Here is a 127,346-nt window from a genome sequence, read left to right as displayed (position 1 = left end):
ATGTGATTTTTTTATTTTTATTTTTTTTAATCTGTGGGGAAATTTAAAACAAGGTGTCCGCTGACAATTCACATCCGCTGGATGAACTAAAGGAGAACATCACAAACACTGGCTGATACTGCTTGTGATGCTGCAGACAACATAATCCGATATGCCCAAAGATGCATTAATACAAATACACATAACTTAGCAGTGTGTATTGGTATTGATGACCTATCCTAAGTTCATCAATATCTATAACCTGTTGACACTCTTTAAACATAAATTTTGCCCTACTGTTGCAATGAAGTACAATTAACACTGAAAATGTCAGTGAAACCAGTCAATTTTGGTAATGGTCACAGACAATCTAATGTGTATGGGGGCCACCCCAATGTGTCACCCTGAGATCTGCTAGAATCACCCCCCCCCCCCCCCCCCCCACCTAGACGTTTCTTCTGCAGACTAAATTGAATTATTTTAATCTTATAACTAAGGGCTGTATTACACCAACAGATCATCTGACCAATATCTGTCCAGTCAGACCAATAGTTGATGTGTCTAACAAAAGATCTTTGTGTGTAATAGCCCATCTGACCAATGATTGGTTACAAAATCTGTTGATGTAATACAGGCCTTAGATCATCCATACCCCTTATCAGTTTACTCACTTTTTCTTTGTACTTTTTCCAGCTCCAGAGCATTCTTTCTATGGACTGGTGCTCAGGACTGAACTGCATATTCTAGATGAGGCTGCACCAAAGCTTTGTAAAGTGGTAATATTACATGCCTGTCCCGCGAGTCCATGCCTCATTTAATACATGATAATATCATGCAAGCCTTAGAAGCAGCTGATTGACATTGCTTGATGATATTTAGTCTACGATCTATAAGTACACCCAAATCCTCCTCTACAAGTAACTATCTCATATATACTGTATGTTGAATGTAGTTTATTAGTACTCAGATGCATAACTTTACATTTAGCCACACTAAACCTTATTTACCAAGTGAATGCCCAAACATTCAGTGGGGGACGTTAAGACCAGCATTTTGTACACCGGGCTTAAAGGGAATGTGTCATGAGAAAATAGCCTATTTTTTTTAAACCTTTAAGGACCCTCTTCTTACATGTATGGCGCTGGTGGACGTGACTTAAGTAACAGCGCCCAATCAGCGGCATGGATCTGGCAGTCACTGACAACTGTGTTAACTCCTTGTACCCCGCTTCCCCATCGGGTCCCTGTGCTGCAGTGGCAGGGACCCAATGGCAGAGAAGGCAAGCCTGATGCCTTCCATAGGAATCTGAGCTTGCCTTCTACGGACGTCTGTGAGATCCAGCCTGACAGCCAATGCATTACAATACAGGTTGTATTGTAATGCATTGCAGAGGGGATCAGACCCCAGAAGTTGAAGTCCCAGAGTGGGGAAAAAAAAAAAAGTTTTTCATAAAAAAAAAAAAAATTTCAAGTAAAAAAAAATTACCAAAATAAAGCACAAAATTTGAAATAGTAAAAAAAAAAAACTGACATATTGGTTATTGCTGCATTCGTAATGACCATCTCTAAAAAAATATTACATGATCCACCCCCTCACCTGAACGCTGTAGAAAAAAAATAATTACACTTACTGGTAATTTGATTTTCAGGAGTCCATGACAAGCACCATGAGAGAGGGTCCACCTCATGACTAGTGATGGACGAACTTCGGCAAGGATGTTTTGCAAACGCGCGTTCGCGATCCATGTTTTTCTGGTGGGCCTCATTCACTTTAATGGCAGGTAAACCTGAAAAACCTTCTAGTAAGTATTTGGTGGATGCAAATATGACCTGAAGTGCACAAATAGTCCCACAACATGGACAGTGACATACCAGAGGGGGAACAATGGCAACAATTCCCACAAAAAAATATGTATTTTAATCAGGGGCCATTTTTATGCGTCTTAAAGGGAAACTCTAAAAAAAATGTGGCCTGCTGGAGCCTAGAAATTTTTTTTAGGTCACAGGAGTACAGGTCCCAAAAATTAGGCATTCACCTGACAGAAAAGAACAAGTGATTATGTGGCTGGAGGTGCATTAGGCGGTCACTGAATAACAATTTTACTGAAGGCCTGTGGAGTACAGGCCCCAAAAATTAGGCATTCACCTGACAAAAAAAGAACAAGTGATTATGTGGCTGGAGGTATATTAGACGGTCAGTGGATAACAAATTTACTGTAGGCCAGTACAGGCCCCAAAAATTAGCCATTCACCTGACAGAAAAGGCTTTTTTTGCCGCCATATATACATAAGACAAGGACCATTCTTTGTTCTGGATTGTGGAGGATAGGTGTGGGCTGGCATGAGGAAATTCAATTACACGTGGTCGTCACAGGTGTTGAATTCCTTGGAGATCCATGCCTCATTCATTTTTAGAAATGTGAGGTAGTTCACACTGAGCTAGGCGACTGCACTTATCGGTCACGATCCTTCCCCCCCCCCCCCCCTCCCCTGCTGCGCTGAATGTCCTTTCGGACAGGACACTCGACGAGGGGCAAGCCAAGAGTTCCATAGCAAATTGTGCCAGCTCTAGCCACAGGTCAAGCCTGCACACCTTGTAGTCCAGGGGTTCCTTGCTTCTCAGAGCGTCCACATCAGCTGATAACCCGATGTAGTCGGACACCGGTCGGTCTAGGCGCTCCCTGAGGCTGGATCCGGAGGGCAGCTGTCGATGGGTTGGTTGCAAGAATGATCTCATATCTGAAGTGACCAACACATCATCAAACCGCCCTCTTCTTGCATTGGTACCCGCACCTGTTTTGCTGTGGGTGGAAATTCCTCTGGCAGCACCCGCAACAGCAGAATGCAGCATCTCTCGCAGCAAGGCCTGGAAATGTTGCATTCTGACAGCCCTCTGTGATGCTGGTAACATGTCCGCCATTTTGTGTTTGTATAGGGGGTCTAAGTACGTTGCCACCCAGTACTGGTTCTTGCCCTTTATGTTTTTATACGGGGGTCCCTCTTCAAACACTGGAGTATAAAGGCCCCCATTTGCACTAAATTGGAAGTGGTGGAGCGGCCTGGCTCCTGCTCATCGCCCTGGAGAATGTCATCCTCTGTCTCCTCCCCCAGCCACGGACAACACCAGGGATCCCCGAAAAGTTTAAAGTCCCCCTCAAAGCCTTCTCTGCTTGCTCCTCCTCCTCACCCCAGCCACCATCCGCCTCTGACTCCTCTTCACACTCCTGCTAACTTGTCTCAGATGGAGTGGCCCCCCCATGGAATTAATTCAGCATTGCGACTTCCTCATCTTCCAGCTCCTCCTCCTCGACGGCTTAATCAATGACACGACGCAATGCACGCTCCAGAAAGAAGGCGTAAGGTACGATGTCACTGATGGTGCCCTGGCTGCGACTGACCAGTTTGGTGATCTCATCAAATGGCTGCAGAAGTCTGCATGCGTCGCGCATGAGCAGCCACTGGCGTGGTGAAAAGAAACCAAGCTCCCCAGAACCTGTCCTGCTGCAGAGTTCGTACAGGTAGTCGTTAACGGCACGTTGCTGCTGGAGCAGCCTATCAAGCATTTACAAGGTGGAGTTACAGCGCATCAGGCTGTCACAAATCAAACGTCTGATGGGCAGACGTCAGCAAGGCAAACCATGGCCATGTAAGATCTTCTAAAATGGCCAGAGATTTTCCTGGCCTGCCGCAAGACATCCTGGACCCCGGGGTATTTGGCAACGAATCGCTGCACGACTAAGTTCAGGTCGTGTGCCATTTTGCCCTGTTTCAGCCCGCTCAGCAGATTGGAACCGTTGTTGCACACCACTTTACCAACTGTCAAATTGAGCGGGGTTAGCCACTGATCGGCCTGTGACCGCAGAGCTAAAAGGAGTGCAAGACCGGTGTGGCTCTCTGGTCCAGGCACAACAGCCGCAGCACAGCATGGCAACGTCTCACCTGGCACGTCGAATAGGTTCTGGGGAGCTTGGGGGGTGCAGCGGAAGAGGCGGTAGCAGTGGAAAAGGAGGAGTCAGCCAAGGATGGAGTAAGAGGAGAAGAAGAGGCAAGCCTGCATGCAATCTGTGGCGATAACACCAAATCCACACGGGTGCCAGGGGTTACATGCTTGACAGCCGTCAAAAGGTTCAACCAGTGGGCAGTAAAAGTTATGTACCTTCCCTGCCCGTGTTTGCTAGACCACGTGTCTGTGGTCAGATGTATCTTGGCCCCGACACTGTGTGCCAGAGATATATTCACTTGCCGCTGAACATGGCCATATAACTCTGGGATGCCCTTCTGGGAGAAATATATTTCCTTCCGGGGACTTTCCATTGCGGTGTGCCGATGGCCACAAATTTTTTAAAGGCCTCCGAGATCACCAGTTTATATAGCAGTAGTTGGCGGGCTAGCAGTTCTGACAAGCCAGCGGTCAGCCGTTGGGCAAGATGGTTATCCGGTGTCATCAACTTTTTATGCTCAAACATTTGGGCCACGGAAGCCTGCCTTCTGCCAGATGAACGTGACGATGGCACAGTGGAAGGTGGAGTGGAGGACAAATGGGAGGAGAGAGGAGAAGAAGAGGAAGGACGTGGAGCACCGGGAGTGTGGCTTTGTGGGTTCTTCAGGCGGTCGTCCCTAGGTGAGTGTTGGGCTTACCGCGACGTATGCGTTGACAGCACAGGCTGCAGATGGCACACTATTGTCAGCAGCTGACACGTTTAAAAGAAGCCGCCACTGCGGAGCCATGTGCCGGCATCCTGGGAGCGCAAGATGTGACCGTGCATGGTGGATGGCTCGCTCCAGATACATTTGCAGTCTGCTTTTTGCCTCCGATGAACACCGAGTTCTGCCTGCTTCTCCTCCCTATCTGCTGTTCCATCTCTCCCTCTGAACTCCCCTCCTCTTTCTCTCTTGTGCCCCAACGTGATGTCCATCGACACGTCATCATCGTCACCTTCACCACCACTGATATTAGAGATCTCGGAGAAGGCAGCAACAGCAGGGACCACCCTCTTTGGGCTGATCTGGGTACTGTCGTCAGACCGCTGGGTGGCGGACGTTGCTACCTCCTCTTCCTCATCCGATGCCAAGAATGGCTGCGCATTGGTTAGGTCTGGGAATGGATGGGAAAATAATTCCTCTGACTCAAGTGGAGGGGCTATGGTGGTGGTGGTGTCTTTGGGGATGCACACAGCAGAGAGTGAGGAGGGTGCAGAAGCGAAAGGCTGAGTGAGCCATTAAACCAACTCTGGTGCATCCTTTGACATAATCACACGCTCCTTCTCCAACTTCCCACTTAGGCTCCCGTCTGGTGAAACCTGCCTAACCCCTACCACCCCTGCGGAACGGCCTGCCTATTCCTCTGCCTGTCATTTTGAAAATGACCCTGTGCCAAAGTCCCTAAAGAAGAGCAGTATTTGTAAAAGCAGGTATATCGCACCCCTCAATCAGTATTTTGTGGAAGCAGGTGTATCGCAGGTCTCAATCAATATTTGGTGGAAGCAGGTATATAGAACCCCTTAATCAATATTTTGTGTTAGCAGATATATCGCACCCCTCAATCTGTATTTTTGGAAGCAGGTATATCAAACCCCTTTATCAATATTTTGCGGAGGCAGGTATATTGCACCCCTCAATCAGTATTTTGTGGAAGCAGGTGTATCAAACCCCTTAATCAGTATTTTGTGGAAGAAGGTGTATCGCAGGCCTCAATCAATATTTGGTGGAAGCAGGTATATCACACCCCTCAATCAGTATTTTGTGGAAGCAGGTATATAGAACCCCTTAATCAGTATTTTGTGGAAGCAGGTATATCAATCCCATCAATCAGTATTTTGTGGAAGCAGGTATATGCTCTGAAAATGAAATTACCGGTAAGTGTAATTATCATTTTTCCCTATCGTCCATGACAGCACCACAAGAGATCTCAGAGAAAAACTAGGGTGGAACCACTGCCTAGAGAACCTTACGAACAAAGGACAAGTCAGAAGAAGAAAGATCCAACCTATAGTGCTTAAAGAAGGTCAAAGGAGATGACCAAGTTGCGGCTTTGCAGATGTCTTGGTTTAAAGCTTCTGCTCTCTCTGCCCAAGAAGTTGCCACCGCTCTTGTTGAGTGAGCCGACCATCCCCTGGGAACTGGCTTCTGTAGGGAAACATAAGCTAAACAGATCCACCTAGCTAATGAACTTTTGCTAGCTGATTTTCCTCTATTAGGGCCTGCAAATTGTATAAACAAAAGGTTTATCTTCCTCCACCCCTTGGTAGCCTCTAAATAAGCCAGCATTTCGGGAGAAATGCTGGAGCGGGGCTAAGAGTAATCCTATCCTCCTGAATGGACATATAAGGAGGGTTGATGAAAAGAGCTTGCATTTCACCTAATCTCCTGGCCGATGTGATAGCCACTAAAAAGACACATTTTAATGTTAGAATCTTAATGGAGACTTCAAAGAAGGGTTCAAAGGGAGCTTTAACCAAAGCCTGAAGGACCAGGCCAAGGTCTCAAGGAGGGACCCTTGCGATCCTAGCCGGGGTGTTCCTAGCAACAGCCTTACAAAATCTAACAATCAGAGGATGAGTTGCTAGATTTGAATCAAACAAAACATTTGGGGCCAAAATCTGAACCTTTAAGGTACTTAAGGCCAATCCCTTATCTAATCCCCTCTGGAGAAATTCTAAAATCCTAAGGATGCTAAGCTGACAAGAAGGTGAAGGAGATATCCTTAAAAACTTAAAGAAAACCGACTATCCTCTAGCACAGGGATCAGCAACCTTCGGCACTCCAGCTGTGGTGAAACTACGACTCCCAGCATGCACACTTGCTCAGCTATTTTGAGAACTCCCATAGAAGTGAATGGAGCATGCTGGGAGTTGTAGTTTCAACACATCTGGAGTGCCGAAGGTTGCTGACCGCTGCTCTAGCGTATATGCCTGTAGTCACTTCCTTCCTACTCTTTAATAAGGTAAAGACTACCGACCCGATATCCCTTTTTGATCAATAGCCACCTTTCAAAAACCAAGACGTCAAGTGAAAGCCCTTGACACAAGAGATCTGGATTTCCGGAAGTACCCATGGCTCCCTAACCGACGTTAGTCTTAACCAGGTGAAGCATGTGTAACACCCCAGAGTTGTGTTACGAAACTCTTCTACCCCGCTACAATCTGTTAAGAGCCTTAACCTTGTTATCTCATGTAATTTTACATTATATCTTTACAGATGTGCATAAACCATGTTAACTTCCACAATTGTTGTCATTTTCCATGTTCACCAGCAGGTGGCAGCAATATGTTAGTAAGGACTTAGATTCAGTTTAGTGTTTTTAGGCTGGAATAGTTCATTCCAGCTTAGCTCCCCCTCTGTAAGCAGAGTGGGCTGTGCCCATATCCTGCAGCATGGGGAGAGAAGGAAGTTAAAGTGAGTGTAGCCCACCCCCTGCTAGGGGTAGGGTGTGCATGTTAGGAGCTCCCAGATATAGGGAACCAAACCAGGATCTTGTCTCGGCTGAGACATTGATCATCATCCCCAGCCTGAGCCCTGCAGCCTCGGCTGGATGAAACATGCAGAGAAACTCCAGAATATCAGGAAGAAAGCATACCCTGTGAAGATAACTGTGAGTAAAGTCTAGAGACCCAGGAGAAGCCATATTCCTCCTCAGCTAGTTCGTCCCCATACAGCAGAAGATAGAAAGTGCAGAAGCCAAATTCCTGCCACAGTATAGAGCTAACAAGCAGACGTCTTTTCCTGCAAGCTCCAGGTACATGAGAGAGCAGAAGATAAATTCCTGCCAACCATTGCCAATACCTGCTGGGACCTAAGACAAAAGCTGTATCTTGCTTGGATGAAAGTTACAATCAGTAAAGACAAGTTTGAACTTCACCCAAGGTCTGGATCTCAATTTCTGCTGCAAATTCCTCTATTACTCCTACTAGCACTACACATTTTATTGCAAGTGAGCCAGGAGACAAGCCATACCCAGGTAGGAGACACCGTTGACACCATTACTACTACCATACAGAGACATTACACCACTCTGGCATTCCTAACCTGGGGCGTGAGTTATAACACCTTGGAGGGCCCTGTGATTGTACCCTGCGCATGCTGCAATTGGCGTCATGAACAAAACTATAGACTATCATCTACACCTCTGGTCTCCCTGACCATAACTGGAGAATTTCCCACTGGAGATCCCTGGAATGAGCTTGAGCCCACAGAACTGCTGGAATCCACAATGTCAAGGTACCGAGGACGGACATGGCTTTCCTGACTGAAATGTAAGGGCATAGAATCAGATCTCGCACCACTGACCTTACTTTGTTCACTTTGTCCAAGGTCAGAAAGGATCTCTGGGAAGTCAAGTCGAGCAAAATCCCCAGGAACCTCTGCGACTGTAGGGGGATCATTCTCGATTTCTCAATGTTTACTATCCAACCCAATGATTCCAGGATCTGAATTACTTGGTCTTCCTGTGAAAGACAACTCTGCCTGGATGGGGCTATTATCAAAAAATCGAGCAGCCATCTCCGCCACCAACTTGGTAAATATACAGGGAGCCATAGAAATCCGGAACTGAAGCACCTGGAACTGAAAGTGTCTTACTCCCCCCTTCAGATGCAGTGCTACTCTCAGAAATTTTTGATGACCTGGGTAAATTGGCAGATGGTAATACGCATCCTTTATATCCAGGAATACCATAAAACAATCCTTGTAAAGGAGATATATTACAGATCCTAATGTCTCCATCTTGAACTTTCTGTATTTCATAAATCTGTTCAACCCTTTTAAATGTATAATTGTCCTGTAATCCTCGTTTGGCTTCTTCACTAGAAAGAGATTGGAATAATAACCTAAACCCTCTTCTCCGGGAGGGCAAGGAATAAGAGCACCTTTTCTTAACAATGTCTCTTTCTAGCGCCCCTTGCGAATTCTGACCTACTGTATTTCTGAGCGCAAGTGGTAGCTACCACTGAGGAAGGGGCTAGGAAAAGACCCCGAAACGCGTCTGGTTTCAAAAGACCCGCACATCAGCTGATGGACGTTTTTGACTTCAATAACTGGAATCGACTTCTTTTTACCCTGATGGATCCATATGGCATATAGCGAACATTTAAACCCTTGAAGTGATAGAGCTGCATTGAAAGACTCTCCTACTAAAGAATCTCTACACAGAGGGCTACATCGTTCACATTGCTCCTGTTGAATCATCATTAACAGGTACCAGCCGAATCTGACTCCATTAGCCACGTGGGACGCCACCGTGAGCTATAACCAGACGGCATTTCACAAGAGTGAATGTTTATTCTTTTCGCATTGCCACACAGGGAATATTGATTGAATAATATTTAATCAACATTATTACTGCAAGTTCATATCGAATATCGTATTCCAGTTTGGACATTTATTCGAAAGGAAAAAACTTGTTCTTATATTTATTCGAACATTTATTTTCTTATGGTCGAAAATTATTTTCACAATATCGAACATATTGAATTGATATCGACCCTTTTTTTCTTCCAATCAGCATATCTTCATTCAGGTTGCATATATTAATCTTTTGTATACCACCGCAGATGAATTATTAATGCTTTTTATCTGCACGCTTTTTATTCAAATAACTTTTATATTGTATTTTTTAAGGTGTATTTTTATTGTGTAATTTGTTATATGTTCACTTTGTTCTTGATCTATATATCGGTGTAATAAATATAATAATTTTGAATAGTCTGTGTGTGGTCCATTGGGAGAGTGCTCAGCCTTTCTATATACATTTTCAATTTATTTGACTGGGTGAGTCATCAGGCTTAGTAGCACCCACCCACAGTGAAAGGCGATAGAGAGCCACCATACTCTTTATAAGATCCTATTGCTGTTTGAAATTCTGGTCCACGCGGGGAGGAAGTTTAACAATCTTCCTCCCACCCTGGCGTCATTGTGTATTATCCTTCTTGGGGGCAGAGCCCTGACCTCTGAACATGAAGCCCTTTGATTTAGAAGAGGAGAATTTACATCTATTATCCTTTTTACCCGTGTTCCTATCTTTACCGGGAAATCTTTTATTTTATGAAGGGGATTATATTGTCTGCGGAAACCAGAGGGAAACCCCTTCTTCCTATCACCAGCTTTTTCTAATACTGTATTTTCCTGCGTATAAGACTACTTTTTAACACATGAAAATTTTCTCAAAAGTCGGGGGTCGTCTTATACTCCGGGGGTCGTCTTATATGCCGGTATACGGCGTGCTGAAACTTACTTCCTAGCCGGACTGGAGAAGCTGTCCTTCTCCAGCTTCAGGGACAGGCGCCCTCTAGCTGACCCACCGTGCGCTGCATCCTGGCCAGCAGCTCCTGAAGCAGCCCCTCTCCATGCTCTCAGTGGTTTTCTCATGCCGGCAGTCAGGGCCGGTGCAAGGATTTTTGCCGCCCTAGGCAAGATAAAAATTGCCCCCCCCCCTTATCAGATGATCTGCCCATATCATGACATCACATATGTTCCACAACTTTCTCAGCATTTAAATTAAAAGAACTGCTATGTTTCAAGCTCAAGCTTCTTGTAGCTGTCTCCCTGACAGCCGCTAGAGGTGCTTCCGCGATTCTCACTGTGAAAATGACAGTGGGAAGACGCGAAACATAGTTTTGAATGCCTGCGCATTCGCAGCTGAGAGGAGGATCGGGGAGAAGAGTCCCCAGTGCCGGCGCTGGAGAAAGGTAAGTGGCTAAAGGGGTTTTAACCCCTTCAGCCCAGTGGGAGGGAGACACAAGGGTGCCCCACTCCTAACAACTATATAGTGCCAGGAAAATGAGTTTGTTTTCCTGGCACTATAGTGCTCCTTTCACACCAGTACTGCACAGTGTCTTTTCTCTGCAGGAACAGGCTATGGACACCAGTACCACTACATTAAACTGTACTGGTTCTGGGACTATAGTGTCCTTTTAATGAGGTAAATTAGTTTCCAATGTAGTATTAATAACTAAACCATTAAATAATAAACATATTGCATTGTCTACTTACCACCAGGACAATAAGATGATCTGGTCTCTGGCTGCAGTCTGGCTCTGGGGACTCCCTTGTCACTCTCTTCTCCCCCCTCCCTTGTCACACTCTTCTCCCCCCCTCCCTCCCTTGTCACACTCTTCTCCCCCCCCCTCCCTCCCTTGTCACACTCTTCTCCCCCCTCCCTCCCTTCTCACACTCTTCTCCCCCCCTTCCCTTGTCACACTCTTCTCCCCCCCTCCCTCCCTTGTCACTCTCTTCTCCCCCCTCCCTCCCTTGTCACTCTCTTCTCCCCCCTCCCTCCCTTGTCACTCTCTTCTCCCCCCTCCCTCCCTTGTCACTCTCTTCTCCCCCCTCCCTCCCTTGTCACTCTCCTCTCCCCCCCTCCCTCCCTTGTCACTCTCTTCAACCCCCCTCCCTCCCTTGTCACTCTCTTCAACCCCCCTCCCTCCCTTGTCACTCTCTTCAACCCCCCTCCCTCCCTTGTCACTCTCTTCAACCCCCCTCCCTTACTTGTCACTCTCTTCTCTCCCCCCTCCCTCCCTTGCCACTCTCTTCTCTCCCCCTCCCTCCCTTGTCACTCTCTTCTCCCCCCCCCTCCCTTGTCACTCTCATTCCCCCCTCCCTTGTCACTCTTATCCCCCTTCCCTTGTCACTCTTATCCCCCTTCCCTTGTCACTCTTATTCCCCCCTCCCTTGTCACTCTCATTCCCCCCTCCCTTGTCACTCTCATTTCCCCCCCTCCCTTGTCACTCTCATTTCCCCCCCTCCCTTGTCACTCTCATTTCCCCCCCTCCCTTGTCACTCTCATTTCCCCCCCTCCCTTGTCACTCTCATTTCCCCCCCTCCCTTGTCACTCTCATTTCCCCCCCTCCCTTGTCACTCTCATTTCCCCCCCTCCCTTGTCACTCTCATTTCCCCCCCTCCCTTGTCACTCTCATTTCCCCCCCTCCCTTGTCACTCTCATTTCCCCCCCTCCCTTGTCACTCTCATTTCCCCCCCTCCCTTGTCACTCTCATTTCCCCCCCTCCCTTGTCACTCTCATTTCCCCCCCTCCCTTGTCACTCTCATTTCCCCCCCTCCCTTGTCACTCTCATTTCCCCCCCTCCCTTGTCACTCTCATTTCCCCCCCTCCCTTGTCACTCTCATTTCCCCCCCTCCCTTGTCACTCTCATTTCCCCCCCTCCCTTGTCACTCTCTTCTCCCCCCCTCCCTCCCTTGTCACTCTCTTCTCCCCCCCTCCCTCCCTTGTCACTCTCTTCTCCCCCCTTGTCACTCTTATCCCCCCTCCCTTGTCACTCTTATCCCCCCTCCCTTGTCACTCTTATCCCCCCTCCCTTGTCACTCTTACCCCCCCTCCCTTGTCACTCTTACCCCCCCTCCCTTGTCACTCTTATCCCCCCCCTCCCTTGTCACTCTTACCCCCCCTCCCTTGTCACTCTTATCCCCCCCCTCCCTTGTCACTCTTATCCCCCCCTCCCTTGTCACTCTTATCCCCCCTCCCTTGTCACTCCTTTCCCCCCTCCCTTGTCACTCCTTTCCCCCCTCCCTTGTCACTCTCATTCCCCCCTCTCCCTTGTCACACCCATTCCCCCCCCACTCCCTTGTCACTCCCATTCTCCCCCCCCACTCCCTTGTCACTCCCATTCCCCCCCCCACTCCCTTGTCACTCCCATTCCCCCCCCCCCACTCCCTTGTCACTTTCATTCCTCCCCACCTCTAGTGTAGCGTGGCTGAGCTCTGTTCGGTTTGCGGTACAGGAGCATTTGTTTCCTGTACCCGGACGGACTGAAAGGAAGTGCACGCTAAGTGAGCACTTCCTGTCAGTCAGGTCGGGTACAGGAAACAAAAGCTCCTGTACCGCGGACCGAACAGAGCTCGGCCACGCTACATTAGAGGCGCTTCCCTCCTGTCAGTCCCTCTCTTGAGGCTGCACCTGGGCGGTGCACAATCATAGACGTGCCAGCCCGGGCAGTGCGGCAGCCACCCGGTGCGGGGGAGGGCCGAGCTGCCGTACTTTAAAAAAAAACTTCTGGCAGGATCGGCCCGGCCGCCACTTAACCAACGCTTTTATTTTTAAACCGCACTTCCTAGGTCGCCTTACAGGTAGCGCCGGCCCTGTCGGCAGTATCACATTGCATACTACCACTCAGATCGTCTTGAAGAGAGGGAGGGCTGGGCAGGCAGGGAGAGCTGACCCACCCAATCCAAGCAGGCTTTGTATGCAGTGTGCACAGAAAATACCGGTACATTGCTTGCAGTGATTGGCTGGTTGTTGTATACTGGGTTGGATTGGTGATTCTGGGGGAAGGCAGGGGGAAGCAGGAGCATCTGCACTTCATCCAATTCTAATGTTGGAACGGCGGATCTCTAATGAAGTTTGGTGTGCATCTTATCTGTGGTGAAAAAAACAGAGTCTATCTGGGGAGCAGATACATGTGGTGGTAAATACAGTACAGCACCAGTATCTGTACCGATTCATACAGTACAGGATACAAATGGCTAACAGTCAAGACCCCATCATGGCTCTACCAGCAAGAAGAAAGAAATATAAAGCCAGTTTTGTGCTGTTCCTTTCATATTGAATTTCTGCACTGTATTATTTCTTGTTTTTACCTATGTTGTTTAAATCTATTGTTCTCTGCTGCCATCTGCTGGCCGGAATTTGTATGCTGCACGCTTCGTTCGTTGTCTATAAAGTTTTCTCTGGGCGTGGTTTTAGCAGCCTTGGGCCTGGTCACTTCCTGTAGCCTTTTTCAGTGCTGCATCCTTTGTGACTGGAGACACACACCTCGGCTTGTGAAGGCATCAGTTTTTGACCAGCAGTTGCCTCAGCAGTTAGCCTCAGAAAAGACATCCACATCACAGCATCTACTGCATTCCTGTATTGTATCACTGTATGACACTGCTCTGGATCAAATAAACCCACGTTTGATTGCATCCTCATGTCTACGTCTGGATCCATCTAACCTGAGCATCTGCCGGTCCGGTCTGCTCCACTGCTTGGATACGAAGGTAGGACAGTCACAAAGTCATTATCAGTTACACCTTCAATCGCCTTCATGTGGGGACAGAACAGTCAAAAACTGCCTTAAAGCCTTATACCCCAGTAAATACCCGTCTGAATGTCCAATGCCGGCTACAGGTTCCCTCAGAGCCCAGCGCCACACTCAGGAACCTCCCCTGCAACAGGCCCACTCCCAGCAAATCTGCCCGGCAACAGTGCACGTCCCACAAGCCTAAGGGGAAGCACGGCGTGTCCGCAGTAGATATACTCTCGCCTGGAAGTCCTCCACTACTCGCCAAGCCACTTTCTACATCCGATGTTAACCCTTGCTCGCATGATATAAGAACTGTTCACGCACGCGGGGCCTCCCTTAAACCAAAACCCCGCAATTCACTAAAAGGACTTTGGGAAACTCATCGGGGTGCCTCATCCGAGCCGCACTGCAATTTTCAGCCCCCAATTCAAAAGTTCGATTTCTTAAAGAGACAGCGCACCTTAAATCAAAATGTCCGAAAAGGACCTTGTACAGTTCCCCAGCGATGAAACAAAGCAAATGCAACCTGATACTGATCATTATGAAGAGCTGGAGGTAGAAACCACACTTCCAGCAGACCAAGTCACGCGACCAAGGCGCTCTCTCAAACCAACTATAAAGATCACAGAAAACTATCACACCAGGAAAGATGAGCTATGTGACGACCTGGAAGATCTATGGGAGCGAGTTTCCTCCCTCATATCAGGACTCAAGTCCTCCTCAGGCGATGCCACCAGCTTACAAGTTACCGTCGTGCGGCTGAACGCAGCCCATGAAAGATACAAGAGACTGTCCACAAGGTATATAACCTTTCTAAAAGACTCTAATATTGAAGAAGCCCCATCAGAATTGTGCAAGGCAGAATCAATAGACAGACAAAGAGACGCCATGGTGCTGGATGCTAAAGATAAAGTGGAACTCCGTATCTCTCATTTGCAAGAAACTAGATCACACAGATCGCATTCATCCAAACATTCCTCGCGGTCCTACAGATCATCATGCTCTAGAAGCTCCGCCCTGAGCGACAGATTACTAGAGGCCCGCATAAATGCAGAGCAATCCAAAGTGAGGCGTTCCTTCACCGAAAAAGAAGTCCTTGCGAGGGCAGAGGCACAGACGGCGGCCAAGAGGGCTGAAGCGGAGGTAGAAGCCAAGAGGACAGAAGCAGAGGCGGCGGCCAAGAGGGCTGAAGCGGAGGCAGAAGCCAAGAGGGCTGAAGCAGAAGCCAAGAGGGCAGAAGCGGAGGCGGCGGCCAAGAGGGCTGAGGCGGCGGCCAAGAGGGCTGAAGCAGAGGCAGAAGCCAAGAGGGCTGAAGCAGAGGCAGAAGCCAAGAGGGCTGAAGCAGAGGCAGAAGCCAAGAGGGCAGAAGCAGAGGCTCGAATAAAGATCCTTGAATCAGAGAGGGAAGAGGAAATCGCATTAGCAAAAGTAAGACTACTTGAGCAAGCATTGAGCCAAGGCCTTGATTCAGTCTGCTTACCACCAGAGGAGATAGACGATCCAGTTGATCGCACCAGCGACTACGTACTGAAACAGTTATCTGCAACACCCCCAGTGTGCAGCACTGTCCAAGCCAACAACACTGAAACCTCCAAGTCAGCTCTACCTGCAGTGCCAGTGACACCCACAGCACCCGAGCAATCCAATAACAGTCGCCCAGACGCGCTCTCTCAAGGGCAGTTATTACAGCAAGATGGCTACCAGGTGTTCCCTGGCCTACGTCCACAGCTCAAGCAGCAGTCATCAGAATCGACAGAGGCTAGACCACAGCTCAACCCTGCAGCAACATCATTCTACCCGGAAGCATCTCACCCTTTCACGCCACGCAGCCTATACGCCCCAGGGGCATCACAAGTTGTCATGGCAACAAGCAGTGAGAAATCAGATATGTCTGAGTTTGCCAGGTTTATGGTGAGCAGAGAGCTAATTAACACCAGTCTCTCAAAATTTGATGACCATGCGGAGAGCTACAGAGCCTGGAAGGCAACCTTCAAAGCCGCCATCGCCAACCTCAACCTAACTGCAGAGCAGGAGCTCGACCTCTTGATCAACTGGCTGGGCCCAGGCTCCACAAATCGCATCAAGAGCCTTAGAACTGTCTATGTAGGACAAGCAGAAGCAGGTCTCGCTGCAGCCTGGCAGAGACTCGAACGCACCTTTGGCAGTGCAGAAGCAATAGAGAAGGCACTATTCAGGAGACTGCAGAACGTCCCCAAGATCAGTCTCAAGGATGTCCATAAGCTTCAGGATTTAAGTGATTTGCTCATGGAACTGGAGCTTGCCAAAAGAGACCCTCGTCTGTCCGGGCTGTGCTACCTCGATACAGCCCATGGGGTGAACCCAATTGTCGTGAAGTTACCATACAGCCTGCAAGAGAAGTGGGCGGCATCAGTCTCAAGGTACAAAAGAGTGCATGACGTCACTTTTCCCCCATTTATTCATTTCTGTAGGTTCATCGATGAACAGTCCCAGATGAGGAATGACCCCAGCCTCGACTTCCTGGAGTTCAATACTACAGCCTCAGTGACACCATCATCAAGGTATGAAAGTATTGTGCATAAACACAGAGACTTTAAGAGCAGCGTGAATGTTAGAAAGACTAACCTACCATCATCTGCAGTACCCACTGGTAAACAGTACACTACCTCATCAGGAGACAAGGCCTTCAATCGTGAATGTCCCATTCATAAAAAACCACACTCACTGAACAAATGCAGAGGATTTAGATCCAAAACCATACAGGAGCGCAAGAAAGTCCTCACCGAGCTTGGGGTATGCTTTAGGTGCTGCGCTTCATTGGAGCACATGGCTAAGGACTGTAAATCCATTATCAAGTGTGAGGAGTGTCATAGTGAAAGACATGCCTCAGCTATGCACCCAACTCCACTCACAAGGGATTCACCGGCTGCTGTCACCACCATTCCTGCTCAAAGTCATGGCGGGGAGCCACAGAACCACGCTAACACAGCCACCGCTGTTTCCTGCTCATGCTTGGACGTATGTGGCGAGGGCCAGAGTGAGAAATGTTGTGCCCGCATATGCCTAATCAAGGTCTACCCGGAGGGGCTACCAGAAAAGGCAGTAAAAATGTATGCCATCATTGACGACCAAAGCAACCGCTCCCTAGCAGGACCTAAATTCTTTGAAGCCTTTGGAATAAAGGGACCGTCAGAACCCTACATCTTAAACACCTGCTCGGGTCGCATAGAGACTAGCGGCAGGAGGGCACAAGGATTCATCGCTTGTTCCGTCAGTGGAAATACGGAAATACCTCTACCGACGCTGATCGAATGTGATCAAATACCCAACCATAGGGATGAAATTCCTACCCCGGAAGCTGCATTTCACCATCCGCACCTAAGGCACCTAGCCAACGTTATCCCACCTATGGACAACAACGCCGAGATTCTACTCCTGCTTGGCAGAGACAATCTAAGAGTACACAAGGTGCGTCAACAGTGTAATGGTCCCGACTATGCACCATACGCCCAGAGACTGGACTTGGGATGGGTAGTCATAGGAAATGTATGCTTGGATCAACCAAAAATCCGCTCATTCAAAACGTACGTGCGTGGAGATGGACGCACAACTTGCATTAAGCCTTGCCCTCATCACTATGAGGTGAAAGAGAAGCCTCCAGACCTCATACAACCACCTAACGACATTCCTCCCTTCTTTGCTGACAACTTGGGAAGATTAGTCTTTCACACAAGCAAGGACGATGATAAAGTAGCTTTGTCAGTAGAGGACAGAGAATTTATCAAGATAATGGACAATGAGTTCCTTAAAGACGAAACCAATCACTGGGTTTCTCCATTACCCTTCCGAGCTACCAGGGTGAGACTCCCGAACAATAGGGAACAAGCTCTGTCTAGATTTAACTCTCTTCAGCGTACCATGAACAGTAAGCCTGAGATGAGAGAACACATCGTTGCCTTTATCGACAAAATATTCCGCAACAACCATGCAGAACCAGCTCCATCCTTAGGGAAGAATGACGAGTGCTGGTACTTGCCTTCATTTGGAGTGTATCACCCACGGAAACCTAATCAAATTAGGGTTGTTTTCGACTCAAGTGCCAAACATCAAGGTGTATCTCTTAATGATGTCCTCCTCACAGGTCCTAATCTGACGAATAACCTAGTTGGAGTGCTGATGAGGTTCAGAAAAGAGCTCGTCGCCATCACCGCCGACATTGAACAGATGTTCCACTGTTTCGTAGTCAGAGAGGACCACCGGAATTTCCTCAGGTTTCTGTGGTACAAGAATAACGACACCAACGCAGAGATGGCAGAATATCGTATGAGGGTACACGTATTTGGAAACAGCCCTTCACCTGCCGTGGCAACTTACGGCCTTCGGCGCACTGCATTAGAGGGAGAATTCGAGTACGGTAAAGACGCCAGAGACTTTGTAGAAAAGGACTTCTACGTAGACGATGGACTCAAATCACTACCCACTGAAGAAGCGGCTATCGATCTGCTCAAAAGGACTCAAAGTATGTTGTACCAAGCTAAACTTAGACTACACAAAATTGCTTCAAACAGCCTGGCCGTTATGAGGGCCTTCGAATCAGGCGATCATGCACCAGGATTCAAGGACATTAACTTGGGACTGGACAGTCCACCTGTGCAGAGGAGCTTGGGCCTCAGATGGGATCTCTCGGCTGACTCCTTCGGTTTTCAGATAAGTTGTGCAGACAAGCCATTCACAAAACGAGGCGTCCTATCAGTGGTAAACAGCCTATTTGATCCGCTGGGATTTGTAGCGCCCATCACCATACAAGGTAAATCTCTACTGAGACAGTTTTCTGAAACAGTCAAGGATTGGGATACCCCACTTCCCTCCGAGAAAGAGCAAAAATGGGAAGCCTGGAAGCGATCGTTGTGTGCCTTGGATGAGATCCACATCCCGAGATGCTATATTAAAACTTCACTTTCCTCTAGCATAAAGAAAGAACTCCACGTGTTCTCGGACGCCTCCACGGAGGCCATCGCAGCGGTTGCCTATCTGAAAGTGACAGAACCTAACAACCAAAACCACGTTGGATTCGTCTTTGGTAAGGCTAAGTTAGCCCCCAAGCCCGATCATACCATTCCCAGACTGGAACTTTGTGGGACTGTGTTGGCAGTTGAGATTGCGGATTTCATACAACAAGAACTGGGTGTCGACATAGCTGAAGTCCAGTATTACACCGACAGTAAGGTCGTTTTAGGTTACATCCACAATCGGACCAAGCGATTTTATGTGTACGTTAGTAACCGCATAGAGAGAATCAGGAGGTCCTCCAAACCTGAACAATGGCACTACGTACCATCCGAACTTAATCCAGCAGATCACGCCACTAGGCCTATGTCTATAGGTTCCTTTACTAACTCTACTTGGCTTACAGGTCCAGAGTTTCTACTTGGAGAGGCGGACGAATGTGTACAGGAAGTTTTCAGCATCCAGGATCCGGATAATGATCCAGATATCCGCGCTGAAGTTAGTGCATTAGTCACTGGAACAAAGCAAACCGCCAGCTTCAGTTGTCAGCGCTTTGAACGTTTCTCCAGTTGGATGAGACCCATCGAGAACGTCCCTGATGGGTGAACAGGACTGTATCTAGCTTCGCAGATCTTCTCCATTCCAAGTTGGAAAACAGGACTATCTATGTTTGCATTCTAACATGTTTTCTTTTACAGGTTGTTTATATTTTATGGACATTCGTCATAGTGAAATCCCCAAAGTGAATTTCAGACGGGGAGTGTGCTGTTCCTTTCATATTGAATTTCTGCACTGTATTATTTCTTGTTTTTACCTATGTTGTTTAAATCTATTGTTCTCTGCTGCCATCTGCTGGCCGGAATTTGTATGCTGCACGCTTCGTTCGTTGTCTATAAAGTTTTCTCTGGGCGTGGTTTTAGCAGCCTTGGGCCTGGTCACTTCCTGTAGCCTTTTTCAGTGCTGCATCCTTTGTGACTGGAGACACACACCTCGGCTTGTGAAGGCATCAGTTTTTGACCAGCAGTTGCCTCAGCAGTTAGCCTCAGAAAAGACATCCACATCACAGCATCTACTGCATTCCTGTATTGTATCACTGTATGACACTGCTCTGGATCAAATAAACCCACGTTTGATTGCATCCTCATGTCTACGTCTGGATCCATCTAACCTGAGCATCTGCCGGTCCGGTCTGCTCCACTGCTTGGATACGAAGGTAGGACAGTCACAAAGTCATTATCAGTTACACCTTCAATCGCCTTCATGTGGGGACAGAACAAGTTTCAAACTTAAAGTTGTAAACTTTGTCATGGAACATAACTGCGCTGCTGCAAGACAATATGGAGTAACAGAAAAGATGGTTCGGGACTGGAAATCAAATGAAAAAGCATTAAAGAGTATGCCAAGGGGTAAGTGTGCATTAAGAAGAGGCACCCCACATTGGCCAGAACTCGAAAAACATGTAGCAGACATGGTGAATGAGCATCGCCAAAACTGTTATGTAGTGACACGAAATAAAATACATTTGTTTGCACTTCAGTGGGCCAAATCTAACCCAGATCACAGCAACAGATTTAAGGCCACTGTATCCTGGTGTACTAGCTTCTTGGACAGGCATAATATGGTACTAAGGCAAAAGACGAAAATTGCACAACAATTACCTGCAGATCTTGATGCCAAAGTAAATCGCATTGGAGGGGTAGTCTTATACGGCGAGTATAGCCCAAATCCTATATTTTAACTGGAAAAGTTGGGGGTCGTCTTATACGCCAGAAAATACGGTATGTCATCTAAGGTGGAGCCAAATAAATACTTTTCTTCGCAAGGGATGTTACATAGACGATTCTTGGATGCTACATCTCCTGACCAAATTTTTAACTATAAGGCCCTCCGGTCAGAGTTAGATAACAAAGCGGCTCTGGCAGATCTAACAGCGTCTACAGAGGCATCTGCTAAAAAGCCCGCCGCCTTAGCAATAACTGGAATATTCTCCAATAATTGTTCTCTGGGGACTCTATCTTTAATCTGAGACTCGAGCTGTTTGATCCATAAGATCAGGGCTCTGGCTGTGCAAGTAGCAGCAACATTAGGCTTAAAGGAGGCCCCAGTGATTCCCATGTGCGTCTCAAAAAACTGTCTGCCTTCCTATCCATAGGGTCTTTTAACTGACCTAAATCATCAAAGGGAAGGGAGGATCTACGGGATACCTTTGCTATGGGTACATCAATCTTTGGGGCCCTATCCCAAGATTGGCAATCCAACTCCTCAAAGGGATACTTTTGCTTTCTGGATGACGGAAAAAAACTCAGTTTATCTGGATTTTTCCATTAATTTGATATTAAGGAAGATATATTTTTATGAATGAAAAAACACTGCTTCCTTCTAGACCCTCAAACATTACATCCTGAATGGAAAGAACTTCTTTTTGGTCTTCAATTTTAATGGTCGCTCTTATTGCTTTTAAAAGCTGATCTGTATCCTGAATAGGAAACAGGGGTTTACCACCCCTGTCCCCCTCAGCGCTCTGTGTTCCCGGTTAGTAACCCAGCTGACCTATACTCTCAGTATAGCGCTTATGCAGTAACGTTCTCCTCCATGACCTCTCTTGAATTTTCTGGCTGTATGGAACGGGGAACTCACCCAGTGCACACCCCCCAGCTGAATAAAGTTCCTTAAGCTGCCCAGGGAGAACCTACTTCCCTCTCTGGCACTGTAGGATTCACTTCCTAGGACAGGAAACCACTGAGGAAGAGAGAGGCGCCTTCTTTTTTTTTTACCTGTGGGTTTCCTGTCCTGGGAGGTAGACCCTCTCTCATGGACGATAGGGAAAAATAAAATAAAAACTGTGCTAAAACAAACATTTTTTTGGTCACCTTACATCACAAAAAGTGCAACACCAAGCGATCAAAAAGGCATATGCCCCCCCAAAATAGTACCAATCAAACCGTCACCTCGTCCCGCAAAAAATGAGCCCCTACATAAAACAACCGGGCAAAAACAGACTATGGAGACACTAAAACATAATTTTTTTTTGTTTCAAAAATGCTATTATTGTGTAAAACTTAAATATAAAAAGTATACATATTAGGTATTGCTGCAGCCATAACAACTTGCTGTATAAAAATAAAAACTGTTTAAAAAAAGCCATTTTTTGTCACCTTACATCACAAAAAGTGTAATACCAAGCGATCAAAAAGTCATATGAACCCTAAAATAGTGCCAATCAAACCGTCCTCTTATACCGAAAAATATTAGCCCCTACATAAGACAGTTTTAAAAAATTAAAAAACATGACTTTCAGAATTTGGAGACACTAAAAAATCATTGAATGAAATGAAACAAACATCCGATTGTCGCATCCGTAACCTGCTCTATGAAAATAGCACATGATCTAACCTGTCAGATGAACATTGTAAAAAAATAAAATAAAAAAACTGTGCCAAAACAGCTATTTTTTGTTACCTTGCCCCACAAAAAGTGTAATATAGAGCAACCAAAAATCATATGTACCCTAAAATAGTACCAACAAAACTGCCACCTTATCCCGTAGTTTCCAAAATAGGGTCATTTTTTGGAGTTTCTACTCTAGGGGTGCATCAGGGGGGCTTCAAATGTGACATGGCAGCTTAAAATTATCACAGTGAAATCTGCCTTCCAAAAATCATATGGCGTTCCTTTCCTTCTGCGCCCTGCCGTGTGCCCGTACAGCAGTTTACGACCACATATGGGGCGTTTCTGTAAACTATAGAATCAGGGCAATAAATATTGAGTTGTGTTTGGCTGTTAACCCTTGCTTTGTTACTGAAAAACAACATTACTTACCGGTAATCGTTTTTCTCGATACCCATGACGGCACCCAGTGCGACTCAGGACCTCCCATCAGGACAGGAAACCTGAGAAGATAAAAAGGACACACCTCCACCCAACACCAGTGGAAGAAATAAATTGTTCTCCGGAGAGAAGTGATAAGGGATTAAAGACCCTCTTATTCTTTCTTTTTTTTTTTTTTTTTTTTTTTATTAAATCTATATTACTTCATATAGACCTGACTGATACTTTATATATTTTTATAAATGTATCCGAATCTGTATCTATATATGGGGAGGGAACTATCGGGTGCCGTCATGGGTATCGAGAAAAACGATTACCGGTAAGTAATGTTGTTTTCCCCTCACCCATGACGGCACCCAGTGCGAGATAGACTATAAGTAGAGTCTAGGGGGGGGCTACAGCCTGCAGGACCTTCTGCCCAAATGAGGCGTCAGAATGGAGCTGCAACCTATAATGTCTGAGAAAGGTATGTGGGGAACTCCACGTAGCTGCCCTACAAATCTGAGCTAAGGACACATCAGCTCTTTCAGCCCATGAAGTAGACACTGCCCGAGTAGAATGGGCCCCGAACCCAGAAGGAGGGGAAAGACCCAAGGAGATGTAAGCCCTTGTTATGGCCTTCTTTACCCATCTGGCAATAACCCCGCAGGATGCTTTTTTACCCCTATTCTTCCCTAAAAACTGGACAAGAAGGTTCTCGTCTTTCCTCCATGAAGACGTAACATCCAGGTAAACTAACAAGCATCTTTTAACGTCCAAGGAATGCAAACTTTTTTCCCTGCTATTGGAGGGGTTAGGAAAAAAGGAAGGCAACACAATGTCCTGGCTCCTGTGAAAATCTGAGACAACTTTGGGAAGGAAGGAAGGCAGGGGCCTAATTACTACTTGATTGTCCTGGATGACAGTATATGGTGGATGTGCAGAGAAGGCTTGGATCTCCGAGACCCTCCTAGCAGAGGTGATTGCCAGTAGAAAGGCCATTTTAATGGACAGGATGTCAATTGGGATCTCTAACAAGGGCTCAAATGGCTTATCGGTTAGGGCTGTCAAGACCCTGTTTAAATCCCATGGAGGGGAAAGAGGCCTTACAGAAGGATGGATTCTGGCTGCGGCAGAAAGAAAACGTTTGACCCAAGGATGCATTGCTAACTGATAGTCGAAAAAATAGCTCAAGGCGGATACCTGTACTTTTAGGGTGGAGGCTTTGAGTCCCTTGTCTAACCCTGCCTGCAAGAAGTCTAAAACTTTAGGTATTTCTGGAGGTTTAAATGGATCAGGGCTAGACCCTAGAAAGGAAGTAAAGATATTCCACACTCTATTATATTTCCTGGCTGTTGTAGCTTTCCTACTGCCTAAAAGGGTGGAAACAACCTTGTTAGAGAGCCCTCTACTCAACCAGATGCCCCTGTCAAACTCCACACTGCCAATTGTAGAATCTCCGGATTGGGGTGGCATACAGGCCCCTGGAGAAGGAGGTCCTCCCTTGGAGGGATCATCCAGGGGGGGCTTCTGGCTAGATTTAACAGGGTGGAGTACCAGATCCTTTTGGGCCATTTCGGGGCTACCAGGATTATAGAGGCTCCCTCCCTCCGTACCTTCTTCAGAACGTGAGGAATTAGGGAAATAGGTGGGAAGGCATAGCCTCGTTCTCGGCTCCAATCCTGGGCCAGACTGTCCACGGCCGTGGGGTTCTCTGTGTGATTTAAAGAGAAGAACCTCTCTGTCTTCCTGTTCTTCCGGGTAGCGAAGAGGTCTATAGTTGGAGTCCCAAACCTTAAGACAATCTGGGAAAAGACTTCTTCGTTCAGACTCCACTCTGCCTGGCTGAGTTCCACTCGGCTTAAAAAGTCGGCCACCGTGTTCTCTTTTCCCTTTAGATGTATTGCAGATAGGAGCAGGTTCCTGTCTTCTGCTATTTTGAAAATTTCCTGGCAGAGGAAGATTAGGGATGGTATTTTTGTTCCGCCCTGGTGATTTATATAGGCCACTGTTGTTGAATTGTCCGAGTAAAAGACCAGTTTTTTGTCCAAGACATCTGGGACTGCCACCCTTAGAACTCTTTCTACTGCCCTGAGTTCCTTGTAATTTGATGTGCAGGCTCGGGTTCTTAGATCCCATCTTCCCTGCCAATATTTCCCATCTGAATGAGCCCCCCAACCCCACGGACTGGCATCTGTTGTTATCCGTATGGGTTCTATGAAGGACCAGGGCATCCCTGCCGAAAGATTCTTCTCGGATGTCCACCATAGGAGGGAATACCTTGCTCCGGAGGAGAGATGAAATTTTTCCTCTAGTGTTTGTGGAAGACCATTCCATTTCTTTAAGATATCCCACTGTAACGATCTTGTGTGAATCTGAGCAAACGGCACTGCGGGAATCGTAGCCGTCAGGTGCCCTAATACTGCCATCGCCTTCCTGATGGAACATCGGAAGGAGCGGAAAAGGATCCAAACATGTTTCTTTGTTGAAACTATTTTCTTCTGAGGAAGGAATGTTTTCTGAGCCCTGGAATCTAGCTGCATCCCTAAAAATACACAATTTTGAGAGGGGGTTAGGCAAGACTTTTCTCGATTGATCTTCCATCCCAGATCTTTCAGTAGAGAACACACCAGGACAAGATCCGTCTGTAACTGTACCTTCGTCTGGGCTATGAACAAAAAGTCGTCCAGATAGGGTACTAACACTATCCTGGACAATCGGAGGAATGCCACCATCTCCGCCACAATCTTTGTAAAAATTCTCGGGGCTTGTGAGACCCCAAACGGGAGGGCCCTGTATTGCAGGTGCAGAAGCTGGCCCTTTACTTGGACTGCCGTTCTCAAATACCTTTGGGAGGAGGGATGAATAGGGATGTGGTAATAAGCATCCTCTAAGTCTATACTTGCCATCCAGCAATCTTTGTATAGCAGGTCTATAGTTGTTTTTATCGTTTCCATCCGGAATCTTTTGTATTTCAGGAATTTGTTTAGTCGTTTTAGATTTAGAATCATTCGAAAGGACCCATTGGGTTTCTTTACTAGAAAGAGTGGGGAGTAATACCCCTTGCCCTCCTCTTTTATGGGAACTTGACAAACGACTCCTTTGTCCAATAACGACTGAACCTCTGCCTCTAAAACTATGGATCTTTCGGAGTTGGAGTGTGGGTGAAGAAATTTGGGGGGTAGGAGAGAAACTCCAATCTGACTCCCTCTGCTATCCCTCCCAACACCCATTTGTTTTGGGTGACCTTTGACCAAGCAGGGAGAAAGGAAGAGAGTCTCCCCCCAACTTGGAGCCCGGCGTCATTGCTGCTTATCTTTTTTATTATCCTGGGATTTGAAAAGAAAGCCGCTAGATTTCCTTTGAAATCGATCTCTCTCTTTCCTATCGTAGGGCTTGCCCCTCTGCCTTCTAAAGCTCTGCTGGGGCCTACGAAAAAAGGGGGGCTTCTGAGGGACAGGAAACCCCCTTTTTTTGTCAGAGGCCTTCTCCAGGATGTCATCTAAAGATGACCCAAATAATCTGTCGCCTTCACACGGAAGGGCACAGAGTCTGGCCTTAGATCCCTGGTCACCCTTCCAGGATCTAAGCCAAATAGCTCTTCTAGCCGCATTTGTCATAGCAGAGGCTCTGGCGGAAAAGCGCATCACATCAGTGGAGGCATCCGTTAAAAAATCAGCTGCTTTTGAGAAGGTGGGGAGAGAAGCTAGGAGCTCTTCTCTAGGTCTTTTTTCTTTAAGATGTGACTCTAGCTGGTCAATCCATAGTCTCAGCGACCGGGAAACCCAGGTGGCTGCGACTGCCGGTCTGAGACAGGCGGCCGATGTCTCCCAAGCCCGTTTAAGATATATGTCCGCTTTTTTATCTAACGGGTCAGAAAGACAACCTAAATCATCAAATGGGAGGGCAGACTTTTTTGCAATTTTGGCGACTGGCGCATCCACCGTAGGGGCCCTATCCCAACTTGAGGACACTTTTTCTTCATAAGGGTATTTTCTTTTAACAGAGGAAGGTATGAAGAACTTTCTGTCAGGATTTTTCCACTCTTTTTTAATAATCGCCTGCATGCTTTCATGCATAGAAAAAACCCTATGCTTTTTAGGGCCTAATGCCTGGAAGGCCTGATCCGCAACTGATCTGGCCTGCTTAATGTCCTCCAGCTGCATAGTTGCTCGGACCGCTTTTAATAATGGCTGCGTATCCTCAGGGGAAAAGAAGGACTTCCCTGAATATTCCTCGTCCGAGGAATCTGAATTACTGGAATCTAGCTGCCCGGATTCTCTGGCCTCACTATCGGATGAGTCCATTTCCATACTATCACATTCTGTGGCTTTATCCGGGGATCTGGAACGGCCTTTACTGAATGTCTTGAAGGATGCTTTAATTAAGGACCTCATAGATCTTGTAAGGGTCTGGGACTGCTCCGCTACCAGTTTGTCTATACATGCCGTACACAGAGGCTTCTGATAGGATGCAGATAGAGTCGTCTTACAATCTGCACACTCTTTGTGTTTTGACTTGGAAGACGACTTTTTTGGAGGCTTTGGGATCTAAGACAGAAACACCTTATTAGTAAAAAAAAAGGAACGTTCTCACCATGTGAATTTTTCCTTCCCCATCCTTAGGACCAGTACCGGACTTGCAGGCCTCAAGGGGTCCAGGGGTTCAGCGCGTCCATCTGTAGGCTCCGACATGCTTGCTAGCTGGATCCTACTTCAGCACAAACACACTGTGCCTCCGCTGGCTGCCTGCACCTGCGGCCGCATTTATAGATTTAAAAGACGCGCCTCGGCCCTCACTTCCGGGTCCTGCGCGTCAAGGGAGAAGCCCCGCCCCCCGACGTCATCGGCCAGCCCTGAAAGATGGCCCCGCGCATGCGCATAAGCGCTCAGACGCCATTCTCAAACTGGGCAAACCGGCATGGGGAGCCGCCTGAACACGGCCACAGCGGTTCCCCGCAGGACCGGCAGCGAGTGCGGGCGCAGGCAGACTTGTGGGGAGCGGCTTCCGGCACGGCCACAGAACTACCGCTCCCCAGGGATAGGTCTTCCCACGGCATAGCCACAGACCCCCCCCAGCACTGGTGCTTCTTCTTCTGAGGTATGTCGTGCAGTATTACTGCTGCTTCTCAGGAACTCCCATCCGGAGGACAGGAAACCTGAACTGGTGTTGGGTGGAGGTGTGTCCTTTTTATCTTCTCAGGTTTCCTGTCCTGATGGGAGGTCCTGAGTCGCACTGGGTGCCGTCATGGGTGAGGGGAAAAATAGATTAAAATGGAAAATCTGCCAAAAAAGTGAAATTCTGAAATTTCATCTACATTTTCCTTTAATTCTTGTGGAACACCTAAAGGGTAACCAAAGTTTGTAAAATCAGTTTTGAATACCTTGAGGGGTGTCATTTCTAAAATGGGGCCATTTATGGGTGGTTTCTATTATGTATGCCCCACAAAGTAACTTCAGACCTGAACTGGTCCTTAAAAATGTGGGTTTTGAAAATTTTCGTAAAAATATTAAGATTTGCTTCTAAACTTCTAAGCCTTCCCAAAAAAAGAAAATGTCATTTACAAAATGATCCAAAAATTAAGTGGGAAATGTAAAGTAATAAATATTTTAGGTATCATCTGTTTTAAAAGCAGAAAAATGTAAATTTATAAAATTGCGAATTTTTCCAAATTTTTGGCAAATTTGGTATTTTTTTATAAATAAAAATTAAATATTTTGACTCAAATTTACCACTGTCATGAAGTACTGTACAATATGTGACGAGAAAACAATCTCATAATGGCTTGAAAAAAGCGTTTTAAAGTTATTACCACATAAAGTGACATATGTCAGATTTGTAAAAAATGGCCTGGTCCTTAAGGTGAAAAATGGCAGGGTCCTGAAGGGGTTAAAGGCATAGTAATCTTAGTGTATGTAAACTTTTAACATTGCAGAAAATAATACAAATGCCTTAAAACATTCTCTCTCCCATTATTCTGGCATTTGTCAAATAATAATAATTATGGTAGGTTTAAACAGGAAGGTTTATTCTGATTTCATTTTCATGTCAGATATTGAGAAAAACATGCATAAGTAAAAGCGTTTTAAAGTTATCACCACATAAAGTGACACATGCCAGATTTGCAAAAAATGGCCTGGTCCTTAGGGTGAAAAATGGCGGGGTCCTGAAGGGGTTAAATAAAAAAATTTATGTTAAACATATTTTGATAATGTTAGAATCTTCCATGTCAGGCCCGGCGCTATAATAAGGCAGACCAAGCGGCTGCCTTAGGGCGCAGAGACGCCGAGCCAGGGGATGGGGGGGCGGAAAAATTTAACTTAACTTTTTTTTTTTATAAATCACATGCGCGCCGCCGTCCACCCGTCCGTCCGCGGCTGTTCTCCTCTGTGGGGTCCTGGTATCTTCTCTCTAGGCCCCCGACAAGTTTGAGGACCTTATTCACTCAGCCAATCAGTGGCCGCAGCTGTGTCACTTGTCAGGCCAATGATTTCCCGCTGAGCCAATCACTGGCCTGACACGTGACACGGCTGCAGCCACTGATTGGCTGAGTGGGAAAGGTCCTCAAACTTGTCGGGAGCCCAAAGAGAAGATACCAGGACCCCACAGAAGAGAAGGTGAGCTGCTGCAGACAGGACCAGGGCAAGGTGAGCATAATGTTTTTTACACAACATTAATAGAGGGGGAGGGGTGACATGGGAGGGGGAGAAATGTCACATTTCTCCCCCTCCATGTCACATTTCTCCCCCTCCATGTCACATTTCTCCCCCTCCATGTCACATTTCTCCCCCTCCATGTCACATTTCTCACTCTCCATGTCACATCACCCCCTCCTTTTTACATCACCCCCTTTGTGTCACATTTCTTCCCCCCATGGCACATCATCCCCCCATGTCACATTTCTCCTCCTCCATGTCACATTTCTCCCCCTTCATGTCAAATCACCCCCCTATGTCACATTTCTCCCCCTCCATGTCACATCACCCCCTCCGTGTCACATTTCTCCCCCCTCCATGTCACAACACCCCCTCCGTGTCACTTTTCTCCTCCTCCATGTCACTTTTCTCCTCCTCCATGTCACATTACTCCCTCCATGTTACACCCCCCCTCCTTTTTACATCACCGCCACCAGAACTCGGGGAAGGGGGGAAGCCAAAATGTAGCTTCGTTTGTGTTGGCAAAAATCCTTGCATCGGCCCTGTTCCATGTCACTATATTTTTAAAAAGTCCTACAGTTTTTGCACTGGCCGCTAAGCCTATTAGCTTAGGCTTTTTTTGATCTGTACAAGTGACTTATTACATGAAATGTAAGGAATTATTATATTAAGCAGGACTACAATGACAGTTAACACCTCTATATGTAGATGACACGGGATCCACCATGCACAATAGGTGATGGTCAAAGCTTATCCTTTCCCTGTACAATGCCCTCTGCATGTCTAAAAACCTCTCCCATCCTTCTGCCATCCTAGAATGGGGAGCCAACTACACGTACCACCCAGGGACAAAAAGACAACTGGCCTACACCCATGTCGTAAACATACAATGGTGCAGTTTTCAGGCACTGTACAAAGACTACTCTTATTAAATACAGAGCAGGCGGTCTCTACAAGGTTAACATAAATTATCCACTTTAAAGATGTTCTCCAACCCCTATGATGACCCCCCGCATATAGGTTATGCTTACTCTGCTCCACAGCGCGGCTCCGAAACTCTACGTGGCCACCACCGCTTGGATCAAAACATCCGTTGACTGGGGAAGCAGCCTAAAGCAGACCACAACAGGGACAAGCCTCCCTAGTGTCACCCCCGATGCTAGGGAGGCTCGTCCCAGTTGCGGTCTGCTATTGGCTGCCCCTTGCCCAGCTCCAGATGTTTTGATCCAAGCGACAGGGAGATGCAGCAGTGGCTGTGTGGGGATCAGGAGCTGTGCGGATGACAAGGAGCGGGGTAAGTATAACCCATATGAGGTGCCCGGGCATTGTGGGGGTCATTATAGGGGTTGGATAACCCATTTTAATGAATCTAAAAATGATGTTTAATTTACCAAAGAACAACCCCTTTAACATGACTATTTTACACATTAGTGTAGAAAGATGGGGTATGCTGGAGTGTGAATGTTTCCGTTGGAGCTCGTGGTTCACCGCTGTCTCATGTCTATGGCCGAACTAGCTCATTACAGTTAAGTTAACCAATAATAACACAGTGTACTGACACAATGTTATTTGTCAGCCATACATTATAGGTTTGTAACTTGTTAAATGAGGACAATGTGTTATTAGCAAAGGGACACAACAACCTTGAAGCCTACAAACAGTGCAATAAAAAGGTAGGGGTGACACGAGTTGCCAATGGAATTGCAATGTGATTTGCTTAGCTACCCAGAAACTATTTTAATCAGTAGATTTCACTATCTCTTTCTATAGTACTTTGTCCTCTGATTCAATTCCTTGCACAAAACCTAAGTGTTCTACAAATAGATGAACATGAAGAACGTATTGCTCAATGCCTAGAGAAGAATATCTTAACATAATATAAGTGTATAGTAATGATCAGCTGACTCCAGTATTGCATTGTTTGGCTTTATATCTCAAGAGTATTTGGACTCCGAAACTGAACCCTATAAAAGCCCTATAAATCAAAGATGAATATTGCACATGGAGACAAAAAAATGATGAATACAAATGAACAGGTCAGTCTGTGTCAGTACAGAAGAATTAGGTATAATAGATTGTGATGTTTCAAGTAGCTAGAACCACCACCATTGGAAGTTCACCTTAGGGCATCCATATTTGATCTTATTCTATGTAGTTAGGAAATATGTTGGTGTATCCCCATTTATATTCAATGACTATGTCATACTTTACTTAATCAGTGCAAGGAATGCCATTCTGTTTCAATGGCTACCCCATTACCTTTGCCTGAGACAGTTTTAAAGAGTGGCAAAAATGCCCCGGTTTCACCAGCCTAGACCACCTGCAGTTGGTCCGTTGGTATTTTGTCACCAGGTTTGTTAATGAGCATGCTATATAGTGATACCGTTTTGAAATAGAATAGCAGTATTATGTGTGAACTATCCATTAGATTTATGTGGAGTGTTATTTGGACATTGCATATTTTGAGTACTATAAGACCTTATTATGTTGGCAGTATATGGGAGTATAATTTTGGTAATAGATGACCGTATTGTGTGGTCTGTGTATGCAGTATTAGACAATGTATGGGAGTATTATTTAGGTACTGTAGTGGTATTATTTGAAGATTGGCAGGTTTATTTGGGCATTGCATGGCAGCGCTATGTGGGAAGTAAATGCCAATACTATATGGACACTTTACAGGAGTATCATTTAGTCAATGTATGGAAGTAGTATTTGGTATTATATAGCCATTATTAATATACAGTGGCATGCAAAAGTTTGGGCACTCCTGGTCAAAATTAATGTTACTGTGAACAGTTAAGCAAGTTGAAGATGAAATGATCTCCAAAAGGCATAAAGTTAAAGGGGTTGTCTCACTTCAGCAAGTGGCATTTAATATGTAGAGGAAGTTAATACAAGGCACTTAATGTACTGTGATAGTCCATATTGCGTCCTTTGCTGGCTGGATTCATTTTTCCATCACATTATACACTGCTTGTTTCCATGGTTATGACCACGCTGCAATCCAGCAGCGTGGTCGTGCTTGCACACTATAGGAAAAAGCGTCGGCCTCTCTGGTGGCCGGGACAGTGGAAGCGCACATAGGTTAGTGCTTTTTGCTATTGTGTTCAAGCACGGCCACCGCTACTGGGTTTCAGGGTGGTCGTGACCATGGAAACGAGCACTGTATAATTTAATGGAAAAATAAATCCAGGTAGCAATATAAATAATAACAATACATTAGTAAATGCCTTGTATTAACTTCCTCTACATAATAAATGCTATTTTCTGAAGTGAGACAACCCCTTTAAAGATGAAACACACTATATCAGAGTATTATTTTTGGTCTTGTACAATTTTAAAGTGAAAAAAAGGAAAGGAGTACCTTGCAAAAGTATGGGAAGGAGATTTGAGCGCTCAGATAACTTTGACTTAGGTCTCGACCTTAAATAGCCTGTTAGGGTTATTAAGGCTTGTTCACAATCATCATTAGGAAAGGCCAGGTGATTAAAATTTCTAAGCTTTATAAATACCCAGACTCCTTGTCCCCAAAACAGCAGCCATGGGTTCTTCTAAGCAGCTGCCTAACTCTGAAAGTGAAAATGGTTAAGACCCACAAAGCAGGAGAAGGTTATAAGAAGATAGCAAAGCGTTTTCAGGCTGCCATTTCCTCAGTTCGGAGTATAATTAAGAAATGGCAGTTAACAGGAACAGTGGAGGTCAAGAAAAGGTTTTAAAGACCAAGGAACATTTCAGAGATGGCTACTTGTAAAATTGCTGGAAAGGCAAATCAGAAACCCCGCTTGAGTGCAAAAGACCTTCAGAAAGATTTAGCAGACTCTGGAGTTGTGTTACATTGTTCTACTGTTCAGCGACATCTGCAGAAATATGACTTTCATGGAAGAATCATTGGTAGAAAACTTCTCCTGCGTCTTCACTACAAAATTTAGTGTCAGAAGTTTGCAAAGGAACATCTCAACATGCATTTTGTAAACAAGTCCTGTGGACCGATGAGGTTAAAATAGAACTCTTTGGCCACAATGAACAAAGGTATGTTTGGAGAAAAAGGGCACAAAATTTTATGAAATGAACACCTCTGCAATTAAATATGGGGTGGATCAATCATGTTTTGGATTTGTGTTGCAGCCAATATCACGGGTAGAGGGAAAAATGGATTCAATGAAATTCCACAAATTCTGGAAGCAACCATAAAATCAACTGTAAAAAAGCTGAAGTTGAGGATGACTTCTACAAATGAATGATGATGATCCTAAACGCACCTCAAAATCCATAATAGACTACCTCAAAAGTCGCAAGCTGAAGGTTTTACAATGGCCCTCACAGTCCTCTGATCTGAACATTATTGAAAATCTGTACATAGCTTTCAAAAGAGCAGTACATGCAAGACGGCCCAGGAAAGTCACTGAACTGGAAGACTTTTGCAAGGAAGAATGTACATAAATCCCTCAAACAAGAGTTGAAAAACTCTTGGCGGGCTACAAAACGCATTTACAAGCTGGGATACTTGCCAAAGGGGGTGTAACTAGGTACTAACCATGCAGGGTGCCCAAACTTTTGCTTTAGGTCCCTTTCCTTTTTTTGTTATTTTGAAATAGCTAAAAAAAAAAAAACATTTTTGCTTACAATACAAAGGGAATGCTTTTTGGAGATCATTTCATCTTCAACTTGCTAAACTGTTCACAGTAACAGTAATATGTACTACATTCAGTAAGAAAGATATGTATTCAAAAATGTCAAGTGGGTAGGCATTTTTCATCTTAACCATGGTTTTATTTGTTAAAAAAACACCCTGCACCTGAAAATAAGTTTTTAATAATATTTCAGGGGGCTCATCTCTATCAATAGTTGCTCTCTGAAAAATGTCAGTTATGTACAGGGATAGCACAAAAGAGCTCCGGATCCAATATTAGCTAATAAACTTGATATTGTAACAGGTTACAATTAGAGATGAGCGAATTTCCTATTTTGAAATTCGTTCATGCTTTGTTTGGTGGTAAAAGCAGAATTGCGTTATGGAGTCCTCCCCTGCAGGAAGGGTCTCCGTAGAAACTTATGTGCGGCAGCCTCAGATCATTCAGGAGGACCGAGGCTGCTGTGCTCACCATCCGGCTCCCCTGATTCCCACTAGGGGGGTGTGGTGCACGCCCAGAAGCACATGATTCCGAGGTTAAAGGTATGCAATCAATGTAATCGTCGAACATATACATAAGCCCCGAGAGTTTGCTGTTTAAGACAGCAGACGCTCATTTGCTATGGTGCTTGCAAGTGGACTCCATCTTTAAAGACCCGCCCTGCACAGTACATGTACGATGCTGGGCAGGAAGGGGATAAACGACAGGCTCACATACTTGCAATTGGTGGGGTCCCCAGTGGTCAGACCCCCATCAATCAGTAAATGATTCCCTATCCTATAGATAAGGAATATGTTTACAAAATGGGACAACCTCTTTTAAACGGGTTTTCCCCTCACCCATGACAGCACCCTTGAGATTAGGACCTCCTATCCAGGACAGAAACCTGACGTGATAAAAAGGTTCACATCCCCACCACACCTCAGTTCAGGTTTCCTGTACTCCGGATAGAAAGTACCTAGGGAGCTTGTGCTCCTGATACATGGCAGAAGGCCCAGGTCTCCATACCGAAAAGGTGCTTATCCCGGGCGGTGTCAGTCTCTGTGGGGAACCACTTCCCAAGACTGCTGTCTCCTCTGCTTCCTCCCAGCCTCTAGGGAGCAGCTGTGGCCATATTCAGGTGGCTCCAGTTTAGTTGGCGGGATGCACGATGATCTGTGCATTTCCAAGATGGCGGGCGCTGTGAACTAGGTATGCGCAAGATGGTGGAGTAGTAACTTCCGGTTCTGACGTCAATTCAGGTTCTGATGCCACTTCCATTTGTGATGTCACTTCCTGTTCTGTGGGCACGAAGTTTGAGCCAACGTCCTGGCCGGCTGAATTAGGCATTCTGGGTGTAAAAAGAGCATAAAAGGAGGCCATCAGTGCGTTAGAAGTGGCAGCAGAGGAACACAGCCAGTCCAAGAAGTAGGCACATAGTGCTATGCAGGATCCAGAGCTCTTTTCGTGTCTGAGTAGGGTGATGACATACACGTCGACCCCATGGAACCCTCGAGGCCGGCAAGTCCGGCATTGGTCCTGAGGAGTGGGGGAGTACTTATGCTACATTGGTGAGAGATCTTATTGATGTGAGGTGGTGTTTGCGTATTCTTCTCTAGCCAGCAAAAACACCTGGGAAGGCATCTAGCAAAACTAAACATAGGGAATGCAGGGGATGTAGGATACTATTACCAGCATCCTGTGTTAGACCGTTATGTCAGAGTTGTGTGGAGAAGTTGGTTCAGGTAGAATCTGCCAGTTTATCTAAGAACATAAAGGCTCTAGTGATATCTGAAGTTAAAGTGTCAATTAGATCTCTTAGTAAAAATTGCCCTCATACGTCTGAAAGGGCTAGTGCTAATAGAGAGTCAGACTGGTAACGGGCGGATTGGCCATAGACTTCACAGGGAAATTTCCCGGTGGGCCGATGCCCAGGGGGATAGCCAGTGGAAGTTATTAAGGATGTTTTTTGTGCTGCTGGCAGTATTTTGTGATGCACTGTGGTATTTGGCTCTGTTGGGGTGGTATAATGTGCCACAATATGGTATTGCTGGCCCTGCCTTCCATCAATTTGGACCAGACTACAAAATGGGGCCAATTTTAGTTCATTGTTCGTCCCTGTATGGTAAAGAAGAATTTTACTCAGATTCATTTAAAGATATATCTGAGGACGACTCATCATCATCAGAAGACTCTGCAGGAAAATCCCTGTTTCCAGTAGAAGATACAGAATTATTAATAAAAGCAGTGAAGGCCACTATGCAGTTGGCGGACATAAAATAAACTGAAAACATAGCAGATCAGGTCTTTTAAGGTCTGGGCCCAAAACGTCATAGAGTTTTTCCTGTACATAAGAATATGGAAGAGAGTGGAAGAATCTAGACCGTTTTTTTATTCCTATATTTGTTAAAGAAAATATCCATTTGAAGAATCTGTATCAGAAGTTTGTGATAGAGCACCTATTGTGGATGCTCCAGTAGCAAAAAAATATGCACTCCCGTTTGAAGATTTGGAATGTTTAGGGGATCCCTTAGATAAGAGACCAGATATCTATTTAAAGAGGGCTTGGGAGTCAGAATCTACTAGTCTTAGATCTAACATGGCTCCCTCTTGGGTATCCAGATCTCTTAAACTATGGCTTCAGCAACTAGAATCCCATATTAAGGATAAAGCTACCACGGAAGAGTTGCTTGCAGATTTTTTAGCGGACACATCCACGGACGCAATCCTGTTTTCAGCCAGGTCTGCGACAATGTCCAATGCAGCTAGGAGGGCCATATGGTTGCGATCCTGGCTGGGCAATCAGGGGTCTAAGGGCCACCTCTGTGCAATTCCTTGTGAAGGTAAAAGGCTCTTTGGCGCTTCCTTTGATACCATCCTGGAACAAGCCTCAGATCAAAAGAAAGGCTTTCTGGTTACTCAAAAACCTTCTTTTTTCAAAAACCGCAAGCAGGATTTAGAAGGCAAAAAGGCAGACAGGGATAGAAGAGGAAAATTCCCTAAAAGATCTAGCGTTTTTTTATTCAAACCCAGAGACAGTAAAAACAAGGATAAGCAGCAATGACACCAGAAGCGGGTGGGGTGGAAGGTTGGCAGACAATTCTACAGCAGTTGCCCATGTGAACCACCAGGGAGGAACAAGAGTGCCTCAACTTCTGTCCCTGTCTCAGGAGATATTTCAAATAGCAGAGGACAGAAATCTATTCCTGTCGGCAGTACATTTGAAGGGAGATCATAATGTGATTGACGATTTCCTAAGCTGTACCTAGGCAGGCAAGGAGAATGGTGTTTAGACCACAAGGTGTTTCTGTGGATTGTCCAGAAGTGGGGATGCCCTACGATGGATCTATTTGCAACCAGGACATACAGAAAGGTAGCCAGGTTCTACTCTCTAACCCACCTAGACTTGCCATTGGCGTTGGATGCTCCTGATCAGAATTGGAGCAAAGAGTTAGCTTATGTGTTTCCCTACGATTTGCCTCATTCCAAGAGTATTGAGGAAAATACAGGAGGACAAGGTAGATGTAATACTGATTGCTCCCAGATGGGTGAAGAGATCTTGGTACACAGCCTTACAGAAGATGGCGGTAGAGCCTCGCTGGGTTCTGCCAGTAAGGAAGGACTTGCTTTTCCAGGGTCCTCTTCCCTGTACCCAAGTCCAGAGCTGTTTTGCCTTTCGGCATGTATGTTGAAAGGATGAATAGGTCAAGGAGATGATTGTCAGATAAAGTAGTTTTTACACCCTTAAAGACAGTAAAAAGTTGGTAACATCCAAGAAATATTTTAAAGTCTGGCAGACATTTTCTACCTTTTTGGGATATAATCCAGACTGTTTGGTGGCTCCTGACATTCCAGCAATTTTAGACTATCTGCAGGAAGGTATGGACAAGAACTTAAAACCTTCTACCTTGAGGGTACAAGTAGCAGACTTTTACAATAGGCTAGCTGAACATTCCTGGGGCAAGAGGTTGTTAACTGCTGCTTTTAGATTAAATGCTTCTAGTTGTCCCTTATCTCCATCTTGGGATCTAATACGGCCCTGTCTGCTTTATCCCATGATCCATTTAAGCCTATTAATGACATTTCTTTTAGGCTGCTTACCTTTTAAGATGACCTTTTTGTTAGCAATTATGTCAGCTAGAGGGGTTTCTGAGTTAGGCTTTCTCTGCCTTTCCCCCTTACACTAAGATTCTGGAAGATAAAGTAATCATCAGGCTGATCCTATCTTTTCAACCTAAGGTAGTCTTGGAATTTCACGAGTCAGGATGTTATCCTTCCATCTTTTGGCCAAATCCAGTGAACCAGTTGGAGAAAAAGTATAATTGCCTTGATGTGAGGAGGTGTTTGTTGCAGTACCTTGTTTCCACTGCAGATTGGAGAATAGATGAAAACTAGGGTTGAGCGAACCCAAACTGTAAAGTTCGGGTTCGTACCAAACTTTATGATTTTTTGACCCCGGCACCAAACCCAAACATTTCAGTAAAATTTCGGGTTCGAGTTCGGTGTTCTGCGATTTAATAGCGCGTGTTTAAAAGCTGCAGGGCAGCCAATCAACAAGCGTTAAAATCGTGTGCCCTTAGAAGCCATCACAGCCATGCCTACTAATGGCATGGCTGTGATTGGCCAGTGCAGCATGTGACCCAGCCTCTATATAAGCTGGAGTCACGTAGCACCGCACGTCACATCAGCTCTTACTTATGTAGGGAGAGGATGCCGCAGCTGTGAGGGAGAGATTAGGAAACAATTCTGGTGTTCTTGGTATTAAATCTGCAAACTACAGCGATTATTTTTGTGGGTGCTATGCTACATTTTTTGTACCCGTGAGCCCAGTGCCACAGAGAAATAAGCTTTAATCAGTCTGTTTGTTAGGTGGGCGTCGGAAACAATTTTTGCAAGTACAGTGCCCTTGCAACTGCATGTGTGCCAGGAACATTACTATAATCCTGTTCTGGTAGCTCAGTGGGCAACAGCTAGGCATTTTTTAAGGACACTTGCACTGCATATGTGGGAAGGGAAAATAATATAGGTAAACCGTCTGTGACTTCAGGGCCCCAGGGGGGGGACATGTTCAATTTTTTTTCTGTGAAGTACCCCTGTGCTGAATATCTGACAGGGAAAATCTATTCATTAAATCCATCTGTTAGATTCCAGGGGGACAAATTTCCTCTTTTTGGCGGTCAAGTACCCCCGCGGCCTTCAGTGCATACCTTGCAGTGAAAATAATTCAATTACATTAGTCTGTCACATATTTGTGTGACCTAAAGCAATTTTTTCTCTTTCTGACACTGGCACTGCATATCTGAGTCAAATAAAACCAGTAAATACTGCTGTTACATTGTCGGTTGGCAAATTCCCATTTTTTGTGCTAGAAACTAAATTCTTAGGCCTGCGCTGCATTTCTGGCAGTCCAATAAAACCAGTAAATACTGCTGTTACATTGTTGGTTGAAAAAAAATCACACTTTTTGTGCTAGATAATACATTTGCGGCCTGCACTGCATTTCTGACAATCCACTAAAACTGTTAAATACCGCTGTTACATTGTTGGTTGAAAAAAAGCACACTTTTTGTGCTAGATAGTACATTTGCAGCCTGCGCTGCATTTCTGACAGTCCACTAAAACCGTTAAATACTGCTGTTATATTATTGTTGTATGAAAAAAACACCCTTTTTGTGCTAGATAGTACATTTTCGGCCTGCGTTGCATTTCTGGCAGTCCAATAAAACCGTTAAATACTGCTGTTATGGGGGGCGGAGCCTTGGACACCGAAGTGGATGGCAGCATGAAGCTTCATCTCCTCCACACTTAGGCATAAGAAAGCCAGAAAAGAAGCACTACCTGAACGAAAATGGTTAAATATGGCAGAGACAGAGGCACTGACCCTTCCGACACGCCAAAATCGCACAAGGGGCAGCAGGAAATGCAGCGGTTTTTCAAGAAGAAAGCCGCACACTCACCGGGCTTAAGTGCCAAGATGGCGGCGGAGGCAGACAGCACAAGAGGAGAGGAAACAGAGACCCAAGACGGCTCTTCCGTTTCAAAAACCTTCCTCACTAAGGTACTGGGTCAAGCGCTCGAACGAGCTATTAAACCTGTCCTCAATGAACTGTCCGATATTAAAACCGAACTCAAGCAAATAGGCCACAGGGTGGAGGCACTAGAAACAACGGCCCAAGAAGTAGTAGCGCACTCAGCAGGAATGGCGAAACATGTGGAGCTGCACACAGCGGAGCTCAACAGAGTCATGATCTTAATGGAAGACTAAGAGAACCGCAGCAGGAGGAGAAATGTGGGCATAAAGGGCTTACCAGAAACTTAGCGGAAGAATAGCTGCACAAGGTAACAATGGAAATTTTTGCTGATCTAGTGGGCCAGGAAGCAGCCTCGTCCATTGTAATTGAGCGAGTTCACAGGGCCCTAAAGCCAGCTCCAAAACCCTCAGAGAGGCGTAGTATGTGGCATTTTATCATACGTCGACACAGCCCGCATCTTAGCTGCAGCGAGAGAAAAAGATCAAATCTTATATGAGGGTGCAGAAATAGCTATCTACCAAGACATAGCACCTTCCACACTAGCAAAACGCTGTATCATGAAACCGCTGCTAGAAGTTCTAATCTTACTCCTGGATGTACCCATTTGGACTTTCTATCCTCAAGAACGGGAAAAGAATAGTAATCCATACACCGGAGGACTTAAACAAAGCGTGGTCGGTCCTAGGTCTTCAACCTGGATGCCCATCGTACAATCAACATCACTACCGCGCCTACCAAAAATCGAGTCCTGGAAGAGGATTCCCATGAACAAGGCGAACAAAACGATGAGAAGCATGAGCAGACCTTCTTCACCTCCGCCGTGACTAACTAAAGAAATAGAGGTTCTTCAGTGCTCCAATTAGAAGTGGTCACCTGGTTATGCTCATTCCCCTGACCTGCTTAGGATGGGGATTTAATGACAGGCCCAGGGTTTGATGGGTTAATATGAGGTAAAAATGTGTATTACCTTAAGACCAGCCACCAATATAAAAAAAATTAAAAATAAATGTAATTTTCTTTCCCCTCAGAAAATGTGCTATTTACAGTACATAGCTTAACTATATATTATAATTGCAAGATCGCTCCAGACTACCTTCCGAAAACACATCTGGTAACTGCATGGCAGTTACACATCCACTATTAGGAGTCAGTATTAGAAGCTCACTTTTGCCTTCCCTTGGGTCCGGATGGACTCCCCTTGGCCTATTATAAAGTTTGAGGATACGCTTATCCCCAAACTTACAGAGGTATGCAACTCCCTTATGCAGGGAGAATCGCACAAAGAAGGTAAGGAACCACAGCAGTGTGGCAGTTATAGGCCTATCTTGCTACTGAACCTCGATTTAAAAATTTGGGCGAAAATAATGGCTACCAGACTGGGTGGGCTCCTCCTGGATTTGATAGGTCCTGAACAGGTGGGGTTCGTAAAGGGGAGAGAGGGTAGGGACAACTCTCATTGAGTATTTCACTCTATCCATATTGCTCAAACAAGAAAACTGCCATTAGTATTGCTAGGAATTGACACTGAAAAAGCGTTCGATAGGGTGAATTGGAGTTACATGCGAGCAACCCTCAATAAATTTGCCCTTCCAGAGCCTTTTATTGACGCTATATTCACCCTATACGAACAACCAAATGCTAGGTTGAAAGTTAACGGCACACTCTCACCAATGTTCGAAATTACGAATGGCACTAGACAGGGCTGCCCCCTATCCCCGTCCCTGTTTATCCTGGTAGCCGAGACGCTTCTACAAGCAGTCAGTCAGGACCCAGAAATAGCAGGAATCAAATATGGAGAGAGAGAGCTAAAATGCACAGCATTTACAGATGACCTCCTGTTTCTCGTAACAAACCCTAATGTGGGATTAAATAACTTAGGGCTCTTTCACACCTGCGTTGTTGTGTTCCGGCATAGAGTTCCGTCGTCGGGGCTCTATGCCGGAAGAATCCTGATCAGGATTATCCTAATGCATTCTGAATGGAGAGAAATCCGTTCAGGATGCATCAGGATGTCTTCAGTTCCGGAACGGAACGTTTTTTGGCCGGAGAAAATACCGCAGCATGCTGCGCTTTTTGCTCCGGCCAAAAATCCGGAACACTTGCCGCAAGGCCGGATCCGGAATTAATGCCCATTGAAAGGCATTGATCCGGATCCGGCCTTAAGCTAAACGTCGTTTCGGCGCATTGCCGCATCCGACATTTAGCTTTTTCAGAGTGGTTACCATGGCTGCCGGGACGCTAAAGTCCTGGCAGTCATGGTAAAGTGTAGTGGGGAGCGGGGAGCAGTGTACTTACCGTCCGTGCGGCTCCCCGGGCGCTCCAGAGTGACGTCAGGGCGCCCCAAGCTCATGGATCATGTGATCACATGGATCACGTCATCCATGCGCATGGGGCGCTCTGACGTCATTCTGGAGCGCCCGGGGAGCCGCACGGACTGTAAGTATACCGCTCCCCCGCTCCCCGCTCCTACTATGGCAACCAGGACTTTAATAGCGTCCTGGCTACCATAGTAACACTGAACGCATTTGGAAGACGGTTCCGTCTTCAAATGCTTTCAGTACACTTGCGTTTTTCCGGATCCGGAGTGTAATTCCGGCAAGTGGAGTACACGCCGGATCCGGACAACGCAAGTGTGAAAGAGGCCTTAGAAAAGAAACTGGAGGAATTTGGCAAACTCTCAGATTTTAAAGTAAACACCGCTAAATCGGAGATCCTTAACATCACACTCTCGGAGGACGAGGTAACACAACTAAAAAGAGTATCCCCATTCTGGTGGTCCAAGGGACCCATTAAATACTTAGGAATAAAAATCCCACAGAAACGGGGTGATATATTCAAACACAACTATATACCACTAAGGGACACCATTAAACAACTACTTCAAAAATATAACATACCATTTCTGTCATGGATGGGCAGGAAAAATATAATTAAAGCATATGTAATGCCCAAGATCCTGTACACTATGCAAATGGTGCCCATACACATCACATCGCGATTCTTTGCAGATATAAAACGTCTGTTCTCCAGCTTTCTATGGTCAGGGAGGAGGCCATGTATATCATATAAAGTCCTAATAAAAAACAGAGAGAGGGGTGGACTAGTAATACCTGACATAGGTACATACTATAAAGCAATACAGATACAAAGATGGCTTGAATTAGCGCACCCACTAAGACAGAAAGAGGTCAGAGACCTTTGTGAATACAGTGTTGGGCCTTCTTTTCAAAAATACCGTTGGCTCCCAAAAATAAAGAGAGATCCAATAGAAGATATATATCCTTTGTTTAAGGGAGTATATGTGATGTGGAGCTCTGAGAGGGGTACTTTAGCTCCTTCTCCATCTCCTCTGATGCCAACAAATCTTCTCCCAGATCTGCTAGAAATCCTGATAAAAATGTTCCCAAATCTATGGTCTACCTTAGCAAAGATTAGAGTAGGAGATTTTATGGGAGACATAGATCATTACCTAAAAAAAAAGCTTACTGAAACAATTAGAGAATCTCCAACATTATTCTTGGCCAACTCACATATAAACACTGTGTGCAGGGGAGCTGCAGGATAATTCCTGTTTCAAAGACCCCTTACCGACCTAGAGACTCTACAACAACTCATGCAAAACAAAGGAAGATCTCTGAGATCTTCTTGGTGCTGGGAGGTCGAGGTGAGGCTACAAAACCACCGTACTTATTGGCATGGGAAAAAGAGCTAAATATTGAGCTCTCAGAACAGGAGACAAAAAAGATACTAGCAACCTCTCACGGGTTTTCACAATGTGTCCGCCTACAAGAGAACCATTTTAAACTTCTCTCTAGATGGTACAGAACACCAGAGTTCTTTTTCAAAAGAGGGCTTTCTGATTCCCAGCGGTGCTGGAGATGTGGTGAAGGAGTGGGCTCTCTATCCCACATATGGTGTGCCTGCCCCCGATTCACAAAGTTCTGGGAGGAGGTAAACAGAGCAGTCAAGAAAATAGCCTTACCAGACTTTAACATCTTTCTAGAGATAGTGGTTCTCTCAAAACCCTCTAGCCATTACACTCCCACAAAGAAAAACCTAATAACTCACCTGATAGCAATAGCTAAGACTCTCATACCACTACATTGGTTAGACACACGACCTCCCACCTTCCAAGAATGGAAAGCGAAGGTAGATCAAATCTACAACTTTGAAGAAATGACTAGCTGGATAAATAGAAGCCATGATAGCTTCCTAAAAGTCTGGAGATTCTGGGAAATTGTCATAACAGATGGATAGGAATTCACAGAGGAGTGAGTTGGAGGCAATATACTGACTCAATGTGAAAAGTATGAAATCAAGTTAAAACTAACTGAAAAGCAGATTATAGCTATCTAGATAAGATACGGAAAAATTGGCTGCCCCCCCCCCCCCCCCCTTTACATTACCCCATCCCTCCTTGTTCCTTCTCAAGGTTCTGATTCTATTAAGCAACAATAAGCTTGACATCCGGGGCAACCCAGAATATTATATTCAGGATATCTGATGTTAGAAGACAGAATATATGTACATTTGTAACCAAATGAGATCTCCTCTTAACCACCTCAGCCCCCATGGCTTAAACACCCTGAAAGACCAGGCCACTTTTTACACTTCTGACCTACACTACTTTCATTGTTTATTGCTCGGTCATGCAACTTACCACCCAAATGAATTTTACCTCATTTTCTTCTCACTAATAGAGCTTTCATTTGGTGGTATTTCATTGCTGCTGACATTTTTACTTTTTTTGTTATTAATCGAAATTTAACGATTTTTTTTGCAAAAAAATGACATTTTTCACTTTCAGTTGTAAAATTTTGCAAAAAAAAACGAGATCCATATATAAATTTTGCTCTAAATTTATTGTTCTACATGTCTTTGATAAAATAAAAATGTTTGGGTAAAAAAAAAAAATGGTTTGGGTAAAAGTTATAGCGTTTACAAACTATGGTACAAAAATGTGAATTTCCGCTTTTTGAAGCAGCTCTGACTTTCTGAGCACCTGTCATGTTTCCTGAGGTTCTACAATGGCCAGACAGTACAAATACCCCACAAATGACCCCATTTCGGAAAGTACACACCCTAAGGTATTCGCTGATGGGCATAGTGAGTTCATAGAACTTTTTATTTTTTGTCATAAGTTAGCGGAAAATGATGATTTTTTTTTTTCTTACAAAGTCTCATATTCCACTAACTTGTGACAAAAAATAAAAACTTCCATGAACTCACTATGCCCATCAGCGAATACCTTGGGATGTCTTCTTTCCAAAATGGGGTCACTTGTGGGGTAGTTATACTGCCCTGGCATTCTAGGGGCCCAAATGTGTGGTAAGGAGTTTGAAATCAAATTCTGTAAAAAATGGCTGGTGAAATCCGAAAGGTGCTCTTTGGAATGTGGGCCCCTTTGCCCACCTAGGCTGCAAAAAAGTGTCACACATGTGGTATCTCCGTATTCAGGAGAAGTTGGGGAATGTGTTTTGGGGTGTCATTTTACATATACCCATGCTGGGTGAGAGAAATATCTTGGCAAAAGACAACTTTGTATAAAAAAATGGTAAAAGTTGTCTTTTGCCAAGATATTTCTCTCACCCAGCATGGGTATATGTAAAATGACACCCCAAAACACATTCCCCAACTTCTCCTGAATACGGAGATACCAGATGTGTGACACTTTTTTGCAGCCTAGGTGGGCAAAGGGGCCCATATTCCAAAGAGCACCTTTCGGATTTCACTGGTCATTTTTTACAGAATTTGATTTCAAACTCCTTACCACACATTTGGGCCCCTAGAATTCCAGGGCAGTATAACTACCCCACAAGTGACCCCATTTTGGAAAGAAGACACCCCAAGGTATTCGCTGATGGGCATAGTGAGTTCATAGAAGTTTTTATTTTTTGTCACAAGTTAGTGGAATATGAGACTTTGTAAGAAAAATAAATAAAAAAATCATCATTTTCCACTAACTTGTGACAAAAAATAAAAAAATTCTAGGAACTCGCCATGCCCCTCACGGAATACCTTGGGGTGTCTTCTTTCCAAAATGGGGTCACTTGTGGGGTAGTTATACTGCCCTGGCATTTTCCAGGGGCCCTAATGTGTGGTAAGTAGGTAAATGACCTGTGAAATCCTAAAGGTGCTCTTTGGAATCTGGGCCCCTTTGCCCACCTAGGCTGCAAAAAAGTGTCACACATCTGGTATCTCCGTATTCAGGAGAAGTTGGGGAATGTGTTTTGGGGTGTCATTTTACATATACCCATGCTGGGTGAGAAAAATATCTTGGCAAAAGACAACTTTTCCCATTTTTTTATACAAAGTTGGCATTTGACCAAGATATTTCTCTCACCCAGCATGGGTATATGCAAAATGACACCCCAAAACACATTCCCCAACTTCTCCTGAGTACGGTGATACCAGATGTGTGACACTTTTTTGCAGCCTAGATGCGCAAAGGTGCCCAAATTCCTTTTAGGAGGGCAATTTTAGACATTTGGATACCAGACTTCTTCTCACGCTTTGGGGCCCCTAGAATGCCAGGGCAGTATAAATACCCCACATGTGACCCCATTTTGGAAAGAAGACACCCCAAGGTATTCAATGAGGGGCATGGCGAGTTCATAGAATTTATTTTTTTTTGGCACAAGTTAGCGGAGATTTATATTTTTTATTTTTTTCTCACAAAGTCTCCCTTTCCGCTAACTTGGGACAAAAATTTCAATCTTTCATGGACTCAATATGCCCCTCACGGAATACCTTGGGGTGTCTTCTTTCCGAAATGGGGTCACATGTGGGGTATTTATACTGCCCTGGCATTCTAGGGGCCCTAAAGCGTGAGAAGAAGTCTGGAATATAAATGTCTAAAAATTTTTACGCATTTGGATTCCGTGAGGGGTATGGTGAGTTCATGTGAGATTTTATTTTTTGACACAAGTTAGTGGAATATGAGACTTTGTAAGAAAAAAAAATAATAATTCCGCTAACTTGGGCCAAAAAAATGTCTGAATGGAGCCTTACAGGGGGGTGATCAATGACAGGGGGGTGATCAATGACAGGGGGGTGATCAATGACAGGGGGGTGATCAGAGAGTCTATATGGGGTGATCACCCCCCTGCAAGGCTCCATTCAGATGTCCGTATGTGTTTTGCGGATCCGATCCATGTATCCGTGGATCCGTAAAAATCATACGGACATCTGAATGCAGCCTGACAGGGGGGTGATCAATGACAGGGGGGGGTGATCAATGACAGGGGGGTGATCAGGGAGTCTATATGGGGTGATCACCCCCCCTTGAAGGCTCCAGGGAGACGCCTGTATGTGTTTTGCGGATCCGATCCATCTATCAGTGGATCCGTAAAAATCATGCGGACATCTGAATGGAGCTTTACAGGGGGGTGATCAATGACGGGGGGGTAATCAATGACAGGGGGGTGATCAGGGAGTCTATATGGGGTGATCACCACAGTCATTGATCACGCCCCTGTAAAGCTCCATTCAGACGTCCGTATGCGTTTTGCGGATCCGATCCATCTATCAGTGGATCCTTAAAAATCATGCGGACATCTGAATGGTCCCCTTACAGGGGGGTGATCAATGACAGGGGGGTAATCAATGACAGGGGGGTGATCAGGGAGTCTATATGGGGTGATCACCACAGTCATTGATCACGCCCCTGTAAGGCTCCATTCAGACGTCCGTATGCGTTTTGCGGATCCGATCCATCTATCAGTGGATCCGTAAAAATCATGCGGACATCTGAATGGAGCTTTACAGGGGGGTGATCAATGACAGGGGGGTAATCAATGACAGGGGGGTGATCAGGGAGTCTATATGGGGTGATCACCACAGTCATTGATCACGCCCCTGTAAGGCTCCATTCAGACGTCCGTATGCGTTTTGGGGATCCGATCCATCTATCAGTGGATCCGTAAAAATCATGCGGACATCTGAATGGAGCTTTACAGGGGGGTGATCAATGACAGGGGGGTAATCAATGACAGGGGGGTGATCAGGGAGTCTATATGGGGTGATCACCACAGTCATTGATCACGCCCCTGTAAGGCTCCATTCAGACGTCCGTATGCGTTTTGCGGATCCGATCCATCTATCAGTGGATCCGTAAAAATCATGCGGACATCTGAATGGTCCCCTTACAGGGGTGTGATCAATGACAGGGGGGTAATCAATGACAGGGGGGTGATCAGGGAGTCTATATGGGGTGATCACCATAGTCATTGATCACGCCCCTGTAAGGTTCCATTCAGACGTCCGTATGCGTTTTGCGGATCCGATCCATCTATCAGTGGATCCGTAAAAATCATGCGGACATCTGAATGGAGCTTTACAGGGGGGTGATCAATGACAGGGGTGTAATCAATGACAGGGGGGTGATGAGGGAGTCTATATGTGGTGATCACCACAGTCATTGATCACGCCCCTGTAAGGCTCCATTCAGACGTCCATATGTGTTTTGCGGATCCGATCCATCTATCAGTAGATCCGTAAAAATCATGCGGACATCTGAATGGAGCTTTACAGGGGGTTGATCAATGACAGGGGGGTAATCAATGACAGGGGGGTGATCAGGGAGTCTATATGGGGTGATCAGGGAGTCTATATGGGGTGATCAGGGGTGATCAAGGGTATATAAGGGGTTAATAAGTGACAGGGGGGGGTGTAGTGTAGTGGTGCTTGGTGCAACATATTACTGAGCTACCTGTGTCCTCTGGTGGTCGATCCAAACAAAGGGGACCACCAGAGGACCAGGTAGCAGGTATATTAGACGCTGTTATCAAAACAGCGTCTAATATACCTGTTAGGGGTTAAAAAAAACACATCTCCAGCCTGCCAGCGAACGATCGCCGCTGGCAGGCTGGAGATCCATTCTCTTACCTTCCGTTCCTGTGTGCGCGCGTTCACAGGAAATCTCGGCTCGCGCGAGATGACGCATATATGCGTTACTCTGCGCAGGGCTGCCGCCTCCGGAACGCGAATCTGCGTTAGGCGGTCCGGAGGCGGTTAAACACATATGTACATCATATATATTTTGTAACAACTGTTATTTACGGCTACCTTAGACCTATGTCGATTGCGAGAAAATTATCAGATTGTAACTGAAATGTTTATCGAATTTGATAAAAAATACTGAAAATAAAGTATTTACAAAAAAAATAAAAAAAATACTGCTGTTAAATTGTTGGTTGACAAAAGCACACTTTTTGTGTTAGATACACGTAGTAAATTTTTGGCCTGCGTTGCATTACTGACAGTCCACTACAACCATTAAATACTGCTGTTAGATTGTTGCTTGAAAAAAAGCACACTTTTTGTGCTAGATAGTACATTTGCAGCCTGCGCTGCATTTCTGATAGTCCAATAAAACCAGTCAATACTGCTATTACATTGTTGGTTGAGAAATTCATTTTTTGTGACCGTGAAGTAAGTGTATTAAATTCGCCTGTCACACTGTTGTGTGACCAAGAATTTTTTTCTCTTTATGACACTGCCACAGCCTTACTGTCAGTGAACTTAATTGTTGACTATTGGTGGTTACATTGTCGCCTGACATAAACCACCTGTTAGTTTGATAGGTGAACGCAAAGAATGAGGAGTGTGTCAAATAAGGGACGTGGCCCTGGTTGTGGTGCTGCTGGTGTTGGTGGAGCTCCTGTTGCAGGAAGAGGACGTGGTCGATCTGTGCCAGCTACACGCACAAGTGAAACACCTTCCTCAGGTACGAGTAGGCGACAGAACCTTCAGCGTTATTTGGTAGGCCCGAATGCCGCTCTACGAATGGTGAGGCCAGAACAAGTACAGGCGATAGTAGATTGGGGGGCTAACAGTGCCTCCAGTTCCTTCACATTGTCTCCCACCCAGTCCCCTGCTGAAAGATCAGAGTTGGCACCTGAAGCCCATGGCCATCAGTCTTTCACCTCACGCCCTTACAAATCAGCCAAGCAGTCTGAGCCCCAAGTCATGCAGCAGTCTCTTATGCTTTTTCATGACTCTGCTAGCAGGGTTTCCCAGGGCCATCCATATAGCCCTGCCCCAGAAGTGGAAGAGATTGAGTGCACTGATGCCCAACCACTTATGTATCAGGATGAGTACATGGGAGGACCACCGCAGCACGTCTTGGATGATGATGAAACACAGGTGCCAACTGCTGTGGCTTTCTGCAGTGTGCAGACCGACAAGGAGGGCAGGGGTGAAGACTAGGTAGAAGATGATGTGGAGGACGATGAGGTCCTTGACCCCACATGGAATCAAGGTCATGCAAGTGACCTGTGTAGTTCGGAGGAAGAGGCGGTGGTCGCACAGAGCAACCAGCACAGCAAAAGAGGGAGCAGGGTTCAAAAGCGGAGCGGCCGTCCCCTAGACAGTACGGCTGCTACTGCCCACCGCACCAAGGGACCGAGCACACCAAAGCCAGCTCCAAGGAGTTCCCTGGCATGGCAGTTCTTCAGACAATGTGCTGATGACAAGACACGATTGGTTTGCACGCTGTGCAATCAGAGCCTGAAGCGAGGCATAAATGTTCGAAACCTGAGGACAACCTGCATGACCAGGCATCAAAGTGCAAAGCATGAGCTGCAGTGGAGTAGACACCTCAAAAACCAAGAAAGGTCTCTGGCTCCTCCTGCTTCCTCTTCTGCTGCAGTATCGGCCTCTTCATCCCCCTCTGGAGTGACAGTGGCACCTGCCACCCAGCAAACAGAGGATGTGCCAGCAACGCCACCACCTCGGTCACCAAGCATCTCCACAATGTCCCATGGAAGCGTTCAGCTGTCTGTCTCCCAAACGCTGGAGCAAAAGAGGAAGTACCCCCCTACCCACCCACGATCCCTGGCCCTGAATGCCAGCATTTCCAAATTCCTGGCCTTTGAAATGCTGTCATTCTGTCAGGTGGACATGGACAGTTTTAAGAATCTGATGGCGGTGTCTGTCCCACAGTACGTTGTGCCCAGACGCCACTACATTTCCATGTGAGCCATCCCATCCCTGCACAACTAAGTGGGGGACAAAATCAGGTGTGCACTGCGCAACGCCATCTGTGGCAAGGTCCACTTAACTACGGATACGTGGAACAGTAAGAACGGTCAGGGACGTTATATATCCCTAACAGCACACTGGGTAAATGCAGTGGCAGCTAGCTGGGCCTGAGGCGGATAGCAGTTTGGCGCATTTCCTTCCACCAGGATTGCAGGGCATTTCTCTTTACCTCCTGTTGCTTCCTCCTACTACTCTGCTTCCTCATCCTCTACCGCCTCCTCATTCGGTCAGCGTAACACCTTCTGCACCAACTTCAGCACAGCCAGGGGTAAACGACAGAAGGCAGTTTTGAAACTTGTCTGTTTGGGGGACAAACCCCACACCCCGCAGGAGCTGTGGACGGGCATGGAACAACAGACCGATAAGTGGTTGGTGCCAGTGGGCCTCAAGCCCGGCCTGGTGGTGTGCGATAATGGGCGAAATCTCGTAGCAGCTCTGGGCCTAGCCGGTTGGACGCACATCTCTTGCATGGCGCATGTGCTGAATTTGGTGGTGCAGAAATTCCTGAAAATTACCCCAATATGTCAGAGCTGCTGCAGAAAGTGCAGGCCGTCTGTGCGCGTTTTCGGTGTTCTCACCCTGCTGCTGCTCGCCTGTCAGCACTGCAGCGTAACTTCGGCCTTCCCGCTCACCGCCTCATATGCGACGTGCCCACAAGGTGGAACGCCACCTTGCACATGCTGGCCAGACTGTGCGAACAGCAGCAGGCGATAGTGGAGTTTCAGCTACATCACGCATGGGTGAGTCGCTCGGCGGAACAGCCCCACTACACCACCAATGAGTGGGCCTCCATGCTAGACCTGTGTGCCTTGTTGCGCTGTTATAAGTACTCCACCAACATGGCCAGTGCCGATGACGCCGTTCTCAGCGTTACTATCCCACTTCTATGCCTCCTTGAAAAAACACTTCGGGCGATGACGGAAGAGGATGTGGCACAGGAGGAGGAGGAAGAGGGATCATTTACAAGGGTTTCAGGCCATTCATTCACAAGTGGATGTGAGGGTGGATTCCTGCATCAACATACGCCAGGTACACAATTGTCCAGCCAGGGCACAGTTCTGGAGGATGAGGAGGTGGAGGATGAGGAGGAGGAGGAGATGGAGGAGGAGGAACCGTGTTCACAGCAGGGTTGCACCCAAACCAGCTCATGGGCATCACTGGTGCGTGGCTGGGGGGATACAGAGGACACAGACGATACACCTCCCACAGAGGACAGCTTGTCGTTGCCTCTGGGCAGCCTAGCACACATGAGCGATTACATGCTGCAGTGTCTCCGCAACGACCGCCGAGTTGGCCACATTCTAACTTGTGCTGATTACTGGGTGGGCACGCTGCTGGATCTCCGTTACAAGCACAACGTACCGTCCTTAATTCCATCACTGGAGTGTGAACGGAAGATGCGCGAGTACAAGCACACGCTGGTAGATGCTCTGCTGATGGCATTCCCACCTGACAGCGGGGGCTCAGTGGAAGCACAAGGCAAAGGCTGAGGAGGAGGAAGAGGTCGCCAACGCAACTGGGGCACCGCCAGCACCTCAGAAGGCAAGGTTAGCATGGCCGAAATGTGGAAAAGCTTTGTCAATATGCAGTACGCCAGTCCTTCAGGGTGAGCGAGTGTGAGGTCACGGGGGTCAGTTAACAGACCGAGGGTTGCTCTTAGTACTCACAGTTTGTAGTATACCCTGGGCAGGCGTACAGCAGTGATGAAAAGGCTGGCACGTAGATCCTCTGGGGCACTCTCTAGATATAGGGACCAGGCCGGGTGATAGGTGAGGTGCCCTGGGTGTTGAAAGTTTAGCGTGCCTGTGGCAAGATCCCTTACAGTTCGTGACGCCAGTGCCGGTAACGGTGGCACACCGATTGTTAGGATGAATAAGGGAGGTACACACGGTTGTAGTGAACTAGAATTCTTCTTTACTGAACAGTTCAACTATGTACAAACTCCAGACAGTTCCATAAGAAGAATATTTGGTAACAGGCAGGCTTTACATAGGTGGCAGGTAGAATCCTAGCAAGATAACTCAGGGGGAATTAAACTCACAGATCAGGCTGTACTTTCTGCAGAATCCTGTCTGGCTTTCTCCAAGGCCCGTATGCCTAATAGCTGGCTTTATCCTTGGGTAGGGAAACCTCCTCTGGTATAAATCCTCTGCTGAAAAATAAACTTCTGCCCCTCAGCTTTCCACTTGGCTGTATAGGATTAGCACTGCTCTGTACTCTGCAGGGTGCAGGATGACTTCAGGAGGAAACTTCTTCTCCTGGACTCAGGTTGGGAACCTGGACTATCTAGCTGCATGGTAGAAGCTAACGCTCAGCTACTACCTGACTGGAGTCAACACTGACCTCTCCCACTCTCTCCCTGGACTGGACCTGTCTATATATACTAGGGGGTTCCCTAGATCCCTTTACAGCCTAGGAGGAGAACCTACACCCCTAGCAGGCCTGGTACACAGGAATTAACATGAAAATATGCATTACAATGCAATACCAAACACCATGACCATGTTCCACAAGAGGTGGGGAACAACATGACCCAATTGACCCTTGAGTAGTGTCCACCTTTACGTAGTGGGACATTACAAGTACGCCACAACAACCAGCACCACCAGCTGATATGGAACGTCTTAGCAGGAGGCAGCATTTCACCAACATGGTGGAGCAGTATGTGTGCACACATCTACACGTACTGACTGATGGGTCTGCCCCTTCAACTTCTGGGTCTCCAAATTGGGCACATGGCCTGAACTTGCCCTTTACGCCTTGGAGGTGCTGGCCTGCCCTGCAGCCAGTGTATTGTCTGAATGTGTGTTTAGTGCGGCAAGGGGCGTCAACACAGACAAGCGCAGCAGCCTGTCCACAGCCAATGTGGACAAGCTCACGTTCATTAAAATGAACCAGGCATGGATCCCACAGTATCTTGTGCAGAATAGACATGTATACCGGCCTTAACCAGCCATTGTTATACTCCAGCGCACTTTCTCATTGTTTTATTTTTCCCCAATTTTTTTATTTTTTTTTTATTTCCCAATGTTTTGGGGTGTACCCTAATCTAAACAAAAAAATATATAAAAAATATATAAAATAAATAAAATAAAAAAATACCAGGGTTGGCTACCTCCTCCTCCACCGCCGCTTCCACCTACACCACCATGTCCATCGCCTCCTCAACCTCCTACTCCATATGGACCTCCACCTCCTAGATCAAGATTATTATTTTTTATTTTTTACGTATTTTATGTTATTTTAAGTCATTGCATTATCCACATTTGTTTGCTGAGCCCTTGCAATGCTCTTAAGCACATTTTGCTGCCTTTTGCAGTGAAAAATAATCAGTAAATACAACTTTGAAATTGTTTTTGCCATAAAGTACCTTTGCGGCTTGCGCTGTATTTGTGTTGGTGAAAGAAAATCAGTTAAATCCATCTGTTTCATTGTTAGTGAAAAAAATGTTTTTTCTTTGGCCAGAAAATACCTTTGCGGTCTGTGCTGCATATGTGACAGCCAGGCAAATAAATACACTAAATTCATCTGTTGGATTGTGGGGTGACATATTCACAGTTTGGTCTTTCAACTAACCCTGCGGCCTGCACTGCATATGTGACAGCCAGGCCAATAAATTCAGCAAATCCATCTGTTTGCGTGTGGGGTGACATTTCCACGGTTATCAGGCCAGTCATTCACAAGTGGCTCGGATGTTGGGTTCCTGCACAAACATAGGCCAGGTACACAATTGTACAGCCAGGGCACATGTGCAATACACCATTTTTACACCCCTGACACAGAAAGATTATTTATGTTCAATCTGTGGCTGACCTTCCTACAGCGATTTTTTGCTGGGCGCAATGCAACATGTAAAATAAATATAAATCATTTAATACTTAATCCGTCTGTTAGGCCTCTTTCACACGAGCGTGTCCGGATAAGGTCCGGATGCGTTGCGGCAAACCTGCGCGAGTAGGTACGCAATTGCAGTCAGTTTTGACTGCGATTGCGTTCCGTTGTTCAGTTTTTATCGCGCGGGTGCAATGTGTTTTGCACGCGCGTGATAAAAAACTGAATGTGGTACCCAGGCCCGAACTTCTTCACAGAAGTTCAGGTTTGGGTTCAAGGTTGTGTAGATTGTATTATTTTCCCTTATAACATGGTTATAAGGGAAAATAATAGCATTCTGAATACAGAATGCATAGTACAATAGGGCTGGAGGGGTTAAAAAAATTAATAAATAAATGTAACTCACCTTAATCCACTTGTTCGCGCAGCCGGCATCTCTTCTGTCTTGTTCTGTGATGAATAGGACCTTTGATAACGTCACTACGCTCATCACATGGTCCGTCACATGATCTTTTACCATGGTGATGGATCATGTGACGGACCATGTGATGAACGTAGTGACGTCATCAAAGGTCCTATTACTCACAGAACAAGACAGAAGAGAAGCCGGCTGCGCGAACAAGTGGATTAAGGTGAGTTAAAAATCGCACCGCATCCGCACTTGCTTGCGGATGCTTGCGATTTTCACGCAGCCCCATTCACTTCTATGGGGCCTGCGTTGCTTGAAGAATGCACAAAATAGAGCTTGCTGAGATTTTCACGCAACGCACAAGTGATGCATGAAAATCACCGCTCATGTGCACAGCCCCATAGAAATGAATGGGTCCTGATTCAGTGCGGGTGTAATGCGTTCAACTCAAACATTGCACCCGCGCGGAAAACTCGCCCGTGTGAAAGGGGCCTTAGTTCGGTGGGCGACAAAACAATTTTTTTGTGAAGTACACCTGCACCTGCATATGTGCCAGGGAAAATAATATAGTTAATCCGTCTCTGAGTTCAGGGGTTGACATATTTGCATATTTGGCTGTGATATACCCCTGCTCTACATAGCGGACAGGGAAATAAATTTCACTAATTCGTCTGTTACATTGTAATGTGACATTCACCAATTTTTGGCTGTGTATACCCCTGCTCTACATAGCGGACAGGGAAATAAATTTCACAAATGCGTCTGTTACATTGTTGGGTGACAAATTCTCATCTTTTGCGCTAGAAAGAACATTTGTGGCCTACGCTGCATTTATGACAGTCCAATAAAACCATTAAATACTGATGTTACATTGTTGGTTGAAGAAATAACACTTTTTGTGCTAGATAGTACAGTCGTGGTCAAAAGTTTTGAGAATTACATAAATATTGGAAATTGGAAAAGTTGCTGCTTAAGTTTTTATAATAGCAATTTGCATATACTCCAGAATGTTATGAAGAGTGATCAGATGAATTGCATAGTCCTTCTTTGCCATGAAAATTAACCTTATCCCAAAAAAACCTTTCCACTGCATTTCATTGCTGTCATTAAAGGACCTGCTGAGATCATTTCAGTAATCGTCTTGTTAACTCAGGTGAGAATGTTGACGAGCACAAGGCTGGAGATCATTATGTCAGGCTGATTGGGTTAAAATGGCAGACTTGACATGTTAAAAGGAGGGTGATGCTTGAAATCATTGTTCTTCCATTGTTAACCATGGTGACCTGCAAAGAAACGCGTGCAGCCATCATTGCGTTGCATAAAAATGGCTTCACAGGCAAGGATATTGTGGCTACTAAGATTGCACCTCAATCAACAATTTATAGGATCATCAAGAACTTCAAGAAAAGAGGTTCAATTCTTGTTAAGAAGGCTTCAGGGAGTCCAAGAAAGTCCAGCAAGCACCAGGATCGTCTCCTAAAGAGGATTCAGCTGCGGGATCGAAGTGCCACCAGTGCAGAGCTTGCTCAGGAATGGCAGCAGGCAGGTGTGAGCGCATCTGCACGCACAGTGAGGCGAAGACTTTTGGAAGATGGCCTGGTGTCAAGAAGGGCAGCAAAGAAACCACTTCTCTCCAAAAAAAAACACCAGAGACAGATTGATCTTCTGCAGAAAGTATGGTGAATGGACTGCTGAGGACTGGGGCAAAGTCATATTCTCCGATGAAGCCTCTTTCCGATTGTTTGGGGCATCTGGAAAAAGGCTTGTCCGGAGAAGAAAAGGTGAGCGCTACCATCAGTCCTGTGTCATGCCAACAGTAAAGCATCCTGAGACCATTCATGTGTGGGGTTGCTTCTCATCCAAGGGAGTGGGCTCACTGACAATTTTACCCAAAAACACAGCCATGAATAAAGAATGGTACCAAAACACCCTTCAACAGCAACTTCTTCCAACAATCCAACAACAGTTTGGTGAAGAACAATGCATTTTCCAGCAAAAGTGATAACTAAGTGGCTCGGGGACCAAAACTCCCCAGATCTTAATCCCATTGAGAACTTGTGGTCAATCCTCAAGAGGCGGGTGGACAAACAAAAACCCACTAATTCTGACAAACTCCAAGAAGTGATTATGAAAGAATGGGTTGCTATCAGTCAGGAATTGGCCTAGAAGTTGATTGAGAGCATGCCCAGTCGAATTGCAGAGGTCCTGAAAAAGAAGGGCCAACACTGCAAATACTGACTCTATGCATAAATGTCATGTAATTGTCGATAAAAGCCTTTGAAACGTATGAAGTGCGTGTAATTATATTTCACTACATCACAGAAACAACTGAAACAAAGATCTAAAAGCAGTTTAGTAGCAAACTTTGTGAAAACTAATATTTGTGTCATTCTCAAAACTTTTGGCCACGACTGTACATTTGCAGCTTGCGCTGCATTTCTGGCAGTCAAATAAAACCAGTAAAATACTGCTGTTACATTGCTGTTTGACTAATTCTAATTTTTTTGGACAGTGAAGTATTTGGATCATGGTGAGGGCATGGGAAGACAGTGAAAAAAAAAGTTACACCAAAAACAGTCTAAGGGCTCATGTACACGGTCGTGTTTTGCAGTCCACAAATCGCTGATCCGCAAAACACGGATTCCGCCTGAGGGCATGCCTCAATTTATTTTTGGCTCCTGTAGAAATGTTTTATCCTTGTCCACAAAATGAACAATAATAGGACATGAACACCAAGTCATTTCCGTTTTTTTGCGCCCCATTGGAATGAATGGTTCCGCATACGGGCCAAAAAAAACCAAAGCGAACGGACACGGACAAAAAATATGTTCATGTGCATGAGCCCTAAGGCCTCATGCACACAACCATATGAATTTTGCAGTCCGTAAAAAACGGATTCGCAAAAAATACAGATGATGTCCCTGTGCATTCCGTATTTTGTGGAACAGAACAGCTGGCCCCTAAATAGAACAGTACTATCCTTGTCCATAATGCAGACAATAATAGGACATGTTCTATTTTTTTGCAGAACGGAAATATGGACATATGGAAACGGAATGCACACGGAGTGACTTACATTTTTTTTGCGGACACACTGAAATGAATAGTTCCGTATACGGTCCGCAAAAAAAACTAAACAGATACGGAAAGAAAATACATTCGTGTGCATGAGCCCTAAGACAGTGACTTAACAAGGCCCAAAATAGATCTAGACAAAAATTTGTCGCAACAGTTTTCAAAAAAATAAAATAATCGCTCCAGTTTCTAGCATGTCATAAATGAAACAAAATTGTGGCGCGTCTACTTCGTATATTTGGCACAGCAAGCATGTACCACAAATGGTGCAAATCAAGACACTTTCTAGGCACAGCGATATTGATATAGTTATCTCACTGTTTGCAAAAAATAAAAACACTGCAAAAAACACATGTGGTTATTCTTGCGTTTTTTCCAGCCCAGTACTATTTCACGTTTTAAGGACCTTAATCCAAACATGTCCAGAATGAATCACCAGTTCAGATTCTGACTAATCAGCTCCTGGTCTGACTTCCACCATGGCCAACCTTTGTACTGGACGTTCCCTGCATTGTGATTATTGCTGTGACCTCACCTGAGTTACCATTTCAGTGTATAAAGTCCATTTTCAGGCATTATACAAAGTGTAGCCAGACAGCACAGAAAGTTTTCTCTGTACAGCCGAGCTCTCCGCACAGCATGAGGGGGATTATTAGAGTCGCCGTGCTTTGCCTGGCGTTTGGTATAGTAACTAGTACAGATGGTGTAACGCAGAATAGCACCTCTCCAAACCCCCCTGAAGATTCCTCGTCAGACTGGGGCATTGGATCAATACGAGATGGGTTCGAAGCAGTCAATGGTTATTTTGATTCCTTTTTGGAACTCCTGGGTGGAAGAAACGGAGTTTGCCAATACAAGTGCCGTTATGGTAAGTATCGTTATTGACCGTAGGCTAAGGTCTATATTCAATGCAGATTTTGAGGAAATGTCTACTGATGAAAGGGAATCTGTACTTTTTACGTCTACTTTTTAAAGGGAATCAATGTAAAGAAGCACAATGCCTGGTAGGGATTGAATAGACCAGGGGTCAGCAACCTTCGGCACTCCAGCTGTTGTGAAACTACAACTCCCAGCATGCTCCATTCACTTCTATGGGAGTTCTGAGAACAGCCAAGCAAGTGTGCACGCTGGGAGTAGTAGTTTTGCCACAGTTGGAGTGCCGAAGGTTGCTGATCCCTGGAATAGACTGTTAAAACAGTACTTTTCTTATGTAAAACCAATGCTGCATTCTACCAAAAATAATGTCTATCTCAATATGCCAGTGAGCCCTTAAGTGCATTGAGGGCGGGCCTTAGCACTCGGTGCACCCAAGCTCTTCAGATGAATCCTCTCCTTCCCTTCTGAATTATTTTCTTGCTTGGCCATGTAATCTCACGTCTGTGTCACACGTTACTGTATCGACTCGTGCAGTACAGGACCTGGTTCCTGGGCAGGAGAAAAGGTCTGTAGATACCTGGTCCGGTCAATCAGACAAGGGAACAAAAGAATTCACAGCCGTAGAGCTTGGGTTCACCAAGGGGCAAATGCCCTCCCTCAGCGCACGTAAAAGCTCATTTTCATCTTATAAAATTTTGGCAGATTGTGGCAACATTTTTTTCATAAGAAAAGTACCATTTTAACAGTCTATTCAATCTCAGCCATTGTGCTTACATAGGCAATATCTTGATGAAATTCCCTTTAAAAAGTAGATGTAAAAAGTACTTTGTGTCTGTGGGAGAAACTGGGAATACTGGGAACTGATCAAAGTCTCCATTGTAGATGCAGGAGGTAAGTTAACCCCAAACATCTGAATGATGAACTGGGCATACACTTTTCAGATTGGCCAATCCAATGTATATGGGCAAAGCACAGCAGGCAAGGTGTGTGTTAGCATGCCCAATCCTTTGTTCCCCTGGGAGATAACCACTCCAGAGTTGAACTATCAACCTATCCCCCAGTATCATGGATCAGTAGAAAACCTGACCACTGTTAGAGCTCATGCCCACAAACGTGAGGGCTCTATCTGCGGACTGCAAATGGCGGGTTAGGGTTGTGCATTCCGCGCTGTGGACCCATTGACATGGAGTAGTCCGCGATCCGCAAAATATGGACGAAGATAGGACATGTCCTATCTTTTGTGGAGCAGAGGCACATATTGGAAGCAGTATGAAGCGCTTTAGTGGGCTTTCGGGTCTGTGCTTCCGCAAAGAAAAAGATAAGACATGTCCTATGTTTTGCCGTATCTTGCAAATCACAGACCAATTCAAGTCAATGGGTCCGCATCCACCGCACGGAGTGCACATGGCCAGTGCCCCTTATGGGTATGAGCCCGTAGTCTGACCCTCATTATCTTCAGGGTGCTCACATGCTGATCTATAGGGAACCCTAAGTGCAGAGCTGTAGCTAGGCTTTCCTTCACCCAGAGAAAAGGTTCAGTTCTAAACGCCCTGGGCCTGGTTGTTTGTGCTGATGCTGGTTTGGAAGGATGTCCTATTGTCCTCTGTCTAGCGGCGACCAAGCAGGAGGCATAATGCAAGATCATAGCTGCTCCAAGAATCTAAGTTCCTGGAGATCTGCCATAAGGTGCTGCAAGACATGAACATGAACCAGCTTCAAAAAGAATGAAAAGAATGAAGCCTTTGAACAGATCGCTCATGGATGGCACCCATGTGTTTCCTATGTATTACTGTGCACCCGTTCTCTTGAAACTCAATTTTAAATATTGCATGCGGCAATTTTCTCTGCACAGGCCAATGGTTCTTACAGAAAATCACACATGTGAATTGGCTATAATAGGTCGGTGAACATCGCATGAATGAGCCTTTAAAGTAAGGCCTCTTTCACGCAACCGTATGGCTTTTTCAGTGTTTTGCGGTCTGTTTTTCACGGATCCGTTGTTATGTTGTGTTTTCGTTTATGTTCCGTTTTTCCGTATGGCATATACAGTATACAGTAATTACATAGAAAAAATTGGGCTGGGCATAACATTTTCAATAGATGGTTCCGCAAAAACGAAATGGATACGGAAGACATACGGATGCATTTCCGTATGTGTTCCGTTTTTTTTGCGGACCCATTGACTTAAATGGAGCCACGGAACGTGATTTGCGGGCCATAATAGGACATGTTTTTTCTTTCAGCGGAATGGAAAAACAGAAATACAGAAACAGAATGCATACGGAGTACATTCAATTTTTTTCACGGAACCATACGGACCGTATACGGAACGCAAAAAACGGTTGTGTGAAAGAGGCCTAACCTTGTACATCTAAAACGAGCAGTACACAGTTGTCTTTTAAACCTACTTTATGACACTCGCACACCGCCTATGAATCCATTTATATTATACTATAAAAGAAGCATGTTATCTGCTGTTTTACCGGTCTTAATAAGTCCCTGCGCTGGCGGTGGATCCACCAAAGTTATGTAGAGGTCCTGGGCCCCCTTGCTGGCGTAGATTTAGACCATTTTCTACACCTAAAACAGACTTGATGAAATAACGAATGAGACAGGCCTGCCAGCCCCTCCCCTTTCCCCACCCACACCACTCCCACCATTGTACAATTGGCGTGAGTGGGGACAAGTCGCAGATTGCTGCACAAAGAATCTTTGCGCCACAATATGCACCAGAAATACCCCTAATATAAACAAATTTTTGTTAGTAAATGACCCCCTAAATGTTGACCCTCTACTTCAGACACAACCAGACTTGTGTGCACAACCATAACATGCTTATTATCATACATTGTGTAATGTGTTATTGATTATTTATCATAATATTTCTATCACCTTAAATTATAATTTGTGTATAATGTATTCTTAAAAATTAGTTGCCCCTCATTATATAAAAAAATTGTTTGCTATTTGGATGGAGTTAATGGGGTTATCCTTGAAAAGATAATGAGGAGTTATCCTCAGAATAAGTCATTATCATCACATCGGTGGGGGTCCAAGTTCCGGCACCCCTGCCGATGGGCTGTTCCAGCCACTGCAGTCACTGGAGCTCTGATGAGTGATGCAGACTCCCAGCAGATTTACAAGGACAGCGCCGTACATGGTATAGTGGCAGTGCTTGGTATTGCACCTAAGACCCATTGACTTGAATGCGGCTGAGCTGCAGCTAGACTATGTGACCGATGTACAGTGATGATACTGGCCTAGGAGGAGGCCCGGGTGCTCAAGGACTCTTCTAACAGCTGATCAGCGGGGGTCCTGAGTATCTCACTCACGCAAATCTGATACTGATAAACCTATCCTCAGTATAAGGCCTCTTGCACACGACCGTATGGCTTTTTCAGTATTTTGCGGTCCGCAAAAAATATGAATGACGTCCGTGTGCATTCCGTTTTTTTTCCGGAACGGAACAGCTGGCCCCTGATAGAACAGCACTATCCTTGTCCGTTATGCGGACAATAATAGGACATGTTCTATCTTTGAACGGAACGGAAAATGGAAATACGGAAATGGAAGGCATACGGAGTACCTTCCGTTTTTTGTGGATCCATTGAAATGAATGGTTCCGTATACGGAAAGCAAAAACCGGAACGGAACGTAAACGACCGTATGGCTTTTTCTGTATTTTGCGGTCCATTTTTTATGAATCATTTTTTTCAGTTTTTTGTTTCAGTAGTGTTTCCGCTTCCGTTCCGTTGTGCCGTTCCGTTTTTTCATTTGGTTTCCGTTTGTGATCAGTTCTTTTGCTGACCGCAAACGGAAACGGAAGCATACAATAATGTTTAAACAGTAAGTACATAAAAAAATTGGGCTGGGCATAAAATTGTGGGCAAAAACAAAACAGATACGGAAGACATATGAATGCATTCCGTATGCATTCCTTTTTTTTGGCGGACCCATTGACTTGAATAGAGGCACGGATCATTATTTGCGGGCAATATTAGGACATGTTCTATGTTTGAACAGAACGGAAATACGGAAATGGAAGGCATACGAAGTACCCTCCGTTTTTTTTTGCGGATCCATTAAAATGAATGGTTCCATATACGGTCCTTATACGGAACGCAAAAAACGGAAAAAACAACGTTCTTCTAGCCATCCAAGACTGGTGTATGTGCAAATTGTGTAAGGGTATGAACGTGCGGTCCGGGTGTACACAAGTAAAGCTGCAAGATCTCCGTGTCTGGCCAATTAAACACGAGATGTACTGGGAAAGGAAAACTGACCAATTCAGGACTGGTATTTGCTGGGCAACTTGTCTTGCCCTTAGGCCTCATTCAGATGGCTGGAATGTACACAGATAGTGTCCCTATTACAGCCACAAATACTCAAGATCCCTGTATGGCTGTCTGAATGAGACCTAAGGCTCAGTGTTTAAGAACAATTGCATTCCTGGTAATCCGCCAATATAATGTTATTATCCAAATCATTATAACTTTGGGACTGATCTTACGCTGGGTTCACACCTGAGCGTTTTACAGCGCGTTCCTACGCGCTGTAAAACGCTCAACAGGCAAGAACCAATGATTCCCTATGGGAATGGTTCTCACCTGAGCGTTTTACAGCGCGTACTAACGCGCTGTAAAACGCCCTACGCCCCAAGAAGTACAGGAGCTTCTTTGGGGCGTAGTGTCGCGCGTTCCCGTACATAGACTTCCGGGAACGCGCGACAATGGGCGTTCGCTTGCACAGGAGCCGTGTATGTGAGACCCCCTTAGAATCGCGCATACAGAGCGCTCCATCCAGTACGCTCAGGTCTGAAATGTTGAATTTCTTGCCGATCTTTATCTTAATAATTAGAGTACTTTTCCTAAAGCTGCTAGAGAGAATGAGTAAATCCAGATGTGTAAACACAAAAAGATTACAAGTGTTTTATTTTATGGCCATGTGAACCTGAATAACACAAAATCTGATGCAAGAGGCTGTAATTAGGTCATATGTAGGAGAGCTCCAAAGGTTGCGGACACTGGGCTGCTGTTCAGACGCTTGTTTACCGAACATCTTCTAATAGAGAAAACGTACTATTTCATATAGATTTATTTTCATGGACATCAGTGTACAATAAACAAATGTATGTCATTGTGGCTCTTAAATTTTAATACCAGGAAAAGCTGCTTTAACTATAGGCAAATGGTGCACCTGCAGCAGGCCCTCCTGAAAGCAGCCCCCCACACACTCCGTGGCAGCAATGTTTTGCATCATTTAGACATAGATACAGTTCAAATGATAACAATATAGTTGAAAACTATTACTTTCTGTGTGATGCATGAGCAGCAATGCAGAAGAGAGAGGGGCCTTGTTCCTTTTGATGGACCTGTGGTCTCATGATCAGGTCGTTAAAGGGAATCTGTGAACAAGTTGATGCTGTCCTGACTTCCACGTCCTAACAGCTCCAGTGGGTGCCCATGAGTCCTGATATTGATGAGCTCTCAGCTCTCCTTGTCCTCTGCCGCTGAGTGACAACTGAAATCAGCAGCAGCTGGGCGGGGAGAGCCGGGAGCTCATCAGTATCAGGACTGATCGCTATGTACTGTGTAATGAACAGCACTGGAGCACAGTCCCTGGATCTGAATACTTTTGTAATTGCATGTAATTAAAAATTTAGTATAGCCAGTATTTTCCTTATTTTTTGTGCATCTCACTGAGCTGGTCAAACATACTCAGTCTAAATCTTGGCTACCAGCCATATCTTCTTTTAGAACCTGTAGCAGTTACAGGGAGAGAGATACAGCAGAAAGGACATGCCCCCTGAGCTGCTAGGCTCAAGATATTCTTACAGAGCAATTGGAGCAATAAATGTGGAGATCTCTGGATCCATGTGAGGTACAGGGCTGGTTCTAGCTTTATTATACTGAGATTGTCATGTACTATATGATGTCTGATTTTAATCTTTTAGATCAATCAGGGGGTCTGGTCTGAGGCTGTTATTTAGGGGGTTCTGTATTTGTTTAGAGGGTCTAGGTTTCTGCTTATTTAGGGAGGTCCTGTTTGGGCTTCTATTGGTTAAAGGGTCTGTATTTATTCTGGAGTTTGTATTTATTTTCAGGTCTTGGGCCTGAATTTTTTCTTGGATCTGTATTCATTCAGAGGTCTGGTCTGAGTTATGTATTTATTCTAGGGTCTGTATTTAGGGTGTCTCACTGGGACTGTATTCTGGGGTCTCGTTTGTGGTTGATTTATTTTGGGGTTTGGTGTCTACTTGTTTTGGGTCTGGTCTGAGTCTATACTTTGAGTTGCCAGATACTGATGTGTGGAATAGCATAGTCTATTACTGTATTACATAGTTCGTAAGGCTGAAAACAAACATTTGTTCATCCAGTTCAGCCTATTATCCTGAAAGTTTGATCCAGAAAAAGGCAAAAAAATACCATACACAATATACTGGCTATACAGTGGCCTTCACTGGTGTAATGTAACACCCATGGACATGTTTGACGTGTAGGTCGAAAGCTTCATGACATAAACAATACATAGCCTAAATCTATGGGGGTATTATTATTACCATTTGGAGAACAACGGAAGCAGAATTACTGCTGTGCGGAGCACTAAGAAGAGTACTGTCACAGTGTGGGGCCTAAATGGGGACCATATTTCTGCATGGAGCACAGAAGAGGTCATGTTTAGGTCGGAAGCTTCATGACATAAATGATACATAGCCTAAATCTATGGGGGTATTATTATTACCATTTGGAGAACAACGGAAGCAGAATTACTGCTGTGTGGAGCACTAAGAAGAGTACTGTCACAGTGTGGGGCCTAAATGGGGACCATATTTCTGCATGGAGCACAGAAGAGGTCATGTTTACCGAGGAACCATTTTAGGCACTATTGCTCTCTGGGCATAATTTCAGACACTGTCACAGTTTAGGGCAATGTTCCTCAACTCCGGTCCGCAGGGCCCACCTGCCAGTCATGTTTTCAGGATTTCCTTAGTATTTAGCAGGTGATAGAATTAGTGTCAGTGCATCAGGACTTACCACAAGTAATCATTCTGTGGGATATTCTCAAATCATGACCGGAAGGTGGGCCCTGAGGACTGAAGTTGAGGAACACTGGTCTAGGGCATCTGTTTGACCTTATTATATTTGTGGACACCATTATTTTGGGGTCACTCTCTATGTGGTACTTCTATTAACTTCTGAACTACAGTATTTTAGGGCATTTTCAACACAGCAGGTGCAGTGATGGGGCATTAATACACACATCATTGAGGGCAGCAGTAAGGTGTAGAATTTGGGGTGTAGAGGGTGGAGAATAGGTAGGGATGGAGCTGGAAAAGTGAGGCGCCAAATATGTCTGTCAGCAAATATTACTGAGACAAGTCATGGCTGGAAGAAGTCATCATACCAGCCTGTGCCAGACAGAGAAGAAAAGGGAAAGAGGTGGTTTTCAATCAGTGATAACGTCATCTGTCAAAACCTATTGCATCTACGTGTTTAAAAAATTTCCCTAAATAGAATTGTTTTGGGAAATCAGCAATGTCCAGGAAGGGAAGGTGCCAGCTCATGAACCCTTCTCACTGGGCCTACCAATGTGTTCAAATGGGCCTGATATCAGACAAAAAAGAAAAACTAGAGTAGTAATGTGTAAAATATTGTCTGTCCTCCAGATCTCCTTTCCCATGGATGATCTGCATAAAGATCCCTCTACTTGATATCAGAGCATCCACCATGGGGGAGTATTTCTACACATCTGACTAGTTAGTTAATGACTTCAGTACCTGTGTGTCATGCTCTGAAGTAATATCCAATTTGTGTGGGGTACACTCTAAAAGTCTCTAAAACCGGCTTGTTTGTTGTTTGAAGGTGATGACTTTAAACATTTAAATGTATTTTATTTTTTGAAGGCTGCATGAATACCCACAGAATACTGGAGGTGTTAAAAAATGTACTGTGGTCCACATCATACATATTCATGTCATAGAAATACATTCATTCACAAAATTGACTTTTTATAACCAGAGCTGTCAATTGTCTTGACTATGGTAATTCTAATATGTTATATTGAGATATCTCCAGCGTATCTATGCTAAAGTTAATAAAATAACACAGGCACCTAACCTAACTGGTCCCACTCTCTTAGAGTTCTGGCATAAGTTATAAGCCTGTAGAATGTCCACCACTCCATCTTTCAGTACAAACTATTGTGCATATTAATCTCATAATATATCTGCATAGTAGACTCTGGTTCTTTGACTTAATGGATTATATCACGGATCAGCAACATCCGGCACTCCAGCTGTTCAGAAACTACAACTTCCAGAGTGCTTCATTCACTTCTATGGGAGTTAGAATAACAGCTGAGCATGTTTGCAGGCTGGGAGTTGTAGTTTCACAGCAGCTGGAGTGCCAAAGGTTGCTGATCCCTGGATTATATGATTCTGGCTGCATGCAGCCACCACTAGGGGGCTAATTGCATATCGATTTTTAAAGCTAGTATTGGACTCTGTAATGGAGCTGTATAAATCTATAAGCAGTGAGCTCCACCAGTGGCAACAGCTTCATGGCTACCAACTTTGCAGTAGGGACTAGGTAGTTCTAGAGAATCCCCATAAGGCCTCATGCACACGACCATTGTGTGCATCCGTGGCCGTTGTGCCGTTTTCCGTTTTTTTTCGCGGACCTATTGACTTTCAATGGGTCCGTGGAAAAATCGGAAAATGCACCGTTTTGCAGCCGCATCCGTGATCCGTGTTTCCTGTCCGTCCAAAAAATATGACCTGTGTACATGACTGCCCCCTGCCGCACAATTAACCCCTCAGGTGCCGCACCTGAAGGGGTTAATTGTGCATATCATAGCCCCCTATAAGAGATCAGGGGCTGCCAGATCATTAAGCAATGCGCCGCACAGACCTGTCACTTACCAGTAGGAGGAGCTCTCGGCCGGTCACAGACAGCGCAGCAGGTAAGTATGATGCTTCTAATATTGCTAAGTAACCATGGCAACCAGGTCTGCAGTAGCATCCTGGTTGCCATGGTTACCGATCGGAGCCCCAGCGATTAAACTGGGACTCCGATCGGAACTCTCCGCTGCCACCAATGATCGGGAAGGGGGGAAGGAGAGGGGAGGCCGCACACTGGTCACCAATGATATTAATACAATAGAGGGGGGCCGGGGGGGGGGCACACTGGCCACCAATAGAGGGAGGGGGGGCCGCACACTGTGCCACCAATGAAAATAATACAATAGAGGGAGGGGGTTTCCCCCTCCTGCCTGGCAGCCCCTGATCTCTTATAGGGGGCTATGATATGCACAATTAACCCCTTCAGGTGCAGCACCTGAGGGGTTAATTGTGCGGATCACAGCCCCCTGTAAGAGATCGGGTGCTGCCAGGCAGCAGGGGGCAGTCATGTACACAGTTCTCAGTATATTCTAACTTGAAGCTTCCCCATCACCATGGGAACGCCTCTGTGTTAGAATCTACTGTCGGATCTGAGTTTCACGATCTAACTCAAATCCGATGGTATATTCTAACATAGAGGCATTCCCATGGTGATGGGGACGCTTCAAGTTAAAATATACCATCGGATTGGAGAAAACTCTGATCCTATGGTATATTAACTCCTGACTTTACATTGAAAGTCAATGGGGGACGGATCCGTTTGCAATTGCACCATATTGTGTCAACGTCAAATGGATCCGTCCCCATTGACTTGCATTGTAATTCAGGACGGATCCGTTTGGCTCCGCACGGCCAGGCGGACACCAAAACGAAATTTTTTTCATGTCCGTGGATCCTCCAAAAATCAAAGAAGACCCACGGATGAAAAAAACGGTCACGGATCACGGACCTACGGACCCTGTTTTTGCGGACCTTAAAAAAAAACGGTCGTGTGCATGAGGCCTAACAGGAATATTTTTTTAGGGGTTCCTCCCAGGTAGAAAAGTTGGGATTACAAAAAAAATCACATGATAAAGTTACTAAAAAAAAAAAGGCTATGTCTATGGTTAATGGAATATGGAGAGGACAAAGATACAAAAAGATATGACAGATCCAGAAATGAACAATACGTTTCTTGCTCTAAAGGTCATTCTTTTTTATCTGTCGCCATCAAACGTGTCTTTTCCTGTTAGAACATATAGATTGTTACTACTGATTACATCTTTGAAAATATCTCCAACCAGTTACAGATATGAAAGGTCATACAATTCTGTAGGACAAGAGCAAAGATCTTGTTAACAAGCTGTTTGGTAAAACGTAGTTTCAGAATGGATGAGAAATATATATTGCACTTTAGATGATATTATAGTGATTGTCTCATCTTAATACACTACTTCTTTTGAATTTCTTAAAAGGTAAAGCCCCGCTTCCCCGACCGGACTACAATCCTCCAGAACCCAATGGTTGCAGCTCCTATTTTCTTGGTCTCAAGGTACCAGAAAGTGTATGTACCACTAACATCTATTGTATTCTAGGCACTAAGCCTTCAAAAAAATGTGATACCTTAAAGCGACATATCAAAAGTTTAGTGGGTCCGAATGCTGAGGCCCCCACTATTTGCTAGAATGATGAGAGAGAACGTATCATTCTCTCTTTTCTCGCTGCAGAGATGTCTCAATAGAATGTCTGAGTCCATCTCTAACCTGAGGATAGGCCATCAATATCAAAATCCTGGGCAACCCCTTTAAGGTATCTCTCTTGATTAGTGGGAAGACCACAGACTAGTGGGGGAAGTTATCATAGACCGGCATAGACGGAGGATGCACCTAATTTAGAACTTGTCATAAATTAGGCAAATCCTCTGGCAGTCCATGTGCCTAGACTGAAATCTATGGCAGCTGTGAGCTGTGATAGATTTCATGGCGTAAAAGAAGATAAATGTGCTGGGGACACGCCTCACCACGTCCCTTTTCATGAAACTGGCAAGCGCTGCGTAGAAATCCCACGTGTGCCTAGATTTAGGGACGATGGTGTTTAAAACGTTTCGAACACAAAGTTTGCGACTTTTTTTACGCCAGTAAAAAAGTGTGAGTAGGGGGGGCAGGGAATTATACATTTCCCCATAGGAATCACTGCATGTAAAAACCACAATTGCATTTTTTACATAAAGCCAGGGCCGGTGCAACCATATAGGCGAACTAGGCGTTCGCCTAGGGCGCCGGTCTGCTGGGGGCACCCTGGTGGGCTCCTCCTGGCTGGGGCTGCCGTCCCCAGCGCCGTTACAGGGGGGCCAGGAGGTGGAGGTCCTTCTTAAATATGGCAGAGTAGGCATCTGCCAGTAAATTACCGGAGGAGAGGAGGCGGGCGGCAAGGGAGGCTGTTCTAGCAGCTCCCCACTCCTCCCTCGTGCGCCCTCTGTGATGCCGGAATATGATGTCATTCCGGCCCCGGCATAGTAAACGGCGCGCCGGAGGACTGAGGAGCTGCACAACACTGGACCCCAGGGAGGTGAGTGTTTAAGTGTTTGACTGAGTGAGTGTCTGCCTGTGTATTTATGTCAGTGAGTGAGTGTATGTATGTCTGTCTGTCTTTCTGTCAGTAAATGTATGTGTGTCTGTCATTGAGTGTCTGTGTGTGTATGTCAGTGAGTGAGTGTATGTCAGTGAGTGTGGATGTCTGTCGGTCAGTAAGTGTCTGTGTGTTTGTCAGTGAGTATGTGTATGTTTGTCAGTGAATGTATGTGTGTGTTTGTCTGCCAGTGAGTGAGTGTCTGTCAGTGAGTATATGTGTGTGTTTGTCTGCCAGTGAGTGAGTGTCTGTCAGTGAGTGTCTCTGTGTGTGTGTGTGTGTGTGTGTGTTTCAGTGGGTAGGTGTATGTCTGTCAGTGAGTGTCTGTCAGTGAGTTTCTGTGTCTGTGTGTGTGTTTCAGTGGGTAGGTGTATGTCTGTCAGTGAGTTTCTGCGTAAGTCATTCAGTGAGTGTCTGAGTGCGTGTCTGTCTGTCAGTGTGTGTGTGTGTCTGTCAGTGTGTGTGTGTGTCTGTCAGTGTGTGTGTGTGTCTGTCAGTGTGTGTGTGTGTGTCTGTCAGTGAGTGAGTGAGTGACATGAGGGGGTGGCAAAATGGATCTTTGCCTAGGGCGGCAAAAATCCTTGCATCGGCCCTGCATAAAGCACTGCAATGCTGTTTTCCATAGATTCAGCAATCGCACCCAAACTTCAACAAAATCATGTGCACTGTGTGGCTGACGATGTGAGAGAACGTAGGTAATACAACAAGAAGTGAATGTGCACAAGATAATACGATCAGACAGCAGGCACTTACTCTCCTTTATATTCTCGGCAATCGTTCCTGTCTATTACTATGCAGGTACGGCTGCATTAATAAATAATCTGGAAATCCACCATCAAGGCACAGTGTCATTTTTTTTTATAGATGACCCAATTTACGCTTCTCAGTCACAAAGTCACCTTTGCAATCTCAGCATTACATAATTATAAATCCCTCTCTGTTGTAAATACTCATGAATATTCATCATAGAAATGAGATCCATCAGCATTTTCTGCATGGATGTGTGTACAATACCCATACATTAACGAAAACTAGTCACAACACAAGAAAAAAAGAACAAACTGCAGTGCTAAGCAGTGGGGTCAGAGGTACCTATTAGTGGTGGGGACTCTTTAATCAATAGTCCTTCAGTTCTGGAATGTATTGAATGCTGTAAGGGTTACATAGCACCATAAATCAATATAATGCTAGTGCTGGGAGGTCAGGACGTGAGCTGCTGCATACTCACGCTGCAAGTCTGAGGCGTGGAACTTGCTCGTCTGAAAAGGGGCCAAATGCTAAGTTTATTGGGGAACACTGTACAATTGAAAAGAGGCACTAGGACCCTGTTGGGCGCCTCTAGGCTGGATGCAAGATGAGATACTGTTGGGCATGGAGGTATACCGGTTCTGTATGGTATCCTGGGGCACATTTACCCACAGATGTTGTAGCTGGGCCTGTAGATCCTGGACACTCGTAGGTTGCTAAAGCTGGCATCCCAGCTGGTCCGATAAATGATCGATTGGTGATAAATCTGATGACCGGCCAGGACAAGAAAGTGTTGTAATCTGGCAGAGACATTGCTGGGAAACACTTTCTATGTGTGGGCGAGAATTATCCTGCTGAAAAATGCCAGCTGGAAGTCCTGCCATGAGAGGCAACACATGGCCACAGTATGTCCAGCACATGGAAACACACAAGGGGTTGGTCAGCACATCCCATCCAAATGCGCAGGTGCACGCTGCTATGACTGGAAACATAAAACAACACAACATATAATGCAACAGCTCTCTACGAACCAAATAAAGTACAAAAACATATTATAATGCTTATGCTAATAAAGTAGAGATGCTTGGCAAATACATTTTGTACAAAATTATTTGGGCCCGTCTGCCGCACGTCAAGGCGATCTCTTTAAGACGGGAACCTAACACTAAGTGACCAGCCTGTCTGCCTCATAGGCTGATTTAAATTAGCATGAGTATAAAGCTTAGGCCTCTTTCACACTTGCGTTGTCCGGATCCGGCGTGTACTCCACTTGCCGGAATTACACTCCGGATCCGGAAAAACGCAAGTGTACTGAAAGCATTTGAAGAGTGAAGACGGAACCGTCTTCCAAATGCGTTCAGTGTTACTATGGCACCCAGGACGCTATTAAAGTCCTGGTTGCCATAGTATGAGCGGGGAGCAGGGGAGCGGTATACTTACAGTCCGTGCGGCTCCCCGGGCGCTCCAGAATGACGTCAGAGCGCCCCATGCGCATGGATGACGTGATCCATGTGATCACGTGATCCATGAGCTTGGGGCGCCCTGACGTCACTCTGGAGCGCCCGGGGAGCCGCACGGACGGTAAGTATACTGCTCCCCGCTCCCCACTACACTTTACCATGGCTGCCAGGACTTTAGCGTCCCGGCAGCCATGGTAACCACTCTGAAAAAGCTAAATGTCGGATGCGGCAATGCGCCGAAACGACGTTTAGCTTAAGGCCGGATCCGGATCAATGCCTTTCAATGGGCATTAATTCCGGATCCGGCCTTGCGGCAAGTGTTCCGGATTTTTGGCCGGAGCAAAAAGCGCAGCATGCTGCGGTATTTTCTCCGGCCAAAAAATGTTCCGTTCCGGAACTGAAGACATCCTGATGCATCCTGAACGGATTTCTCTCCATTCAGAATGCATTAGGATAATCCTGATCAGGATTCTTCCGGCATAGAGCCCCGACGACGGAACTCTATGCCGGAAGACAAGAACGCAAGTGTGAAAGAGCCCTTAGCCTGCTCCTCCCCACTCACTGGAAGCCCCTGACACCAGGAGAGGTATGGAGTGGGTAGTGGACTCGGCATGCATGTTGGTACTTGCATCCCCTGTATTCAATGGATGCCATTTTGGCGCCAAAAATGATAAAAATCAAAGGGAACCCAGCATGCATGTGGAACCTACACCCCCTGAATTTCATGGTCGCTGTCATGGCACTTAACAGGTAGAACTTAGTGTTAGGTTTCCATCTTACAGAGATTGCCTTGATGTGCAGCAGACAGGCTCAAATAATTTTGTACAAAATGTATTTGCCAAGCATCTCTACTTTATCAGCATAGCATAATCATTATATTATGTTTTTGTACTTGATTTGGTTCGGGGAGAGCTGTTGCATTATATGTTGTGTTGTAGTATGTCCAGCACATATCCCTGAGCTGTTAGTGTCCCTCCAGGGCCATCTTGAATATTGATTGGACCCTGGGCAAGAATTTACTTGGGCCCCCTGGATCCCGCCTTCCCACACCCTAGCATGCAATCATGCCCTCCACCACAACACACACACACAAAAACAAACAAACAAACAAGTAATATATATAATATAGCTCACAGTGAATTACTGTAAATACTTACAGTTCTGAAGACTCCAGCAGGCTCAGGATCAGTGCTCTGGGCAGCTGGGCTCAGGGCTGGAAGTGGGCACTGCTCTGCAGTTCAGGAAGAAGACCGGGGCTCGGCTCACCCTAGAGTTGCAGTGCTTCCGCGTGACTTCATGGCGGGCAGCGTATGCAAAGGGCAGGGGAGTTCGGGAGGCGGAAAAAGCAAGTAGCTTTTAGAGGAGGACAATAAAAAAAAAAAATTTTCTATTACACCTCAGGTCAGACCACCAATCAGACCCCCAATGTTAATAAGACCCTCAATCAGACCTCATATAAGCCCCCCAATGCCATATATCATCCCCCAGCCTCATGTATCAGCCCCCCAACCTCATGTATCAGCCCCCAGCCTCATATATCAGCCCCCAATGCCATATATCAGTCCCCCAGCCTCATGTATCAGCCCCCCAGCCTCATGTATCAGCCCCCCAGCCCCATGTATCAGCCCCCAGCTTCATATAAGCCCCCCATCCTCATGTATCAGCCCCCCAGCCTCATGTATCAGCCCCCCAGCCTCATGTATCAGCCCCCCAGCCTCATGTATCAGCTCCCAGCCTCATGTATCAGCCCCCAACCTCATGTATCATCCCCCCCAGCCTCATGTATCATCCCCCCAGCCTCATGTATCAGCCCCGCCAGCCTCATGTATCAGCCCCGCCAGCCTCATGTATCAGCCCCGCCAGCCTCATGTATCAGCCCCGCCAGCCTCATGTATTAGCCCCGCCAGCCTCATGTATCAGCCCCCAGCCATCAGCGCAAATAAAATAAAGTGAGGTCACGCTATGCGCAGCCACTGCACAGCCAAGAACAGAGGACCAGGAAGCGGTGAGTACAGAGCTTTCATCGCTTCCCGGTCCTTCGGTACTAATCAGCGCTGATTAGTATTCACCCCATAAGACGCAGGGGCATTTTCCCCCTACTCTTGGGGGAAAAAATGCTTCTTATGGGACGAAAAATAATTTGTGGGCAGTGGCCAGCAGGGCTCAAGAGGCAGCTGCCTTGGGCCCCCCAGGAGCAACTGGGCCCGGGGCAGCTGCAGCTTTTGCCCCGCGTTAAAGACGGCCCTGTGTCCCTCATATAACTACTAGGGGTGATGGATTGTTGTATGCAGTGGCTCCCCAGATTATCACATCAGCAGTTGGGGTAGTGTGTTGCTTCACAGCAAAGACAGCATTGAAGTGCTCACTACAAGGCCTCCATACTCTAACCTGACTGTTGTGGGAATCCAAACAGAACCTGGACTCATCACTAAAGACGAAATGGTTCCAGTCTGTAGCTGTCCAGGTTTCTCGTTCACAACACCATTGCAAACGAAGGCGACAGTGGCTGGCTGTCAACATAATGGGAGCCATGACACCAAATTTCCTTCTGTTAAATGGGTTGTCTAAGTTCAGCAAATGACATTTATCATGTAGACAAAGTTAATACAAGGCACTTACTAATGTATTGTGATTGTCTATATTGCCTCCTTTGCTGGCTAGATAAATTTTTCCATCACTTTATACGCTGCTCGTTTCCATGGTTACGACTACCCTGCAATCCAGTGGTGGAGTCCGTGCTTGCACAATATAATAAAAAGCGCCAGCCACACTTGTGGCCGGGACAGCGGGAGTGCACATAGTCCAACACTTTTTTCTATAGTGTGCAAGCACGGCCACTGCTGCTGGATTACAGAGTAGTCGTAACCATGAAAACGAGCAGTGTATAATGTGATGGAAAAATTGATCTAGCCAGGAAAGGAGGCGATATGGACACTCGCAATATATTAGTAAGTACCTTGTATTAGCTTTTTGAAACAACCCCTTTAAAGGGAACCTGTTATTAACTTTATGCTGCCCATACTAACAGCAGTATAAAGTAGAGACAGGTGAGTTGATTTCAGCGGTCTGTCATTTATAAGTTAAAAGTAAGTGGTTGCCGAGAACCAACATTACAATCATTGCAGACTGGGCCTGGAAAAGAGTCACGGCCACCTGAGAAGAGTCCTGGTTATTCATGAATTCCTGCTCTCCCACCTATCTACTGATGACTGACAGGCTTCTACCTAGTTTTCTCCCTTTTTCTCTAGGAGAGAACTGCCAATCATCAGCAGATGGGCGAGAGAGCAGGAGATTATGAATAACCAGGACTCTTCTCAGGTAGATGTGACTCTTCTCAAGGCCTGGGCTCCAATGATTATGATGCTGGTTCTCAGGAACCACTTACTTTTACCTCACAAGTGACACACCGCTGACATCAGAATTTCTGTCACTAATTTATGCTGCCCTCAGTGAGGTCAGCATAAAGTTGATGACAGGTTCCCTTTAAGCTCCTGGCAGAGACAGGGGTGTGTAATGAAGGTGCCACCTGTGCCTGGATGGTATACAATGAAACTTTGCGAGCTGTGTCGGTGGATCAAACAGTCCTCTCTACTGGTGGTCTGTCTGGTCCGTCCAGGGCCTGTTTGCCATGTGTGTCCTCACATAACCAGTGCTTCCAATACCCCTAAACAGCTAGGTCAGAATGGCCTAAATGGTGGGCAATTTGTCAAAAGGACCATCCTGCTTCTCTCCGTCCAATGATGTGCCATCTCTCAACAAGAGGTACACTTTCCAAAAGTAGCCTCTGAAAACCTTTTTATAGGTCAGCAGGGGAAGCTCTTTTAAGGCCTCTTGTGGCAAGTTTTGACACAATCTGACTTTTTTTTCTATATGAATAAAAGAAACACTTTGGTACGTTGCCTGTATTGTCAGCGTCGCTGGTCCCAAATGTGAAGTGGGCGATATTCACACAGACAGTCAATGCGTTTTCAAGGTAGGACCGCGTTGCTTTTTTTTTTTTTTTTTTTTTTTTTTTTTTAGCAATGTTGGATTCTTCACTCTAGCCAGAACCATCAGCATATTCGGACACAGAGAACTAAATCGCCCTCCACACAAATACTCCTCTCTTCCAACACAATCCTGTGGGATATCGAGAGATCGCACCAATAGTGAAGTTCTGATAGTTCCAATCAGGTAAAAAGGTTTTATTATACTCACAAAGCCACTCTTGGTTAAAAGCTCATCACAAATATAAAACACCGTCTCCTACTCCTGCCCGACCCGAGTTTCGCTTTCGCGCTTCATCAGGGGCAACTGGTCAACCTCTTTCAGGGCCGTCTTAAATTACCAAAAATATCCACCCATATTTAGTGTTCAACCAATCACAAAGGTCTTGGTCCAAACACAAAAAAGGTTGGTAAAGATACATAAAATACATGTAGGAAAACCAATAGAAATACATAATAAATGAAATAAAATTCATCCTGAGTAATAACATATGGAAAAAATGATAAAAATACATAGTGAATATAACAATTCATGCAGAGTAATACAACATGCCATTATAACAATCCGGTGGAATCAAAAGGCACTATTTTATTATTACCTATTATTTCTAAATCCCATCTCTTATCTCCCACCACTATTCAACCTGATGACACTTAATCCATAAATATATCTATTTCTACGCACCATTAATAACTACCCACAACCGCAACCTTCAATCTCTTTTCTAATGAACAGCAATCAGAGCCCCCACAATCACAGCCTCCTCTGACATCGTTCCTCATTCATAAAAAGATGTTTCCCCGCCTTTCACCATGTGACCCCTTTCACGTGAGAGGTTCCAGTCTATCAGCTATTACAACTCCTCCGTTCATCCGAAGGTCCCTCAATATCGCATAGCACTCCGTGCCGTTTCGTAGGTGAGTTATTCACACAAGACAGGATTTCACATCACACTCTATATTCAATCCCTGTGGTTGGAAGGTACCTAACTTAAACATCCACTCTACTTCTAATTAATTCGATCCCAATAAAGGATAATCCCTTCAGATTTTTTTGATGGCACTTTTTAAAATGCAGGGAGACACTGTGGGTCTCTAGGCCCTTTTTGATGTTTCTAATATGTTCTTGAACACGGGTTTTTAATTTTCTCGTTGTTCTGCTTTAGAAACTGTAGCTTGTGTAGTCACTGACCACATCTCTGTGTTTTTGTTTGTTTTTTAACCAATGGGTGTTTGTGATTGTGTTTAGAATTCTAGGCTTTATATTGTGTGACTTCATTCTGATATTTCTGGTGATCTGACTTTGAGCTTGTTTTTGGCACCCTTGTGCCTGTTGTTCCTGTTTATATTGACTCTCCTGGTAAATGACCTTTGCTCTCCTCTGGATTAACTATTCGTGTTCTTCATTGACCGTGTATGTATTTTTCTGGTTTTGATTCTGCCTGTTTACTTCTCTTAGTACCTCCCTGGTCACTGGCTGTGGTTTGGATGGGGACTCTAGTACTTCCTAACACCACATGTTATAGAGCAGGAGGAGCTGAGCAAACTGAATTATAGTTTGTAGGAAAATATTCAGTAAAACTTGTAATTTATTTAAATTGCTGCTCATTCTGACCTTAGAAGCCATGTGCGTAGTACTAATCAGGGATTGACAGCTATTAGTGTATGCACAGTTCCTGCAAGACTCCTAAATTCAGAATGAACAGAGATTTAAATGTAAAAGTAACAATTTGCACTTAATTTCCCCCCCCTAAAGTTATATATCAATCATGGTGGCAGATTTGGTTACAGACACGGTAATGTCTCATAAATTCAGTGGTGGCTACAGGCAGAGAAGATAGGTGGTTAGAGAAACACTATCACAAATTTTTTTATTCTCTGACCTGTTAGAAAGGTACATGATGTAAACTGTAGTGAAGGTAATCTTCTAACCAGTGTCTGTATTAGGGAGTTATTCCTTCCCTTCTGATCCTCAGCTGTGTCATGTGACCAACACTCTGACTCTCCAAATAACACAGCATTTTATGTGTGGATGGAGAAAGCTAGTTTCTCTGTGTATTCCTGAGGGAGCCTTAATATAAGTCTCATAGGAATGAAAAAAGAAGTAACTGACTTCCTGTACTGTGGAGAGTCAGAGTGTTGGTCACATGACACAGCTGAGGATCAGAAGGGAGGTTATAACTCACAAATAGTCACTGGTAAGAAGATTACCTTCACTACAGTTTACATAATGTACCTTTCTAACAGGTAAAAAATAAAACATTCATGATATATATCATGGAAATTCATGATATTTATCATCCCCTTTGTACCACAAAAATGATGTTTTTTTGGGAGTTTATAGCATCCTTGGCACTTCTAATAAAAGTGGGTATGGTATGGGCAGGGCTTAGTAGAAGGGTTTGACCACTCACAGCCAAGCAAATTTACTATAATTTACACGAGAAACTTGCCCAAATCTATGCCAGAACATAGAGAAGATTTGACCTTGGGCACAGCCAGCCAGATATATGCCTAATTTATTAAAAGCCCCTGTATCTTTTAATAAATTAGAAGCCTCTCACTCCAGCGCCAACTAGATCAAGAATACATGAAACGCCATTCTCTATAAAGTGTTTGGCTACCTTGAAAAAGTTATTCCAAGAATAAGTGAGTAATTGGTGGGGGTCTGACCATCGGGGCTCCCACTTTTCAGGAAAACTGGGTCCCGCATCCCTTGTTTGAACAGAATGGTGGGCAAGCATCTGCACTTCTGTGGGATTGCCGAAGATAGCCAATGGCTATAGTGGGCTATGCTGTCAGTTCCAAAGAGTTTGAATGGAGCTGCAGTCCACATGCTGGATTGTTGCACTATTCAAATAGTTGACTGTGGGGATTTTCTCTGGTAGACAGGCTTGCGGATGCAGTATAGAGGCAAAAACAAAGTTTTTAACTTAAACAGTTCAGTGTTTATTCACACATAAGGATAAGCAAAACAAAAAGTCAGTTTTAAGGAAAACAGTCACCTTGAGTCTGGTGTTTGTTCACACCATGCAGCAATGCAGAAGTCCTTGGACATAGCAGAAACCACCTGCTCTCACGCCAACAAGGTAGCAGGCCTTTACCCAGGCCCAAGCTCCCAGGTCCCAACACAGAGACTGACAGAGCTTCACTGTCAGAGAGGAGTAAATTCTCACCACCTGACAGTGCTGCCTGTGTTTTATAGTCCAGACCAAGACCCGGCCTGGAACGTGGGGAGCAGCCACGCACCCTGCACTTTGGCTACTCCCATTAAGAGTCGGCCCAGATCGGCTTTACAGCCATACTAAATAGCAAAACCATGTAACTAGCTGGCGCTGACACATGAAATTACCGGCTCTTACCTCACCGAGGTCAGGAATCTAGATGACACATACCTTCCGTCAATGACGGAACCTTGCGCCTTCCTACAGGACATATAACCCCTGTTTTCAGGATTGGTTATTTGTCCCATATGCCTTCTTCATACACAATCATGCTACTCCACTCCCCTGCGGTGTTAGTGTGTATGTGAGGGAGAACCATATCAGAGACCAAAATCCCCCCATAGTGGTTGGGTTTGTTACCCAGGCCAAAAGGGTATTCATTGCTATTCATAAACCCATAGCAGCCACATGCTCTGCCTCTATCATTTGTGTGGTCTTAACAATAAACCTGTCACCACAAAATGCAATGTAATCTGCGGGCATCCTGTTTTAGAGCAGGAGGAGCTGAGCAGACTGATGTATACTTTTATGGGAAAAAATAAAATAAATCTTGTAATTTATACATTTAAGGCTCTTTCTGAGTTCAGTTGTACATGGGGGCCACATTTTGTGGTGACAGTTTCTCTTTAAGTAAAGGCTCCCCCGTACACATTAATGTATTGCTGACTGACAGTCTAAGGGTCCATTCACACGTCCGCATGAATGGGTCCGCATCCATTCCACAATTTTGCAGAACGGGTGTGGACCCATGTGCTGTCTGCATCCGTAATGCCATTCCGCAGCACAGCAAAAAAGATAGAGCATCTCCTATTCTTGTCTGCAGCCACGGACGAGAATATGCATTTCTATCATAGTGCCGGCCATGGCCGGTGTCCGTGTTTTGAGGATCCGCAATTTCCAGACCGCAAAACACTTGAGGACGTGTGAATAGGGATGTATAGGGGCCTCCTGACTCTACCCTGAGAAATGCTGTTAGGGAAGAGAAGATTTTCCCCCAGGGCATAAGCTGTTGCCAGAAGTATTGGACGTGGCTTTCTTCCCTCCCACAATTGAATACATATACACATTCAGGCAAACCGGGAATCGGAAATCAGGAGAGATAGCTGCCGATCAAACAATTGTTTGGCTGACAGCTATTATATTAATCTTAATATATTAAAATAAAATATTCTCCAGTTTGCTTTGCTATTTTACTTTAGAAATCTGTTCGAAGTCAATTTTTTAGCTTTGTTTACCCACAGCACAGCATAAAACTGGATCAACAGCATTGCTGGATGCTCTTAACAGAGATAAGGTCTAGAAGAAAACGTGACAAAGAAAATAAAATATTGATTTAAAATAGTCATGGCGGTAGTTATAAGATTATACAGAGCCTCCAGTGCTTGCTTTGGCTTATAACATAGACATGTTCTGCCAGGCTGGGGCTCGGAGGACTGATGATCACTGTGCTGACTCTTTAGTCTGTTGTCTTTCTTTGTCTCTGCTTTTCATATAAATAAAGCTGAGATGAACACTCTATATACACTTATATACATATACCACCAATGGACGGATTAGATGTGAATGCTGATTCAATACCTATGGAGCCCAAAGAGCTCCTCTGGGAACCCTTAAAGAGTAAAGGAATCTTGTAAAGAGGCCGACTAAAGCAAAGATTTCTAATGCTTCTTTATCAACAGGACAGAAGATCTGTAAGGATTTGAGTGGGAAAAGCAGAAGTCGTTATTAACATAGGAGGCCTGATAGCTTTACTTATGAGTTATTCAGTGAAGCATTTTGTATGCCTGAAATAACAGATGTGAAAAACATAGTCATGAAATATGTATTATGTTTGACACCTAAGGTCAAAAGCAGATGTTCCAGTGGGAATGGAAGAGCCAGTGGTTTAATAGATTGATAGCGTTCAGAACTGGAAAGGAGCATTTAAGACCAATACATTGGCTTTTTTTTTATGACCCTATTATATATACTTATCAATAATAACCATCGTCATTTTAATAACGTTCTTAGCAACATAGAGTAATTTAGCTGTGAAGACTACTGTGTGTCCTTGTGAAAGCATGTGTAAATTCCTAACACAAAGCCTAATATTTTATATAATTTATATCATTTTTGTGGTGATAGCTGTGCCTTTAATACAGATGATATCATTTGAAAATGATTGAGGAGCCGGTGTAGAGGATGGGAGTGGTAGTGGCCTTCATGAGGTGTTGCTGTGTGCTCCCTGGTGATCAGTGCAGTGGAATTATGACTTGAAAAATGAGACCAGAAGTAAACATATAAAAGTGTCTGCAAAATATAACTTGTGGCACATCCAGCAGTATAAAGTACAAAGTGCAGTTTCTGGCACCAGATGAGGAGATATGGTGGCTGGTTAGATGGCAATAGGTTGGCACTAACAAGCACAATGGTTTAGGTAGGTGGTGGTGTCTGAGCTGTTGTCCCTCACCTTGCAGCAATATCTGTAAAGCTTTATTTTGCTGATAACTCTGCTGTCTTGTAGCACTGGTGCTTTTATGCAGCTGTGCTCTTAAATTTTTCTGATCTTTCTAGGATCAGGTCTCTCAGGAGAATAATATCTGGTTTCTGAGTTTCCGTCTGGAGTGTTGGTCTCCCAGGGGAAAAAGATGCTGTTACTGGAACTTTACCTCTCCTCTCCCTGGCTAGACTGGAACTCCCTCTTCTGGCAGGAACAGGACTAGCCCACTTCTACCAAGAGGAACAGGGTGGTTATCCCTTTCCTGCCAACCATAACCTCTTCTGTTGGAACACACAGCCAATACATAAAAAATACATACAGTAACTATACATATAAAACATTACAGTTGAAAATACACTCTATTGCAAGGACACTGTTTGTGACTGATTAAAAAAATAAAATAAAAAAAATAATCCATCTTGAAGAATAAGGTGGAAACTACATTGTAGTTGTACATTCTGCTGGATAGTAAATTAACCCTAATGTAAAATACATGTTAAAGTGGTTTCCAAGGAAATACAGCATAACATATTTAATTTTCCTGCAGTGCCACCACAGGGGAAATAGAGAATTACATGGTGTCCATTAAAGTGAATACAATAGGGTTCATTTATTATTCCTCTATTCTGTGTTTTTGGCGTTAAAAAGTCATGAAACCTGGCTTTATAACTTTCAAAACACCAACTAAACCTAGTTACAACTGGTGTTTTTACGCTGCCTTCGGCAGATTCCAAAAGGGGTTTGTGGTGAGGGCATAGTGTGGGCAGGGCCATAGACCCTGCCACACTTTTCATCATTTACAGTATGCTAGAAACTGGCATTAATGACTGAAATCTCTGAACTGCAGGAGGTGGACTTAATTTATAGCGAGGCCTGTGTCTTGTCATAAATAAAATGCCTCCTCTGATGGAGCAGGGCCCATCAAAAGTGGCATAGTGCACACTGGTCTTCAGAAATCACGGCCAATATGCTTATGGGATCTGGACACTCCACGTCTTCCAGATCTTCTCTTCGGTTAACAGATGGAGGTCCTGAATCATGAACAACTTTATTAACTTAGAAAATGGGTTTTCTGAGCTAGACAACCCCTTTAAATCTTGTAGTTTATCTCTTCACAGTTGGACATGGGTATCCCAGCTATGACAAAATGCTGTAACCAACTGGATATCTGCTATGACACTTGTGGGGCAAACAAATACCGCTGTGATGCAAAGTTCCGCTGGTGTCTGCACTCCATCTGCTCAGACCTGAAGAAAAGCCTGGGGTTTGTCTCCAAAGTTGAAGGTTGGTATTTCCTAGTAGAAGATTTTTAATTATACAGTTATTAGGAGGACAATTTCTTGGTTTTCATGCTGTCATGTTTTATTAATTTGACCATAAAATGTTTAGGGAAATTTATCTCATATTATCATTTCTCGTAATAATTGTTTCTTAATATCTTTGCCAAGGCATTTGGCCAACAATGCCATTATAAAGCTATTAAAGAGAGTTGTGAAACTGATATACTGCACAAAAACAAGCTTACATCTGTGCTCACATATGCCAGTGGTTGCAGAATGGAGAAAACTTGGACTGATGATACATAAACCATGGTGTCAGGGCCAGGATGAGGGGTAGGCAGAGTAGGTAACAGCCTAGGGCACCACTGAGGCATAATTCATGGAAAAATGGTCCACTGAGCCTCTAGCCATCGTTCACGACCAGCCTGGGGAACAATGTGTGAATCAGAATGTGACATGTCAAACCCACAAGTGTTTGGGGAATACTCTATCTCCTTATGGAGAGCATCTAAATGGCATGAGGAGTCTTATAGGCCAGGCAACGCTCCTCGAATTCTAGGAAGAGGGTATGCAAATGAGCTCTTAGCAAGTTCTGCCTCTAATGCTACCAGATATGAGGTAGCTATCTTATAAGTCAAAGTTCAGCCTCTCAAAACGCCTTGAGACATGACTTGGATAATAATTAAACCGGCATCTCATCTGCAGACAGCTGTTTCAGGGTGATTGCCCCTCATCAGTGCAGAGCAGAGAGTACTGTCTTAAAGGGCTTCTGTCACCCCCCAAAAGTAATTTTCGGGCTAATTAAAATCCTTATAGTGCGATTATTCAATATATAGGGCTCTTACTTTTTTTCTGTGGCTTAGTTTCTTTAAAAACCGCACTTTTATAATATGTTAATTACCTCGCTACCAGCAAGTAGGGCGGTTACTTGCTGGTAGCCGCCGCATCCTCCTTTCAAAAAAACGCCCCCTTCTCCTGTTGATTGACAGGGCCAGCGAGCGCTCTCCTCCGGCTGGCCCTGTCTGCAATTCAAATCCCGCGCCTGCGCCTTACTTGTCTTCATTCGGCGCAGGCGCTCTGAGAGAAGGACGCTCGCTTCCTCAGCACTTCCTCAATGCGCCTGCGCCGATGACGTCTTCTCTTTCGGGTTTAGAGGTGACGTCATCGGCGCAGGCGCACTGAGGGAGTGCTGAGGAAGCGAGCGTCCTTCTTTCAGAGCGCCTGCGCCGAATGAAGACACGTAAGGCGCAGGCACGGGATTTGAATTGCAGACAGGGCCAGCCGGAGGAGGAGGAGAGGGCTCGCTGGCCCTGTCAATCAACAGGAGGAGGGAGCGTTTTTTTGAAAGGAGGATGCGGCGGCTACCAGCAAGTAACCGCCCTACTTGCTGGTAGAGAGGTAATTAACATATTATAAGAGTGCGGTTTTTAAAGAAACTAAGCCACAGAAAAAAGTAAGAGCACTATATATTGAATAATCGCACTATAAGGATTTTAATTAGCCCAAAAATGAAAAATGACTTTTGGGGGGTGACAGAAGCCCTTTAACTGGGTGAGAGGCTTGGGTCAGGATTCAGAAGGAAGTACACTGGCATGATTGATATTAGGATATACCTCTCTTCCCAGTGCACTTCATCAGCATTAAGGTTATGGAAAAACAAAATGAACATAAAAGTACACCATTGTGTTACATGGTACAAACATTACACTTCATTTTCATTCCTTTCTGGTGTCATGTACAGAGGAACAGCTGAGTACATAAAGAGGCATGTACAATGTTAATCTGTAAAATAGTAGGCACCATGGACTCCTCAAATAGCTGATTGCAAGAGTCATGGGTGCCGACAGATCAGATGCTGATGTCTTATCCTGAGGATATTCCATTAGTATATAAAAGTCGGAAAACCCCTTTAAAGGGATTCTGTCACCTGGATTTCACTTACTGAGCTATTAACATGACCACATCAGTCTCCACGATTTACATTAAAATATACTAGTATTACTGCCCTGTGTCTTGTAACTTGTCTATAAAATCGCTTTTATTAATATGCTAATTACCTCAATAAGGAGCCCAAGGGGCTGTCCCTCTGGCCGTTGGAGCCCAGCCGTGCCCATTATCTTAACTTCATTATGTGAGGCCGATGCCAGGACACCGCGTGGACGCTGACATGTGTATCCATGGTACATGCGCGAGATTTTGGGCGCAACAAACACATTATGTCGGCGATGAGCAGTGAATAAATTAGCAGTGGGGCGGTGCTGGGCTCCAAGATAATGGGCGTGGCTGGGCTCCAACCGCCAGAGGGACAGCCCCTTGGGCTCCTTATTGAGGTAATTAGCATATTAATAAAATCAATTTTATAGGCAAATTACAAGGGCAGTAATACTAGTATATTTTAATGTAAATCGTGGAGACTGATGTGGTGATGTTATTAGCTCAGTAAGTGAAATCCAGGTGACAGAATCCCTTTAAGTGCAGCTGAAGGATCTTTGATTATGTCATGAGTGGGAGTTCCCAAACAGGAAGACTATACAGCAAGCACTAGTGTATTGAAATGTGAGTTCTTATTAATCCCTTCAGGACCATGTGATTTTTCATTTTTGTTTTTCACTCAGAGTAATAACTTTTTTATTTACTATTTGATAAAATGTAGTGGGAAGCTGTAAAAAAAAATCTAATCTGGTGTTTCCTATACAGTAAAACTGACCAGTTACCTTCATTCTCTTGGTCAGTATGATTCAGAGATACCACATTTATATAGTCTTTCTTGTGTTTTAAAACTGAAAAAAGTACAAACTTTTGAAAAAAAAAAAAGTATTTTCATTGACATATTCCTGGGTCGGGAAATGCGTGGCTCCTGGTTTTTAGTGCTCCAAGATAGTAACATAGTTTAAGAGGCTGAATAATAATCTGTCCATCCAGTTCGGCCTGTTATCCTGCAAGTTGATCCAGAGGAAGGCAAAAAAACCCTGTGAAGTACAAGCCAATTTTCCCCACTTTAGGGGAAAAAAAATATTCCTTCCCGACTCCAATCAGAATGACTCCCTGGATCAACAACTCATCTCTAGTAGCTATAGCCTGTAATATTATTACACTCCAGAAATACATCCAGGCCCCTCTGAACTCTTTTAGTAAATTCCGAGGTCCCTGTTGCGCTCGCAAGTGGGTGCCATCTTTAAAGACCGGACTTCTGCTGTACATGTATGGTGGAGGTCTGGAAAGGGTTAAAGGTTTGTGTATGCATGCATATGCAGCAGAACTGTGTGTGTATATGCATACATATGTAGCAGGACTGAGTGTGTGTGTGTGCACGCAAGCAGCAGAGCTGGGGATGTGTACAGCAAAACTGTGTATGTGTGTGTAGCAGCGCTGTGTGTTTGTATGTACAGTTATGCATATGCAGCAGGGCTGTGTGCGTATAATATGCATACTACAGAGTTGTGAGCGTACTGCAGAGCTGTATGTGTATAATGTGTGTACTGCAGAGCTGTGTATTTATGCAGCAGAGCTGTGTGTGTGTACATTTAGCAAAGCAGTGTGTATGTATTCAGTGAAGCAGTGTATGTATAATATGTGTACTGCAGAGCTGTGTGTGTATTTGTATAATGTCATGATCATGGAGAGTAAAAAAAAACTAAACTAAAAAATAAGCAATCTAGCAGAACAAGCATGATGGGACATCATAAAGCAATGAGAAGAGGACACATTTACTTGAGGAGGATACATTTAATGAGGTGATCACATGAGCCATTGCTGTTTGTTACAATGGTCAGCAGATGACACATTAAGGTTAACAGAAGCCGACCAAAACTATTAACCCCCTCTACACTAGGTCCCAAAGTTAGTGCCTTTAGCCCCTCAACTTTATTACACCACCAGGAATGTTTTAATAAGTAGAAAATAGTTTTTTCAATTTTCTGTTGCCTAATCCTGGGTGGCGTCTTATAGTCTGACAAATATAGTAACTATTCTGTAAATAGTGTACATTGTATCGCTGATCCTGGGCTGCCGCCTGTATTATAACCAAGAGCACCCGCTTCTATGAAACATCAAATACCGTACATCTGCAAAACTATTCAGGAAAAGTTGAATTATATAATAAAATAAAATATCAATTAATAGCATGTATATGTGAACTGTGCTCTGTTTCCTTGCAGCCTGTGAAGCAATGGCTGATACAGTATTTAACACAGTCTGGACCTTGGGATGCAAACCTTTCATGAACAGTCAAAGATCATCCTGTATCTGCAATGAGGAGGAAAAAGATGAACTGTAAGAATAATAGAGACGTCAACCAGACATCATAGAAGACTGCGGTAGTGCATAGCCAAGTGGACAATGCAGAGACTCTTCAACACTGTGTAGATATTCACTGAGGAACATTGTACTACTGCAATCAGAAGTAGCTCATCTGCTTACTTATAGGTTAAGTTGCATCTGGCCTTCAGGCTTGTATAACAACAGGCTGAAGAACGTGAAGACCAGCTATTTCTAGATTCCAGGGATGGATTTGGGAGTTGCCATTCTACTGGTCATGCCATGACACACATTTATACAATTTCCTTCTGATTAAACAACTATTTATTGAGATACCCAATGCTAAATATCCCAGCAATGGAACCATCGATGGAATCATGCAGAACACATACAAATTGCGCTATCTAGACCACCAGATACACAGGAGCGAACATTTCCACTAAAAAGGTGTTGGACCCTAGTTGATCAACACAAGGTTTGATCATCAAATTTTACAGTGATCACCAATGTTATCACCTGGTATATTGTAGAGAAGCCCCTAAAAAGCTCATTATATGGTATTCTATGGATTATACCTTTTATCAGTAAGATAATACACATTAGTGTATTGTCAGCCAAACCTGCCGAGAACCCTCAGTTTGGCCATAATGTGTGTGGAGAACTCCCGACTCTGACAGATGTATTGGGCGAAATTAATATTTTTTCCTGATACTTTTGTTCTCCCGGGAGATAAGCCACCACCAGAAGTGTCTGGCAGACGCTTTCCATGCTCTCCCCATAGAACTCACATACATGTTCAGCCAAGCTGAACATTTATATGTATGAGGGAGTCGGGTGAGACAGCTGTTGAATGTGTTTGGCCGCCCTTACTTGGGAATGTGTTCTATTGCCCCTCTACTCTATTTTAATTTAAGCTGACCATACACATTTGATGTAGGTTGGCAAACCTGCTAATTTTAGTGGGATCAGCCAACCACCAAAAGTGTATGGAGTCCACCCAACTCCCCCCACAATGCCAGATGTCAGAGAAGAGAAGGGGTAGACGTATTTCATTTCAATGTGCCTGCTCCATTTCTTCTCATGGAGATAAGCTGCCTACCAGAGGTTTCTGGCAGTAGCTTTCTCCTATCTCCGGCTCACAACACATGCATGCCCAGCCAGGAGAGACAGCTTTCAGCCGAATGAGCTTCGTGAATTGCCAGCTTTGCTGTTAGCAGGAAGCAGAGAACCTTCTTTGAAATTCAGAAAGATTATACATAATTTGCTCACATTAGTTCACGCGCTGGCATAACTATGTTCCCTATTTTGTGCTCCTATATGTGTATACAAAAATACATTTGATCCTATTGTGGTGCACCTGACTGACTCTCAATAAAGATAGCTATAATAAAACAGAAGCATTAATATTTTTATTGGAAAAAACAATATGTTTAAAACGGGGATGTCTCATGAAGGTAGCTACTTTCCGGATAGCAGGTGGCGATCAACCGGCTTCTCATACCCCTGGCAGCTTATTTTGCCGGGTGAATTTTCCATCAGCTATAAAGAGCATGATTCAAATCTGCCATAGCAAGAACCTCTGTGTCTTGGTGGCTCCCCAATGTGGCTCATAGAGGGGCAATCTGAGCAGGAAACGCCCCTCAGTTACACTTTAATAGAGCATGCAGAAAGGTGTCTTTATGAGACAACCCCGTTAATGGGTTAGGTTTACATTTTTAACTTCTTATTTTTACAATGTCAGATTTATTATTATAATATTATTAATCTTATAACTGTACAAGCCTTCTAGCAGAAAAAAGCTAAATAATATACTATCATGTTATCACTATCAAGATATCAAGCAAACAACTATATTTCTTGGCATGGTGTCAATAACATATCAGTATGTAAAAGTCAAAATGGTTCACAGATTATCATGACTCATGCAACTAGGGCTGCCACTGTCTTTCTGAAACTGCAGACATATAGCCTCTTTAAGGAGGATCTGTCATGTCCTCCAATAATGGCAGCTTCTCTCAAGGAGGAGCGGTCACTGGAGCATATTCTCAGTGGGGAGTGAACCAGAGCGCTCTCTGGTGCTATCCACGCTGATTGGAATATTCACTTCCTGTTCAGAAATGTTCACTTCCTGTTCAGAATCAAAGGTGGTGACCGTCCCCTTGACAGTACATGGCATCAATAGCATATCAGGAGCCCAAACTAATGCTTGTGAATGAAGGACTAGAAATATAAACAGTTGCAGCAGGTAAAGACAGTGGCCATTTTTGGAGGATGTGACAAGTCCTCTTTAAGGCTAAGCCGCATTGCACACTTTAACAAAGCTTGCCCAGAAGAAGTATATTGACTCATACCAAATGGTTGAAATTTTATTTTGGAGTATATTGTTTTCAGCCAGTAGTCGTCCATAATTTGTTGATTGCCATTTTTCCTTCTGCTCCCTATTGCCATCCCATATTTAATTACGTATGATTATAAATGTTCATGACTGTCCAGTATAGCTCTGATATTAGAAATGCATTGCTTCCAGAATGAGACGCAAATGGCTGAAACTTTGTAATAATCAGTAAGAGCTTCTAGAACTTTTTGTGATTTCGCAGTACCCATTCCAGTTTTGAAATTTTAAGAAACTACACAAATCCAACAAATGTCGCTACCCCTAAAACAACTTGTTACGTCTGATAAATTTGGTGCAAATAAGCAAATAATGGCAATGTAGGCTCAACCTAAACTAACTTCAAAAATGTGCCTGTACATGTCACCGTCATTTCAATAAGGTATGTACATAATATAAGGACACGTGAGAAGTGTATATTGGGGTGGGGGCTCTAAATCCCTAGAATAAAGGGGCAAATATGCTTGGATAAACACAGTGCCCCTTTGGCCACTGTCTGCATTCCTTGGCTTTCATGAGAAAGCTGAGGCAGCCAACAACATATTGATAACCTGTCTATTGCTGATCATCCCAACCACATACCTGTATGCCAACCCTGGTTGTGGTGCTAAAAGGTAAAAAAAAATACTTATATACTGTACAATGCATAAAAAACATGGAGCAATAGAATTTGTGTTCAAGCATTTTATATACAGCACTGTGGTTCTGAATGGAAGAAAAACTACTCCTCTGTGTCTATTATTATGGGGCCTCCAGTAAGAAGATGGGTTGAGAGGTGACTTGTTTCTTCTTTTATATCTGCTGATCTACGCATTCTCCGGCGACAGCCTTGAGCACATCGAGATCGCTCATCTGCAGCCCCACAGACCAGAACTTGGCAATGTAAGAACACTTCCTGTGTGACAGAAAACAACAATAAGATTTTTTGTTCAATAAGAATCCATGGGCGTCCGCAGGGAGGGGCAAGCGCCCCCCCCCCTGGGGCCAGCAGAAGTGGGGGGGGGGGCGGCGGCGGGGCACAGGGAGATGAACGCTTCCATTGTGGAAGCGTTCATCTCCATAGTCATCTGTATCTCCGTCCTCAGGACAGCGATACAAATGACTGTGCTGAGGCAGGGGAGGGAGAGGCGTGTCCCTTTCCCTTCCTCTGATAGGCTGCCGGCCTAGTGCCTGCAGCCTATCAGAGGCCATTGCAGGCGGCACGAGGATGTCATCGCGCCGCCTGAGCCGTACAGCGCGGGACACAGGCCGGAAGAGGCCTGCATCGCATCGCTGCCAAGGAGGTAAGTATAAGTGTTTATTTTTTTTTGTGTACAATACTGGTGGCTACTGGCACATAATGGGGGTCTCTGGCTACTTAGATACATTATGGGGGTCTCTGGCTACTGGCACATAATGGGGGGCTGTCATTACTGGCACAAGGGGGGGCTGTCATTACTGGCACAAGGGGGGGCTGTCATTACTGGCACAAGGGGGGGCTGTCATTACTGGCACATAATGGGGGGCTGTCATTACTGGCACATAATGGGGGGCTGTCATTACTGGCACATAATGGGGGTCTGTCATTACTGGCACATGATGGGGGGCTGTCATTACTGGCACATGATGGGGGGGCTGTTATTACTGGCACATTATTGGGGGCACTATAGGGACATCTACTGAGGCCACAAAGAAGGGGTGTTTTATATGGGGGGGCTCTGTACAGTAGAATTTTATACTGGGACACATTATGGTGGGTACTATGAGGAAGGGGGGAGAGGAGTACTATGGGGTCATCTACGGGGGGCACTAAGAAGGGGTATTTTATACTTGCAAATTATGGGGGACACTGAGGGCATCTACTGTGGCATTTTATACTGGTACATTATGGAGGGCACTAGGAGGAAGGGGGGAGAGGAGCACTATGGAGGCATTTACTGGGGGCACTATATAGGGGTATTTTATACTGGCACATTATGGGGGCACTATGGGGACATTAGCTCAACTGGGGGCATTACAGGGGGTATTTTTTGCACTGTCACATTATAAGGAGAATTATTTCTACTGGGGGGGGCATTATGGTGGGCTTTATTACTCCCCCATGGTATGAGCCCCCTAGTAGCAGCACCAGCCTCTCCCTGCTCTGCTATCCTTCTGCCCCTTCTCCAAATCCTTATTATGAAATCTTTCTCATTAGGATAAAACACAACATCATCTCCGCCGAGCCCCCGGCCAAAGTGTGGAAGTGGCGTCCGAGATCCCCAAGGGTCAAGCCAAGTAATTGTAAGTTTTCATGTGAAATATGTTTATGTTATACACATATAGCCTACACTGTGCCACACAATATACAGTATATCTCTACACTGTGCAACACAATATACAGTATACCTCTACACTGTGCCCCACAATATACAGTATACCTCTACACTGTGCCACACAATATACAGTATACCTCTACACTGTGTAGTCTGTTCTATAAGCACCATTGTTTTGTGGTGGCGGACAGAAAATAATCTGGAAGTGCCCCTCCCGAGACCAGGCTCTGGATCAGCCACTGCACAGCTCATGCGTCATTATACTTTGTGATAATAAATATGCCCCTCCCCTTCATTACATTCTCAGAAACAAGCAGAGCTTGGATGTCAATAAAATTATACCCCCCCCCCCCGGGAAAATTTCTGCGGACGCCCATGTAAGAATCCCTCCTTGCAGTTAGAGTAAAGGGTCCATTCACACGTCCGTAGTGTATTGCAAATTCGAAATACACCCGGCCGGCACCCCCATAGAACTGCCTATTCTTGTTCTATTTTTTTCCGGAGCCGCAGACCGGAAGTTCGGGGACGTGCTCCGGAAATGCGGATGCGGACAGCACACTGTGTGCCATCCGCATCCATTCCTGCCCCATAGAGAATGAATTGGTCCACACCCGTTCCGGATAATTGCGGAACGGGTGCGGACACATTCTACAGACGTCTGAATGGAGCTTTAATGTGTATTGTTTCAGTTCCTATCTTTACTAAAAATGACTTGGTCTTGTATTAAAGCCATCAATGACAAAGCAAACATACTCGGAAACTACACACATTTTTTTCGAGCCATTTCAGTGGTTTGTTATTAGAGATAAGTGATTAGATTCTAAACAAGCTTTAGCAATTTAATTAGGACGAATTGTGCAAAATGGCATCTGCCATTTTACATGTCACAACAAGCGAGCACCGCAGAGCAGGGGATATGAAGATGGAGGATCACATAAACCTAGGCAGTGCCCAGGCTGGCATGCTTGCCCATAATGCGTTACAGTCAACCTCACAGCCAATCAGGAAGGACGATATAGACCTGTGTCATAGTCACTATGTAAGGTCATGAGCAGAGATACCATTCTCAGCTTGTTCCCCGATGTGACAGGACACAGGATTATCAGTGTCACAGACACACAATACAGAGAGTTTAGGATTGGGAATATATTTTTAATTAGGTAGGCTGAATTAATAGATAGAATGACAGGTTTTAGTACTAGGGACAGAATAGGGTCAGGTAGTGTATTCTGTGTTACAGGGCTTGAGTTGTTCACATAAATACAGAATCTGCTGCCAGTGCATCATTTTTAAAGAGACAGTATCTTTCTTTATGTGCAGGAGCCAGTTAGTAGCCCAAGCAATATATATATATAAAAAAATCTACTGGCTGATGATGTTTAAGCATTATAGTTGCACTAGGCACTGTGCAATTGTGCCTTTTTTTTTCTTTAAAAAACATATTGTAAAAAGTCCAATTGCACATTAAAAATAAACTTTTGAAATTATATTTAGCACAGACTTTTTCCTGATACTACCTTGTGTGTATAAACATGGGTAGGCATCTGCCCCCAGCAATATTGCTTCTTCCGATACTACCATGCACGTACAGTACAGACCAAAAGTTTGGACACACCTTCTCATTCAAAGAGTTTTCTTTATTTTCATGACTATGAAAATTGTAGATTCACACTGAAGGCATCAAAACTATGAATTAACACATGTGGAATTATATACATAACAAACAAGTGTGAAACAACGGAAAATATGTCATATTCTCGGTTCTTCAAAGTAGCCACCTTTTGCTTTGATTACTGCTTTGCACACTCTTGGCATTCTCTTGATGAGCTTCAAGAGGTAGTCCCCTGAAATGGTTTTCACTTCACAGGTGTGCCCTGTCAGGTTTAATAAGTGGGATTTCTTGCCTTATAAATGGGGTTGGGACCATCAGTTGCGTTGAGGAGAAGTCAGGTGGATACACAGCTGATAGTCCTACTGAATAGACTGTTAGAATTTGTATTATGGCAAGAAAAAAGCAGCTAAGTAAAGAAAAACTAGTGGCCATCATTACTTTAAGAAATGAAGGTCAGTCAGTCAGCCGAAAAATTGGGAAAACTTTGAAAGTAAGGGCTATTTGACCATGAAGGAGAGTGATGGGGTGCTGCGCCAGATGACCTGGCCTCCACAGTCACCGGACCTGAACCCAATCGAGATGGTTTGGGGTGAGCTGGACCGCAGAGTGAAGGCAAAAGGGCCAACAAGTGCCAAGCATCTCTGGGAACTCCTTCAAGACTGTTGGAAGACCATTTCAGGGGACTACCTCTTGAAGCTCATCAAGAGAATGCCAAGAGTGTGCAAAGCAGGAATCAAAGCAAAAGGTGGCTTCTTTGAAGAACCTAGAATATGACATATTTTCAGTTGTTTCACACTTGTTTGTTATGTATATAATTCCACATGTGTTCATTCATAGTTTTGATGCCTTCATAGTCATGAAAATAAAGAAAACTATTTGAATGAGAAGGTGTGTCCAAACTTTTGGTCTGTACTGTATATACACAGGCGGGAATCTTCCTCCAAAAGGGATCACTTGTGTTATTAAACAGGCCATTTGTTATCACCGTCAGCCATAACCACAGCCAAATAGTGTATGTCGCTGTCACATTAGGATTACTAACACTGTCTTGGCATGGAAGTACTTTCATACAGTCCTAGGAGACCTCAGAATATCATATTCAACTTTTCAGGGCAATCTGAACACTTTTGATTCTTAGCGAATTTATTAGTACTCAAATTATATATTCCCACCAATTAGTTGGGATCAAACCCGAAACAAATTTCAAGAAATTCATTGTTATACAAAAAATAACTAATATATACCTCAAATTAAAGGAGAATCAAATATGTCATTGAGAGGAAATAGCAGGATTGACATTCTGAACATAGATCTACAGTACACAAAGTAATTATATAGGAGATAATGTTTTCTAAATGTCCTCCTTCCTTAAAATACTATACATATATTTAGCATTGATTACATGGATTATTCAGTAAATCATCCATTTTCTAACAGGTTTTGTATCTCTGTACTATAACACAGCAGCTGAAAGCAGCTAAAAAGTAAAAAATAATCAACCTGAATCACAAAAATACCCGACGTATGACATAGATGAATACATCTGTATAAATCTATATACCAACTGCACTTTTCCCTGAGGTCAGGGGAGCCAGATATTTAGTATGGGGAGACATGCATTGTATTGTCAAGTTGAATGTGATCCTCACAATATAGAAAGAAGTTATCCAGTCGTTTCATTAGGCTATGGTCCTGTAGGACTGACTGCAAGGACTGAATGTATAACATTGATGGTGTACATAAATAAAGGGCCCCATAGCAAAGTTCAAAGTGGGCTCCTCATTATGTTGCCAAGTTTTTCCATGGAGGGCATGAGGATCTCATTTTCTTTCCCTCTCCAGACTGTCATTACAAACAGGTTCTCCACCCAGTAGCGGCTTAGGCAAGGTGCTGAATCTCCTTAACGATGCAGGTTCTGTATGGAGAATTACTGGAAGTATGGAGACTTATTGGCAATGCCCATGGGAAACTAATATACAAAGAGGGATATATCACCCGTGGGAGATATGGGACATCAGCGCTGGTATACACATTCAAAAACAACTAGTCCTTTAAGTGAGTGCTATGATTAAGTGGCTAGCCTAAAAGGGTATGTGATTAGCTGCAAAGGTAAATGTACCAATATGAATGGTTATGGGGATGCCCATTACAGATCGATAGTCTGGCACCTCCTCTATTTTAAGATCAATGTTTTGACTGTTGCTATGGGAGACCGGATGAGATATATCCATTTTATACACTTATTTAAGGAGAACAATAGCTCCTTACCAGACATTTTAGCAGCAGGATCTCCCTATATAGGTAGATTTACACATATCTATACAATAGGGGTGCAGGGGGGTCTCTTTTCTATTTAATATACAAAGAGGTATCTCCCAAGGAAGAGAACCATCTTGCCAGCTTCACCTCTTAGAAGTGGCCCCCTTATTTGAGGAGATTCAGTACCCTGCCTATGCCGCTTCTATGGCATAACATTGAGCCAGCCAGAACCCTACTCCGTAGGATAAGGGGCGAGCACCCCGAAACAACTGTCTACGGATGGATATCTGGCTTGGCTATAATCCCTTGTCAAATCCCAAGCCTTGTTGGAAAGTCGGATCTTGACTTATCGGGTGCTACTTGCAATGGGTGGCACTGGCGAGATGCTTCTCTTTCTTGGGAGACACTTCTTTGCATATCCACCCATTAGCAAAAGGGATGACACCAACTATCTCTCCCCAAGGGCATTATAGTTTCAGTATTTGTGCAAAGTAGTCATTGTTCAGACAGCACTGAAACAGCCTCAGAAATCATTTAGATTAGGAAGTGTGGCCTTGTAAGCAGGTTCAAAAACACAGAAATATAGTGGCAATACTGGAGGAGCGGCTCAACCCCTAACACTGTAGCGTGTTTTACATTGGGGGAGCAGCCCCACCGCATGTGGACCGCAGCAAACGACTATCCCCAGCAAAAAATGCATACGGTGGAGGATGTCGGCGCGGTCCACATGCACCACAAGGGCATCCTACACAAAACGGAGCATTGTGCGGATGTAAATACAATCATATAAATCACCGCATCACCCTGTGATGCGGTGGGGCTGCTCCCCCAATGTAAAACACGCTACAGTGTTAGGGGTTGAGCCGCTCCTCCAGTATTGCCACTATATTTCTGTGTTTTTGTCTTGTTTTATATGTAGTGTATGTGCCTTTACCTGGCATTTAAACACTCTTTTGCACCTGGTGACCTCCATCACAGGGTCTGATATGGGCGTGGCTTGCAGTCTTGGCTTTGTTCACATTGCACTAGTTGTCCTGCTAGGCGTTTGTGTGGAAGCCTGGCTGCGAGCTGGATTACATCGCCTTCAGACCGTGTTCACACCATAGGTAGCGTAGTGGTAGGACCCTTTGCCATGCTGAGTGACCGTGACGTGGTGCAATGATGGGCTCCGATATTTTCCTGACAGGAATATATTGGTGAAAGTCTCAGCTTTTAATATCTGCATTTATGACTAGCCAGTATAGTCAGTGGCATATCCGTTTGGTGCATTTTTTCTGTGATTTATATGATTGTATTTACATCCGCACAATGCTCCGTTTTGTGTAGGATGCTCTTGTGGTGCATGTGGACCGCGCCGACATCCTCCACCGTATGCATTTTTTGCTGGGGATAGTCGTTTGCTGCGGTCCACATGCGGTGGGGCTGCTCCCCCAATGTAAAACACGCTACAGTGTTAGGGGTTGAGCCGCTCCTCCAGTATTGCCACTATATTTCTGTGTTTTTGTCTTGTTCTATATGTAGTGTATGTGCCGTTACCTGGCATTCAAACACTCTTTTGCACCTGGTGACCTCCATCACAGGGTCTGATATGGGCGTGGCTTGCAGTCTTGGCTTTGTTCACATTGCACTAGTTGTCCTGCTAGGCGTTTGTGTGGAAGCCTGGCTGCGAGCTGGATTACATCGCCTTCAGACCGTGTTCACACCATAGGTAGCGTAGTGGTAGGACCCTTTGCCATGCTGAGTGACCGTGACGTGGTGCAATGATGGGCTCCGATATTTTCCTGACAGGAATATATTGGTGAAAGTCTCAGCTTTTAATATCTGCATTTATGACTAGCCAGTATAGTCAGTGGCATATCCGTTTGGTGCATTTTTTCTGTGATTTATATGATTGTATTTACATCCGCACAATGCTCCGTTTTGTGTAGGATGCTCTTGTGGTGCATGTGGACCGCGCCGACATCCTCCACCGTATGCATTTTTTGCTGGGGATAGTCGTTTGCTGCGGTCCACATGCGGTGGGGCTGCTCCCCCAATGTAAAACACGCTACAGTGTTAGGGGTTGAGCCGCTCCTCCAGTATTGCCACTATATTTCTGTGTTTTTGTCTTGTTCTATATGTAGTGTATGTGCCGTTACCTGGCATTCAAACACTCTTTTGCACCTGGTGACCTCCATCACAGGGTCTGATATGGGCGTGGCTTGCAGTCTTGGCTTTGTTCACATTGCACTAGTTGTCCTGCTAGGCGTTTGTGTGGAAGCCTGGCTGCGAGCTGGATTACATCGCCTTCAGACCGTGTTCACACCATAGGTAGCGTAGTGGTAGGACCCTTTGCCATGCTGAGTGACCGTGACGTGGTGCAATGATGGGCTCCGATATTTTCCTGACAGGAATATATTGGCGAAAGTCTCAGCTTTTAATATCTGCATTTATGACTAGCCAGTATAGTCAGTGGCATATCCGTTTGGTGCATTTTTTCTGTGATTTATATGCTTGTAAGCAGGTTCCCCACAGTCCTCCTACCACCATTTGCACCAGAATGCAGGTTCAAGCACAACTTTGACCTATTGTACTGATATGCGCTGTATAGATATGCAGTAATGCCTCAAATATTGATGATTATGCACCTAATTATCACATTGCATGAATAGAGATTGACCTTTATACCCACAGCTAACAATAATTATCTAGAATACACTAGCTTAAAGGGGTTGTCCAGGATTTTTATATTTATGGCCTATCCTCATGATAAGCCATCAATATTAGATCTACAGGGGTACACAACCCTGCGCCCCTGCTGATCAGCTGTTCCTGAGTAGCTCTGTTGTTTACAGCTGGTAACTACAGTGCCGCTCCTATTGGTGTGAATGGCAGCAGTGCTGCAGTAACAAGCCCCCCCACTAAATGTCTGACGCCGAAGCTACAACAAAAAGCTGAACGTCAGGGGTGTGGAGTGTCGGACCCCTTCCGATGTGATATCAGATATATCCTAAGCATTTGGTAAATGTCTAAATCAGGCATGCTCAACCTGTGGCCCTCCAGCTGTTGCAAAACTACAACTCCCAGCATGCCTGAACAGCCTACAGCAGGGCATTGTGGGAGTTGTAGTTTTACAACAGCTGGAGGGCCGCAGGTTGAGCATGCCTGGTGTAAAAGTTCTTTTACATGGACAGAATTCCAGTTCATAGCATGGACCGATCCACGATACAGCCTTTTTATTGGGGTTCATTTAAGCTCAATCTAAACGGAGCAATCGTCATTTGCATGTATAGTGTATGGGGACGAAAAATCGTTAATATAATTCTTCATCTCCATTCAGTTTACCTTTGTTGACAGCAGTTTGCACAAGGGGATGTGCTGCTGACAAGCAATGATTTTATGCCGCAGAAATGCAGGAATAAGCTGACAAACTAGTGTTTGCCCATTTGTCGGCTGGGCATGTTTGCACACATCATTAATTGGGGATTAAGTTTCGTAGGAACCTTTGTTTACCCAAACAACAGCCTGTGCAAAAAGGTATTAAAGAGGACCTGTCCTTGTTCCTGACATGTCTGTTTTAGTAACTACGTGCATTCCCCATGTAATACCAATTCTGCAATTCGTATGACTGTATGATGTACCATTCCTTTATTATTCCTGCTAAAAGTGATGAATGAATTATTTGCAGTTTGCAGTGTTACCAGTTGGATGTTACCTGACTGGTAACACCTATCTGGACCTTCAGTGAAAACTGATAGTAATTCATTCATAACTTTGAGCATTAATAATAAAGGGATGGTACATCATACAGTCATATAGGAATAGATGCTCCATGATTGTTATTACCTGTTGGATGTAGGTAGTTGTTAAAACAGACATGTCAGGAGAGGTTACAGGTTCTCTTTAAAGGGGTTTTCTGACTTTTCTATACTGATGACCTTTCCTCTGATAGGTATCTGATCGGTGGGGGTCCGACACTAGGGACCCTCGCTGATCAGCTGTCTGAGAAGGCCACGGTGCTCCTGTGAGTGCTGTGGCCTTCTGGCAGCTTACCCTAGACCAGAGATCAGCAACCTTCGGCACTACTATTCCCAGCATGATCCATTCATTTCTACAAGAGTTCTTAGAAGAGCAGAGCAAGTATGCATGCTGGGAGTTGTAGTTTGACAACAGCTGGAGTGCTGAAGGTTGCCTATCCCCGCCCTAGACCATGTGATCTCACATTCAACAGTCACTTGGCCTAGGCTCGCTCAGTCCCATTCAAGTGAATGGAGCTCAGCTACGATACCAAGCACAGCTGCTATACAATGTACAGCGCTGTGTTTGTTAAGCTGTGAGGAGGCAGTCCCGGATGTCGGACCCCCACTACTACGTCATCAGTATAAAGAGTCGGAAGACCCCTTTAATAGTACACTGATCTTAAAAATGCTTTGTGAGTCTGTTAAATAATAGATCTAACAAATCGATTCGTCTATAACTTTGTATAAATGTTTATGAAATCTAAATTACATTACTGGGATTCAGGGGCGGACTCGCCATAGACCCTAAAGGGAAATCTCCCGGTGGGCCATTGCCCAGGGGGCCAACCAAGATCTCCTCATGGCCGCCATCCAGGTACATAAAGATCTCATGCTCTCAGCATTAATTAATGTAGGAGTATCAGGTACTTATGCACCTGGCCAGCGGCTACACTTGGCCTCCTGAATTCAACTGCATTGCTGTTCTCAGGACAGTTTCATACTCTAGCCCAAGTGGCAGTATTTTGTGCCGCACTGTGGTATTTGGTTCTTTTGGGGCGGTATTTTGTTCTGCACTATGGTATTGCGGACCCACCTATATGTGTTGTCCTTGTCTACTTGTGTTGTCCTACCTTCTGTCAGTTTGGACCCACCTACAAAATGGGGCCACTTTTATTTATTTTTTTTCCGAGGCCACATTAAGTTGCCAATCTGCCCCTGCTGGTACTAAATTATGAGAATCCCTTTAAATATGACGCACTAGACCTAAAATGTGATCTATAACCTGTGAGGTCCTGTGCAGAATTTTCTCTTTTACAATCAAACAACTGTGCAAATACCAATTCTGTATCCTAAATGAAGGGGGTCATTGTTCAGCAGACCTCAAAGCCACGTGTCCTCCTGATTTACAATTCGTTCTATTAACTAGAATTAGAAAATGGCAAAGGCTGTCCTATTCCTGGAAAGGAAATTACTAAGATTAGCATTATGATTTCCAGTTTAATAAGTTAATAATCATTGAGGGAAGATTTTTCTCTACATGTTGACCTCCTCTTCATACTCGTAGTGAAGGGCATAGCATTAGGCTGATAATGGTCCACATTGAAATGCAAAATATGGGTTTATAACTTTATCTCCTATCTTATAATAAATGAATCCTCCTGTGCCCAAAAGAACTGCTAAATAATCTCTGCATTTTATTAAAGGGGTTTCTGGGATTCATATATTGATGACCAATCCTCAGGATAGGTCATTAATATCTGATCATGGGGGTCTGACACCCGACTTCCCCGCTGATCAGCTGTTTGAAGAGGATGCCACGCTCCAGCTTATGAATAGGGATGAGCGAATCGACTTCGGATGAAACATCCAAAGTCGATTCGCATAAAACTTTGTTAGAATACTGTATGGAGCTCCGTACAGTATTAGAATGTATTGGCTCTGATGAGCCGAAGTTTTTACTTCCCAAAGTCTCGCGAGACTTTTGGTAATAACTTCAGAAAATAATTTCTACTGTTAACAACCTTTTACCGAACTCAGTTTCGGTAAAAGTTTTTTTACATTAGAAATTAATTTCTGAAGTCATTACCCGAAGGCTCGCGAGACTTCGCAAAGTAATAAATTCGGCTCATTGGAGCTAATACGCTCTAATACTGTACGAAGTGCTTGCTCCTTACAGTATTCTGGCAAAGTTTTATGCAAATCGACTTCAAATGTTTCATCCGAAGTGAATTCGCTCAACCCTACTTATGAAGCACAGTGCCATACAGGGTTTAGTGGCTGTGCTTGGTACTGCAGCTCTGGCTCATTCACTAGGTCATGTGACCGATGAATGAGATGTCACTGGCCTAGCACTGGAGCTATGGCCTCTCCCAAGAGCTGATCGGCAGGGGTGCCAGGAGTCAGACCCCCACCAATCACATACTAAGGACCTATCCTGAGTATCGGTCATCAATATATAAGTCCTGGAAAACCTCTTAAGCAATGTACATGTGTTTGTGGTGAAATAATTTCTCAGTGTATTCATATACAAAAACAACATTATTCAGATAATAAAATGATATGAAAACTCCTACATTTACCTTGTTGTCCTTCCCCACAAATTTAAACACTGGGACCTGAAAGTGTTTGGCAAGATGATCTTTTGATATGTATTGCTTTACAGCCTCATCTGAAACGCAACTGAAACAAGAAATCACATTCTTAAAAGACAAAAATGTCAGATCAACTCCCCCTCCCCATCCTTTTGCTCTATTTGTTAACCATGCTGTGGTACCATAAGTCTTGTTGACTACCATATGTCAAAACAACAGGACCTGCACTTTGTGTTTTTTGGGCTCATGGTTATCACCATCAGGTCCTTACACACATGAATTTGTCTCTGGCAGTTTTTTTACCACTGAAAAAAGTGCAGAATAACTGTAGGTGTTTTTTTGTGGCCACCTGCATTTTTGTGACAGTTTATTTATTTTTTGCATTGCTTGCACACAATGGAGTATATTTCACAAAACTGGTGCAAAGGAGAAGGTGTTGCACCAAAATAAAACCACAGGAAAAAAAATGCAACTAAAATCAGAAACATGCAGAAAAACTCCACTAAAAAACTACGTACCAGACTTACTAACCCTGTAGATGGCATAAACTAGATATGCACCAGGTATCACAGGGGCTCAGGCTGGATGTGAAATCTGGTGCAGGGATAAACACTTTTGAATAACTCTATACCAATTATTGGTTGGCTTAATTTGAGACAGTATTTTATGGCAGAATTGTGGTACAATTTTGGTGCGAAACAGCGCATCTTATGCCATGCTTCCGTTTCTGTGAATCCTCGCCCTTTCCCGCTAAACCATACCCCCTTTTGAACAAGTTGTAAAAAAAGGTGTAGAAACCCTAGTTGCAACAAATTGCACCACTTTTTAGATGGATGTTAGGTGCATACACATTGGTATATCTAGGCCTACATGTGAAAGTACCCTTAGGGTGGTTTCACCTTACTTTTTTTTTTTCTACATTGTTGGACCACTTTTTTGTGCTGTGGTTAGGCTACTAGTACTCCGTCCCTCAATCTAATTTTCGTTATCAGCGTGGCTACGTTTAAAATACTGCAGGGTGGCCCACGAAAAAGTAGCTTGCCTTAAGCGATAATATGACAAGGTGAACAAGCAAGTGGATTGTTTTTTTTTAAATTACCCACAAGTCACAAAAGTTGCTGAAAGTAGTCCCTGTTCACGTCTCTGCATCTTTGGGCACATTGGATTATGTTGGCTGATACTTCTTGTGATGCTGCGGACAGTGTTTGTGATGTTCTCCTTCAGTTCATCCAGGGGATGTGGATTGTTAGTGGACATTTTCTGTTTTAAATTTCCCCACAGATAAAAATTGCATGTGGACAAGTATGGATAATGTGGTGGCCATAACCTCTTCGCTCCTCCGTACACAGTTCATGAACCCGTACCCGTGAGTTCTGTGAGGTGCGGCATGTTGCCCCATCTTGTTGGAAAAACCAGGACCTTTTTTCCTCTGATGTTAGTTGGTTGTAAAACTGTTCAAAGATGTCCAGGTAAATTGCATCATTCACAGTTGATTTGAAGAAAATTGGGCCCACAATTCGTGTTCCTGACATTGTGCACCAAATGGGTATTTTCAGCAGACCAGTACCTCGTATTCTGGGAATTTATGTGACCTGATAAATGAAACCAAGCTTTGTACATTATGAAGTACAACAATGGGTCCAAATGTCTATCAGCATTCGTAGTAATTTACGCATGTAGCATTCTCAGACTCTCCCGTTGTTTGTGATACATCAACTTTCTGAGACAGTCTTCAAGTCGATTTTTGGGGGCTACTTGCAATCCAATTTCATGCACAACTTCAGCTGTCCTGATCGATGGAGACCTTGGTTTCTTCATGTTTGCAACAGAGGCAGTTTAATGCCATTTCCGGACCAGACTCTGAAAATAACGTTTAGCTGGTGGTTTGTACCTGGGTACTTGTCAACAAAGGTCTCTTGCATGTCCTAATCGATCTGCTTCGCACACAGCCTTCCACAATCACCATTCGCTGTTCCAGGGAGAACACCATCTTTCTGCTACAATAGGTCACTTTCATCAAACTGAATAATATATCAGTCAACCAATCAGAGCTCAGCTTTCAGTTTCTACAGGGCTCTGAAAAAATTTAAACTGGGCTCTGATTTGTTGTTATGGACAATTAATACAGATTAACTATTAGGCAGTTTGATTTGAAGATATTGGAGGCAGGTTACTTTTTCGTGGGCCACCCTGTAGTATCCTTCACAGTATTAAATGGTTTGTCCAGTGATGTAGAAAAATCTTTGGTTGTTTTGCAAATGGAAATTAATTGAACTTACTGATATACTTCAATTATGAAAGCTGCACCAATGGCCCAATTTATGATCGCCTCTCACAGTCCCGGTTGTGTAGCTTCCTCCTCGCTGTGTCGATGATGTGATGAAGGGGGCTGGCTAAGCTAACAAACTGAACCACTTCCAGCCCCCTTCATTGCATCATAAACACGGAGAGGGGAGGAAGATCTTTGCCTGTGTCGGAATGACAATGGAAGCTACGCTTCTGGAACCGCAAGTGGGAATCTGAAATTGAGCCATCAGGCCAACTTTTATAATTAAAGAAAATCAATAAGTTTTATTCATTTCCATTTGTAAAACAACCAAATATCTTTTTATGTTGCGTTGCTGGACAATCTAATATTTAATTCACTTCGGGGATGGTTCTGCTGGTGGCTCAATAAAAGCCACTACCTGATGTGAGACTTAATTTCCTGAATCTGAATTGAGGGGATTCTCAGTGCTACAAATATGAATGACCTATCTTCAGGATAGGTACCGTAATCAATATCAGATTGTTGTTCGTCCGATACCTGGCACCCCCACTAATTAGCTGTTTCAGGCTGCCCCAGCGCTGGGAAGTAATATGTTGCGGAATCAGAAGGCTCTCGGTACTGTGTAGTTTTTGGTGCTGGTATATTGATACTCAGGTCCCATTCACTTGAATGGGAGCTGAGCTGCAGTACCCTGGCATGGGTACTACACAGTGTAAAGAGCTGTATTCCATCTCAGTACACGGCATATCTTCTGGTGCCAAGGCAGCCCAAGAAAATTTATCAATTTTATGTTTTAGCTACCTTGATTGCAGAAGAGAGATCAGGGTTTTTTCGTGTTATAAATCAAAATAAACGTAATTATGATGAATATATTCTCTGCAAAAACATGCATCTTGACACTATTTCTTATGTACCATCATCATCGAGTGGACATATACTGTACGTTAGATGAATGTCAGAAGTAGCAGCCAACCCTTCTAATGTAATAGGTTGTCCTAAATTGGGATGACCATGTTGGATTTCCAAGCTGAATGTGCATGTGGTTGGCCTGAAGGAATAGTTGCCGGCCAAACAAACGTATGACCAGCTTAAAGGCTATTTTTGTTGATTTTTGGAAAGTCGAATCAATTGGATGTGAAATAAAGCCACATCATGTCCCAAAATGCACAGTTGACAACTGAACCTAGTCAATTTCAGTTGAAGTAAAAATGCAGAGGAAAACTGCCACATGTGAATATATTCATAAAGCTCATATCAACACTGCAGATATTTTCATTGTAGTGATGATGCAGAACAGGAATATTTATCGGTATTTTATTGTATTGCCGGGGGCTTTTTTCTCCCCACTACATTAGTTTTTATATTAGTTTTTATATGTCACATTTTTCTATGGATATTACGTGCTCCTTCTGTACTGTGTTGGTATTATGTAGTATGTAACTCAGTATAAGCATCAACATGGTTAGTGTTATATGTTTTATATATTGTACTAAGAAAAAAATTATTAATTATTTCAATACTTGCCCATCTTTAATTAGATAATATTTCAAGATTTCATCATTTTTGGAACTTGGTGTCGCAAAACAACTCTCCACTAGGGTTTCCAGTCCATTGACACGCATCAGAGGTTCAATGCCAAAGTAAAGGGAGTCTCTGAGTTTAAGTGTCGGCAGAGTTTCCCTGTAAGGCTCATCAAAATCTTTGTCCTTGAAAATTTCCAGGGTGAAGGGAAAGGTACCTCTGTTGCGACCCATAATTTCCAGCGGAGTGTTCTTAAGATTAGGTACGTATCCTTCTGTGATGGTGTAAAGTCTAGGGAACTCACATGTAATAGGAATAAGTATTTTGCTTGTACGTATTATAATATCTCCATTGCTGCCTGGGGTCTGCTTGGGCATGCCGGTGACTAGGTTGGTAGCAACGATCTTATCACTTACTACCTGAAAAAGATGGAAATCGTTGAAGTCAAAAGAATGCAGCAAACACATTTCTAAAAACCTAAATATACATTAAAGATCACTCTCAATATGATTATACTACTACACGTCTATGATTATATACTGTGTTTTACTATCTCATACTTTGTTAACTATCAGACTTGTCCAAGAGAAAGATAAACCCTTCTGATCACATCTACCACCATCCTACAGTAAAATAATTATATGAGAAGCCCCCATAATTCTGATACCTAAATGTTGTGGAAATAATATAAAGTTCTATTAATGATATGCATAAAAATGCTGCAGAAAACCTTTTTAGTGAAAAGGAAAGGCTAAGATATGATGTGACGCCCCAATGCAAAATCTGTATCAATGCCCAATCTGACATTTATAATATTACTGTCTTCTTATGTGGTAATAATGCCTTCAGTTCCCCTCAGGGCTGGGATATGGTTTCTAACTCACCATCCCCTGTAGCTACACCCCTGAGGGCTTAAAAAATTGAAAAGATATATTATTTTAAAAAAATACTAGAAGCATTGCATGAACTACAACTATGATAATGTTGATGGTTGTAAAGAAAAAAAGGATGTAATTGCTTGAGAGATGGAAAGCATAATGAGAAATCACTTTAGATCTCAAGAATGTCAAGACCCATAACCACTTGTAGGGCAAAGGAATAGATGGCTATTAGTGTTGGGCGCGAATATTCGAATCACGAATTCTAATTGCGAATATCACCACTTTGAAAATTCGCGAAGATTTAGAATATAGTGCTATATATTCGTATTCGCGAATACTCTAGATTTTTTTTTCATCTGAACCCATGATCCCTCCCTGCTTCTTGCTTGTGAGCCAATGAGAAGGCTGCAATGTCTTTGTCACAGCTTAGCAACATCCCTAGCAACCAATAGGAAAGTTGCCTACCCCTTACTATATAAGAACCTCCCCAGCAGCCATTTTCTGTAGTTTTATGGAGTTCTGAGAGAGACAGCAGTGTCATTGCTGTGCTCTGTGCTTTCCTGTGTCATTACATTAGATAGTTAGTTAGTTAGTTAGTTAGCTTATATATATAATACAGATAGTTAGTGAGAGATAGTCAGTTTAGGTTAGAAAGTGATATAGTGTAGGTGATAGGTTCCAGTGCAGGGTGTTAGGCAATGTGATAAGTTCTGCTGTCCATACATACATACTACAGACATAGTGCTGTGATGTCACAAGTTCACAACAATACTTAGTGCACCAATCAGTAATATGTACTCAGACCTGCTAAAATGTGAAGTTGCACGTATTGCGCCAAAATATGCGTATCATTAATTGCCGATTAGCTCAATCGTGAATATATTGGAGCACTCTATCTGCATATAAAGCTATTGTAATGTTCTGCCATGCCAACCATTTTCTCCAGTCTCAGGAAACTTCTAGCAGCTTGAAAAATGTAGCAAAAGTGACCCACCGTGTATTGCGCATGCAATACATGCATATTACATTACCGATTTTCACAATCAAGAATATAATGGCAAATTCACGAATTTGTGAATTTATGACGGATATTTGCCCAAATATTCGCGAAATATCGCAAATTCGAATATTGCCCCTGCCGCTCATCACTAATGCCTATAATACATGTTTATGCTGCTATAGCAGTTACACACATTGATATTCGTCCCACAAGTCTTGAGGTTGAAGTTGATATTGACATGGGTTCCATTGGAAACACCCTTGCAGGAGGAATTAGTAAGTGACAGTTCCAGTCCACCAACTAGATCCTTTGGGACAGAGACCGCTATGGAACTCGGCTTGCACAACACTGGAACTGAAAAACAAAAGTAAGAATAAGAAAGTTGTTAACCTTGACTGTAAAATTCAGCTCTTCATTCTGCAGGAGAACCAGAAAGATTCAGGTCACATGGTGAGAAAATGCAATTTGAGATTACTTCAGTCACCTTCTAGTACGAGAATCACTGGTGGTTATTAGCAGGGCCGCTGATAGAAATCATGGGGCCCCGTACAGCATACATGACGGGGCCCCCTTCAGCTCCACCCCCTGATCCCTCCTTCAGCCACACCCCTGGCCCCGCCCTTGGCCCCTCCCCAGACGCCGCCTTGAAACAACATGCAGATTTGTCTACAAGTGATATTTATGGCGCTGGGGGGTCGTCTGTGAATGGCGCTGTTATGGAGGGGATCTGTGAATGGCACTGTTATGGAGGGGATCTGTGAATGGCACTGTTATGGAGGGGATCTGTGAATGGCACTGTTATGGAGGGGATCTGTGAATGGCACTTTTATGGAGGGGATCTGTGGATGGCACTGTTATGGAGGGGATCTGTGGATGGCACTGTTATGGAGGGGATCTGTGGATGGCACTGTTATGGAGGGGATCTGTGGATGGCACTGTTATGGAGGGGATCTGTGGATGGCACTGTTATGGAGGGGATCTGTGGATGGCACTGTTATGGAGGGGATCTGTGGATGGCACTGTTATGGAGGGGATCTGTGGATGGCACTGTTATGGAGGGGATCTGTGGATGGCACCATTATGGAGGGGGATCTGTGGATGACACTGTTATGGGGGGGATCTGTGGATGGCACTGTTATGGAGGGGATCTGTGGATGGCACTGTTATGGGGGGATCTGTGGATGGCACTGTTATGGAGGGGATCTGTGGATGGCACTGTTATGGGGGGATCTGTGGATGGCACTGTTATAGAGGGGGATCTGTGGATGACACATACCGTATATAGCATCTTATGCTATGTGTCATCCACAGATACCCCTCCATAACAGTGCCATTCACAGATACCCTCCATAACAGTGCCATCCACAGATCCCCCCCATAACAGTCATCCACAGATCCCCCCATAACAGTGTCATCCACAGATCCCCCCATAACAGTGTCATCCACAGATCCCCCCATAACAGTGTCATCCACAGATCCCCCCCATAACAGTGTCATCCACAGATCCCCCTCCATAATGGTGCCATCCACAGATCCCCCTCCATAATGGTGCCATCCACAGATCCCCCCCATAAGTGTCATCCACAGACCCCCCGGCCCCCCCCATAAGTGTCATCCACATGACAGACCCCCCCCCATAACAGTGCCATCCACGGATCCCCCGCCCTCCCTATAACAGTGCCGTCATGACGTCATCCATATAGATCCCCCCCCGCCACTCACAGTAGTATACATTAATAAATCGGTGCAGCCGTGCAGGCTGCAGACAGTAACTTTAATTTTAGCACAGGCACAGCGCTCATCTCTTTACTAAAATACTACCTTACATTCAGCTCCTGCCTCCTCCCTCCACCCTCCAGTAACAAGTGCGGGCGGCAGCGCTCACTCACTGACGTCACGCGCCTGCGCCGCCTAGTGGGAGGAGCAGGCGTGTGACGTCAGTGAGTGAGCGCCGCCCCCACACTGCCTGCTGTTACTGGAGCCAGCCCACTGACAGCAAAAAAATTAAAATGGCTCGGGAGTCGGGAGTCGGCAGCCCGGGCCCCCCTGCCAGCCGGGCCCGGTACAACTGGGCCAGCTGTACTGGCCTATCAGCGGCCCTGGTTATTAGTGATAGAATTAAATCTTCAATGCCAGACAGATGTATGTAACAAAGCAGAGCAGAACATTGACTCCCTGCTACAGGTAAACACTCTCCTATGACTTTAACAACAATACACACTGAGAATGACAAGTGCTCTTATCAAAGTCTGAGCACAGTCCGTGTGTGTATCAGCTCAAGCATATCTAATAAGGCGTGAAGGTTTATGGTCTTGATTTGGAAGAAAACATCTAGCAATTGTGGAGTTTCGCTCTGGTAGATAGGGTAAGCGGACACAGTACAGAGGCAAAAGACAAGTTCTTTATGCAAAACTTCAGTGTTTTATTCACACTTGAGGCAAATGCACAAAACAATGCGTTACTTTGCAGTCTTGGTGTTTACTTCACACACAATGAAAAGTACAGTCGTCGCCAAAAGTTTTGAGAATGACACAAATATTAGTTTTCACAAAGTTTGCTGCTAAACTGCTTTTAGATCTTTGTTTCAGTTGTTTCTGTGATGTAGTGAAATATAATTACACGCACTTCATACGTTTCAAAGGCTTTTATCGACAATTCCATGACATTTATGCAAAGAGTCAGTATTTGCAGTGTTGGCCCTTCTTTTTCAGGACCTCTGCAATTCGACTGGGCATGCTCTCAATCAACTTCTGGGCCAATTCCTGACTGATAGCAACCCATTCTTTCATAATCACTTCTTGGAGTTTGTCAGAATTAGTGGGTTTTTGTTTGTTCACCCGCCTCTTGAGGATTGACCACAAGTTCTCAATGGGATTAAAATCTGGGGAGTTTCCAGGCCATGGACCCAAAATGTCAACGTTTTGGTCCCCGAGCCACTTAGTTATCACTTTTGCCTTATGGCACGGTGCTCAATCGTGCTGGAAAATGCATTGTTCTTCACCAAACTGTTGTTGGATTGTTGGAAGAATTTGCTGTTGGAGGGTGTTTTGGTACCATTCTTTATTCATGGCTGTGTTTTTGGGCAAAATTGTGAGTGAGCCCACTCCCTTGGATGAGAAGCAACCCCACACATGAATGGTCTCAGGATGCTTTACCGTTGGCATGACACAGGACTGATGGTAGCGCTCACCTTTTCTTCTCCAGACAAGCCTTTTTCCAGATGCCCCAAACAATCGGAAAGAGGCTTCATCGGAGAATATGACTTTGCCCCAGTCCTCAGCAGTCCATTCACCAAACTTTCTGCAGAAGATCAATCTGTCCCTGATGTTTTTTTTGGAGAGAAGTGGCTTCTTTGCTGCCCTTCTTGACACCAGGCCATCTTCCAAAAGTCTTCGCCTCACTGTGCGTGCAGATGCGCTCACACCTGCCTACTGCCATTTCTGAGCAAGCTCTGCACTGGTGGCACTCCGATCCCGCAGCTGAATCCTCTTTAGGAGACGATCCTGGCGCTTGCTGGACTTTCTTGGACGCCCTGAAGCCTTCTTAACAAGAATTGAACCTCTTTCCTTGAGGTTCTTGATGATCCTATAAATTGTTGATTGAGGTGCAATCTTAGTAGCCACAATATCCTTGCCTGTGAAGCCATTTTTATGCAACGCAATGATGGCTGCACGCGTTTCTTTGCAGGTCACCATGGTTAACAATGGAAGAACAATGATTTCAAGCATCACCCTCCTTTTAACATGTCAAGTCTGCCATTTTAACCCAATCAGCCTGACATAATGATCTCCAGCCTTGTGCTCCTCAACATTCTCACCTAAGTTAACAAGACGATTACTGAAATGATCTCAGCAGGTCGTTTAATGACAGCAATGAAATACAGTGGAAAGGTTTTTTTGGGATTAAGTTAATTTTCATGGCAAAGAAGGACTATGCAATTCATCTGATCACTCTTCATAACATTCTGGAGTATATGCAAATTGCTATTATAAAAACTTAAGCAGCAACTTTTCCAATTTCCAATATTTATGTCATTCTCAAAACTTTTGGCCACGACTGTACATCTTGGTGTTACTTCACACAAATTGGAAAGTTCATATAAGACAAGTCACCTTGATGTCAGTTCTGCCTCCAGCAGTCCACGGCAGGCTTTAGGTGTCCTGTTTCCTCGGCCCATGGGTCTCAGTCTTCCAACCTGGCACCAAGCCTCAGATCCCAACACAGAGATCCTGCTGTTGAGCCCAGCTGCCTATTTAAGGACAGCCAGGTGCTGCCAAAAACCTGGACCGGCAATTAAAATCCCGTCCAGTATTTGACTCCACCTGGCTGCAAATTAGCCCAGCAGCACACGCTGGGAGGAAAATACCTGTTTTCCCAGACCATTTCCTTCACTGTGTCACACAATACACACGCATAACACAACAGTGTTCAGGAACATCAGATTTAAAAAACTTATATCAAGAAAACTGAGAACAGATCTCTTTAAAAAAAAATAGGAAAGAATCCATGATTTGGCATTTGCCTATAGCACTGCTATGTCTGGTAGTATCTGTGGTAGGTTCATACTGGCTGAGCATACCAGATGATCCTCTATAGGACCAGGCTCCACTAGGCTCTAATTTTTGGGTTGGTTCTCATATTATGACCTAGTTTATAACCAACACTGCACTGTAGACACTTGCCACCCGCCACTGCCATTTAACAGAGGGAGGAGGCTATGGCTTCCAGGGACCAAACAAAGACCCCCAGGTACACCATGTTACCACATCTATTATGCCTTGCCAGAAGCAGAGCCTCATAGAATGCTTGTCAGCGTTATTGCTGACATGCATCATACAGTTAATAACAATGAGTTATTGTGCATAACTAATGCATAAGTATTGCAGTGTATTATATGAGAAATAATTTTAAATAGTTTAACTTTTTTTTAAAATAAGAAATAGAAAAGAAAAAAATGCAAAAGCCCTTTCTATTTACCGTAAATTGCTTTATTATATGCAATAAGAAAAATGTATGCATAATTGATATAGCCGCATCTGTAATGGACTCTGTAATGGACCGATAATATATTATTATTATTTAAAATTAATTGTAAAAAATGTAAAAAAAAATGCCAGAATTCCTGTTTTTTGTTCATCACACCTCCAGCAAAAACAGAATAAAACAAATTGATCCACAAATTGGCATATGTCTAAAATGAAATTTTAGAATGAAAATGTTAACTCATCCCTCAAAAAAAACATAAAAAACACGCCAAAACAAAAACATTAAAAAAATTAGGGCTCAAAAGTAGGAATGTAATTTATATACAAAACTATATAAATTTTGTATCACCGTAAAAGCAGTACCTTTCAGAATAAAGTTAACATGTTGTTTATACCACATGGACATAACTACGGGGGCAATTTTTTTATGATTGCATTTAACTTGATTTTGGGCTAAAAATATTTTTTTCTATTGGTCTTTATTAAAAATTTTCTGCAGTTTTTGTCATAAAGGGTTAAGCTTTAACCTAGCCATGAGCATCTTACTTTTACTTTGTGCCGTCATCTGATAAACCTTATCTCTAAATTACTAACAGCTTATAAACTTATTTAAGCCACATGCTTATCATTAATCTAAGAATTTAGCTATAATGAGTGTTTATGAGCTCTCAGGAGATCAGAGATAAGTTTTACATGAGCCGTCAGAGGAGCCAATAGCCTGCCAATAGAGAATCTCAACCCTGTACAGTGAAAGTGGATGAAAAATGGTAATAAAGATAAAATTAAAACATTATATTTAGCTCAAAATGAATACAATGCAATTATAAAAAATGCCCCCAAAGGTGTCCATAGCCTTCAAATGAATAAAAGTTTTTAAATGCATTCAATCTAGCAGATGCAGGTAATACCTCTGAGACCCGCATCCATCTCCAGAGCAGAGGTAATCCAACCCATGATCTGCCTGGTGAATCAGCTTCTGACCACTACATCCAGATGGAGACTGAATGGGTCCCAGAGGTTAACTCTCATTATCCACAATACAAACAGCACATCTATAATACCTTGACATGTGTGGTTATCCTCAGACAGGATAAGCCCCCGAGGACACAGACACTGGTATGAATCACCAGATGGCGCACAGGTGTGACTGCAGCCTCCATTGTCGTGCTGACATCCCTCAATATCTAGTAGAGATGTAACATGCAGAAACATGAAAAACATAAAACTTAAACATTCCAAAAACCTGAAATAACAGCAAATACACAAAGTTGGAGAAAACACATAGCAAAAGTTTGAATAGTATGCAGGCTATTTTAAAGGGGCAATTCCGTCAAATAAAATTGATCAAACTATAATAAAAAAAAATTAAAAAAATGGGTGGATGGTTTTCTACATTTTTTGAAGTCACTATGTATTCTACATTCCTGTCCTTTAACTTCCTCTTTGTTTGGACTTTCAGCATGACAAACAGCCTTGTCTGATATTCTCATTCAGACCATCACTGCGGTCAGAGAGGGAAGGGGATGAGTGACTCAATTAGAAATTCACACATTACACTAATCAATATAATGCTCTTCTGTGGGCATCTTTATTTAGGTATTCCAAAAGAACAACAGAGCTGTCCATACCTACCATTATCATTAGGATTACTTTTCAGATATCATCTTCCCCTCACAGCAACACTAACCTGACAATAGTCTTTACTTTTCAATGTTATAGTATTGATGAAATTATGAAAAAAAAAAAATTTGAAAAAAAATATATGCAAAAGTTAAATTAAAAAAAAATTCTGTATGCATATTGCGATTTTTTTTTAAATGCCCCTTTCTGATGGAAGGTTTGCCTATCTCATCCATTAGGGGCATATGCTCCATCTCTAGAACGGAGCCTACAAAGTGAAGGAGAGAGGACCGTGCATGTGCGGCTTCCCTCCATTCATTTCAATGGAAGTCCTGAAAAAAGCCGAGTGTGCTGTTTTTGGAGGTTTCAAAGAAACGAATGGGAAGCGTACCATGCAAGCGCGTCCTCTGCTCCATTCACTTCCATGCGGTTGACGGCCAACGCTCATCTATTTTTGGCAGTCCAACAGAAATGAATGAAGGGTGGTGCTCAGTCCACTCTTCTTCATTTTGCAGGCTCCATTCTAGATATGTACGGCTCCCAGATGTGGGACTCCTAGCGATATGCCTCCAATGTATGAGATGGGCCAACCCCTTTAAGCTATACTGACTGGGAGGTTTGAAAACAATACCTAAAGAAGCATTACCATTTTTTCAAGTATCTTTTTACTGAATAAATTCTTTTTTAGACTGTTCGTTTATTGTTATAGTAGGGGGTATCCAAATTGCCCACATTCACTAAATGTGGGCAAACATATACCAAAAGTTATACTTTTAGATTTTGCCAGTAAGATCTTAACGGGAAGCAAGAACAGACAAAGATAATAATAATAATTATACTCATCATCATCATAAATGAAGTACCCCTATGAGTCTTAAAAAATGTGTGATCCTTGTTCCATAAACTGGAATTTTTTGGGTAATAATTGGTTATGTCTGACAGCAGACTGAAGATAAACTGCTGTCGGTTTCCAAGAGCAACCAGCAAAATTTTGACAGAAGACATGAATATGAAAAAGACATGAACTAATTGAAGTTTATCAGAAAACGAATAAAGAAAATAGTTCGGAATGTTTCTCAACTATTAATGTGGATTCAGCCACAGGAAGAAAATGAAAATGTTTTCACCTTCACACGTTTTGCCGTCTCTCCCAAGCACTCGTCCCTTTCCACAATCACAACGATGGGAGTTCTTCAGATTGACACAGATCTCGCTGCAACCACCATTATCATGCTCACATTCATTTTCATCTGCAATACATATAGACAAGAAACTTGGCGTATGGCTGAAGTCATGTCCATTTTCATTCTTATTCATCTATTTATTATTTTTCTCTATTAAATAGCACATTGGAAAACAATAGATTTCCCACAGTATGTTTAGTATAAGTCTATACTAAGAGATCCTCATGTGATAGGAGATTGCTGCCTGTTATAAATAAACTGCAGAATTTTACATTTCATGATGATTTTAAGTGTGAATTTGTCCAAGGGGATTCAATGGAGATGACATAGAATTGGGGGTATTTGTTGAATTGCTGATATCACAGAATTTAGGATCTTTGCGTCCATCCTCTGTCCCTTCTGCATCTTTTCTTGTGCTATATGTCCTTTACAAGTGAGATTAGCAATTCCTGGCTGTACTATTTTTCTTGAAGTTGCCATATTTCTAATTTAATTCTGCTAAAATAAATGACTGGATCACTAATAGCTGCTGGCAGATGATTTTTCCATCGTGCATCAAGTCATGGGGCTATAAATCAGACAGTACTCAGAGTCTGTTCTTTTGGCAGATGAAACTAAAAATATTCCAGGTCCTTCCCATATAGTGTTCTAGCCTGCTCATTCTTTATCTCTAGAAGGGCATTGCTGATTATCCACTTAGTCTTAAAACGCTCCCCCTCGCCCCATATATCAGATCCACATAAGACAGGAGCTTAATGACTCATAAGAGAGGGTAATGCTCCAAACCAAAGTGTACATAAAGACTTAGAACCAGAGCCGGACTTGGACTGAAATTCAGCTCTGGCATTTTAAAACAGACAGGCCCACTCACTGTATTGTGAATTTGAAATATATTTGTGGGCCCCCCTCCTCCGCACTAATGGCATATTTGAATGGACATTACATTCAGCACTATCCAGTGACGTCTCCTCTAATGTAGACATTCTCTTTCCCCATCTTGTCCATTCGGAGCAGACCACCTTGATGACTTCTTTCAGCTGTGTCTTGTCTCTGCAGTTTGTCACACAGACATCTTAGATTCCTTACTTTTCCATCATCCCTGCTACCCCCAATTCTGTGGAAGTTGTGCTCTCCAATGCCCCCAAATACCATACTGAAGAAATAGCAGTACCATATAGACAGTATCGGACTGGGGTGACTAGGGTCCACCTATAAAATTAATTCTGGGGGCCCAATGTATAGCTACATGCAAGTACAACCTGCTCACACAGCAGCAAGACTCTCAAGATGGTTGATTATGGGGTCCTGCAGCGACTTCAAGAAGGAAGGCCCTGGGGAAAGAGGATACTGGCTGGCATTCTTTGTGCCTAGCAGTCATCTCTGCCACCTGATGTGTCTATGATAATAAACTGCGAAGTCTCTTAAATAATCTACACAGTTTTTTATAGGGACACATAGTTGTTTGATATGCTTTAAGCTGCATATTCGTGTTTGTACAGGGGTGGAACGGCCGTTGACTGTACAGGAAAATTTCCCAGTCATCCGATGTCCATGGGGCCACCTGAGCCCTCCTCATTGCCGCCAGCTGGATACATAATGCTCATGCTTTCAGGTACTTATGCACATGGCCGGCAGCCTCAGTACGGTGATATAGCTGAATTCTATAGTGTGGGTGGCAGCATTTTGTGCTGCACTGTGATATTTGGTTCTGCTGGGGCGGTATTATGTGCTTCACTATGGTATTACCAGTCCCATCTACTGTCAATTTGGATCCGCTTACAGCATGGGGCCTCTTTTAGCTTTTTTCCAGGGCCACTTTAAGTTCCCAGTCTGGCCCTGCATATGTAGTGCAGTGAGCCATGTGTCACTTGTGCTAGGGGTGGCAGACTGAGGGGCCCCCCCCTTGCTCAAGGACCCACCAGGGGATTCACCTGTTCCCCTGTGGGCCAGTCCGAGCTTGCATACAGATATTACCTCAAATACTTCCTAAAAGTGCACCCATTAAAAGTAGTACCCTCCATATTACACCCTGTAATAATAATAATGCCCACCCCCCCACAGTACCACCAGTATAAATAATGCCCCATAGTACCCTCAGTATTAATAAGGCCCCCAATAGGACCCTAAAATTCTCCCAGTAGCAAGTAAGTTTTCGTGTCCCCCTGTACTGCCCCATTACTTATAATGTCCTCCTGTAGTGCCTGAGTAGTAATAAGGCCCTCTATAGTGCCCCAGAAGTTATAATGCACCCATGTAGTGCCCCCAGTAATTATAATGCTCCCTATATTGACCTAGTACTTATGGCCCTCTGTAGTGTCTCCAGTAGTTATAGTGTCCCCCTGAAGTGTCCTCAGTAGTTAAACAGCCCCCCTGTATTGCCCCGGTGACAGGAAATAAATACTCACCTGAGTCCCCCTTCATGCTTTACTCTGCAAGGCAGGCCACAGGCCTCTTTTGGCCTACGAGCTAAGATGCCCAAGTCCAAACGCAGGCGGTTGCGATGATGTCATTGCTTTGAGACTGCCTGCAGTGCCTTATAGGCTTCAGGCTAGTGGCCTGTGAGAGTGAATGGTGGGGAGGGGAACAATTGGTTCCTTGCCCTGCCGCACTGTTCAACTGTATCTCCGTTCTAAGGATGGCAATACAGTTGTATCTATGGTGACCATTACTTTCGGGGCCCTGGGCAAAACATCTGGGGCCCAAGCTGGGGATGTTTTGGCCTAGTGATGCTCCAGCAGGCGGCCCATCTGTAAATTGCCAGAATTTCCAGATGGTCAATCTGGCCTTGTTTAGGGCCCTTTTAGACAGGCCGAGGATTGGGTCAATATTGGGAATGAACGATCGGACGCTCCTGTAACGGTGCCATCAATCATCCAACAAATGAGCCAAATTTCTGCCATTGAGAGAGAGTTGGGAAGCCACCATAAATATTGGATGATTAGCTCATCCCATCACAATTAGTGGGTCCAGCTAAAATACATCTAATGTGCATAGCCAGAGGATGGGTCATTAGTTAATGGGGTTTTACAAGTGTTTTTTATTGATCGACATTTGGGACCCCCGCCAATCTGCTGTTTGAGAAGGCAGCAGTGCTCGCAGTTCTCCCTGCTCACCAAGCACAGTGCTGTATATTGTATAGTTGCAGTGCTTGGTATCGCAGCTCAGCCACATTAACTTCAATGGGGCTGAGCTGCACCTAGGCCATGTGACCTTGGAACGGTGTAGGAAAATCTGGAGAAGGCTGTGGTACTACTGCGAGCACCGGTGCCTTCTCAAACAGCTGATCGATGGGGGTCACCCACCGATCAGATACTGAAGACCTATCCAGAGGATAAGTAATCAGTAAAAAAACGCATAGAAAACCCCTTTAAAAAGTCTCGAGAAACTCCTTTAAAAAAGATACACAACAATATTATGTAAAATATGACCCCCCACTGTTATATGTTACAATACTGCTGTGGGTAATTTTGCTTCAGTGTGTATAAAATATAATACAGTCTTCCGATTACATGTCTATTTTTGATGAGCACCAGGAAGCAACTTTCCTCATCATGGCCCAAGATCAGCGCATTGCAATGAACACCAAATATGCATATCATCTCACATTTCATTTGCCAGGGTCGTTTAGCCATGAAAGCATCATGGAATTTGGTGTGAAAATATAAAAGGAAAAGTAAATATGCCTGAAGAATAATCCCGTGCACCTCCCTTGATTATGTGTATGGCTTATTAGGAAACGAGCATGACTAAATTAATGGGTCTTGGCTAAGGATGCAACAATGTGTGCAAAGTAAACCAACCAATAGGTGGTTTAAAGTTAGACCTGCACTTTAGACAGGATTCGTATGTCTGACTGACTTGTTTAGATCCACAGGCTAAAATGGTCACCAACGTTTCATAAATCAATAGTACAGTAGAATATAAGAGACTTTGTAATATATCTTATCAGAGAAAAATGCCTTTTTCCCCCCTCTAGCAGCTCATTTCCACCCATAGATGTCTATGGGTAGCATGTGTGTGTGTCCTGCTTCCCTGCCCACATTTAGTGATTGAAAGTTTTCCTTCTATGAGTTTGTAAAGTGAGAGCTGTCAACCACTCTGTATGGAAGGGGAAAGCAGTTATATAGTGTTTTACATGACTATATTGAATCTAGTCAGAAAACTGTATATACCAATCTCAGCATCTCCTTCATATCATGTACTGCCCTCAGATAGGTACCATAGGAGACCTGACAAATCCACTTTAAGGTGGCCAAGAGAAGGGCTCGGGTGGCCCCATGGGCATTGGCCCACAGGAAATTTCCCCTATAGGGTCTATGGCCAGTCCGCCTCTGAACTTGAAAGATTTTCTTGTACCGTTAAGAAATAGGCTAAAGATTCCCTTCTTACCCAGACATGTTTGCCGATCAGGACCGAGAACTGTCCCAGAACTGCATACACAATCTCCAGTGTCCAGACAGGTTCCTCCACACTCCATCACGTCGCAGATATCGTAGAAGTCTAAATAACAGATACCATGTTAAAGGGAAACTCTAGCAATCCCACATCAGCTTACAAACCACAATATACATTATTTTGTCATGATGTAGGTGACATCTTTATGCTGCTTATTCCTGCGGTGGCACGCGGTGAGACATGTACTTTTTACATATTGTTATGTAGAGCAATGTGTTACAATACGCCATTGAACCATTTCCACCTCACTGATGTAGCTGAACGGGCTACAGGGAAGCAAGAATATATGCAAATCTTTCCAAATGTGTAGATGTTTTCCATAGAACAACCTACAGAGTTCAGAACAAGACAAGATTAAACCAACCGGGTCTACCACATTAGATATAAACCAAAAATACCATGCCACCTCCATCTTATAGGCTGACTGATATTTAGAAAAAATATAGCTTTTCACTCTGAAGTTGTACTAAAAGATTCTAAAATGGTAAAAATCCAAAAGTTGTATTACACAGATAATGTTGGACTGTGCAAGGACACCCCCCCCCCTCCAAACAGGTACCATTCATCTGGAATATATATGTTGAGGAATGACACATCATAGACTCTTTAGAATAGATGCTCGAGGATAGTTATTACAAAGGGGATGCAAGTGGTTAATAAGAAAGATATCTATCAGGAGAAATTACAGATCCTCTTTAAAGGGGTTCTCGCATGAAATAGGAGCAGGTCTGACCACTGTGACCCTGTAAATGTATAGCTGACCACATTGCCTTCATAAAAAGACAAGCAGATCCAACAAGAAACAAATAGGTATGATGCTTTCCTAACAGGTGAGACAGTGGTTGGAGTTCCAACAAACTGGAGATTCTACTGATCTACTATCACTGTCTATCATGAGATAGTTGTTCCAAGGTTGCGATGTATTAACAATTCCTTTACCCATCCCATATGTCACCGCTCCTGCATTTTACAAGTTAAAAGTCATTAGTGACTAGTGAAGAATAGAGAACTTACGTCCACAATAGACATGGAAGCAAACATTTGGCTTTGTTAGTCGGTAGACATAATATCCTCCTGGGCAGGCCTTGATATCCACAGTTGTGTTCCACTGGCAGCAGTTATTACTGAAACTGGCACAGGCTTGTCTTTGCACAATGCCCTCCGATTCACTTGGGTGACTCCCATTAAGCCAGATTGGGGCATGTGTGCCACAGTGGTTTTCTGGTATACAAAATGTTGGCATAGCGTCCCCAGCCATGCCAGTGAACCGATACCACTCTCCATCCAGGTGGTTGTCGCACATTGGTTTGTCTTGGGATTCATTAAATATGTGGTCTGTGTTTCTCCAAGGCTCATTCAGACTTATATAAGCCGAACATGGGTCCAAGGCTTGAAATAAGGGAGAGATGTCAACACAGGATATTTAGAAATGTCTACTGTATAGGGTCAGCTATGAACAGCATACAGAAATACAAATGTCCTTTATAAAAATGCAAAAAAGATTAAATACATTGCTCATACATTGACGTTTATAGTACAGTAACATGCATCCATCCATATATAAAAGAAAAATATTACTGAAAGCTAATATATACCTGCAGTATATAGCTCTCTGGGGCTATATTGTTTTTGGACTGTAAAAGCTCTCTGCATTACGCTTAAAGGGTTTTCTGAGATTTTCATATTGATGGTCTGTCCTTGGTAAAGATCATAAATATCTGTTTGGCAGGGGTCTTGACACCCAGTTGTTTGAAGAGGCTGCAGCATTACGGTCAGTGCTGCAGCCTCCTCCTAGGCCTGTGATGTCATGTTCATTGGTCACATGGCCTAGGCGCATTGACTTGAATGGCACTGAGCTGCAATACCAAGTACAGCCACTATCCAATCAATGGCGCTTTGCTTGGTGAGCTGTGAATAGGCTGTGACCTCCTCAAACAGCTGTTCGACTAGGGTGCCAGGAGTCAGACTACCGCTGATCTGATGTTGATGACCTATCCTTAGGATAGGTCATCAATATTAAACACCTGAAAAACCCTTTTAAAAGGGGTTACCCATAATTAAAAAAAACATGCACATGGTATAGGTGATAAATGTGTAGGAAGCATTAGTCTATGGAACTAACGTCAACCTCACAGACATCAAATGGAGTGGAAGGGTGCATGTGTGGCCCCCACTCCATTCAAACTTCTCTGGAATGGGTGGCTTGGGACCATTAGTGATCAGTGGGTGTCCTGATGATAATACAATCATCACCATTCCTGTGAATTTGTGATGTGATTCGTGATGTTTTTTGTTGGATAACCTTTTTAGGTAATTAGTTTGCATACAGTTCGATTTAAAGGGGTCTGACTCATGTAAGGAATGTAAGAAATGTAAGGAAATAATAAATGTAAATGTAAGGAAATAATAAAAGATCGGCTACCCACCAAGTTAAAAAGGTTTGCCAAATAAAAATATTTTCCAAAAAGCCCCTAAACTATTCATATGTGAGATCATAACTTAGTCCTGCCATGCAGAAAAACGCCTCCTAGTTCCCACCCGTGGACTATGTAAATCCATACAAGATGACGTGATACACCCTGGATGGATCCTCTTCTGTGCTTGAACTAAACATGTTCATTTACTGTTCATCCAGGGACAGCATAGAAAGTGGTAACATGGGTGAATCACGGCACTGCCGCCATCTCGGGCCTATGGACACAGCAGTTGAGGACCGTCGGTATTACATAGTTCACAGATGGGCACCATTGCCCTTTTGCTTCACAGCAAGGCCAAGTTATGTGCATATGTACAGTATGTCACACGAAAAATAGATTAGGGGCTTCTGGAAAATATTTTTACAAATTGGCCAACTCGTTTAACCAACCAGAGTTTCCAGCACTGTCGCTCTGAGATTACAGGCTGCAGTGGTGATGTATCTGTATACAGCATGTGACCGTTGGAGCCAATCGCTGTCCTCAGTGATCTTGTGACATATACTGCTGAGGCCAGTGACTGACTGCAGTGGTTACAGGGCCGGTGCTACCATAAGGCAGACCAAGCTGCTGCCTTAGGGCGCACCCTGGGGGAGGGCGGAAAAATGTGACATGGAGGGGGAGAAATGTGACATGGAGGGCTGATGTGACATAGGGGGGTGATTTGACATGGAGGGGGAGAAATGTGACATGGGGGCATGATGGCTGACATGGGGTCATGATGGCTTACATGGGGGGCTGATGGCTGACATGGGGGGCTAATGGCTGACATGGCGGCATGATGGCTGACATGGGGGGCTGATGGATGGGGGCTGATGTCTGACATGGGGGTCTGATCTGAAGTCTGATTAACATTGGGGGTCTGATTGGGGCTGTTAGCTGAGGTTTGATTAGCATTGGGGGTCTGATTGCTGGTCTGACCTGAGGTGTAATGGAAAATAATTTTTTTCTTATTATCCTCCTCTAAAACCTAGGTGTGTCTTAGAGGGCGAAAAATACGGTCCTCAAACTAGTGATTGTCTGAAGCAGAGAGAAGATACCAGGACCACACAGAGGAGAAGCCAGCTGCTGCAGACGGGACCAGGGCCAGGTGAGCTGCGAGGGGGAAGGGCGCCAAAAAGTAGCTTCGCTTGTGTTGGCAAAAATCCTTGCACCGGCCCTGAGTGGTTACATGCCATAGACTGCTATGTCACTGCTGCAGTCTGTATACACAGATCGGAGCTATGGATTGGAGTGATAGCACTGGAAATGATGGGGGACTAATAAATATATGTTCCTCTATTATTTTATCACATTTAAGAGCACTTGCCTCTTTTCCAAGATGGTAACATTACAAATAACGAAATGTATGATAACTGTGCTGGGCATGGACTTTAATAGTGAACACATTACATTTTTGACAAATTAAGTCATTTGCTAAAAGATCAAAGTCATCTTTAAGCTAAACTAACTTGTAATTAGGTTTAATTATAAAGTGAATCTTAATTAAGCAGCTGCCAAGTTGATAGCAGTTATGACTATATGTTAATCACTTGTACTTTGTTGGCTTATCCTGTCTGAATAACACTGTCAAACCAGAAAATACTTCCATACCCAAACACAGCATGAATGGTGCACCATCCACCCCATTTACAGTAGGTATATGATACAGAGTTTAATTTACAGCAATTTAGACAGGCAGTGCCTACTAGGGTCCATCGCCAACCTCTGTTTAAGAGTATGAAAGTTTTGATTGTTACCACCACCATGCATCAATTCTGAAGGGTTCCAGATAACCTTAAAGGAAACCTGTCAACAACTTTATGCTGACCTCACTGTGGGCAGCATATAATAGTAACAGAAATGCTGATTTCAGCAGTGTGTCACTCATGAGCTAAAAGTAAGTGGTTGCTGAGAACCAGCATCATAATCATTGAAGCCCAGGCCTTGAGAAGAGTCAAATCTACCTGAGAAGAGTCCTGGTTATTCATAATCTCCTGCTCTCCCCGGCCACCTGCTGATGATTGGCAGTTGTCTCCTAGACAGAGAGGGAGAAAACTAGGTAGAAGCCTGTCAGTCATCAGCAGGTGGGCAGGGAGGGCAGGAATTCATGAATAACCAGGACTCTTCTCAGGTGGCCGTGACTCTTCTCCAGGCCCAGTCTGATTGTGATGTTGGTTCTCGGCAACCACTTACTTTTAACTTATAAATGACAGACCGCTGAAATCAACTCACCTGTCTCTACTTTATTCTGTCATTAGTATGGACAGCACAAAGTTGATGACAGGTTCCCTTTAATGAAGAAGTTGTGGTAGAAGAATATTTTTCTATAAGGCTGTGTTTTCATACATTGCAGTTTAGGTGCAGTTTTTGAGTTTTCTTTTATAGTCAAAACTTGGACTGGATGTACTTCTCTCTGCTTTCAGGATCCATTCCAAAATCCAATCCTATCGGGGTAGGACTGTCCACTCGTAGGATCTTCCAGTGGGCGCTGGCTCTGATGCAATAGTGGGACCCAAAAGTCTTGGAGAAAAAAATAAATAAATTGGAGCTGCCTTTAGAGACAGTCACTTGCCACTAAGGTCTATGTCTATGATTCAAAACCTATTAGACGTTATTGGTGATATATTGTAGGTGTTGAGTTCTGAGAACAATTTCCTCTGGTGGGCCCAAGGAACCCCAGTCTGACACAAAATCCAACCAAAAACTGCAGCAAAATTACACTGCATAAATATAGCCTTATAGTATACATATAAGGAATATGAGGAAAAATCACCATGAGGATACCACAGTTCTTGTAAACATCTAAAAATTATACATGTTCTCTCTACAAACCAAGGACGAAAATATGGAGAATGCCTAGAGTACTACTAGCGTCTTTTGTCTTTCCTATATACTTTACTTTATTAATACTTTATTAAAGGGATTGTCCAATAATATGCTTTAATAGCCCAATGAGATTGGATCATTATATAACTGGGTGCTGTAAATGCAACACTTGATGAAGATCTGATGACAACTATGGAGAAAACAAAGTGCTACAGCTGCTTTATTCCCAGCACTGGTGGGGAAGGGGGGCACTGGGCACCAATGAAGTAAACATAAATGGCACATCTAGTCAATGTGTCAGCAGTGCATATTATGGGACAACCACTTCATACATGAGAGATCTTAGGCATTATTAGGGCTACTTGTCTCAGCAACCACTACTCAACATCCCCTTTTGACACGTAACATAACGTAACGCAAACATAAATATAAATTATATATATATATATATATATACATATACAAACATACACATATATATATATATATATATATATATATTATATGTATATACACATCCCCACATCCTTAATTAGAGCTGCACCCAGACAAGATCTCCAGCATGTATTAGCTTATAAAAATCTAATGTACAGTTCAACAAACATGTAGTATTCATGTTCTTTGACTTTGTTTTAGGAAATTAATGCTACTCACCTAAGGGGGTCACTTGATTAAATCTGAAGTAGAAACAGAAGGCCAGGAGAAAAAGCATTTTTTTTTAATCCAAGTGTAAGCTGACGACCTGGACCTGATGCTCCTTGTAAGGAACCTTGTCAGATGGTCTCTGTCCTCTCTGCCTCTGAGGCGCAGATGATCTTGTTTTTCTTTATTTATCACTATAACCTCTACCTTATCATTTTCAGTGGACACATTATCAGAAGGAAGAGGATGAAATGGGCTAAACCTCTGACCCTTCAAGCAGAGATCTGCCTTGTAAACAAGGATATTTTTACGGATTGATCCTGATGTCTCATCCTCCCATTGTCTTCACATGCTGGAATTCTCCAAATGATACATGTTATCCACAA

At 44.2% G+C, this 127,346-nt stretch overlaps 2 protein-coding genes across 3 annotated transcripts; one reads left to right on the top strand and one right to left on the bottom strand.

Annotated features, from left to right (window-relative positions):
- The first annotated feature begins 59,006 nt into the window (after positions 1 to 59,006).
- Positions 59,007 to 88,926, top strand: PLA2G12B (phospholipase A2 group XIIB). Of its 2 annotated transcripts, none has more exons than XM_040439012.1 (4): positions 59,007 to 59,307; positions 69,669 to 69,745; positions 83,836 to 84,001; positions 88,155 to 88,926. In XM_040439012.1, the coding sequence occupies exons 1-4, from the start codon at positions 59,079 to 59,081 to the stop codon at positions 88,271 to 88,273; spliced, it is 591 nt and encodes a 196-aa protein (XP_040294946.1). In that variant the 5' UTR covers positions 59,007 to 59,078; the 3' UTR covers positions 88,274 to 88,926. The 2 variants fall into 2 exon arrangements, with proteins under 2 accessions (XP_040294946.1, XP_040294945.1); XM_040439011.1 differs by having other exon boundaries at positions 69,669 to 69,757.
- A 2,389-nt stretch (positions 88,927 to 91,315) lies between these two features.
- Positions 91,316 to 127,146, bottom strand: OIT3 (oncoprotein induced transcript 3). The gene is made up of 9 exons (XM_040439010.1): positions 126,973 to 127,146; positions 122,051 to 122,425; positions 120,971 to 121,081; positions 116,525 to 116,647; positions 114,839 to 114,961; positions 108,986 to 109,146; positions 106,915 to 107,330; positions 103,110 to 103,209; positions 91,316 to 91,541 (listed from the first exon to the last, which is right to left on the bottom strand). Exons 1-9 carry the CDS (start codon positions 127,028 to 127,030, stop codon positions 91,368 to 91,370), a joined length of 1,641 nt encoding a protein of 546 aa, XP_040294944.1. The 5' UTR covers positions 127,031 to 127,146; the 3' UTR covers positions 91,316 to 91,367.
- Between the last annotated feature and the right edge of the window lie 200 nt (positions 127,147 to 127,346).

The sequence above is a fragment of the Bufo bufo genome, chromosome 6 (genome assembly GCF_905171765.1).
Source record: "Bufo bufo chromosome 6, aBufBuf1.1, whole genome shotgun sequence".
In the NCBI taxonomy this organism is placed as follows: domain Eukaryota; kingdom Metazoa; phylum Chordata; class Amphibia; order Anura; family Bufonidae; genus Bufo; species Bufo bufo.
Note: the sequence above shows the minus strand (reverse complement) of the source record. Positions and strands in the feature narration are given on the sequence as shown.

Bases quoted from the DNA above. Each gene is read 5' to 3' on its own strand.
- PLA2G12B (XM_040439011.1), top strand. From the start codon at position 59,079: ATGAGGGGGATTATTAGAGTCGCCGTGCTTTGCCTGGCGTTTGGTATA. The intron at 69,758-83,835 runs GTATGTACCACT...ATCTCTTCACAG, and splicing joins GTCTCAAGGTACCAGAAAGT to TTGGACATGGGTATCCCAGC. The intron at 84,002-88,154 runs GTTGGTATTTCC...GTTTCCTTGCAG, and splicing joins GTTTGTCTCCAAAGTTGAAG to CCTGTGAAGCAATGGCTGAT.
- OIT3 (XM_040439010.1), bottom strand. From the start codon at position 127,030: ATGCTTTTTCTCCTGGCCTTCTGTTTCTACTTCAGATTTAATCAAGTG. The intron at 114,962-116,524 runs GTGAAAACATTT...CATCTCTACTAG, and splicing joins AGACGGCAAAACGTGTGAAG to ATATTGAGGGATGTCAGCAC. The intron at 91,542-103,109 runs GTAAATGTAGGA...TCTGTCACACAG, and splicing joins TTGTGGGGAAGGACAACAAG to GAAGTGTTCTTACATTGCCA.